At 46.3% G+C, this 137803-nt stretch overlaps 1 protein-coding gene across 3 annotated transcripts; it reads left to right on the forward strand.

The window, feature by feature from the left end:
* Window positions 66292-117789, forward strand: LOC8072943 (ubiquitin-like-specific protease 1D). 3 transcript variants are annotated; one of them, XM_021448874.1, is made up of 14 exons: window positions 66292-66673; window positions 67096-67147; window positions 68767-68840; window positions 68910-69163; window positions 70839-70887; window positions 83300-83370; window positions 83564-83593; window positions 83682-83777; window positions 85102-85201; window positions 91471-91565; window positions 104747-104869; window positions 105333-105447; window positions 116824-116931; window positions 117027-117789. In XM_021448874.1, exons 1-14 carry the CDS (start codon window positions 66395-66397, stop codon window positions 117225-117227), a joined length of 1647 nt encoding a protein of 548 aa, XP_021304549.1. In that variant the 5' UTR covers window positions 66292-66394; the 3' UTR covers window positions 117228-117789. The 3 variants fall into 3 exon arrangements, with proteins under 3 accessions (XP_021304549.1, XP_021304550.1, XP_002437007.2); XM_002436962.2 differs by having other exon boundaries at window positions 66349-66673; window positions 68777-68840; XM_021448875.1 differs by lacking the exon at window positions 104747-104869 and having other exon boundaries at window positions 66302-66673.

A 137803-nucleotide genomic window follows, 5' to 3' on the forward strand; every position in this document is an offset into this window, starting at 1 on the left:
GTCTACAGTCATCGGCGAACAACAGCATCGGTCATCGGCACGAATACATCACCACTCCTGGACTTGGTCATATCCGATCATTTCCCATCGGCAGCCACCTTCATCGGCAACTTCCCTGTAGACTAGTTACCGTTGCTTCATCTCCCGATCTATACTTTATTAACCCCAGGTATGCATCAAAAGATACGTGTCCAAAAACGGTGTCAACACACGTGCAAGGACCTGGTGCGAGAGCTGGGTCAAAACCGGCCTCAGACCGTCGACGAACTGATGGTTATGGTGGCGAACTACGCTGTGGGCGAGGAAGCGGTCGGTGCTTTCTTTAACCACGAAGGAAGCAAAGGGAAGGCGCCGGTGGACGATGACGAGGGCCCTAGCCGAGGGTCTAAGAAGATCAAGAAGAAGAAGAAAGCGCGACCGTTCAAGCGGGAGGCTCTCGATGATGATTTCATCGCCACAGTAGAGCGCAAAAAGCCTCGAGGTCCCCCAGAGGGGGTCGTCTTCGACAAGATGCTGAAAGAACCCTGCCCTTATCACAAGGGGGGCAAACCACAAGCTCGAAGATTGTCGCATGCTGAAAAAGTACTTCGACAGCCTAGGGCTGAAGAAGGACGACCAAAGGAAAGACAAGAGCGACGACAAAGGGGAGACAAGGAAGATGAAGGCTTCCCCGCCGTCCATGACTGTTACATGATCTACGGTGGACCCACGACGCAGCTCACCGCGAGGCAGCGCAAGAGGGAGCACCGTGAGGTCTTCGCAGCGAGGATGGCTGTACCCCAGTACCTTAACTGGTCAAGCACTCCCATCACATTCAACCGAGATGACCATCCCGATAGGGTGGTCGCTCCCGTCGTCTACCCACTTGTCATCGATCCCATTATCATCAACACCAGACTCTCGTAGGTACTGATGGATGGCGGCAGCAGCCTGAACATCATTTACCTCGAGACCCTCGACCTCCTCAGCATCGAAAGGGCGCGGCTCCAGCCAAGCGTGGGCGGCTTCCATGGCGTTGTGCCTGGAAAAAAGGCACTGCTGGTGGGTCGAATCGACCTGCCGGTCTGTTTCGGCACGGCGGCCAACTTTAGGAAGGAAACTCTCACCTTTGAAGTGGTTGGATTTCGCGGCACATACCACGCCATCATCAGATGATCGGGCTACACTAAGTTCATGGCTATCCCCAACTACACCTACCTAAAGCTAAAGATGCCTGGGCCAAATGGAGTTATCACCATTAGCTCCTCCTACGAGCACGCATACGAGTACGACGTCGAGTGCGTCGAGTATGGAGAAGTTGTCGAGAACTCTACCAAACTCGCCTCGAAGCTCAAGGCCCTTGCAGCTGAAGCTCGAGAGCCCAAGCGTCACACGGACAGCTTCGAACCAGCGGTGGGCACGAAGAAGATCCCGCTCGACCCCAACGGTTCCAACGACAAGGCGTTGACGATCAGCGCCGACCTCGACCCCAAATAGGAAGTCATGCTCATCGACTTTCTCCATGCAAATGCAGATATGTTTGCATAGAGTCCTTTGGATATGCCTGGCATACCGAGGGAAGTCGCCAAGCACTCCTTGGAGATTCGAACCAGCTCCAAACCAGTGAAGCAACGATTACGTCGCTTCGACGAGGAGAAGCGCAAGATCATTGGCGAGGAGATCCACAAGCTTTTGACGGTCGGATTCATCAAGGAGGTTCACCATCCCGACTGGTTAGCAAATCCTGTATTAGTTAAGAAAAAGAATGGGAAAAAGAGGATGTGTGTCGATTACACGAGTTTGAATAAAGCATGTCCAAAGGTTCCTTTTCCTTTACCACGCATCGACCAAATTGTTGATTCTACTGCGGGATGTTGTTGGGTATTCTTAACATCATTACCAAAAGTAGACTAAGTTCTCTAAATCTAGTAACGGTGCCAAAAATGCCAAACCTATCCCCCACACCACTTAAGCCAAGTTATCATCCCCAGCATGATATAAGAGACGCGGTATTGAAATATGCAATTGCTCTTCTAAATAAATAATGAATGGGATCTGCAAGCGCACAGATTAATACCGATGTAGCATTTTAACCGGGAAGTATTCCAGGTATCGTTATTTATATTTTTACCACTGGGAAGGGATTAGCAATCATCACTATTGATTACAGAATAGAATATGAGATTGAGCATCTATCATTGCATGTATAATTGAGAACATTATATCTAACTCTTCATACAGGGATAATTGTCACATAAAAGATATATGAAATAATAATAGTGACAAGGATAACTAATCTGATCTAGCCACATAATAAATATGATAAGCACCTCAATTAGATACTCTAGAAAGTCATTAGCATGGTATTAGAACGAACTACAAGAATATTCCCTAAGTTATTCTCAACTATATAGTCTAGCATTATCATAATTAGTGCAAGCATACTTAGCAATCATTGTGAGACAAGACTACGCCCATGCATAGTGATATTAGCAAGGAATATGAGAATAATAGCAATCACTCCCCTGTAATAATGTTGCTCTGCCAGCCCAATACATGAGAGGGGGACTATATAAGAATCAATGAAGCTGTCACTATCACGAACCACCCCACGATCTGGCATATTGGGTACAATCGCAGATAAATACGGTATAAGCACCACGCCTACACAATATCTATCATTTACCCATGGATCCGATGGATAAACGTTATACGATCCTAAGCATGTATATAGATCGAATCTAACTAAGCCAAGTACATAACTATGATAAACTAAGAACAATATAATCTTGAGTATAAGCAAGTAGAGCAAAGTCATAAGCAATATATTGAAGTAGAACAAAGTCATATTCATAATATTGAAGAACAAAGATAATTAGAAAGTAATTAGAAGCACAATTAGAGAATTACCAAGAATCCTCTTGGCAGATCCGGAAACCAATCGAAGATTGACTCCTTCTAGTTCTAATCCTATGTAGCTATGCTAATCTAGATATCTAATTGATGTGGTGGCCCTAATCTTGATCAGAGGCTTCATCTCCCTTGAGAATAATGAATTAGGGTTGAGAGGCTCTCTCCTCCAGGGGCCAGGGGGTCTGGTTTTATAGTCCCTTCAAGTGAATATGGGCCGTTGGATCAAACCGACATAGATTGTATGGTTTAGATTCATCCTTTAGGTCGGTGGAAATCTCCCATGAAGCAGAGTCCTGATTGGACTCAGGGAGGGGGCGGGCGCCCAGGGCAGGAGGGCGGGCGCCCTGCCTCTGGCCCCGTTTCGCCTCCGCTTCGGTCTCGTGGCTTATGGAGTCTTCTAGATGTAAGATAATTGCGCGGCACGTTAATATCTCTATGTAATCCCGACGTGTGGGCCTTTCTTCCGTATTTCTTGATAACCCCCTACAGAAATAGACAAACACCAAAACTTGTGGAATTCTGTCAGATAAAACCCTAAGTCTAGATCTTGATTTCATTTGGATCCTTTTCTTTATTTATTTGATACTTAAGGACCGTCAACAAACTCCCCCAAGCTTACCTCTTGCTCGTCCCTAAGCAAGGATAGACTCAGCTATGGATCATAAGTTGTTACAATATTTTTAAAAATTGACGGTACACATGCTTTTTAAAAAAGATCTCATCTCTGAGTTAGAGTAAACTGTCAAGACTTAAAACTTACTTACTTTACCTTCACCATGGGACTTGTAACTGTCACTTCTGTCTTGAGTGGTTAAAAGATAGAACTGTCTGGCCAAGTGTCATGTCTCTTATTCTTGATCAGCTATAACTCTGGAGTTTTTGCAGATTTTCAAATAAAACTCAGAGATTCCTTGTATGACTCTCTTAAATCTCTCTTTTGTGGTATTTCTGGATCCTTACCAAGGCAGTGATGGTATATGCCTTCTCTCAAGATATGTGGTATTTATGGTATAAAGCATAGTGACATTGTCTTCTCTCTCACCCTACTCTAATAAGACTTTTATATCTGGAGCTCATAGGTGGGAGATAAAGTATACATACTTACAAGACATTTATTGTATAGTCAAACCATGGATCCAAAGAAACAAATCAATAAGCCAAATCAAGATGTGCATGTGTGGCGAATGAATGGTGTATGGTGGAAGTCTAATTCTACTTTGCTCTTTGAGGGAATACAGACCTTCCTTGCTTTTGAAACTTTATGAGGAGAATGAGATGCTCTTCTTTTTATTTTCTTTTCTCTCAGGTGGGTATCTTGTACCCCTAATTCTACTGTCGGACACTTGTCCATTTTTACCTCTCGTCTCACTTTTTCTTTCTTTCGAGGTTCAGAGCACTTGCTCCTTTTTATTTTCTCGTATTATTTTTTTCTCTCTTTTTTTTTATAAGCACTCATCTCTTGAGATAATATAGCAAGTGGTAGTAACAAGATAACTTGAGCATTTATTTCACGTGGGAAAAACATGAATATTTTTGGTTATTCTCTCCCGGATTAGGAGTAGAATATTTTTGGGTGATTCTGGAGATGGAAATGGATGGATATATGTGGATGGTACTTCCGGAGTAGAAGTAGCATATATGAGTGAACGTGCAAGTGAATCTTGATTTAACCACATGACAAGTTCCTAAGGGTCTACACAGCTTGACCACACTCAATGCTCATAAGTAGTAAATATTAAATGTGTGGCTCAAAGTCTAGCAAGCATGTATATATGGCTGTGGTAGGAATTTAAACTCTCATCATACAGGAACTCATCATGCAACATTTTAAAGATTTTCAAAGATAAAATTCTCCAGAATTCTAGCATCTCTAGGAACAGATAAACAGAAGCTCAACCTTCCCATATCGTATCCGTTAACAACTTAGACTTCAGATCAAGTTTTCATCCCATAAGTTTAGGTTTAGAGCAAGCTTTAAATTATAACAGTTATGTCTAAACTTGAGAGAGAACTTAAAATGTGCAAATTAGGCAGAGCAACTATTCATCATATCCATGCTTAAGTTTTATTTAGATACAGATTAGCATAGCCACTTTATTTATTTATTAAACACACTAAGCAAAAGATATATATATATATAAGCACAAACTCTTTATTTGGTTTTCCATAGTTTATGTGTATTTATATTCTAAAATAATATAAGTATAAAGATAGATAGAAATACTTATCGAGATAAATGGGGGTGCTCTCCCCCAAGCTGAATTTTGACGTAATTTCCCTTGATGTAGCTAGCAGGTGGCAGAGGTGTATTTGAAAGTCAGCAGCATTCTGACAGCGATTAGAATGTCCTCCGTCTGCCAGTCTTCTTGATTCTTAAATTCTGTGGAGTTCAAATGGACAACAAAGCTTGTGGAACTGGTTAAGTGTTAGCATAAATATCTAGCCTTTATCATGTTGAGACTCCTTAATAAATATTACTTCCTGTTTTTATATTTTTATTTTTTATAGAGCAGAAAAATAATTATTTTATTTTTATGCCACCACAGTGAATGTACTTATGGGTTTTATGCCGCTCGTCTACTCACATGGGGCTTACTGTTTTTCACATTTTTATTTTCTTTTATTTTTAAGATAGTATGAACATGATTAACTAAGTAAACTATTTAAAATAATTGAAAGGGAAAGGATAACGACCAAGTTTACCTCTTGGCAATGCGTTCGGTGTTTTTAAGTCCTCCGAACGGGACTCTCCAATTAATCATCCTGAGGTTCGTTGGGTGGCGTAGTCGGTACTTCTGGCAGCGCCTCCTCTTCATGTATAGTTATCTTCGTTTTCCATACCTGACTCGGTGTCTCAGTCTCCTCTGGATAATTCTGTTTAAACTCAACGTCTTCTGATCTTATCACTTCTCCTTCGTAGTCTGCCCATCCGTCCTTGATGATCCGCCTCCTCTGGTTGCGGTTGCGTCGCTTTCTGACCTGCTTAGATTCTTCAACGATATAGTTAGGGTCAGTAAAATAACGGCGTACCTTCTCTGAGGGTTGGTGCATATGGACTTCTCCGGTTCCAATGTAGATAATTGCTTTAACCGTGCTGAGGAACGGTCTTCCAAGGATGATGGGAGGATCATATTCATCTTCTCCCATGTCAATAACTTGAAAGTCTGTGTAGACAAAGTGATCGTCTATTTTGACTGGGACATCAGTTACTATTCCTTTAACTTCTCAAAATGTCTGATCTGCCATCTGGAGCTGAATGTATGTTGGTCTTAGGGGCATGGTTCCGACAAGAGCCGATAGGTGACTGCGGCCATTATGTTGACGCCTGATCCAATGTCACAAGTTGCCTGGTAGAAGTTGTATCCATTTATGGACCAGTAGATGCTTGGCATTCCTGGGTCGTCCTTCTTGGTCAAAAGTGGTGACTTAAGTTGATGATCTTGGCCTCCATGAACTACAGTGACCATCTTAGCTGACTCGGTCCACACTCGCTTGTTCCTGTTCCTCCTGTTGGTCCTCTTCCTTGACTCACGTTTGGATTGATCTGGAATTTGTGTAGTCTTGTTCTTGAAGAAAAATGTCTCCTTCCTCCCTTTGACATAGAAACTGATCTTGGCAGCACTAGCGTAGATGATAGCTCCCGTGGTGTTCAAGAATGGCCTCCCTAGGATGATTGGTGCTCTCTCATCATTTCCGGTCTCTACCACTGCGAAGTCTGCTAGAGCATATAAGGTACCAACTCGGACGCAAAGGTTCTTAAATATTCCCTTTGGAAAAGTTATCGTCTGATCTGCAAACTGCAAACACATGGTTGTCTCTAATAAAGGATATGTAAAGAATTTTTCATAGAGTACCATGGGTATAATGTTGACGCTAGAGCCAAAGTCGCAGAGTGCTTCTGGAACGTCCACCATGCCGATGGAGATCGGGATGACGGGGCGTCCTGGATCGCCTCTCTTGACCGGCACAAGGTCAGTAGAGAATTCAGTGACGGGGTTACTCCAATTACCTGCATCAAACATGTCTACAAGATTTGCAGATTCTAATCCTTCCAGTTGTGATGGTATACCGGGGTTAGTAGTAGGAACAGCAGCAGCTATTTGATTTAACTAAGATTCAATCATTTTATTAAAGCTAATTTGATTCTTGATGGCAGTAGAGAAATTATCCATTCTATTATTTATATTTTCTAGCATTTTATCATTAGATGCCAATTTCTTAGATAGGTTATCCATTAGCTTTCCTTGATTAGACACTAACTCTTTCAAAGGTGGAAAATTATTATTATTGTTGTAAGAATTGTTACCTTGATAATTACCTGAGTATTTAGGCCTCTGTTGATTCCAACCTTGATTTTGTTGAGGACGGTTGTAGTAGTTGTTGTTGTTGTTGTTGATGTAGTTCACATCCTCAAGTATCTCAGGGCAGTGGTTGCCTGAGTGTCCAGTATCTCCACACTCCTCACAAGTCATGTGAGAGTCGTAGATGTGCATAACTTCTTTCTTGTCTCCAGCTCTATCGCCGAGCTTCTTCATGAGCAGGTCTAGCTTTGCAGACAGCATGTCTACCTCCTTCAGCTGATGCATACCTCCACCTCTCTTGCGTGTCTGGGTCCTCTCTTCATTCCAGCTTTGATTGGACGCCATCTTCTCCACAAGAGCTGTAGCTTGTGGTATGGTAAGTGATAAGAATGCTCCTCCGGCTGCAGCATCCATGGTTTCTCGGGCACTGTTACCGAGCCCATGATAAAATGTCTGCATCAATAGCCAACTCTCCATTCCATGATGGGGACATTCTAGGATGTAGTCTTGGAAGCGCTCCCATGCTTCTGGAATGGATTCATCATTTTGTTGCTAAAAACTTGTAATCTTCCCACGGAGAGCATTGGTCTTGCCCATGGGAAAGAACTTTGCTAGGAAGTATGTTGAGCAGAGTCCCCATGTAGTATTCTTCTCCTTTGTAGCGTAGAACCACTGCTTCACTCTTCCTAACAGTGAGAATGGGAAGAGGTGAAGTAGTATAGCATCTTTGGAAACTCCTGATATGGTGAATGTGTTGCAAATCTCTAGGAAGTGTTGTAAATGAGCACTAGCATCTTCGTGTGCCTTCCCACAGAACTGGTTGGATTGCACCATGTTGATAAGTCCAGGCTTGAGCTCAAAGTTACCATCGATCTCTGCAGCAGGTCCAGTGCGGATGTTGTCCATAGTGGGAGCTGAGAACTCGCGGATTGATTTGTTCACCATGGCTTCGAACTCTGAAGACAAGTTCCGGTGATCTTCTTGATTGGATGAAGCTTCTTGCTGAAGTGTTGACGATCTTTTCTTGAGGTTGGCTCCCGCCTTCTTGAATAATGCTTCGGGATTGTCAACAAAATTTCCTGGAAGATGTCTTCTATTCATACATTCCCCTGCATAAGATAAAATAGAAAAATATCGGGGTAAAACTGTATGAGAGAATAGATAAGCTCAATCACATTAGTGATGCGAATGATAACTCAAAATCTTTTATTCTATTCCTGATTATTAATCAACCTTCCCCGGCAACGGCGCCAAAAATGCTTCTTGGGTATTCTTAACATCATTACCAAAAGTAGACTAAGTTCTCTAAATCTAGTAACGGTGCCAAAAATGCCAAACCTATCCCCCACACCACTTAAGCCAAGTTGTCATCCCCAGCATGATATACTAGACGCGCTATTGAAATATGCAATTGCTCTTCTAAATAAATAATGAATGGGATCTGCAAGCGCACAGATTAATACCGATGTAGCATTTTAACCGGGAAGTATTCCAGGTATCGTTATTTATATTTTTACCACTCGGAAGGGATTAGCAATCATCACTATTGATTACAGAATAGAATATGAGATTGAGCATCTATCATTGCATGTATAATTGAACATTATATCTAACTCTTCATACAGGGATAATTGTCACATAAAAGATATATGAAATAATAATAGTGACAAGGATAACTAATCTGATCTAGCCACATAATAAATATGATAAGCACCTCAATTAGATACTCTAGAAAGCCATTAGCATGGTATTAGAACGAACTACAAGAATATTCCCTAAGTTATTCTCAACTATATAGTCTAGCATTATCATAATTAGTGCAAGCATACTTAGCAATCATTGTGAGACAAGACTACGCCCATGCATAGTGATATTAGCAAGGAATATGAGAAACATAGCAATCACTCCCCTGTAATAATGTTGCTCTGCCAGCCCAATACACGAGAGGGGGACTATATAAGAATCAATGAAGCTGTCACTATCACGAACCACCCCACGATCTGGCATATTGGGTACAATCACAGATAAATATGGTATAAGCACCACGCCTACACAATATCTATCATTTACCCATGGATCCGATGGATAAACGCTATACGATCCTAAGCATTTATATAGATCGAATCTAACTAAGCCAAGTACATAACTATGATAAACTAAGAACAATATAATCTTGAATATAAGCAAGTAGAGCAAAGTCATAAGCAATATATTGAAGTAGAACAAAGTCATATTCATAATATTGAAGAACAAAGATAATTAGAAAGTAATTAGAAGCACAATTAGAGAATTACCAAGAATCCTCTTGACAGATCCGGAAACCAATCGAAGATTGACTCCTTCTAGTTCTAATCCTATGTAGCTATGCTAATCTAGATATCTAATTGATGTGGTGGCCCTAATCTTGATCAGAGGCTTCTTCTCCCTTGAGAATAATGAATTAGGGTTGAGAGGCTCTCTCCTCTAGGGGCCAGGGGGTCTGGTTTATAGTCCCTTCAAGTGAATATGGGCCGTTGGATCAAACCGACATAGATTGTATGGTTTAGATTCATCCTTTAGGTCGGTGGAAATCTCCCACGAAGCAGAGTCCTGATTGGACTCAGGGAGGGGGCGGGCGCCCAGGGCAGGAGGGCGGGCGCCCTGCCTCTGGCCCCGTTTCGCCTCCGCTTCGGTCTCGTGGCTTCTGGAGTCTTCTAGATGTAAGATAATTGCGCGGCACGTTAATATCTCTATGTAATCCCGACGTGTGGGCCTTCCTTCCGTATTTCCTGATAACCCCCTGCAGAAATAGACAAACACCAAAACTCGTGGAATTCTGTCAGATAAAACCCTAAGTCTAGATCTTGATTTCATTTGGATCCTTTTCTTTATTTATTTGATAATTAAATTTGATACTTAAGGACCGTCAACAGATGTGAAAACCTTTCATTCCTCGACGCTTATTCTGGCTACCATCAAATAAAGATGAAAGAATCTGACCAGCTCGCGACATCTTTCATCACGCCCTTTGGGATGTATTGTTATGTAACCATGCCCTTCGGGCTTTGAAACACTGGGGCGACATACCAGCGATGCATGCTCCACGTGTTTTTCGAACACATAGGGTCGACGGTCGAGGCATACATCGATGACATCGTCGTCAAATCAAAAAAGCGAGGTGACCTGATTTAGGATCTCGAGATCGCCTTTAGTTGTTTACGCGCTAATAGAATCAAGCTCAACTCCGAGAAGTGCGTCTTCGGCGTGCCTCGAGGCATGCTTCTGGGTTATATTTTCTCCCAACGCAGCATCGAGGCTAATCCCAAGAAAGTATTGGCTGTTGCAAGGATGGGGCCTGTTGGGTATTCTTAACATCATTACCAAAAGTAGACTAAGTTCTCTAAATCTAGTAATGGTGCCAAAAATGCCAAACCTATCCCTCACACCACTTAAGCTAAGTTGTCATCCCCAGCATGACATGAGAGACGCGGTATTGAAATATGCAATTGCTCTTCTAAATAAATAATGAATGGGATCTGCAAGCGCACAGATTAATACTGATGCAGCATTTTAACCGAGAAGTATTCTAGGTATCGTTATTTATATTTTTACCACTGGGAAGGGATTAGCAATCATCACTATTGATTACAGAATAGAATATGAGATTGAGCATCTATCATTGCATGTATAATTGAGAACATTATATCTAACTCTTCATACAGGGATAAGTGTCACATAAAAGATATATGAAATAATAATAGTGACAAGGATAACTAATCTGATCTAGCCACATAATAAATATGATAAGCACCTCAATTAGATACTCTAGAAAGTCATTAGCATGGTATTAGAACGAACTATAAGAATATTCCCTAAGTTATTCTCAACTATATAGTCTAGCAATATCATAATTAGTGCAAGCATACTTAGCAATCATTGTGAGACAAGACTACGCCCATGCATAGTGATATTAGCAAGAAATATGAGAAACATAGCAATCACTCCCCTGTAATAATGTTGCTCTGCCAGCCCAATACACGAGAGGGGGAATATATAAGAATCAATGAAGCTGTCACTATCACGAACCACCCCACGATCTGGCATATTGGGTACAATCGCAGATAAATACGGTATAAGCACCACGCCTACACAATATCTATCATTTACCCATGGATCCGATGGATAAACGCTATACGATCCTAAGCATGTATATAGATCCAATCTAACTAAGCCAAGTACATAACTATGATAAACTAAGAACAATATAATCTTGAATATAAGCAAATAGAGCAAAGTCATAAGCAATATATTGAAGTAGAACAAAGTCATATTCATAATATTAAAGAACAAAGATAATTAGAAAGCAATTAGAAGCACAATTAGAGAATTACCAAGAATCCTCCTGACAGATCTGGAAACCAATCGAAGATTGACTCCTTCTAGTTCTAATCCTATGTAGCTATGCTAATCTAGATATCTAATTGATGTGGTGGCTCTAATCTTGATCAGAGGCTTCTTCTCCCTTGAGAATAATGAATTAGGGTTGAGAGGCTCTCTCCTCCAAGGGCCAGGGGGTCTGGTTTTATAGTCCCTTCAAGTGAATATGGGCCGTTGGTTCAAACCGGCATAGATTGTATGGTTTAGATTCATCCTTTAGGTCGGTGGAAATCTCCCGCAAAGCAGAGTCCTGATTGGACTCAGGAGGTGGGCGGGCGCCCTGACCAACTGGGCGGGCGCCCAGGGTCAGGCCCCGTTTTGCCTCCGCTTCGGTCTCGTGGCTTCTGGAGTCTTCTAGATGTAAGATAATTGCACGGCACGTTAATATCTCTATGTAATCCCGACGTGTGGACCTTTCTTCTGTATTTCCTGATAACCTCTTGCAGAAATAGACAAACACCAAAACTCGTGGAATTCTGTCAGATAAAACCCTAAGTCTAGATCTTAATTTCATTTGGATCCTTTTCTTTATTTATTTGATAATTAAATTTGATACTTAAGGACCGTCAACAAACTCCCCCAAGCTTACCTCTTGCTCGTCCCTGAGCAAGGATAGACTCAGCTAAGGATCATAAGTTGTTGCAATATCTTAAAAAATTGACGGTACACATGCTTTTTAAATAAGATCTTATCTCTGAGTTAGAGTAAACTGTCAAGACTTAAAACTTACTTACTTTACCTTCACCATGGGACTTGTAACCGTCACTTCTGTCTTGAGTAGTTAAAAGATAGAACAGTCTAGTCAAGTGCCATATCTCTTATTCTTGATCAGCTATAACTCTGGGGTTTTTGCAGATTTTCAAATAAAACTCAGAAATTCCTTGTATGATTCTCTCATATCTCTCTTTTGTGGTATTTCTGGATTCTTACCAAGGCAGTGATGGTATATGCCTTCTCTCAATATATGTAGTATTTGTGGTATGAGGCATAGTGATATTGCCTTCTCTCTCACCTTACTCTAATAAGGCATTTAATATCTGGAGCTCATAGGTGGGAGATAAAATATACATACTTACAAGACATTTATTGTATAGTCAAACATGGATCCAAAGAAACAAATCAATAAGTCAAATCAAGATGTGCAAGTGTGGCGAATGAATGGTGTATGGTGATGATGGTGATAACAATGGTGGTGGAAGTCTAATTCTACTTTGCTCTTTTAGGGAATACATACCTTCCTTGCTTTTGAAACTTTATGAGGAGAATGAGATGCTCTTCTTTTTCTTTTCTCTTAGGTGGGTATCTTGTACCCCTAATTCTACTGTCGGACACTTGTCCATTTTTACCTCTCGTCTCACTTTTTCTTTTCTTTCGAGGTTCCGAGCACTTGCTCCTTTTTATTTCCTCGTATTTATAATTTTTTTTCTTTTTTTTTAGAGCACTCATCTCATGAGATAATATAGCAAGTGGTAGTAACAAGATAACTTGAGCATTTATTTCACAAGGGAAAACAGAAATATTTTTGGCTATTCTCTCCCGGATTAGGAGTAGAATATTTTTGAGTGGTTCTGGAGATGGAAATGGATGGATATATGTGGATGGTACTTCCGGAGTAGAAGTAGCATATATGAGTGAATGTGCAAGTGAATCTTGATTTAACCACATGACAAGCTCCTAAAGGTCTACACAGCTTGACCACACTCAATGCTCATAAGCAGTAAATAGTAAATGTGTGGCTCAAAGTCTAGCAAGCATGTATATATGGCTGTGGTAGGAATTTAAACTCTCATCATACAGGAACTCATCATGCAACATTTTAAAGATTTTCAAAGATAAAATTCTCCAGAATTCTAGCATCTCTAGGAACAGATAAACAGCAGCTCAACCTTCCCATATCGTATCCGTTAACAACTTAGACTTCAGATCAAGTTTTCATCCCACAAGTTTAGATCTAGAGCAAGCTTTAAATTATAATAGTTATGTCTAAACTTGAGAGAGAACTTAAAATGTGCAAATTAGGCAGAGCAACTATTCATCATATCCATGCTTAAGTTTTATTTAGATACAGATTAGCATAGCCACTTTATTTATTTATTAAACACACTAAGCAAAAGATATATATATAAACACAAAATCTTTATTTGGTTTTTCATAGTTATGTATATTTATATTCTAAAATAATATAAGTATAAAGATAGATAGATAAAAATACTTATCGAGATAAATGGGGGTGCTCTCACCCAAGCTGAATTTTGACGTAATTTTTTCTTGATGTAGCTAGCAGGTGGCAGAGGTGTATTTGAAAGTCAGCAGCATTCTGACAGCGATTAGAATGTCCTCCGTCTGCTAGTCTTCCTGATTCTTAAATTCTGTGGAGTTCAAATAGACAACAAAGCTTGTGGAACTTGATTAAGTGTTAGCATAAATATCTAGCCCTTATCTTGTTGAGACTCGTTAATTAATTATTACTCCCTGTTTTTATATTTTTATTTTATAAAGCAGAAAAGAAATATTTATTTTATTTTTATGCCACCACAGTGAATGTACTTATGGGTTTTATGCCACTCGCATACTCACATGGGGCTTACTGTTTTTCACATTTTTATTTTCTTTTTAAGATAATACGAACATGATTAACTAAGTAAACTAGTTGAAATAATTGAAAGGAAAAGGATAACTATCAAGTTTACCTCTTGGCAAGGCATTCGGTGTTTTTAAGTCCTCCGAACAGGACTCTCCAATTTCTTAATCGTCCTTAGGTTTGTTGGGTGGCATAGTCCGTAGTTCCGGCAGCGCCTCCTCTTCATGTATAGTTATCTTCATTTTCCATACCTGACTCGGTGCTTCAATCTCCTCTGGATAATTTTGTTTAAACTCAATGTCTTCTGACCTTACAACTTCTCCTTCATAGTCTGCCCATCCGTCCTTGATGATCTGCCTCCTCTGGTTGAGGTTGTGTCTCTTTCTGACCTGCTTAGATTCTTCAACGATATAGTCAGGGTCAATAAAATAACGGCGTACCTTCTCTGAGGGGAAGTGCATATGGACTTCTCCGGTTCCAATGTAGATAATTGCTTTAACGGTACTGAGGAACGGTCTTCCAAGGATGATGGGTGGATCATACTCATCTTCTCCCATGTCAATAACTTGAAAGTCTGTGTAGACAAAGTGATCGTCTATTTTGACTGGGACATCAGTTACTGTTCCTTTAACTTCTCGAAATGTCTAATCTGCCATCTGAAGCTGAATGTATGTTGGTCTTAGTGGCATGGTTCCGAACAAGAGCCGATAGGTGACTACAGCCATTATGTTGACACCCGATCTGGTGTCGCAAATCGTCTTGTAGAAGCTATATCCATGTATGGAGCAGTAGATGCTTGACATTCCTGGGTCGTCCTTCTTGGTCAAAAACGGTGACTTAAGTTGTTGATCTTGGCCTCCATGAACTGCAGTGACCATCTTAACTGACTCGGTTCACACTTGCTTGTTCCTATTCCTCCTGTTGGTCCTCTTCCTTGATTCACGTCTGGATTGATCTGGGATTTGTGTAGTCTTGTTCTTGAAAAAAAATGTCTCCTTCTTCCCTTTGACGTAGAAACTGATCTTGGCAGCACTAGCGTAGATGATAGCTCCCGTGGTGTTCAAGAATGGCCTCCCTAGGATGATAGGTGCTCTCTCATCATTTCCGGTCTCTACCACTACGAAGTCTGCTGGGGCATATAAGGTACCAACTCGGACACAAAGGTTCTTCACTATTCCTTTTGGAATAGTTATCGTCTGATCTGCAAACTGCAAACACATGGTTGTCTCTAATAAAGGATATGTAAAGAATTTTTCATAGAGTACCCTGCGTATAATGTTGACACTGGAGCCAAAGTCGCAGAGTGCTTCTGGAACGTCCACCATGCCGACAGAGATCGGGATGACGGGGCGTCCTGGATCACCTCTCTTGACCGGTAGAACGTCAGTAGAGAATTCAGTGACGGGGTTACTCCAATTACCTGCATCAAAGATGTCTACAAGATTTGCAAATTCTAATCCTTCCGGTTGTGATGGTATACCGGGGTTAGTAGTAGGAACAGCAGCAGCTATTTGATTTAACTGAGACTCAATCATTTTATTAAAGCTAATTTGATTCTTGATGGCAGTAGAGAAATTATCCATTCTATTATTTATATTTTCTAGCATTTTATCATTAGATGCCAATTTCTTAGATAGGTTATCCATTAGCTTTCCTTGATTAGACACTAACTCTCTCAAAGGTGGAAAATTATTATTATTGTTGTAAGAATTGTTACCTTTATAATTACCGGAGTAGTTAGGCCTCTGTTGATTCCAACCTTGATTTTGTTGAGGACGGTTGTAGTAGTAGTTGTTGTTGTTGATGATGTAGTTCACATCCTCAAGCATCTCAGGACAGTGACTGCCTAAGTGTCCAGTATCTCCACACTCCTCACAAGTCATGTGAGAGTCGTAGATGTGCATAACTTCCTTCTTATCTCTAGCTCTATCGTCGAGCTTCTTCATGAGCAGGTCTAGCTTTGCAGACAGCATATCTACCTCCTTCAGCTGATGCATACCTCTACCTCTCTTGCATGTCTGGGTCCTCTCTTCATTCCAGCCTTGATTGGACGCCATCTTCTCCACAAGAGCTGTGGCTTGTGGTAAGTGATAAGAATGCTCCTCCAGCTGCAGCATCCATGGTTTCTCGGGCACTGTTGCCGAGTCGATGATAAAATGTCTGCATCAATAGCCAACTCTCCATTCCATGATGGGGACATTCTAGGATGTAGTCTTGAAAGCGCTCCCATGCTTCTGGAACAGATTCATTATTTTGTTGCTGAAAACTTGTAATCTTCCCACGGAGAGCATTGGTCTTGCCCATGGGAAAGAACTTTACCAGGAAGTTTGTTGAACAGAGTGCCCACGTAGTATTCTTCTCCTTTGTAGCGTAGAACCACTGCTTCGCTCTTCCTAACAGTGAGAATGGGAAGAGGTGAAGTAGTATAGCATCTTTGGAAACTCCTGATATGGTGAATGTGTTGCAAATCTCCAGGAAGTGTTGTAAATGAGCACTAGCATCTTCGTGTGCCTTCCCACAGAACTGGTTGGATTGCACCATGTTGATAAGTCCAGGCTTGAGCTCAAAGTTGCCATCGATCTTTGCAGTAGGTCCAGTGCGGATGTTGTCCGTAGTGGGAGCTGAGAACTCGCGGATTGATTTGTTCGCCATGGCTTCGAACTCTGAAGACAAGTTCCGGTGATCTTCTTGATTGGATGAAGCTTCTTGCTGAAGTATTGATGATCTCTTCTTAAGCTTGGCTCTCGTCTTCTTGAATAATGCTTCAAGATTGTCAACAAAATTTCCTTGAAGATGTCTTCTATTCATACATTCCCCTGCATAAGATAAAATAGGAAAATATCGGGGTAAAACTGTATGGGAGAATAGATAAGCTCAATCATATTAGTGATGTGAATGATAACTCAAAATCATTTATTCTACTCCTGATTGGAATCAACCTTCCCCGGCAACGGCGCCAAAAATGCTTGTTGGGTATTCTTAACATCATTACCAAAAGTAGACTAAGTTCTCTAAATCTAGTAACGGTGCCAAAAATGCCAAACCTATCCCTCACACCACTTAAGCCAAGTTGTCATCCCCAGCATGACATGAGAGACGCGGTATTGAAATTTGCAATTGCTCTTTTAAATAAATAATGAATGGGATCTGCAAGCGCACAGATTAATACCGATGCAGCATTTTAACTCGGAAGTATTCCAGGTATCGTTATTTATATTTTTACCACTGAGAAGGGATTAGCAATCATCAATATTGATTACAGAATAGAATATGCGATTGAGCATCTATCATTGCGTGTACAATTGAGAACATTATATCTAACTCTTCATACAGGGATAAGTGTCACATAAAAGATATATGAAATAATAATAGTGACAAGGATAACTAATCTGATCTAGCCACATAATAAATATGATAAGCACCTCAATTAGATAGACTAGAAAGTCATTAGCATGGTATTAGAACGAACTACAAGAATATTCCCTAAGTTATTCTCAACTATATAGTCTAGCATTATCATAATTAGTGCAAGCATACTTAGCAATCATTGTGAGACAAGACTACGCCCATGCATAGTGATATTAGCAAGGAATATGAGAAACATAGCAATCACTCCCCTGTAATAATGTTGCTCTACCAGTCCAATACACGAGAGGGGGACTATATAAGAATCAATGAAGCTGTCACTATCACGAACCACCCCACGATCTGGCATATTGGGTACAATCGCAGATAAATACGGTATAAGCACCACGCCTACACAATATCTATCATTTACCCATGGATCCGATGGATAAACGCTATACGATCCTAAGCATGTATATAGATCCAATCTAACTATGCCAAGTACATAACTATGATAAACTAAGAACAATATAATATTGAATATAAGCAAATTGAGCAAAGTCATAAGCAATATATTGAGTAGAACAAAGTCATATTCATAATATTGAAGAACAAAGATAATTAGAAAGCAATTAGAAGCACAATTAGAGAATTACCAAGAATCCTCCTAACAGATCCGGAAACCAATCGAAGATTGACTCCTTCTAGTTCTAATCCTATGTAGCTATGCTAATCTAGATATCTAATTGATGTGGTGGCTCTAATCTTGATCAGAGGCTTCTCTCCCTTGAGAATAATGAATTAGGGTTGAGAGGCTCTCTCCTCCAAGGGCCAGGGGGTCTGGTTTTATAGTCCCTTCAAGTGAATATGGGCCGTTGGATCAAACCGACATAGATTGTATGGTTTAGATTCATCCTTTAGGTTGGTGGAAATCTCCCGCAAAGCAGAGTCCTGATTGGACTCAGGAGGTGGTCGGGCGCCCTGACCAACTGGGCGGGCGCCCAGGGTCAGGCCCCGTTTCGCCTCCGCTTCGGTCTCATGGCTTCTGGAGTCTTCTAGATGTAAGATAATTGCACGGCACGTTAATATCTCTATGTAATCCCGATGTGTGGGCCTTTCTTTCGTATTTCCTAATAACCCCCTGCAGAAATAGACAAACACCAAAACTCATGGAATTCTGTCAGATAAAACCCTAAGTCTAGATCTTGATTTCATTTGGATCCTTTTCTTTATTTATTTGATAATTAAATTTGATACTTAAGGACCGTCAACTGGGTCGATTCGAGACGTCAAGGGCGTGCAAAAAGTCATGGGTTGCCTAGCGGCACTAAGTCGTTTCGTTTCAAGATTGGGAGAAAAGGCATTGCCATTGTATCAGCTCTTGAAAAAGGCCGATCGTTTCTCCTGGACCCCCGAGGCCGAGAAGGCCCTCGACAACTTGAAAGAGACGCTAACCACGGCTCCAGTCCTAGTTCCTCCTCAACCTGCGGAGTCTATGCTCCAATACGTCGCCGCAACAACCTAGGTGGTTAGCGCGGCTGTGGTGGTCGAAAGGCCAGAGGAAGGACACGCGTTACCAGTCCAGCGACCGGTCTACTTCATCAGTGAGGTGCTCTCGGAAACCAAGGTACGATACCCTCAGATTCAGAAGTTGATCTATGCCATGATTCTCGCCCGACGCAAGCTGCAGCACTACTTCCTCGGCCACCCGATCACGGTGGTCTTGTCCTTCCCTTTGGGCGAGATCATCTAGAAACAAGAGGCCGCCGGGAGGATTGCCAAATGGTCCGTCGAGCTCATGGGTGAGACCCTCACTTACGCGCCCCACAAAGCCATCAATTCTCAAGCCCTGGCGGATTTTGTCGCAGAATGAACAGACACTCAACTCCCCCCAGCTCAGATTCTACCAGAGCTGTGGACGATGTACTTCGACAGATCCCTCATGAAGGCGGGAGCTAGGGCAGGCCTACTGTTCATCTCACCCCTCGGCGTTCACATGAGGTACGTCATTAGAATACACTTCGCCGCGTCCGACAACATTGCAGAGTATGAGGCCCTCGTCAACGGGCTAAGGATCGCCGTCGAGCTAGGAGTTCGTCGCCTCGACGTTTGGGGCGACTCTTAGCTGGTTATCGACCAAGTAATGAAGGCTTCAAGCTGCCATGACCTAAAAATGGAGCCATACTGCAAGGAAGTACGCAGGCTCGAGGACAAATTCCACGGCCTCGAGCTCGTCCACATCGCACGACGATACAACGAGGCAGCCGACGAGCTCGCTAAGGTCACATCAACTCGAGGCACCGTCCCACCCGACGCGTTCTCGAGATACCTGCACGAGCCATCCGTCAACCCGGGCGTGGAGGCTGATGTCAAAACCCCCACTCCAACCGATGCTATCGAAGCCTTACTGACGGCAGCAGAAGTAATGGAGGTCGAACAACGTCCCAGTCGACCGTTCGACTGGCGTACGCCGTTCCTCGATTGCCTGATCCGAGGTTGTTGATGCAAAAGCTGATCTGCAAACACAAAGGGCTAATACCGGATTTAAACGTTAAGGCGTGCCAGCCGATTTGACCTTACTATCGGCTAAGGTGATAACTCGAATACTTTGGTCCTGACAACAGCGATGTGCCCGGATGTCACGGCCAAGAGGTATTCATGCGGAACTCGAGAATACGCCGAGCTTAAGTCGATGAACTCCTAAGAACTCGTAATAAAAAGGAAAATATGACGAAGTCGTCAAAAAAAATAGATGCTGGAATATGAGTAAAAACTTGTGTTTGATTGATTGATAGATATCTCATTTCAAGGCCCTATGGTCTACATTTATACCCTGCTCAAAGAGCTACAATCAGACACGACTAGGACTCGAATTCCAAATTAAACAGAATCCGTATACAAAACGATTTTAAATAACTAAGGAAAACATAGAACCACCCCCTCGTAACCGACCGGGACACCGCCACAGATCAATCGACAACCTCCACGCTTCCCTTCAGAGTCATCGGCAGTCTTCCTGTTATAGCCATCGGCAAACACCAATATTGATCATCGGCAAGAACACGTCACCACCTCTGGACTTAGCTATCTTCAATCGTCTCTTCATCGGCAACTATCCTCATCGGCAACTCTTCTGCGGGCTAGTTACCGTTGCTCTACCTGCCGATCTATACTCTACTAGTCTCTGGGTACGTGTCCAAAAATGGTGTCAACACATGCCCCCCAATTTTGGAGTATGAAATCATTAATGCTCCAAAATTCTCTATAGTAATGATGCCTTTCCGCAATTAATTCTCCCAATTTGGTAACCGACAGTTTAAATCTGAACAACCTTGGCCCGATTCTCCTGCAGGTTCCTCGAATTCCTCAACCTTCCGAACCGGATCTCTCTACTTTATGCGCCCATCGGCAATATTACCATTAGAGGGAACTGCCGATGGACCGCCAAGAAATCCCGCACAGTGAAATATCTCCAGATCATGACTGCTTCCTGTCAAATCACATGTGCAATCCCTTGATTACCGTGCGAACAGTTACCATATCAACCTAAGTATCCTCGGATTTCACGGATACGGCGAAGAGATAAGTCAAATTTGCCCTTGCCCGTTTTGTCCTATAAATACTTCCTTCTCGGGTACTCCTTCTCCATCGCATCATTCTACTGCCCCAACTCTACTTTCCTGGCGGCGGCACCGCTCGAGAGCTCCAAGAACTCCAACCAGAACTTCCTCCAACCACTCCCAAGTTTTCGATCTTCTCCCCTGCGAGGAGATGGCCATCAACTTCGTCATTCCTGAGGTCAGCGTACTGCCCTTTTTCCTGTACTTTTACTGTACCCCTGTTCATCCACAATCTGTCTTATCGAATCCTTTTTCTTTTTGTTCTTCTTTTTTTGCTCCTAAAAATTTCTAGGATTTGGTCGATAAGATCGTTATTCCTACCGATCAACCCCATCTTCAATGCCTTGGTCCACTAGGAAACTTGGATCCCACCGATCTTATAAACGCGGAGACAAACAGAATCCCTTTTAGAGCCGAGAATTTTTCTTTAGATCTATGGAAGGATGCCTTCCGTTCCTGGCCCAGTCCTACCAAAGGATGGAAGGATTAGTTCCAGAGAGTTAGTAACTCAAATGAGGTCCAATGGGGTGAACGGAAACTGGATCAGTGCATTAGATTGTCCTTTGCCGATATGGAGAGAAATGAGTCACTACTGATAGCTGCCTCATACTTTTGGTCAGACACACTCAATGCTTTTGTGTTTGGGCATGGCCCTGCTTCTCCCACACTTGCCGATGTGCTTATGCTCACCGGCTTAGATGTATCCACTGCCGATACCACCCACCTGTTTGATACCAAACCCAGCGCTAAGGTGGAAACTTGTTCTATCGGCGGTTGGTTAGGGTACATCCAGAAGTACCGAAGAACAGGCCCTGTCAATGTAAAGGAATAGACCACCTTTCTGAACATGTGGCTAGATAAATTCGTATTATGTGGCCGATCGGCAGGACCAACTTCGGTTTACTTATCGGCAGCAGAAAGATTAGCCAATGGCGGCCGATTTCCTCTTGGCCGATACTTGCTTGGTTCGGCCTATCACCTCCTCCACCAGGTAGCCCAGAAACTACTGCTTGGTCAACCCATCGGCAACTTAGGGGGTCCCTGGTGGTTTATCAACATGTGGCTTAGTCTCCACACACACAAACGCCTTGAGTTCGATCTTTTCGCACAGCGCTTCCCTAGAGATATAGCCGAGGACTACAAACTGGGTGAAGAAGAATCGGCAACTCGTTCCCCTCTAAACTTTGGCGAAGCCGCCATAGTTTTGCCTAGCACAGGTGGCAACGCAGACCAAGTTAGCCGATTCTTCCAAACTCTGTATGAGGGTTTGACCAGGGAACAGCGGGCATGGATGCCCTATGAAGATCCTGACACTAGATTCCCTCTGACTTTCCACCCCTTCAATGATGCTCTCAACAAGGATCGTGAGGTGATGATGGCAGTTATCACTCCCAGAGCCATACCGGTGAACTTCTTTGGCAGTGGGAAAGCTTCTAATCTGACTTATGAGTTCTACAATCCATCGGCACTAGCTCGTCAACTGGCTTTCGGCCAACTGCCGATTGCACTTTGCTACACCGATGTGATAAAGCCGAGGGAGATTATCACCAGCCATCTGGAATGGATCAGGGTAGCCCAACTTCCACCAAACGCCGATATAGATGTCGATCTATCGGCTTGGATCCCAGCTCTCTTCATCACTAAGGCATACAAACAGTGGTGGGAAGAATGGAAAGAGCATTTGTTCTGCAGATCGGCTCTTACATACCGTGGTATGATCGACCCTCAATACAAAGTCCCCGATAACACTGTAAGTACTTCTAAACCGATGTTTCAATCCTTTCATTTTCACTTTCCATCGGTATCTTACTTCCTTGTTATATGCAGGTCGATGACACACCCCCATTGGTCAGCAGGAGTGGTAAGCCGATTGAGGTCCTTCCATCGGGCCCGATCTCTTTGATCGGCAACAACGCTCCAACCCTGGCTGCTATAATGCATCGAGGTGTGCGTCTCAAGAAAGTTACCACCAAACGGGCGAAGATATCCCCATCGGTAGCTGCTTCTACCCTAGCACAAGCCTTCAAGGTAAATTTTCGAATTCTTTTACTCATACCGATTCCATTCTTATTTTTATTACACTTGTACTCATAAATTTCTCACTATCGTATCAGCACACCGGTACATCGGCAAAGACCAGAAGTACGACTGCCGATGCCCCCCAGTCCAGTCAACCGAAGAGAAAAGGTTCCAAGAGTACCAGATTACAAGCAAAGCGCCAGATAACAGTAACGGCTTCTCCCCCAGTATCTCCGATTCCAGTAGAATCATCCCCTTCTCCTCTAGAAGCCCAGATACAACCAGCACCGTCTCCTCTTCAACCACAAGAAGAAACCCAAACAGAAGAACCTCAACCAGAAGTACCCCAGCCAGAAGAAACGTCGGCTGATGTACGCGAGCAGACTGCCGATCCAGCAAGCTTAATCATAGCATCGGTAGTTTCCTCGATTCAGACTAGTACTGCACCTCCCCAAGGTAACATACTCTTTATTTATTGCCGATGAACCCACTTTTTCCCAATTTGTAATTACCTCTGTTAATCTTTCAGCTGACATAGTCTTATCGGCAATCCCAGCTGATCAACCTGTGGTTCCATCGGCTTCAACTAGTCCGAGGCGAGAGATAACTCTGAAGCAAGTAAGTTACCCGATCCTTATTTTTATTGTTATCAGTACTTGATCATAAAATAACTTATTCTGTCTTCTTTTCCAGGAACAGGATTCTCCTGACAGCTTGTTCTCCTTCGCCATTGAGATCTCTGAAGATGAAGGTGAGGAAGCAAGTTCTTCTCGAGCAGTTGGAATCTCATCGGCAGAGATTAGAGCAAAGCTGGCAGATCTGTCAGCCCTTCTACATCAAGACACAGCACAATTAGTTGATGACTCCGATCCGGCCAAAGTTCTGTTCAAGGCTCTCAGAGGTCAAATCCCCACCGATGCCGAGGAGATTCTTTTCTAGGTTGCACATTTAGAGAGTCGTCACCTGCAGTATCAAAAGGCTGCTCAGCGTCTTGCCGATAGAGCTGCTCACGCTCAGCTCTCAGAGGAGATGATGAAAGTGAAACTCCTTGCCGATGAGAAGCATAAGAGCATCGGCGTTCTGAAATCCTCAGGAGATGTACTAAAGCACATGATCTCTGATCCATCGGCAAAGAGAGAAGCCTAGTTGGCAGAACTCAAACAGGTAAAAGAAGCTTTGTCCCAAGCTCAATAGGAAGAAAGCCAGCTGCCTGAGGCGATCAAGATTCTTGAACAAGAGCGAAATGTCCAAGCCCGCAAAGCACTGCAGATGAAGAAGAGGCTGAAGCCAGTGGAGGGTTCTACCGATGATGACATGAATGAGATAGAAGAAGCCAACCAGATCCGTCTGCGCGCCATATCGACGATCCAGGCTTTGTTAAACATATGAATTCCTCATCGGCGGCACACTTTGCTCTTTTCTCTTAATTATTTTGGTCCAGCCGATAGGACTGTTATCGGCATCCTTTTAAAACATTAAGTCCGGCCCCAGATACACTTTTAATCCAGCCGATAGGAATGTTATCGGCACTTAATCTTTCATGCATCAAGCCATATGCTGGGGTTATATCTCTTTAAATATTTGTCATTCAATGCTCTAGGATATTCAACTCCTTCGAGAGTTTCTAAGATATAGGCATTGCCAGGAGCAGATCAATTTATCCGATAGGGACCCTCCCAATTGGGAGACCACTTCCCAAATTTTGAATCTTTAGTCCCAATCGGTAAGATTAGCTTCCATACTAAGTCTCCATCGGCAAACTCCTTAGCCTTTACTTTCTTATCATAACATCTGGCAACTCTTTTCTTATTTTCTTCGATACTTATCAAAGCTTTCAGCCGATGCCCTGCTAAATCATCCAATGTTGGGTATTCTTAACATCATTACCAAAAGTAGACTAAGTTCTCTAAATCTAGTAACGGTGCCAAAAATGCCAAACCTATCCCTCACACCACTTAAGCTAAGTTGTCATCCCCAGCATGATATGAGAGACGCGGTATTGAAATATGCAATTGCTCTTCTAAATAAATAATAAATTGGATCTGCAAGCGCACAGATTAATACCGATGCAGCATTTTAACCGGGAAGTATTCCAGGTATCGTTATTTATATTTTTACCACTGAGAAGGGATTAGCAATCATCAATATTGATTACAGAATAGAATATGCGATTGAGCATCTATCATTGCGTGTACAATTGAGAACATTATATCTAACTCTTCATACAGGGATAAGTGTCACATAAAAGATATATGAAATAATAATAGTGACAAGGATAACTAATCTGATATAGCCACATAATAAATATGATAAGCACCTCAATTAGATACTCTAGAAAGTCATTAGCATGGTATTAGAACGAACTACAAGAATATTCCCTAAGTTATTCTCAACTATATAGTCTAGCATATCATAGTTAGTGCAAGCATACTTAGCAATCATTGCGAGACAAGACTACGCCCATGCATAGTGATATTAGCAAGGAATATGAGAAACATAGCAATCACTCCCCTGTAATAATGTTGCTCTGCCAGCCCAATACACGAGAGGGGGACTATATAAGAATCAATGAAGCTGTCACTATCACGAACCACCCCACGATCTGGCATATTGGGTACAATCGCAGATAAATACGGTATAAGCACCACGCCTACACAATATCTATCATTTACCCATGGATCTGATGGATAAACGCTATACGATCCTAAGCATGTATATAGATCCAATCTAACTAAGCCAAGTACATAACTATGATAAACTAAGAACAATATAATCTTGAATATAAGCAAGTAGAGCAAAGTCATAAGCAATATATTGAAGTAGAACAAAGTCATATTCATAATATTGAAGAACAAAGATAATTAGAAAGCAATTAGAAGCACAATTAGAGAATTACCAAGAATCCTCTTGACAGATCCGGAAACCAATCGAAGATTGACTCCTTCTAGTTCTAATCCTATGTAGCTATGCTAATCTAGATATCTAATTGATGTGGTGGCTCTAATCTTGATCAGAGGCTTCTTCTCCCTTGATGGAACAATGAATTAGGGTTGAGAGGCTCTCTCCTCCAGGGGCCAGGGGGTCTGGTTTTATAGTCCCTTCAAGTGAATATGGGCCCTTGGATCAAACCGACATAGATTGTATGGTTTAGATTCATCCTTTAGGTCGGTGGAGACTTCCCGCAAAGCAGAGTCCTGATTGGACTTGGGAGCAGGGCGGGCGCCCAGTAGGACAGGGCGGGCGCCCTGTCTCTGGCCCCGATTCGCCTCCGCTTCGGTCTCGTAGCTTCTGGAGTCTTCTAGATGTAAGATAATTGCGCAGCACGTTAATACCTTTACGTAATCCTGACATGTGGGCCTTTCTTCCATATTTCCTGATAACCCCCTGCAGAAATAGACAAACACCAAAACTCGTGGAATTCTGTCAGATAAAACCCTAAGTCTAGATCTTGAATTCATTTGGATCCTTTTCTTTATTTATTTGATAATTAAATTTGATACTTAAGGACCGTCAACAAACTCCCTCAAGCTTACCTCTTGCTCGTCCCTGAGCAAGGATAGACTCAGCTATGGATCATAAGTTGTTGCTATATTTTAAAAATTTGACGGTACACATGCTTTTAAATAAGATCTCATCTCTGAGTTAGAGTAAACTGTCAAGACTTAAAACTTACTTACTTTACCTACACCATGGGACTTGTAACCGTCACTTCTGTCTTGAGTGGTTAAAAGATAGAACAGTCTAGCCAAGTGCCATGTCTCTTATTCTTGATCAGCTATAACTCTGGGGTTTTTTTGCAGATTTTCAAATAAAACTCAGAGATTCCTTGTATGATTCTCTCAGGTCTCTCTTTTGTGGTATTTTTGGATCCTTACCAAGGCATTGATGGTATATGCCTTCTCTCAAGATATGTAGTATTTGTGGTATAAGGCATAGTGACATTGCCTTCTCTCTCACCCTACTCTAATAAGGCTTTAATATCTGGAGCTCATAGGTGGGAGATAAAGTATACATACTTACAAGACATTTATTGCATAGTCAAACCATGGATCCAAAGTAACAAGTCAATAAGCCAAATCAAGATGTGCATGTGTGGCGAATGAATGGTGTATGGTGATGATGGTGATAACAATGGTGAAACAATGGTGGTGGAAGTCTAATTCTACTTTGCTCTTTTGAGGGGATACATACCTTCCTTGCTTTTGAAACTTTATGAGGAGAATGAGATGCTCTTCTTTTTCTTGTCTCTCAGTGGGTATCTTGTACCCCTAATTCTACTATCGGACACTTGTCCATTTTTACCTCTCGTCTCACTCTTTCTTTTCTTTCGAGGTTCCGAGCACTTGCTCCTTTTTATTTCCTCGTATATTTTTTTATTTTCTTCTTTTTTCTAGAGCACTCATCTCTTGAGATAATATAGCAAGTGGTAGTAACAAGATAACTTGAGCATTTATTTCACAAGGGGAAACAGAAATATTTTTGGTTATTCTCTCCCGGATTAGGAGCAGAATAGTTTTGGGTGATTCTGGAGATGGAAATGGATGGATATATGTGGATGGTACTTCCGGAGTAGAAGTAGCATATATGAGTGAACGTGCAAGTGAAATCTTGATTTAACCACATGACAAGCTCCTAAGGGTCTACACAGCTTGACCACACTCAATGCTCATAAGCAGTAAATAGTAAATGTGTGGCTCAAAGTCTAGCAAGCATGTATATATGGCTGTGGTAGGAATTTAAGCTCTCATCATACAGGAACTCATTATGCAACATTTTAAAGATTTTCAAAGATAAAATTCTCTAGAATTCTAGCATCTCTAGGAACAGATAAACAGCAGCTCAACCTTCCCATATCGTATCCGTTAACAACTTAGACTTCAGATCAAGTTTTCATCCCACAAGTTTAGGTCTAGGGCAAGCTTTAAATTATAACAGTTATATCTAAACTTGAGAGAGAACTTAGAATGTGCAAATTAGACAGAGCAACTATTTATCATATCCATGCTTAAGTTTTATTTAGATACAGATTAGCATAGCCACTTAAACACACTAAGCAAAAGACATATATAAGCATAAAATCTTTATTTGGTTTTCCCATAGTTTATGTGTATTTTAATATTCTAAAATAATATAAGTATAAAGATAGATAGATATACTTATCGGGATAAATGGGGGTGCTCTCCCCGAAGCTGAATTTTGACGTAATTTCCCTTGATGTAGCTAGCAGGTGGCAGAGGTGTAGTTGAAAGTCAGCAGCATTCTGACAGCGATTAGAATGTCCTCCGTCTGCTAGTCTTCTTGATTCTTAAATTCTGTGGAGCTCAAATAGACAACATAGCTTGTGGAACTGATTAAGTGTTAGCATAAATATCTAGGCTTTATCATGTTGAGACTCCTTAATAATTGTTACTCCCTGTTTTTATATTTTTTTTATTTTATAAAGCAGAAATGAAATATTTATTTTATTTGTATGTCACCACAGTGAATGTACTTATGGGTTTTATGCCACTCGTCTACTCACATGGGGCTTACAGTTTTTCACATTTTTATTTTTTTTAGGATAGCACGAACATAATTAACTAAGTAAACTAGTCGAAATAATTAAAAGGGAAAGGATAACTACTAAGTTTACCTCTTGGCAGGGCGTTCGGTGTTTTTAAGTCCTCCGAACGGGACTCTCCAATTTCTTAATCGTCCTGAGGTTCGTTGGGTGGCGAAGTCGGTACTTCTGGCAGCGCCTCCTCTTCTTGTATAGTTATCTTCATTTTCCATACCTGACTCGGTGCTTCAATCTCCTCTGGATAATTCTGTTTAAACTCCATGTCTTCTGACCTTACAACTTCTCCTTCATAGTCTTCCCATCCGTCCTTGATGATCTGCCTCCTCTGGTTGCGGTTGCGTCTCTTTCTGACCTGTTTAGATTCTTCAATGATATAGTTAGGGTCAGTAAAATAACGGCGTACCTTCTCTGAGGGGAAGTGCATATGGACTTCTCTGGTTCCAATGTAGATAATTGCTTTAACGGTGCTGAGGAACGGTCTTCCAAGGATGATGGGTGGATCGTACTCGTCTTCTCCCATGTCAATAACTTGAAAGTCTGTGTAGACAAAGTGATCGTCTATTTTGACTGGGACATCAGATATTATTCCTTGAACTTCTCAAAATGTCTGATCTGCCATCTGGAGCTGAATGTATGTTGGTCTTAGTGGCATGGTCCCGAAGAAGAGCCGATAAGTGACTGCGGCCATTATGTTGACGCCCGATCCGGTGTCGCAAATCGTCTTGTAGAAGTTATATCCATTTATGGAGCAGTAGATGCTTGGCATTCCTGGGTCGTCCTTCTTGGTCAAAAACGGTGACTTAAGTTGGTGATCTTGGCCTCCATGGACTACAGTGACCATCTTAGCTGACTCGGTCCACACTTGCTTGTTCCTGTTTCTCCTGTTGGTCCTCTTCCTTGATTCACGTTTGGATTGATCTGGAATTTGTGTAGTCTTGTTCTTGAAGAAAAATGTCTCCTTCTTCCCTTTGACGTAGAAACTGATCTTGGCAGCACTGGCGTAGATGATAGCTCCCGTGGTGTTCAAAAATGGCCTTCCTAAGAAGATAGGTGCTCTCTCATCATTTCCGGTCTCAACCACTACGAAGTCTGCTGGGGCATATAAAGTACCAACTCGGACACAAAGGTTCCTCACTATTCCTTTTGGAAAAGTTATCGTCTGATCTGCAAACTGCAAACACATGGTTGTTTCTAATAAAGGATATGTAAAGAATTTCTCATAGAGTACCCTGGGTATAATGTTGACGCTAGAGCCAAAGTCACAGAGTGCTTCTGGAACGTCCACCATGCCGATGGAGATCGGGATGATGGGGCGTCCTGGATCGCCTCTCTTGACCGGCAGACGGTCAGTAGAAAATTCAGTGACGGGGTTACTCCAATTACCTGCATCAAACACGTCTATAAGATTTGCAGATTCTAATCCTTCCGGTTGTGATGGTATACTGGGGTTAGTAGTAGGAACAGCAGCAGCTATTTGATTTAACTGAGATTCAATCATTTTATTAAAGCTAATTTGATTCTTGATGGCAGTAGAGAAATTATCCATTCTATTATTTATATTTTCTAGCATTTTATCATTAGACTCCAATTTCTTAGATAGATTATCCATTAGCTTTCCTTGATTAGACACTAACTCTCTCAAAGGTGGAAAATTATTATTATTGTTGTAAGAATTGTTACCTTGATAATTACCTGAGTAGTTAGGCCTCTGTTGATTCCAACCTTGATTTTGTTGAGGACGGTTGTAGTACTTGTTGTTATTGTTGTTGATGTAGTTCACATCCTCAAGCATCTCAGGGCAGTGGTTGCCTGAGTGTCCAGTGTCTCCACACTCCTCACAAGTCATGTGAGAGTCGTAGATGTGCATAACTTCTTTCTTGTCTCCAGCTCTATCGTCGAGCTTCTTCATGAGCAGGTCTAGCTTTGCAGACAGCATGTCTACCTCCTTCAGCTGATGCATACCTCCACCTCTCTTGCATGTCTGGGTCCTCTCTTCATTCCAGCTTTGGTTGGAGGCCATCTTCTCCACAAGAGCTGTGGCTTGTGGTATAGTAAGTGATAAGAATGCTCCTCCAGCTGCAGCATCCATGGTCTCTCGGGCACTGTTGCTGAGCCCATGATAGAATGTCTGCATCAGTAGCCAACTCTCCATTCCATGATGGGGACATTCTAGGATGTAGTCTTGAAAGCGCTCCCATGTATCTGGAACAGATTCATCATTTTGTTGCTGAAAACTTGTAATCTTCCCACGGAGAGCATTGGTCTTGCCCATGGGAAAGAACTTTGCCAGGAAGTTTGTTGAGCAGAGTGCCCACGTAGTATTCTTCTCCTTTGTAGCGTAGAACCACTGCTTCGCTCTTCCTAACAGTGAGAATGGGAAGAGGCGAAGTAGTATAGCATCTTTGGAAACTCCTGCTATGGTGAATGTGTTGCAGATCTCCAGGAAGTGTTGTAAATGAGCAGTAGCGTCTTCGTGTGCCTTCCCACAGAACTAGTTGGATTGCACCATGTTGATAAGTCCAGGCTTGAGCTCAAAGTTGCCATCGATCTCTGCAGCAGGTCCAGTGCGGATGTTGTCCGTAGTGGGAGCTGAGAACTCGCGGATTGATTTGTTCGCCATTGCTTCGAACTCTGAAGACAAGTTCCGGTGATCTTCTTGATTGGATGAAGCTTCTTCGTGAAGTGTTGATGATTTCTTTAGCTTGGCTCTCGTCTTCTTGAATAATGCTTCAGGATTGTCAACAAAATTTCCTGGAAGATGTCTTCTATTCATACATTCCCCTGCATAAGATAAAATAGAAAAATATCGGGGTAAAACTGTATGAGAGAATAGATAAGCTCAATCATATTAGTGATGCGAATGATAACTCAAAATCTTTTATTCCATTCCTGATTAGTAATCAACCTTCCCCGGCAACGGCGCCAAAAATGCTTGTTGGGTATTCTTAACATCATTACCAAAAGTAGACTAAGTTCTCTAAATCTAGTAACGGTGCCAAAAATGCCAAACCTATCCCTCACACCACTTAAGCCAAGTTGTCATCCCCAGCATGATATGAGAGACGCGGTATTGAAATATGCAATTGCTCTTCTAAATAAATAATAAATTGGATCTGCAAGCGCACAGATTAATACCGATGCAGCATTTTAACCGGGAAGTATTCCAAGTATGGTTATTTATATTTTACCACTGGGAAGGGATTAGCAATCATCACTAATGATTACAGAATAGAATATGAGATTGAGCATCTATCATTGCATGTATAATTGAGAACATTATATCTAACTCTTCATACAGGGATAAGTGTCACATAAAAGATATATGAAATAATAATAGTGACAAGGATAACTAATCTGATCTAGCCACATAATAAATATGATAAGCACCTCAATTAGATACTCTAGAAAGTCATTAGCATTGTATTAGAACGAACTACAAGAATATTTCCTAAGTTATTCTCAACTATATAGTCTAGCATATCATAGTTAGTGCAAGCATACTTAGCAATCATTGCGAGACAAGACTACGCCCATGCATAGTGATATTAGCAAGGAATACGAGAAACATAGCAATCACTCCCCTGTAATAATGTTGCTCTGCCAGCCCAATACACGAGAGGGGGACTATATAAGAATCAATGAAGCTGTCACTATCACGAACCACCCCACGATCTGGCATATTGGGTACAATCGCAGATAAATACGGTATAAGCACCACGCCTACACAATATCTATCATTTACCCATGGATCCGATGGATAAACGCTATACGATCCTAAGCATGTATATAGATCCAATCTAACTAAGCCAAGTACATAACTATGATAAACTAAGAACAATATAATCTTGAATATAAGCAAGTAGAGCAAAGTCATAAGCAATATATTGAAGTAGAACAAAGTCATATTCATAATATTGAAGAACAAAGTTACATAACTATGTAACTTTCTTCAAAGGAATAGCTTCAACCCATTTGGTGAAATAATCGGTGGCAACCAAGATAAACTTATGTCCTTTGCTAGATGGCGGATAAATCTGGTCAATCAAGTCAATAGCCCATCCTTGGAACGGCCAAGGTTTGATAATAGGATTCATGGCCGATGCGGGTGCTCTTTGAACATTGCCAAATTTCTGACATCCTTGACACCCCTTGAAATATTTAAAGCAATCTTCAAGTATGGTTGGCCAATAATACCCATTCCTCCTAATCATCCACTTCATCTTAAAAGCCGACTGATGTGCTCCACATACTCCTTCATGGATTTCTCCCATTAAACTTTTAGCCTCATCATCACCTAAGCACCTGAGAAGAATCCCATCAATGGTTCGATAATATAATTCATCTTCGAGGAGCACATACTTGGTGGCTTGAAACCAAACACGTCTCTCAACTTTCTTGGATGGATCCTTTAAATAATCAATGATTTCTTTTCTCCAATCATCGGCACTGATTGCCGATATTGCGTTTAACATGGGATGATATCCCGAGGCATGCTGAGCCAACCGATTGGCCTCTTCATTATGAAACCGAGGAACATGCTCTAACCGGAAATCTTTGAATTCCTTTAATAATTGCATACTCCTTTCGTGACAAGTTATCAGGACTTCGCTTTGACATTCATAGCTTCTAGCCAATTGATTTATAACCAGCATAGAATCCCCGAAGACTTCAACAGCATCAGCATGAACTTCTCTTAGCAATTCCAACCCCTTTATCGAAGCTTGATACTCAGCTTGATTATTTGTTGACGTGGCAACAATCGGCAAGGAGAACTCATACTTCCTTCCCCGAGGGGAAATTAACACTATGTCGATCCCTGCCCCCCGTCACAAGTGGATCCATCAAAGAAGTGCGTCCAAGGTACAATTTCCAGAGTCTCTACTGTACCGCAATGTTGAGTTACGAAATCGGCCATAATCTGTCCCTTAACCGCTTTAGCCGATTCGTAACGCAAATTGAATTCCGACTGTGCCAAAATCCACTTACCGATCCTGCCACTCATAATCGGCATAGACAGCATATATCGGACCACATCATCTTTGCATATAATAGTGCATTCAGCCGATAACAAATAGTGTCTCAACTTAATACATGAGAAATAAAGACACAAACATAACTTTTCAATAGCCGAATACCTGGTCTCAGCATCAATCAATCTCCTGCTTAAATAATAAATCACACGTTCCTTCCCTTCAAATTCTTGAATGAAAGCCGAACCGATGACCATACCATCGGTAGATAAATATAATCCGAAGGGCTTTCCTTGCTGAGGTGGAATCAGAACTGGAGGATTTACCAAATAATTCTTGATTTCATCTAAAGCCAATTGTTGCTCTTTTCCCCATACGAACTCTTGATCGGCTTTCAATTTGAGTAAAGGACTGAAAGCACGAATTTTACTAGACAAGTTAGATATAAATCTCCTGATAAAATTTACCTTGCCGATCAAGGACTAGAGCTCAGTTTTGTTGGTAGGAGCAACTATTTTGCTGATAGCATCAATGGATCTCCTACTAATTTCAATCCCCCTTTGATGCACCATGAAACCAAGAAATTGCCCTACTGATACACCAAATGCACACTTATTAGGGTTCATCTTTAAACCATGCTTCCTTGTGTATTCCAACACCTTTCGCAAATCGGCAAGATGCTTTGTGAAATCTCTAGACTTAACCACCACATCATCAATACAAATTTCCACCACCTTGCCGATGAACTCATGAAAGATAAAATTCATAGCCCTTTGATAAGTAGCACCGGCATTTTTCAAACCAAAGGTCATGACTATCTATTCAAACAACCCAACATGACCAGGACATCTAAATGCAGTCTTTGGAATATCTTCTTCAGCCATGAATATTTGATTGTATCCTGCATTGTCATCCATAAAGCTGATGATCCGATGCCCAGCCGCAGCATCAACTAACAGATCGGCAACCGGCATTGGGTAGCCATCCATCGGTGTAGTTTTGTTAAGATTCCTGAAATCAATGCAAACCCGAAGCTTTCCATTTTTCTTGTATACTGGAACAACATTGGAAATCCACTCGGCATACCGACACTACCGAATAAATTTAGCTTCGATAAGTTTGGTTATTTCGGCCTTAATATCAGGAAGAATATTAGGATTACATCGGCGAGCTGGCTGTTGATGTGGCCGAAATCTAGACTTGATGGGTAACCGATGTTCAACAATCGATCGGTCCAAACCAGGCATCTCAGTATAATCCCAAGCAAAGCAATCTTTATATTCCTTTAACAAATCAGTTAACTGCTACTTACACTCAGAATTTAACTTAGCACTAATAAAAGTAGGCCTAGGTTTATCACCACTACCTATATCTACCTCTACCAAATTATCGGCCGATGTGAATCCTTGGCATAATTTTCCATCATCGGCAAACCTATCCATTAAAACTCCTCGTCAGAACCGACTGCTTGGATCGGTGGAATCTCATAATCGGCAACTTTGAGGAAATCCTTCTTCCAAATTTCTCCCGAAATACACCTAGTCCTCTCATATGTATCTGCCTCTGCCGATGCGATTACATAAGAAGAATCCCCCGGGATAATCTCAATCTTGTCGCCTACTCACTGGACCAAGCACTGGTGCATTGTAGACGGGATGCAACAATTGGCATGAATCCAATCTCTCCCTAGCAGCAAATTATAAGCACCTTTTCCGTTGATCACGAGGAAAGTTGTCGGCAAGGTTTTGCTGCCGATGGTCAACTCGACGCATATTGCCCCCTTAACTAGAGACACGTTTCCCTCGAAGTCCTTTAGCATCATATCGGTCTTGGTCAAATCTTGATCCCCTTTTCCAAGCTTCCGATATACTGCATACGGCATGATGTTGATAGCACCTCCACCATCAATTAATATCTTGGTCATTGGCTGAGCATCAACCCTTCCTCTGACAAACAGAGCTTTAAGATGCTGCCTTTCATTGTCGGCAGGCTTTTCGAAGATAGCTGTCATCGGATCCAGAGCCAACTGAGCTATCTGGTCGGAAAACTCCAACTCCTCATCATCGCTGGACAGCACAAGGAATTCCATCAGCAACATAAATACCATGTTAACATCTGCCGATGGCCCTTTCCCCTTAGGACCTGATTGTTGCTGATCCCAGACTGGCCAAAGTTCTCACCCTTGCTTAGTTCTTCCCGCCTTTCGCGTTGCAGTCTCCTTTTCTATGTCTTAGTCAACCCCTCCAGACACCATGGGGGAAGTGGTGACTGCCTTGCCGATGGACGACGATGTTCCCTTGACTCCATCCGATGAGTATTAGCATCCCTGCAAAATATAAACTCATCGGGAACTCGTGCATTAGCCATCTCTTCAAGCTCTTCCTGGTTCGTGGGAAAATATTCGATACGATCACCAAGCCTATCATTGTTGGGTATTTTAAACGCAAACAGAAAAATCCGCAAGCGCACGGATACCGATGTAGCCTTCACCCGGGAGTATTCCAGAGTATCAATTTTCCACAGGGAACGTGAGTGTACTAATTAAGATCCAAGATCGCCCAAGGATAACTATATAATTATTTTTGGTGGGAAGAGAGGAAGTTTCCTGAGAGTTCTCTAGTTGATCTAAGAATCAAGAATTACTTCAAGATTATCTATATCGGGACATCAGAACACTAACCACAGAAAGAGATGAGAAGGGGGCTAGGAAGGTCTGACTACGGTCCTACAAACACCGATCCGAACGAGGTGGAATACATCGACCGTTAGGGCTGTCACTACCCTAGGGCTACCACAACAATCCGCAGGATTGGGTGCAATTCCAGGTAATTGCAAGACTAAACACCACATCTAATCTATTAATTACTACTCTAATATTGCAAAGATTAGAGCACTTGCTGCAAGCGGGAATCCAATAAATAACTTGAATGTAAATAAAAGTAATTAAAGAACTCAGGATTATGAATTGAAGAACCTGGAGAACGACGAAGAACGAACCAGTTGCTGCAAAAGTACAATGTTGAGGAAGATCCGACAGATCCGGCTCCTCCTCCGCTCTCCTCTTCTCTCTCTCTATTTTCTAGATTACAACTAGAACTAACTAGAACTAGAACTAGAGGAACTAGAACTAGAACTAGATGAACTAGAACTAGATCTAGATGAACTAGAGGTAGAACTAGAAGAACTAGAGGGATCCTCTCTACTTGGATGAAGAATTGAAACCCTAACTTTGATTCTGTAGAAGAGGTATGCCTCCAGGGGCTGGTGGGGGTCTGCTTATATAGTCCAGGAAGAGTAGCCCCCAAGAAATCTAGGAAGAGTAGCTCCCAAGAAATCTAGAAAGAGTAGCTCCCAAGGAATTTCCATGTTATTCTCCACCATCCGATCAAACCGACCTTAATCGTGTGATTTTCCTCGATCCTTAGAGTCGGTGGAGCATAATCCCCGAGACTCGTGCTGATTGGCCAGCAGAGGAGGGCGGGCGCCCAGGGGGGTAGGGCGGGCGCCCTGCTTCCGGGCCCGCTCGGCCTCCCGTTCGTTCCCGTGGCTTCTGGAGTCTTCTAGATGGTAGAAAATTGCACGACACGTTAATACCTCTATGTAAACCCGACGTGTGGGCCTTTCCTCCATATTTCCTGATAACCCCCTGCAGAAATAGACAAACACCAAAACTCGTGGAATTCTATCAGATAAAACCCTAAGTCTAGGTGTTGGTTGCATTTGGATCCTTTTTCATGATTAGTTGATGGTTAAATGTGAGCATTAAGGACCGTCAACAAGCTCCCCCAAGCTTAACCTTTGCTCGTCCCTGAGCAAAGCTGAAATCAACAAGAAAACAGGGGTTACTTTTATGCCTCTTACTACAGGGTTTTTAAGTTATCACTAAGGTCTTAAGTGATTGAAAAACAGAATGATCAAGTCAAGCACTATGTCTTAAGTTCTTCTGTCTTACCTGTGTTCTGGAGTTTTTTTTTTATAAGTCTGCAAAATGAAACTGAGGCATTGCCTTCTTCTCGGAAGATATATAAGTGGAGCTTTAAAAGTTTTAGCATACTTTCTTTGCATTTTGCTATGTCAACGCTCGGAGTAAGGGAGAAGAATGTCATACTCCTAGATCAAGACCTTTGACCTTTTTGAAAAGTTTGTCATCTCTTACTGGCATATTGCTTATTAGAGGGACCATGGGCTATCATTTTTTTTCTTTTTTTTCTCTTTTTTTTCAGTCTCTTTTTTTCAAGTGGGCAGCAAGTACCCCTAATTCTACTGTCGGACACATGTCCATTTTTTCCACTCAGGTGGGTATCTTTGTACCCCTAATTCTACTTCGGACACTTGTCCATTTTTTACCTCTCGTCTCACTCTCTTTTTTTTCGAATCAAATTTTTGCATAGTCCCATGCCTCTAACACAATAATACTTCGGAAGAGTGAATCTTTTATATTTTTAAAACAAAAAGATCTTGATCTTGGGAGCATGATAATTCTCTCAACCAAAACTACAAGAATTAACAATGGCTTGAACAAAGCAAGTGCCCACAGTTTTAATATTTATATCTTATAAGACTCTAGGTATTATGATCTCATATTTTTTTTTGAATTTTTAGATTTTCAAAAGATAAAATCTCCAGAACTCTAGCAAAACTTGGAACAAGTTAAATAGTAGCTCAGACCTTCTCATATCATGTTTGTCAATTACCTAGACTTGAATCAAACTTTCTTTTTATTTTAAACTTAGGATTACACAAAACTATTCTATATTACTCAAAAGAAAAACTTTGCTTGGTTTCATGGTTATGCATTTTTTTATTTCCGAATACTAGTAAATAAACCCAAGAAAGAAAAGTAATACTTATCTAGATACACGTGGGGGTGCCTCCCCCAAGCTGGATGTTGACATAGTCGTTCACTCTTGTGGCCTGCATGTTCGGTCTCACTCTTCTTAAGCCTCAAAATCCTGCACAACCCAAATAGACAACAAAACTAGTGGAACATGTTAAGGGTTAGGTAATTGTCTAGAGCTTATGAGAGCTTAATATGAGAATTCTATAAACTCAATCACATCAAGTTCCTCTACCCGGTTGTTTTGAGGCTCAAGATAGATTTTCAAGCGTTGACCATTTACCTTAAAAGTGTTACCTATGTCGTCTTGGATGGTAATGGCTCCATGTGTTGAAGTGTCAATAACCTTGTATGGTCCATCCCACTTTCTTCGTAGCTTACCATGACCAAAGAGCTTAACTCTTGAATTGAATAGTAGAACCTTATCTCCAGGCTTAAACTCCTTGTGCTTGATTCTCTTATCATGCCATCGTTTTGTTCTCTCTTTATAAATGCTTGAATTGTGGTAGGCTTTCTCTCTCCATTCTTCTAGCTCAGATAGTTGCATCAGACGATTCTCGCTAGCGAGGTGGAGATCCATATTCCATTTCTTGAGTGCCCAGTGAGCCTTAAACTCTACTTCCACAGGCAAGTGACAAGTTTTTCCATATACAAGTTGATAAGGTGACATGCCTATGGGTGTTTTGAATGCAGTTCTATATGCCCAAAGCGCATCAGGAAGTTTGTCCTTCCACCCCTTACCCATCTCATCTACGGTCTTTTGTAAAATATTTTTGATTTGTTTATTAGATGTTTCGGCTTGACCGCTAGTCTGAGGATGGTATGGTGTTGCGACGTTGTGTCGAACTCCATGATCGGCTAGGTATTTCCGAAAGATTTTATCGATGAAGTGGGAACCTCCATCGCTTATAACTATCCGGGGTATACCAAAGCGAGGAAAGATTACTTCATGGAACATTCTCTTGGCATGTTTTGAATTAGCTGATCGACAAGGTAGGGCTTCTACCCATTTGGACACATAGTCCACAGCTACTAAGATATACTCGCAATTCCCGGACATAGGGAATGGCCCCATGAAATCAATGCCCCAAACATCGAAAAGTTCTACTTGAAGATTATTTGTGAGAGGCATTTCATTTCGTGAGTTAATATTCCCATGTTTTTGACACCGGTGGCATCTCCTGACAAAGTCCTTTGTATCTTCATACATCGTTGGCCAGAAAAAACCACTTTGCCAAATTTTAGCATGTGTCCGAAATGCTCCATAGTGTCCTCCATATAGCGAGGCATGGCATCTTTCCATAATTTGAGTAGCCTCAGCCATAGGAACACACCTTCTCAAGAGTCCATCAGCGCAGACTCGGAAAAGATATGGCTCATCCCAAAGGTGGAAACGACTATCGTGAAGTAACTTCCTTTTGTTTGCACCAGGTGGGACATAGCCTTTTACTATAAAGTTTACGATGTCTGCGTACCATGGATCTGCATGTGTTATCTTAAGTAGGGTGTCATCCCTTAGGTAGTCATTTATGGGAAGCTCATCATGTGTTTCCTTATAGTGAAGCCTGGACAAGTGGTCGGCTACAGAATTCTCTACTCCCTTCCTATCTCGGATTTCTATGTCAAAGTCTTGGAGTAGAAGAATCCATCGAATTAGACGAGGCTTAGCATCTTTCTTAGTGAGGAGGTACTTGAGAGCAGCATGGTCTGAATAGATGATTATCTTTGCCCCCACTAAGTATGATCTAAACTTGTCTATAGCAAAGACAACAGCCAAAAGCTCTTTTTCAATTGTAGTGTAATTGAGCTGTGGTCCAGACAAGGTTTTGCTAGCGTAGGATATGGCATAATGCTTTCTATCCTTGGTTTGTCCTAAAACGGCACCAACCGCAAAATCGCTAGCATCACACATGATCTCAAAAGGAAGATTCCAATCAGGTGGTTGGATAATCGGGGCTGAGATGAGTGCTTTCTTAAGAGTTTGAAAAGATTCATGACACTCATCACTAAAGATGAAAGGTGCGTCCTTAGCTAGGAGATTAGTTAGGGGTCTAGCAATTTGAGAGAAATTCTTGATAAAGCGTCTATAGAACCCTCCATGTCCCAAAAAGCTACGGATTCCTTTCACATTCGTGGGAGGTGGAAGTTTTTCAATAACTTCAATCTTTGCTTTGTCCACCTCTATACCACGTTCGGACACTTTATGTCCTAGCACTATTCCTTCCTGAACCATAAAATGGCATTTCTCCCAGTTCAAGATTAAGTGTTTTTCTTCACATCGCTGCAAGACTCTATCTAAATTCTCCAAACAATGATCGAAGTTTTTTCCATAGACGGTAAAATCATCCATGAAAACCTCCATGATCTTCTCAATCATGTCCGAGAAAATAGACATCATGCACCGTTGGAAAGAAGCTGGAGCATTGCACAATCCGAACGACATTCGTCGGTATGAATAAGTTCCATATGGGCATGTAAAGGTAGTCTTTTCTTGGTCATCTAGGTGGATTGGGATTTGGTGATATCTAGAATAACCATCAAGGAAACAAAAGAAAGAGTGGTTTGCAAGCCGTTCCAACATTTCATCAATGAAGGGTAACGGAAAGTGATCTTTCTTTGTAGCCTTGTTAAGTTTTCGATAGTCAATACACATACGCCACCCAGTGACAATTCATTGAGGGATGAGTTCATTCTTCTCATTCCTAACGACCGTCATTCCTCCTTTCTTTGGCACTACTTGGACAGGGCTAACCCACTCACTATGTGGCACAGGATAAATAATCCCAGCACGATAGAGTTTGAGGACCTCTTTCTTAACAACCTCTCGCATAGCATTGTTAAGTCTCCGTTGTGGTTCCCTTGAAGGTGTAGAATTGGGATCAATAGGGATACGATGAGTGCAGAGAATGGGACTAATGCCCATGAGATCCTCGAGAGAGTAGCCAAAAGCTGATCTATGTCTTTCAAGAACAGTGACAAGTTGTTGTGTTTCATAATCGGAAAGCTTGTCACTGATAATTACTGGAGTTTTTGAGTTGTTGTGCAAGAAGACATATCTAAGGCCAGAAGGAAGAGGTTTTAACTCTATCGAAGGAGGTGAAGGTTGTTCATTTTTGTCTAGCTCATCGGGTTCTACCAACTCTTCTTCTTCTTGAACAAAGTGTTCATGATTAAAGAATGGTTGGGCCATCTCCTCTTGAGTCACCATTAAGACCTCCTCAATAGGATCTGGGTCAAGTTTGGGTTCCACTATCGTGTTAATTGATCTAACAAGAGGAACAACAATAGTGGAATTCCCAACCTTGAAGTCTAAATGACCTCGTTGTGGTTGTTCCTGTAGAAGTTTCATGATTGGTCTGCCAATCAAGAGAGGAATCTCCGGTATGTTAAAAATGTGAAAATCTAGACATATTCCAGAGTCCTTAATTCTAACAGGAACTGCCCTTAATACCCCATGGCTTTCTAGAATTAATCTAGATGGACTTTGTAAAAGTTTTTGAGATGGGGTTATGGACTCGTTGGGATAAAGAGTGTCCGCTAACTCCTTGGAAATAACATTTATCCCAACATATGGATTGTAGTGGACCTTCCTAACGGACCGTCTAATTTGGCACAGAAGAATGGTTGAAGGAGTGATGATCCGAGCTACCTCAGGAGACAGCTCTGCTTCTGTTAGCCATTCATAACTCAGAATAGCCGAAAGGCTTTTGATGTGTTCTATGTCAACAGATTCTACTCTTAGAACGGATTGAGTGGTCCTTGCTATAGGTCGTGTTTGGATAGGAAAATTTGAGGTGTTTCCATAATCTTCAAAAAGATCTTCCTCGAATTCAAAGGGATGCTCTAAAGGTGGTGGTTCATCATCCTTTAGTTGGTTTTGCATTCCCTTATCAGGAGGTTTCTCTACAACCAAATTAATAGGTGGGTCAGGTGGAATTTCTAACTCGGTTGCAAGTTCCTCATCTTTTGGTTTAGGATCAGGCTTGACTTCTTTTTCTTCTTCAGGAAACTCATCATAAATGCCTGTGTAAGGGGTATTTTCAAGGATTCTCTCTAGGATAGCTCTCCCCTCATCTGTAAGTTTGTGTGTGAATGAGCCTCCTGAAGCAATGTCGAGGTGAAGAGCAGCTTCCTTGTTTAGACCACGATAAAAGTGGTAGTACAGTACATGGTCAGGCAGGGAAAGGTTTGGACCGGAATTGGTAAGGCTTGTGAACCTAGCCCAAGCTGCTCCTAAAGTTTCCTTCTCTCTTTGTTTGAATGTAAGAATTTCGATTCTAAGGTCAGCGATTCGAAAGAGTGGGAAGAAAGCGAGACAAAAGTTGTCCCGAAGTTCGTCCCAATTTCCATTAACGCCTCCTACAGAATGAGCATACCACTTTTTTGCTCTTCCCAAAAGGGAGAACGGAAATAATTTCCATTTAAGGGTTTCTTGTGTCATGCCAGAAATAGATCGGCAAGAACACAACTGCTCGAATTCTCTAAGGTGGGTGTATGGATCTTCATCTACTTGCCCAGAGAAGGGTTGCTCCTGAATCATGGTTATTAGATCAGGGCCGAGGTCATAGCCATCTGTAAGAATTGGATGTGATGATGGTGGTGGCTCTAATAACTCGCCCTTTGGAGCAAAGAATTTATAGATAGGAGTGAAATCCATGTGGTGTGGTGAAAATGGTAAGGTGAGTGTGGTAAAAAAGAAAGGAAAAAGGATACACGGACGACTTGGTTCGAAACTAGCACAGCTACCGTTCCCCGGCAACGGCGCCAGAAAGCTTGTTGGGTATTTTAAACGCAAACAGAAAAATCCGCAAGCGCACGGATACCGATGTAGCCTTCACCCGGGAGTATTCCAGAGTATCGATTTTCCACAGGGAACGTGAGTGTACTAATTAAGATCCAAGATCGCCCAAGGATAACTATATAATTATTTTTGGTGGGAAGAGAGGAAGTTTCCTGAGAGTTCTCTAGTTGATCTAAGAATCAAGAATTACTTCAAGATTATCTATATCGGGACATCAGAACACTAACCACAGAAAGAGATGAGAAGGGGGCTAGGAAGGTCTGACTACGGTCCTACAAACACCGATCCGAACGAGGTGGAATACGTCGACCGTTAGGGCTGTCACTACCCTAGGGCTACCACAACAATCCGCAGGATTGGGTGCAATTCCAGGTAATTGCAAGACTAAACACAACGTCTAATCTATTAATTACTACTCTAATATTGCAAAGATTAGAGCACTTGCTGCAAGCGGGAATCCAATAAATAACTTGAATGTAAATAAAAGTAATTAAAGAACTCAGGATTATGAATTGAAGAACCTGGAGAACGACGAAGAACGAACCAGTTGCTGCAAAAGTACAATGTTGAGGAAGATCCGACAGATCCGGCTCCTCCTCCACTCTCCTCTTCTCTCTCCCTATTTTCTAGATTACAACTAGAACTAACTAGAACTAGAACTAGAGGAACTAGAACTAGAACTAGATGAACTAGAACTAGATCTAGATGAACTAGAGGTAGAACTAGAAGAACTAGAGGGATCCTCTCTACTTGGATGAAGAATTGAAACCCTAACTTTGATTCTGTAGAAGAGGTATGCCTCCAGGGGCTGGTGGGGGTCTGCTTATATAGTCCAGGAAGAGTAGCCCCCAAGAAATCTAGGAAGAGTAGCTCCCAAGAAATCTAGAAAGAGTAGCTCCCAAGGAATTTCCACGTTATTCTCCACCATCCGATCAAACCGACCTTAATCGTGTGATTTTCCTCGATCCTTAGAGTCGGTGGAGCATAATCCCCGAGACTCGTGCTGATTGGCCAGCAGAGGAGGGCGGGCGCCCAGGGGGGTAGGGCGGGCGCCCTGCTTCCGGGCCCGCTCGGCCTCCCGTTCGTTCCCGTGGCTTCTGGAGTCTTCTAGATGGTAGAAAATTGCGCGACACGTTAATACCTCTATGTAAACCCGACGTGTGGGCCTTTCCTCCATATTTCCTGATAACCCCCTGCAGAAATAGACAAACACCAAAACTCGTGGAATTCTATCAGATAAAACCCTAAGTCTAGGTGTTGGTTGCATTTGGATCCTTTTTCATGATTAGTTGATGGTTAAATGTGAGCATTAAGGACCGTCAACAATCATGCACACTGAGTCTGCCCCCCAGCCGATCATGAACGGAAGCTCTCCCCCTAATCGGCCCCTTAAACCACCGACCATCATCGTTGTTGACGGTTCTTAAGTATCAATTTTAATTATCAAATAAACAAGAGAAAGGACCAATATGCAACCAACACCTAGAATTAGGGTTTGATCTGACAGAATTCCACGAGTTTTGTTGTTTATCTGTTTCTACAGGGGGTTATCAGGAAATAAGGAAGAAAGGCCCACATGTCGGGATTACATAGAGATATCAATGCACCGCACGATTTTCTACCATCTAGAAGACTCCAGAAGCCACGGGAAGAAAACAGAGGCCGAAAGGGGCCAGGCCCAGGGCGCCCGCCCCCTGCTGGATCCAGTTCGGGACTCTCTTCGCACGGGATGTTCCACCGACCTATTGGATCGAGGAAAACATAGTACCACCTCGCCTACCGACCTAAAAACGCATAGAGGAGGAGGACTATATAAGGAGACCCCCCTGGCCCCTGGAGAAGACATGAAGAAATTATCATAGAGATTGAGGGGTGCCCTCGAAGGAAAACCTCTTCTCTAATTAATATTTCGTTTTAGGCTTAGCAACCAATGTAAAGTAGAAATAGATCTTCTAGTTTCTACTAGATTGAGAGAGATAGAGTGGAGGTGTAGATTGGAGGAAGCCCGGCCTGTCGGTGTCTACTCCAAGCTTGTACCTGCGGGATCAAGTTCTCCTAACCCGAAGCTTGCTCCTAGGATTCTTCAGTATTTCGACTTCTAAATTCTAGTAAGTTCTTGTTTTATTGTTCTTATGGTTTATGAGTTTACTTTAATCTCTTCGCGTAGAGTTTAGAGTAATCGTTGCTAGCGTAAACGTGGTGTTTAGGCTGGGGTACTCATAGATATTCCCTGACTAGCTGGACCGTGGTAGTAGTGAGGAACGTGACAATTCCGAGTTACCTTTGCAGACCATATCTCGTTAGCAGGAAGGATAGGGTTTATAGGTGCGGGTTGAACATCCTTTGTGGTGTCTAGATTCCGTTAGCCTCCCCAATAGAACAGTAAATCATCCTTACCAAGGTTAGAAGGAGACTACGGTTGCAGTCTTCTCTATTTATCACTCACATCGAAAGACATTCTTTGTGCCTAAAGGGTTAGTAGTAATAGACCGGTTAGTCAGATGCACTCTTTCTCCTAGTGGTAAAAAAATAAATACGATACTCTAGATAATTTCCCGGGTGAAGTGCTCACCGATATCCGTGCGCTTGCGGATCAATTCCTTATTGCGTTCCCAAATATCAACAAGCATTTCTGGCGCCGTTGCCGGGGAGAAAGACGGTTGCTGAGATAACCTTGAGTCTTACTACTAGCTTGTATCTATACTTTTATCTTTTCTTATCTTTTATATTCTTTATTTATTTTCTTTACTCTTACCTTATGGAAAACCAAAATTCTAAATCAATCCATGAGTCTGCAATCCCTTCAGTAACTGACCTTTTACCATGGGAGTCATCACAGCCTATCCAAACATCCCAGTATAAGTTAAGTTCTAGGTTGATTGCCATGATTCAAAACCTATCTTTTTCGTTAAAGGAAGACGAAAACCCTTACCTTCATATTAGAGATTTTGAGCAAACATGTGATTGTCTTCGCATTGAAGGCATTTCTGATAAAACTTTACGTTGGAAGCTTTTTCCTTTTTCTTTAAGGGGAGAAGCTAGACAATGGTACAGTCAGAAGGTAAGTCAACAACAAGGTGAATGGGGAGTTTTACGAGCCAACTTTTGTCTGGATTTCTATTCCCTTGACCATATAGCCAACCTTAGACTCGAAGTCCTATCTTTTAAACAAAAAGATAATGAAACTTTGGGAAAATCCTGGAAACGTTTTTCTGATCTTTTAGAATCTGGTCCAAACATTAATCTTGAAGACCCTGTTCTTTTATTTCACTTTTTTCGAGGTCTTCAGAAAAATCACAAACAAATGCTACACACAATGTCTAGAGGTTCTTTCTTTCGCATCCCTACTGATGAAGCTAGAGTGATCCTAAATAGAATCCTAGAAGCTAAGATGGATAATACCCTTCATGATGAAACCTACGAAGCTGAAGTAGACACTCTGCCAAATTCTTCATCTACTTTAGCTATCCCAAGTTCTGAGCCACAAGAGGAAGAAATTCCACCACCGGACTTCATGCTGGATATAGAATCCGATCTTTTTGCCGATTTTGGAAATATTTCAAACTATCATTCTATTGACAAACCCCAAAACAGCCAGTTTAGCATTTATTTGCCAAGTGAACATCAATTGAGAGAGCTTATCTCAGTAATGAGTAGCGAATGGTTGGAGGAATCAGAGCTTTCCTCTGATGTGATCCGTTTGGACACACCCTCTATAACTATACGCTGTGCTTATAATTCTGATCGATTTAATGCTCTATATAATCCTGTTGTGGGGATCAACATCATGTCTGAATCTTTTGCACTTAAACTATTTAAAAATCTTGCCTTAACCCCCTCAACAAAGGTCATAAAGGAATCTTCGGGACGATTAGTCCCTAGTCTTGGAATTATTAATGTCCTACCTCTTACGGTAGAAGGCTCCATGGTTCATTTGAACTTCTATATCTTTGATACATGGGACTTCGACCTGTTGATAGGACAACCTTTTAGATGACTCCTTTATGAAGGTCATACTGGAAAGCTACACATTTCTTTTGGAAAAACTTTTAAATTCTCAATAACAATTTCACACTCCTTAAACAATAAGGCCGAATCATATCTTTTGCCTGATCCTATGGAGGAGGTAAAGGCTGCATCTCTAGAGCTTTTAGAGGAACCAGACTTAGAAGACGAAACTCCTTTCTTCATAGAAGAAGAAGCCGAACCTTCTGAGCCTGAACCCTTAGATGAGTTTGCAGAAGCACCTAGACCCCCCATAGAGCTTAAAACTTTACCACCCGGTCTTATATATGCTTTCCTAAACAATAATCCAGAGTTCCCTGTGATCATTAGCGATAAACTCACTCAGGATCAAACTCTGCGATTAATGACCATTCTTGAGAAACATCACTCAGTGTTCGGCTACTCACTCCAAGATCTTATAGGAATCAGTCCTATGATTTGTACCCATCGTATTCCAACAGATCCTTCTGTTTCACCCTCTCGAGAACCCCAACGTAGACTTAACAACACTATGAGAGAGGTAGTTAAAAAGGAAATTATAAAGTTGCTGCATGCAGGGATTATATATCCTGTGCCGCACAGTGAGTGGGTAAGCCCAGTGCAAGTTGTGCCTAAAAAGGGAGGCATGACTGTTATTATGAATGAAAAGAACGAGCTAATTCCGCAACGCACCGTCACAGGATGGCGGATGTGCATAGACTATAGAAAACTAAACAAAGCCACGAGAAAAGATCACTTTCCTTTACCTTTTATAGATGAGATGCTAGAGCGGTTAGCAAACCATTCGTTCTTCTGTTTCTTAGATGGATATTCAGGGTATCATCAGATCCCGATCCTTCCCGATGATCAAAGCAAAACCACTTTTACATGCCCATATGGAACTTATGCTTACCGTAGAATGTCTTTTGGGTTGTGTAATGCACCAGCTTCTTTTCAAAGATGCATGATGTCTATATTTTCTGATATGATTGAAGAGATTATGGAAGTTTTCATGGATGATTTCTGTTTATGGAAAAACTTTTGATAGTTGTCTTGAAAACTTAGACAAGGTTTTGCAAAGATGTGAAGAAAAGCACTTATTCCTTAATTGGGAAAAATGTCATTTTATGGTTAAGGAAGGAATAGTGCTGGGACACCTAGTGTCTGAAAGAGGTATTGAGGTAGACAAAGCTAAAATTGAAGTAATTGAACAACTACCTCCACCTGTGAATATAAAAGGAATTCGAAGCTTTCTTGGCCATGCTGGTTTTTATCGTAGATTCATAAAAGATTTTTCATTTATTGCTAGACCACTTACTCTTTTGCTAGCCAAGGATGCTCCTTTTGAATTTGATGATGCATGTCTAACATCTTTCAATTTATTAAAGAAAGCACTCATCTCTGCACCAATCATTCAACCCCCTGATTGGTCGTTGCCTTTTGAAATTATGTGTGATGCTAGTGATTATGCTGTGGGGGCAGTTTTGGGACAAACTAAAAATAAGAAGCATCATGCAATTGCTTATGCCAGTAAAACTTTGACAGGAGCTCAACTTAATTATGCAACCACTGAAAAAGAGCTTCTGGCTGTTGTCTTTGCCATTGATAAATTTAGATCTTATTTAGTTCGAGCTAAAATAATTGTTTACACTGATCATGCTGCACTAAAATATTTGCTCACTAAAAAAGATGCTAAACGTCGCCTGATTAGATGGATCTTATTACTCCAAGAATTTGACTTAGAAATAAAAGATAAAAAGGGAGTAGAAAATTCTGTTGCTGATCACTTGTCTCGAATGTATTTTAAGAGTCCACAGGAAACCCCCATCAATGATTCACTCCGGGACGACATGCTCTACGGGATTAACAGGTCTGACCCCTGGTATGCAGATATTGTTAATTTTATGGTTTCAGGGTATGTACCACCAGGAGCAAACAAGAAGAAGCTTATTCAAGAAAGTCGTTCACATATATGGGATGAGCCATACCTCTTCCGAGTATGCTCTGATGGCTTACTCAGGAGATGTGTGACCACTAAGGAAGGATGGAAGATCATCGACAGATGTCATTCATCACCATATGGAGGTCACTATGGAGCATTCGGTACACATTCAAAGATCTGGCAGTGTGGATTCTACTGGCCTACAATGTATGAAGATACGAAGCAATATATCAGAAGATGTGGGCCATGTCAAAGGCACGGAAACATAAATACAAGGGATGCAATGCCACTCACCAACAACCTTCAGATTGAGCTCTTTGATGTATGGGGAATAGACTATATGGGTCCATTTCCTCCATCAAAGAAGTGTGAGTACATCTTGGTGGCAGTTGACTATGTCTCCAAGTGGGTAGCGGCATTACCCTACAAGCATGCCGACAACGTCAGTTCAAAGAGGATGTTTGAAGAAATTATATTTCCAAGATTTGGAGTCCCCAGAGTAGTGATAAGTGATGGAGGAGCACACTTCATCGACAAACGCTTCAAGCAATATCTAGCAAAACATGGAATCCGTCACAACGTCGCTACCCCTTATCATCCTCAGACAAGTGGCCAAGCAGAGACTTCCAACAAACAAATCAAGAATATTCTTCAGAAGACAGTAAATGAAATGGGAACGGCATAGAAAGACAAGTTACCCGATGCACTCTGGGCATATCGGACAGCATACAAGACCCCAATCGGAATGTCTCCATACCAATTGGTGTACGGGAAGACTTGCCATCTACCTCTTGAACTAGAGTTCAAAGCACACTGGGCCATAAAGAGATGGAATATGGACCTAGATGTTGCTGGAGATTATAGAAAAATGCAACTATCAGAATTGGAAGAATGGCGAGAGAAGGCATATCACAACTCAAAGATTTACAAAGAAAGAGTCAAAAGGTGGCATGACAAGAGAATCAAGAAGAAGGAGTTCACACCCGGAGATAAGGTATTACTTTTTAATTCCAGGGTGAAGCTTTTCGGGCATGGAAAACTCCGGAGCAAATGGGAAGGACCATTCAAGGTAATTAATTCATCATCCCACGGAGCTATTACACTTCAAAATGACGAAGGTACGTTATTCAAGGTAAATGGTCAACATCTTAAATTATTTTTAGAGCCTAATAAAGAATTAGAAGAAATAGACGTAGTCCACTTTTACCTTCCCATGGAGAATTAGAGCCCGACCTTTTTAGTCTGATGTTTTTGGGTCATATATATATTTTTCTAAATAATTTCGCATCTAGAAACGCGCTTGAGAAAGTAGGCCCACAGAGGGGCCAGAAAGAGGGCGGGCGCCCAGCTCAGGTGGGCGGGCGCCCAGCTCAGGTGGGCGGGCGCCCAGCTCCTGTTCCCCCTCGGTCCCGATTTTCTCTGTTATGGAAAATGCACTTATGGTAATCCGAATAATCCCTCGGATGGAAAGTTTCGTACGCACATCGACGGGAGCAACCCGAACAACCCATAGAGGCACTTTTTGACCCCTATATAAACAGACCCCTGACCTCAGTTTTCAAACACCAAGCCACCAAGCCTTCTCTCCTTCAATTAGAGCTTGATTAGTTCCTTGCTGCTCCAATGGCCGAGAAGTACCACGATGATTGGGAAGTCGTCCCCTTCAACCTCAACATGGAGCCTGTGCAAGACCCCGATGCCCGTTCTATCGTCCCGGCCAACACAGAGCGACAGCTAGAAGCCATGCCATTACGCCAACACAGCTCCACCCAATCTTACCATGCTCAACCAGTTCTCACCGCACCGCCACAACCCCTACTCCTCAAAGTATCATCATCCAAGATGAAGACCACCATCAAGGTGCCAACCGGCACAAGGATCCTTCCACCTAGACCCAATGAGAGGGTCGTTGGAGTTAAGACCAACCGGAGCGGCGAGATCAGCAGCGTACGCTACACTACGGAGGAGGAAAGGCCTTACTTTGAAGGGATTAGAGCAGCCAAAGTCCGTTTCATCCCTCCAAAGGCATCCCCGAAGCACGCTCTCAATGCTTTTGAGACACCTCCCAAGCGTCGCAAGACTATAATGGATATTGATGAGGACGTTCGCAGACTAGACAGAGTTATCATAGACCTCCAGTCCTCTATTAATTCCCTCACTAGGAGCTCTCTAACCACAACACCATTATACTAGGCCTTAGGCAGGATCTTGCCAATGCCAACAAGAAGATTAGGGAATTAGAGCGCCGCTAAGTTATCTAGATTAAACCTTGAGGCAATGCATCTTAGTTATCTATCTTTAAATTCGGTTTAGGTTTACTATTATTATCAGTTTGCTACTATCGTCAGTTTGCTACTAGTCTTTTATAATAAATGCCTCAAGATTAATAAAGAGTATTATTATTATTATATCTTGTGTGTCTCTACTTTATTTTTTGTGCAAGAAAGCAGAAAACAAGTATGGGGGAGATCCCTCGACATGCTAAACACACTCCGACCACATCACTCCACGATTCAGGTACACACTCTGCACACTTTACTTTACACATACATATATTTTGGATTATGCAGAATATTGTTTCCGACATGATAAATTAAAAAGATTAAAATATTTCTAATCATGGTTAATCTCAATCTATGATATTTCCTGAAAACTTGCAACTATTATAAAATTATTTTAAAACCCTGTGTTACTTAAGTCAATATGGAATATGTGATGGTAGAGTATGAGTTTCTTATTCTTGATATCATTGTTGCTTGGAGAATTTATTTCAAAATATTCAAAATTCTAGCTACCATCCTCAATGTTTTATATGCCTGATAAAACTGAAAATATTAATTATGATTATAAAAGCTATCTACTCTGTATTGAGTTTGTTCAAAATGAGTTAGACCCTTGTTGAGAGATTTATCATGCTCCTAAGATCAAGACATTTATTCAGAAAGATTCACTCTTCCGAAGTATTATTGCATTAAAGGCATGGGCTATGCAAAAATAGAGATATTTTGAGGAAATAAAAAGGAGCAAGTGCTCGACAACCTCGCAGAAAAAATGGACAAGTGTCCAGCAGTAGAATTAGGGATACCTCGGTATCCACTTAAAAAAGAGAGAAAATGATAGCCCATGGTCCCTCTAAAATGCACTATGCCAGCAAGAGTTGATAAAGATTTTAATTTCCAAAGTCTTTGATCTAAGAGTATGACATTCCCCTCCTCGGATCCCGTTTTGATTAGGCAATAAATGCAAAGTAAGTATGCTTGAGAACTTTTGCAAATTAAAACAGCCTCAGTGAAATATATAAAAGATAATGAGTAATCTGAGAAGAACCTATGAGGATAAAAAGGTATGCTAACTTTCTTTCAAAAAATATACAAAAACTCCAAGTGACAGGATTGAGAAGAAAGGATCTTTACTCTTAACCATAAACATCCCTGACTATAGTACACAGTGGATTTTTAACACCCTGCAATTATAAAAAGAATGTTTTAAATGTTTACTCCAGATATTTTTCTTAACCATCCTTTTCTCGAGGATGAGTAAAAGCCTAAGTATGGGGGTATTTGTTGACAGTTCTTAAGTATCAATTTTAATTATCAAATAAACAAGAGAAAGGACCAATATGCAACCAACACCTAGAATTAGGGTTTGATCTGACAGAATTCCACGAGTTTTGTTGTTTATCTGTTTCTGTAGGGGGTTATCAGGAAATAAGGAAGAAAGGCCCACATGTCGGGATTACATAGAGATATCAATGCACCGCACGATTTTCTACCATCAAGAAGACTCTAGAAGCCACGGGAAGAAAACAGAGGCCGAAAGGGGCCAGGCCCAGGGCGCCCGCCCTGGTGACCTGGGCGCCCGCCCCCTGCTGGATCCAGTTCGGGACTCTCTTCGCACGGGATGTTCCACCGACCTATTGGATCGAGGAAAACATAGTACCACCTCGCCTACCGACCTAAAAACGCATAGAGGAGGAGGACTATATAAGGAGACCCCCTGGCCCCTGGAGAAGACATGAAGAAATTATCATAGAGATTGAGGGGTGCCCTCGAAGGAAAACCTCTTCTCTAATTAATATTTCTTTTTAGGCTTAGCAACCAATGTAAAGTAGAAATAGATCTTCTAGTTTCTACTAGATTGAGAGAGATAGAGTGGAGGTGTAGATTGGAGGAAGCCCGGCCTGTCGGTGTCTACTCCAAGCTTGTACCTGCGGGATCAAGTTCTCCTAACCCGAAGCTAGCTCCTAGGATTCTTCAGTATTTCGACTTCTAAATTCTAGTAAGTTCTTGTTTTATTGTTCTTATGGTTTATGAGTTTACTTTAATCTCTTCGCGTAGAGTTTAGAGTAATCATTGCTGGCGTAAACGTGGTGTTTAGGCTGGGGTACTCATAGATATTCCCTGACTAGCTGGACCGTGGTAGTAGTGAGGAACGTGACAATTCCGAGTTACCTTTGTAGACCATATCTCGTTAGCAGGAAGGATAGGGTTTATAGGTGCGGGTTGAACATCCTTTATGGTGTCTACATTCCGTTAGCCTCCCCAATAGAACAGTAAATCATCCTTACCAAGGTTAGAAGGAGACTACGGTTGCAGTCTTCTCTATTTATCACTCACATCGAAAGACATTCTTTGTGCCTAAAGGGTTAGTAGTAATAGACCGGTTAGTCAGATGCACTCTTTCTCCTAGTGGTAAAAAAATAAATACGATACTCTGGATAATTTCCCGGGTGAAGTGCTCACCGATATCCATGCGCTTGCGGATCAATTCCTTATTGCGTTCCCAAATATCAACAATCGTGATAGCGCCGATCGGACCTGTCATACCGGTCATAACCATTACATTCAGGACAGTCCCTAACAGTGGGCAATTTAATGTTCTGCTCCCAGCAATGGATAAAGAACGGGCAGTTACAGTGATCTTTGTGCCGATTCCACTCTTGACGGCGTCTTCTTCTTCTCGACGATGGTCTTCTTGCTGACGCCGATACCGATCCTCACGCTGCTGCCAAGTCTCCCGAGGCCTCCTATGAGTTATCACAATACCAGATCGGGGAGGCCTCCCTGAGCTATTTCCTTCCTGAATCAAGCCTTTTCCTTTAGCATCGGTAGCAGTAATTTGATGCTGAGGATCTACCGATGCACTCCTTTCAGCTGCTTCCGATGTCAAGACCTTGGTTTTTTCCTTAGCATCCAACATATTTGTTGGGAAAGAATGTTGATCGATCTTCATCGGCTTCTGAGCTTTGGAACTATCAAACTTGATTCTCCCGGATTCTATAGCCGATTGCAGCTGTTGCCTGAAAACCTTGCACTCATTGGTGCCGTGAGAAGTCGCATTGTGCCATTTGCAATATTTCATCTTCTTCAATTCCTCAGCCGATGGAATTACATGATTGGGTGACAATTTGATCTGACCTTCCTGAAGTAGAAAGTCAAATATCCTATCGGCTTTAGTAATGTCGAACGCAAACTTCTCTGGCTCCTTATGCCCAAAAGGGCAAGACATCGGCTACTTATTCTTCACCCACTTTGCCAAGCCGATGACTGGCTCTTCGTCAGAATCCGAGCTTGCTGCCTCATCGACAAATGACACATTTTTATTCCAAGCTCTCTTAGGTTCAAAGGGTTTGATATCCTGGTCGGAAATCCTCTGGACCAAGTGACTCAGGCTCTCGAACTCTTGAGAAGCATATTTATCTCTGATGTGTGGCAACAAACCCTGGAAAGCCAAATCGGCTAGCTGCCGATCATCTAAAACCAGACTATAGCATTTATTCTTGACTTCCTGTAACCTCTGCACAAAACTTTCAACCGATTCATCATTGCGTTGTTTCAATCTAACCAAATCAGTAATCTTCTTCTCATGGACTCCAGAAAAGAAGTATTTGTGGAATTGCTTCTCCAGGTCGGCCCAAGTAATGACTGAGTTAGGAGGTAACGAAATAAACCAGGTGAAAGCCGATCCAGATAAAGATGATGAAAACAGTCGAACCCTTAATTCATCCCTGTTAGCAGCTTTCCCACATTGGATGATGAACCTGTTGACATGCTCCATGGTTGACGTATCATCCTGTCTAGAAAATTTAGTGAAATCTGGTACCTTGTACTGATTTGTAAGTGGAATCAAATCGTATGTAGGAGGATACGGTGTCCGATAAGAGTAAGTGTTGACTTTGGGTTTTATCCCAAATTGGTCTCTCATTACTTCAGCAATCTTATCGGTCCAATAAGCATCGACATCTTGCCGATGAGGCGGTTGCGGATCTGGCACCTGCTGATACAATTCCACGTGTCTATGCGGCGCACGATCTGCATGGAACATTGGGTTAATCATTTGACCACCAATCTGCTGACCACCAATCTGTTGTCCAAGATTCATCGGATGGTTGACCAACCCTTGATTCTGAAACCTAGGTTGGATTTGACCTTGCTGAAACCCTGGAGCTTGATGACTCTACTGAGGCATATGTGGGAAGACAAATTGTCCAGGCCATCCACTATTGGAATTCATCGACATAGGCCCTGCCGATGACTGGTACTTGGGCATCATCATTGAATTGACGTACCCTGGCTGTGTCATAAACCTCTGCTGCGTCGGCATTGAGTCTGCCGATGCGTTAGGCATCTGGAACGTTGGAGCTTGAGAATTCCCAGGGTAAGGTCTTGCAGTAGTAGTTGTAGTATACTGGGGACTATGATTCATCGGCAAATTTGGAGGTGCCGATGCCATAGGAGCCTTGCCTCTCGTGTCAGTCGTCTGAGATGTTCCAGGTGTCTTCAACATCATCTCTGGGGGCATACCATAATCCCACCAGTTGGGAGGAACCGATCCCGACATTGCCGATGCCAACAGATCTGTGGCAAGCTTGATTTGCTCATATGAAGTTGATGGATTGGTTGTCATCGGCATAGATTGCACATCGGTGAGTCCTAATGTGCTTGGAGGAACAGTAGTTTCTGTGCCCGCAGCGGCTGCTATAGCCGATGGAGCTGTGACAACTGGTGACCCCGGCTGATGATGAGAAGGACCAACATAATTTGGTGGCAATTGTCCTTCTTTGAAAGTTCTTGCCACGGCATTGAAAACCGTATTGGACAGCACACCAGCTTGATTGATCAAGGCACGGTTAACAGCACTATCAACCATGTCTTGAAGTTTACCAGGATTGGCTTCAAAAGTAACCTACCGAGGCGTCGGCAGTGCTTCCTTCTGGATCACCTCACCACTCTTGTTTATGCTGAAGGATTTCAAACATTGCTGCTTGTAATCCTCCATGGCTTTCGCAATAGCTTGCTTCTGCTCATCTTTGAGATTGGCTTCCGTCACGGGGATGACGTTCTCCAAGTCAAACTCAGTAGTCGACATGTTGATCTTGATCTTGATTTTGTCCCACTGGGCGCGCCAAAAGATGTGTTGATGCAAAAGCTTATCTGCAAACACAAAGGGCTAATACTCGATTTAAACGTTAAGGCGTGCCAGCCAATTTGACCTTACTATCGGCAAAGGTGATAACTCGAATACTTTGGTCCTGACAACAGTGATGCGCCCGGATGTCACGGCCAAGAGGTATTCACGCGGAACTCGAGAATACGCCGAGCTTAAGTCGACGAAGTCCTAAGAACTCATAATAAAAAGGAAATATGACGAAGTCGTCGAAAAAAATAGATGCTGGAATATGAGTAAAAACTTGTGTTTGATTGATTGATAGATATCTCATTACAAGGCCCTATGGTCTACATTTATACCTTACTCAAAGAGCTACAATTAGACACGACTAGGACTCGAATTCCAAATTAAACAGAATCCGTATACAAAACGATTTTAAATAACTAAGGAAAACATAGAACCACCCCCTCGTAACCGACCGGGACACCGCCACAGATCAATCGGCAACCTCCACGCTTCCCTTCAGAGTCATCAGCAGTCTTCCTGTTATAGCCATCAGCAAACACCAATATTGATCATTAGCAAGTACACGTCACCACCTCTAGACTTAGCCATATTCAATCGTCTCTTCATCGGCAACTATCCTCATCGGCAACTCTTCTGCGGGCTAGTTACCGTTGCTCTACCTGCCGATCTATACTCTACTAGTCTCTGGGTACGTGTCCAAAAACGGTGTCAACAGAGGTGAACTACCGAAGATCGATCTGAAGCCCGTCGTATCACTCGACGGGCCAAATCGTACGTGATCTACGGCGAAAACGAAGAGCTATATCGACGAAGCCCGACAGGGATCTTGCAGCGCTGCATCACCATAGAAGAAGGTTGAAAGCTCCTCAAGGACCTACACTCGGGGGCTTGCGGCCAACATGCCGCTCCGAGAACCCTTGTAGGGAATGCCTTTCGACAAGGTTTCTACTGGCCAACGGCCATAGCTGACGCCATAGAGCTCGTTCGCTCGTGCCATGGGTGTCAATTCTATGCCAAGCAAACCCACCTCCCTGCTCACGCTCTCCAGATGATCCCCATCACATGGCCATTCGTGGTGTGGGGTCTCGACCTCGTGGGCCCTCTATAGAAAGCTGCGGGAGGATACACCCATTTGTTGGTAGCCATCGACAAGTTCTCCAAATGGATCGAGGCTCGACCCATCACAAACATCCGCTCCGAACAGGCAGTCCTCTTCTTCACTGACATAATCCACCGGTTCGGGATACCTAACGTCATCATCACCGACAATGGTACCCAGTTCACTGGCAAAAAGTTCTTGGACTTCTGCGACCGGCATCACATCCGTGTGAACTGGTCTGCAGTAGCCCATCCTCGAACCAACGGCCAGGTCGAGCATGCCAACGGCATGATTTTGCAAGGTCTTAAACCAAGAATCTATAACCGGTTGAAGAAATTTGGCAAAAAATGGGTCGAAGAACTCTCCTCAGTCCTCTAGAGCTTAAGGACGATGCCAAGTAGGGCCACAAAATATACCCCATTCTTCATGGTCTACGGCTCCGAGGCTGTGCTTCCAACAGACCTCGAGTATGGGTCACCTCGACTCAAAGCCTACAACGAACAGACAAACAAGGAGACCCGAGAGAACGTGGTTGACCAGCTCGAGGAAGCTCGAGACACGGCCCTCCTCAACTCCGCAAGGTACCAGCAGAAGCTCCGACGCTATCACGACAAGCACGTGCTCAAAAGGGATCTAAACATGGGCGACCTCGTCCTACGACGACGACAAAGCAACCAAGGATGCCACAAGCTGACTCCACCCTAGGAAGGCCCATACGTGGTGGCCGGGGTCTTGAAGCCGGGGACGTACAAGCTCGCAGACAAAAAAGGGGCGGTCTTCACCAACGCGTGGAACATCGAACAGCTACGTCGCTTCTACCCTTAAAGCTTCGAGGCTTTACGTTTTCACACACATTTTGTACCAAGGCCCTATGAATGAATATGTGAATAAACGAGAATATTTTTTCAAGTAGTTTACGCTATCACCTGTCAAATCTCGACATAAGGAGGAAGTCCCAAATATGACCCATCATAGTCGATACTCCCTCGGGGGCTAGCAGGGGGACCCCCCAGGTTCCTAAATATCGAATGACTTTTTCTTTTTTAAGCCCTAAGAAAACCTCGCAAGATCAAGTAGCAAAGGCACCTCGAGCCCCTTAAGGGCCGAGAAACGTCGAGCCTGAGAACCCCTACGCCCCCGGGCTATGGCAACTCTACTTACTTCCTCACCCTTGAGGCAATCGAAGATGCCTCAACGAAAGATCGAACGAGAATGCAAAATTAGGCAGAAAAGGAAACAAAGGAAATTCGAGCGTAAAAATAAACAAACGCACATGAAAATCATAAGTCTTAAGACCACTCAAGCCACAACGTTTACTTAAGACAAATGATAAATATTTTACAACGGGTCTAAATACCCAGAATAGGGTCGCAGGCCTCAGTCCACATCTCTGTCCTCACCACCATCTTCTGCGCCCAGGCTAGTCTCAAGAGGGAGTACCTCTGGCTCGAACAGCCTCGCCAACCTCTCGCCAGGGACCTCTACGTTATCGATCAAGGCATGGAGCCTCTCCTCGTTCTCGACGTCGGTCTTGGAAATATCAGTGATGAAGCCGTGGGACACCACCTCCATGTCATAGGAGAAGCCCGAGCAGACGACCGCCATCGCTCGCTTCACCCCAGTATGAAGGGCGTCCCACACTTGATCCCTCAGCGTGGCACCTAAGTAGCACAGCTGGTCGACCAGCGCATCGCCTCAGGCCACCTCCCTCGACTCATCCACAGGCTTGAGCTCCTAGGAGGCCGAAAGGTCGCTTATCGTAGTCCTTAGTCGACCGTTTAAAGCAACCTCCCCCTCGAGATGAGCCTTGGTGGAACGGGCCTCGACCTGGGCGGCTAGGAGATCATCCTTAAGACCTACAAAAACCGACATGAGAAAGTTAGGCAACGCAAGAGAAGCATCTTACAAAAGAAACACGAAAGTATGAAGAAACTTACCTCGGATCCTTTCTTCGAGAGCCATGTTCTCACCAACTAAATCGGTGTTGGCCCTCTCGATCTCCTTATAAGAACGAGCCAGGTCAGTATTGGCGGCCCGTAAGTCCTCGATCATCTCACCCGCTTGTAAGACGGCTCCCTCCTTCTCCAATAGCAATCTCTTCAGACGGTCAACGTCGTCAGAGAGGCCGCGAGAACGAACTCGCTCCGCCTCGAGGTCCTCACGGGCCTTCTTCCCAGCCTCCTCCACGGCGCTCCGAGCGATCTCGCTCTTCACACACTCCTCCTTTATCTCATGGTAAGCCTCCCGAGCAGAGGCGAGGTCCGACTTAACAAGGCTCTTCTCTTTGTCGAGCTCAGCGGCCGCATCTTTGTAATGTGCGGCCTCTTCTCGGGCCTTGGACGCAGTCTCCTCAGCCAAGGCGGTCCGCTCCGTCAGCTGCGCGGCCTCTTCCTCCGCTTTCTCCGAGGCCTCCCAAGCCCTAGCCAGGGCAGTCTCCCTCTCCTTCTTCTCCTCCGCAGCTGCCATGATGTCCTTGTATGCCTAGAGAAGCTTTTCCTATGACTCGACGAGTTGATCCTTGAGAAGAGGGAGCTGTTCCCAACCGCCTCTCGTCGCATGAATAAAACCCGACTTTATGCGGGAGGTCTCCTTCACATCCTGCAGCAAGTAGCCGAACGATAAGGATACAAGACTAGGTACCCAAATGGCTAAGGACCAAAGATACTTACAAAGAAAGCTCGCCCAAGCCCGTTGTTAACAATATCCGACATCAGGCCCATGACGTGCTTCATCTAAAGCCGAAGCTCGTCGAGATGCTCCCACTTTTCGGTCTCCTTTCGGTCATCCATCATGATGTTGGGCTCCTCTAGGCAGGTGGAGGCTCGAAGACGGACCCGACCGAGGCCCCAGTTCTCCATCTCCTCCTTCGTGCGTGCCTTGACGCCTCGGATAAGCTCTTGAACGGTCTCGAGCGAGCCTCCGTGGTGCAGGAATATGTTGATGAGAGAAGGAAACCGCCCATCATCGTCCACTGACCCCCAGGTCCTGGTCTCATGGGCGTCACCGCCGCCGGAAGTGCCGGCGTCGTCCCCCTCCTTGGCGCTGAGATCCTCCCACGGCCGCCGATCTCGGAGGAACCCCGGGGCGATCCCATCGATACCGTACAGGGAGCCCTTGATTTTGGATTGGGGGTCCGCCGGCGTGCGCATAGCACACGTGATAGGCACGACGCCCTCCTCTCACCCAGGTTCGGCCGGGATAGAAGCTAGCCCCCCCGGACGGAGCCACGCAGGGGTCGGCGGACCATAGACCGACAGCCCCTCCTCCCCGGCCTCGGGTCCTTGCGGCAACGACAATACTGGCTGGCACAGGCTTCACGGTGGCTGTTCGAGCAGCTCTTCCAGCTGCTGACTCCACTGCTGCTGCTGCCATTGAAGCTCCAGCAGCTCTTGCTGCCGGCATTGCTCCATCTGCTCCTCGAGCTGCTCTTCCTACTGCCGCTGCTGCTACTTTTCTTTTTCTTCTTCTTCCCCTCCCTTACGCCCTTCCTCTTCTTTTTTCCTCCTCTCCTCGGAGGAGGTTGCGGCTGAGGAATGGCCTGGCCCTGTGCGGGCGCAGGAAGGGTGCCGGCATGAGAACAGCGTGGCGAGAACTCCTTTTGCTGACCGTCACGGGGACCACCAGACGCCCTCTTAGGAGCCCCCGTCCGCGGTATGTTGACGTCGGCTTGCGGCGGGCCCTCGAGGATCCTGTCAAGACGAGCCGCCATCCCCTCGGAGTCATCTCTATCATCGTCGCCCTCGTTGCCATCGTCCTCGTCAGGGGAATCTTCCTCGGACTCCCCCTTCTGCCTCGATTTCGCGTGGCGTTTCTCGAGCGCTTGTTGCTCGAGGTTCTTTTTCTTTTCTTTTTTCTTTTCCAAGTCCTTTGCGGACTTTTGCTTCTCCGTGGATTCGCGCCTCCTCTCACGGTCGATGCCGTCCTCCTTTACCGGAGGCTTCGAGGACCGAGCGTCGATCGGTCCCTGTGCAAGTAGGCGTGAGTCCCAAGGAGGATCGAAAAGATCGAAAATTGAGTAACGGTAATAGGAAGAACTTACCAGGTTGATCGACCCCTCATCAGGATTCATGGGGAAGCCGTTGACGTGCTCAGGCTAAAAATCGCCGGCGACGGCCGCCCTGACCCTGGCAGCGACCTCCTCATCTGCAGGCGCCTCATTGGACATCCGAGATGCCTCGAGGTCACGAGACAAGACGTCAGGACCCATCTCATCCATTCTCAGCGGCCGAGACATCAACGGGAGTACCCGTCGATGGTGGACAGCCGAGAGGACGAACGCGGCGATCAGACCTTCCTCACGCAGCTTCTTGAGGGCATCGAGGATGGGGCGGAGCCGCGACTGAAGGGTCTTGACGACGCCATAATTCCAGTTGTCCGGACGCTACGAGATCAAACACCTGGTGTAGTCAGGGAAGAGGTCGTCGTCGTTTCGAAGATAGAACCACTGGGTGTCCCATTGGGCGTGGTTCGACGTCAGCCCAACTGGGATGTACTCCGGAGGTTCCACCGCCTTGCCTGTCTTCTGCACCAGGTTAAGGCAGCCGGCTCGCACTGGCTTCCTCACCCCTGTGGCTCCACCAGGGGCGTGGAAGAGTTCGCCCTGGTATAGATGGAGCCAAAGATCCCAGTGCGGCATCATCCCCAAGTAGCCTTCACACACCGCGGCAAAAATCACCACGGCGGTGATGGCGTTAGGCAAAAAATGCTGGAGCTCCACACCATAGTGGTGGCAGAGCGCCCGCATGAAGCGGCTTGGGGGAGAACCGAGGTCGTGATGATGAAATTTGGCAAAGGAGACCACATACCCCTTAGGCGGCCTCGGCTCGAGGTGGTCTGCCACCGACGTGATCCACTCCGGCCGCGACGAGGAAACGCGGGGGCGCAGAAGTCCCTCCTTCTCGAGGTCCAGCAGGCGGCGGTCCGTCATCGACGACGGGCGCCAGTCATCGGCAGCGACGAACCTCACCGGCATTTTGACGGAAGAAGAAAGGTGGCTCCGTTGCTAAGTGCTCGAGGACGCGCGCACGTAGGATGACAAAGAAGAGCAAGGGCAAGAACTGTGGTGGAAGGCGGAAGGAGTAGCGGCTGAGAGACCCGACGATATTTATAGACATCCACCCCCCAACGGGCAGATCCGGTGAATACGGTAACCTCCCTAGTAAATGCGCCGCCTAACGGTCCTGTTACTCTCACTAACAGGGCGCTACGACTTCCACAACGACACAAATGCTGCAACGGCTCCTGCCTAAAAAGGTGCGCCCAACGGGCAAGAAAGTGAACTACCACGGCTTTTCCTTCTCCTGTAAGGTAAGATACGCGCGCACCGCAATAGCAATCTCGAGGGATCGCAGACCAGCCCGCCGGATGGGTCCGACGGTTGCCCTCGAGTACCAGAGTCAGGGATGCCCGACGAGGGGTCGAAAACGAGGCCTGCCTTGAAAGACTCGCTGGGGATATCCAAGGTAGGGGCAAGAAGGTCGAGAGGAATCCCCATGGAGGGAGGCAACGAGCCGCTGGACTCTATCGAACGAGGCCAGTAACCCCGACCGCGCTAGCCCCGCTTTTATGAGAACGCCTCCGGGCTGCAGCTAACCCCCTCGAATGGGGCACGGGTTCTCACTTGGATGACCAGATAGGGACTCGTCCAGGGATAAGTGACGATCGCTCCACCGGGAGTACGTCACGACCCCAGCCTCGAAAAGGCAGAACCGACCGGCTAAGGCTCGAGACCCCTCTTCCATAACAAACGACTTTCGAAGAAAGGGGAGGGCGAGAACAATTCCATTAGAAAAAACCATATAGCCCTCAAAGGAGTTAAAGACTCCTCCAAGGTCTCGGGGGCTACCCCCGCGGGGGTCGCTCGCGCGACCCCGTGGAAACCCGACCAACAGAAGAACCTCCACTCGAGCGCGAGCGCTCGAGCAGAGGCTCGGGGGCTACTGTCGAGGGTGTCAATAAGGGGTATCCCAACTAACGCTCATAATGAAGAGATCCGTACATAAGTCGAGGCCCTAACTCGACACCCCCGCTTACACACGCGATCACCAAAGCTCGACACTAACCATAGCCTCGAACACGGAAATAGGGTCGTGCGAATCAATGGAGGCTCGACTAAACGACAACCGTCGAATACGGAAGTGGCTCGAGCGAATCAATAGGCCTCAAGCGCAAAGGCGTCGTCCGCCGCCTGTCGCGGGTACGGGAGTCAGGGCATTTAATGCGCCTGCCATGCTCTCACCTAACCCGACAGTCACGGGAAACGTGATAGGGAGCGAGCACCTGTCCAATCCCACTTTTCGCAGCTTTATCCCCCAGATGAGCAAGAGTACAGCCAAGCACGGTGAGACAGTCGGGATGTCACATCACGGCACCCCTTGAGGCACCCAAAGTCAGCGCACCGCTCAACAAAGCCCTGCGTAATGCCAGACCCTCGAACGAGTACGTTCCTTCCTAGAGAAGAGTCGGGTGACGAAAGACAGCACCTCAACCACTCTGGATGCGACTACTGCCGTGACGTACAAGCGTGCCCACGGTTAAACCATCCAAAGTGACGCACAGGAGCCAAATTCAGAAGCATGCACAATCATCACCAAAGTACCCGGTAACAAGACGACTCGAAGCCACGCCGGTACGGAGGCCTCGAGTAGGTCAGCGCACCACGCTCCTATCGGCCCTTATTTTATTACCTCTACCATGTAACCTAGGTCTCCCCTTGGAACTATAAAAGGGGAGGCCAGGGGAGAGTATAAGAAGAACACTACACGTAGAACAACCATCCATACATCACCATTCTCAGCGACACTCGCCTGTATTCACCCCTGTACAAGCACTTAGGTGCGAGATAATAGAAAAGCATCCCCCCGCTGGACGTAGGGTCTTCTCTTGTCCGAACCAGGATAAATCTCTGTGTCTTTCTCGCATCACCATCTGGGAGAGGGAACACACATACAAGTTTACTCGTTGGTGTGACCCCCCGGGGGTAAAACACCGACAGGCATAATATTAATTACAGGCCCCCCATCGATGAGTATTTTAGAGACTAGCTGCCCATCAACCTTGCCTTTAAAAAACAGAGCTTTGAGATGTTGCCTTTCATCATCGGATGGTTTCTCAAATACAGCCATCATCGGGTCAAGCGCTAATTGAGCTATTTGATCAGAGAGACTAATCTCCTCATCATCACTGGAAGGCGCAAGAAATTCCATCAGCAACATGAATACCATATTGACATCTGCCGATGGACCTTTCCCCCTGCGGTCCGACTACTACCGATCTTCAGATTTAGAAGAATTTTCTTCTCTATGCAAATCTTCTTGATGTTCCTGTTGCATTCTTCTCCTATGCGTCCTTGTTAAACCCTCTGGACACCATCGAGGAAGCTTTGTCTTCCAAACCGGTTGATAGCAAACTTCTTTTGATTCCACACGATGGATGTTAGGATCTCTACAGAATATGAATTCATCGGGGACTCGTGCATTTGCCATTTCCTCTAGTTCTTCTTGATTCCTTGGAAAGTAACCGATCCGTCCACCAAATCTTTCATGCACATTAAGCCTGCCCCCAGCCGATCATGAACTGATGTTCTTCCTCTGACCGGCCCATTGACACGTCGATTATCGATCTGGAATCTCTGATTTGACCGATCGTGCGGAGACGGGGAGGATGGATATGTGGCAACAGCATAGTAGCCGCTGGCGGGGAGGATGGATATGTGGCAGCAGCATAGCAGCCGCTGGCCAGACGCGTGGTGCTGTGGAGGCTGCTATTGCTGTGCCGCTGGCCAAGACAGGAGCCGGCGGACGGGTGGGATAAAGACCCGCCGGGAGAGTGGTGGGGGCAAGCAGGGAGGACGAGCAAGAAGGGCGTGACCACAACTAACCTCGACGGCGGATCGACGGATCAGTGCGGCCAAAAAGAGGATAATTTTTTGCTGTAGGTGTGTGGTGGCGTGGTGCTGAAGCTCCCGTGCGTCATTGGAATTTGTTTTTTTACGGGCCTTACCAGAACTAGCCCAAATAATCACCTGTTTAGAGATAGTTTTTTTGGTGAGCTAGTTAAAAAAAAGCTTTAACACTCCTGTTTGACTACTCTATTTGACTACTTTTGAGCTAGGGCCGTGTTTAGTTCGTGAAGGAAAAAATATCGTGATACTGTAACATTTTGTTTGTTTGTGATTATTGTTCAACCATGGAGTAAGGGCACTCACAATGCAGACTCTATCATAGAGTCTAAAGTTATTTATTACCTCGAACGATGTGGACTTAGAGTCTAAATAAGACTTGGAGTCTTATTTTTTCTACATCTTTCTTCAATAAATATACTGTCACATCAGCAAAATACCATAAATAGTATGTAATTAATTGTCTTAGACTCTGTAATAGAGTCTTGCATTGTGAGTGCCCTAACTAGACTTAAAGATTCGTCTCGTAAATTCTGACCAAACTATACAATTAGTTTTTATTTTCGTCTATATTTAATACTCTATGCATATATCTAAAGATTCGACGTCATGGAAATCTTCAAAAATTTTGAGACTAAATTAGCACAAACTAACTCTACCGTGATCCGGCCATTCTCTCCTCCCTAAGAGGCGAAGCGGCGCCCCGGGTGAATGCCGATGGCCGCGGCTTCGCCGGAGAAGCTCCACTGCGGCGAGGTGGGGACCGGTGACGAAGAAAAGGAGGACGCGGAGAGGGCTGATGCCGAGGTGATAGCGCAGCAACTGTCGAATCAATCGCTGCGGGAGAAGGCACAGCGCCTCCAGGGCCTGCTCACCGAAGGCACGTCCGAACGCCTCCCTGACCGCGGTAGGAAGCTGCGCGCCACACTCGTTGCCATCTACCGGGAGCAAGACCGCCGCCAGGCCCGAGGCGACAGGGCACGAGCGCCGGTGAGTCGCTCTTATTCCTCCCTGTTTCTGTCTTCGTGGGCGGAGGTATTAAGAGTAGAGGTTCTATTTTATGGGTGCTCCAAGCTGGTGTAGAAAACTTTGTGCGGGATGAATTGGGGGAGGAGGTGGAGAGTTGTGCTTCAGTTCAAGGTCCTATTCAACGAAATGCCTGCAAGCCGTTTGAAGTCTAAGCAGAATTGACGCAAAGATGCTATGCAATCTTGGACGTGCACAAAGAATCTGAAATCAAAATTAGAGCTTGCTAGAGTATTTGATCAATTTGTCTTACTGTCTGGTAATGCCTAGCATATGTAGCTGAAATTGTGCCCAGCAGATGCTATGGATAATTGTACAATACAGTAAAGGTTTGGTAAGTAAATTTGCGTGCCTGGTAAGCCTTGTTCTGGAATTTTTTCTTGCAGGGCAATGAAGCATGTGAAAGGAGAGTCCGATCGAGGTGTATTGAATCATCGGGTACGTTACTGATGCAATGTCATTTTAGCAACTTTCTAGACTTGGGAGTTTCAAAATACCAACTTGTAGAAATTCATTGTTCATAACATGATTACATACTCTCAAATAGTAAAATGCACGGTTACATACTTTCATGTTTGCATTTACGGATATTCAGTGTATTATCGATATTGAATGAATGATGATTATCCTTTCTATGCTTTTCACATTCTACAGTTAATGATGTTGTTTATTGCAGTTCCAGTGTTGTCTGTTTATGTTAGTTTGGGGCTTTATAATTTTTTTCTCACTATTTTATTTGTAACTATCACTCTACTCTATTTTCTGTAACTTCTTTAGTGCATCTTTTCATGTGCATTTCTTTCCTTAATATAATATATGGCTTTCTTGTTCTTAACCCTTTAAATAAAACATAAACACTGTAGTTTCACAAAACTAACATGGAAAATGCAATTCAAGTTTGCATAGCTCAAATGAAATAATAAAGTTTTCATTGAGGGCTCTCTTGTACTTGAGGGACTTGTTTTTTTTTCTCGAATACGCAGGAGAGCTGCATATCATTGTATTAGTAGAAGAAAAAGGAGTCCTACATAGACCCAAACACACTCACACACAAACCACCAAAACTTCCCTGATTTCTAAGGCTACCTCACAGAAACTGAGAGAAGAACGACCTAGTGGGCTAAGAGACTAAAGGCCCCTAGCAGTGAGCAAGGACAAACCCTTAGCTCCTGCCAAACACCACCAGTGGACGTCATCCCTAGCTAAACTAAGGGCAGTGTTGATGTTTGGAACAACCCCATTGAAAACGCAGTCATTCCGGTGTTTCCAGATGTTCCAGGCGCCAAGGATGACAATGGAATTTAAGCCCTTTCTCACATCCCCGAAGGTAGCTGCCTCCACCTTTTCCCACCAGTCATCCCAAACTGAATCCTCAGGCTGAGGCGTGAGGGAAGACAGTCCAACTTGCTGCAAGAGATAGAACCAGAATTGCCTAGCAAAAACACACCCAATTAGGAGGTGCTGAATGCTTTCCTGTTCTTGATATTCATCTTTTGGTTAATTGACTAACTTTTCTCTTCAACGTTTGATGTAACTGAATAATCCTGACATTGTAAGATTTTTTATATAGCTTTTCAATGATTGAATCTAGAAGGTTAGAAATTGTTAAAATAACTGGGTTAAAGCAAATGAATACCGAAAGCTATATGATAGCCGAAACTATGTTGTAAAAGAAAAAAAAAATATGCGCTTTCAATTACAACGAATTCGTATCTGTGAAGTTAGACATTGACACTTTTGACTCACTGTTATGGCCATGTGACTAGATCCAATGAAGATAAATTATCGCCAGTGTATGGACCAAGTATGAAAAAAATCTGAATGTTGTGTGTGCTTTTATCTTTTCCACCACCCACAAATCCAACTACTTGTTGAAGTGTGGAAGGTTGAAAAGCAGTATACTGATTGAGTTTTGAGCAGTTTGGATAACATTGTTTTTTGGGCTGACCAAGTTGTTTATACCGTCTGTATACCGTTTGCCCCTTTCTTTCTATATGCTTGTTTTTTCATGCTTGATTTCTTTGTTGTTCAGATATGCATTTCCTAACTTCTTGTAGGTTTGCGTAGTGACCTCAGTAGAGTTGAAGTATCAGTGGCTGATTTCATGTCTTCATTTGGAGCGGATAAAGAGGTGAATATCTTATTGTGTCACTTAAATATATTTCTTTTCCTGTGCAAATGTTTATGTTATGTACATTAGGCAGGCATCAACATATCTAGTTTGGGAATAAAAAGTTGGAGCCCAAACCAGCCTAGCACTTTGATAGGAAACAAGGGGAAGTTATGTGAAGAGAAAGACTCTTGTGAAGCCTCTTTACAACCAATGAATTCAGTTCATGAAGAGTGGCATCTGGACACCTCAGAGAACATGGGGAAGACATCTTCTGGTGATGCCTCTAACAGCAATGTCCACAATATATTGTGGGAAGAGGTTCCCAGACCCTCTCGTAAAAGGTTGGTATTCATATGCTCTTGTGTCAACTTTCTAACGATGAACATTTTTTTCTCATTTTTTGAGTTTTGGAATTTCATTTAATTAAGTAACATTGCATAGTAAAAAAAATCTGCATATTCGCTTTATTATTGCATGATGATATTATGATAAGACAAGTTTTCAGGCTTCCCACCTGATTGCTTAAAGAAGATGCAAGATGCACACTACCTTATTTACACATTTTCAGTAAGTATAAATAGGTCTGACTAGTGGAACCAAGAAACACGTTTTCAAAATTAACTAGAAGTAATCAAGGAATATAATTGCTTTAGTTTTTTTTTTTTGCATATTTAGATAAATGAAATATAAAATATATGTTCTGCATCTATACGATTAATTGTTAATTGTATTGCACATATGAATAACCAAAGTTACATTAATTTGTAATATTTAGGGGTGTAAATTTCAATTGAACCCTTCTCATCTCCTTTAGTTTCAGATTATTCAGAAGACTTTCCATTTGACCAAGGATGCTTGGTAGTGTGTTATTTACCTTTTTTTAATAAAACAAAATACACACTGTAGGTCATTGAATGACATATAATTGCTCTCCCAGCTTTTTCTTTTTCTATCTTTTTTCTGTGAACTTGTTCCGCCAACCAATTCATTCATTTTTCTGAACTATTGTTGCATTCAGTTTGGACTGTGGATAGGTGCTTGACCATGTGAAAATATTAAGTTTTAAGTTAATTCTCATTTATGGAAAATTATTGGAGGGACCACTATTCAAAAAATAATTTTATTTTCCACCACGGTTCATCATTAACACTACATATGTACAGAATGTCCTTTAGTCTCCTTAGCTGGCTTTGGAGATCCTCATGAAGCCATCTCCTAAAAGTAAGAAGCCAATTCCTATTTTTTATAGTAGCCATTGACCAAAATTGCTCTTTGTTATCTCAAACAACCATGGGAGCTTATCCTTGAGGGATACATTGTCCACACCACTTATCGTGCCACAAAGTAGTGTCTTTTCCATTTCCCACTGACATGGATCTCCTACTTAGGTAAATATGTCTCACTTTCAGCAAATCATTGCACTCAGGTGAATTGTTGCTTGCTTACCACCATTCTTCATATATTTCATCTTCACAATCTCCTGCTAAATTCCACTCCCGTTTTCCTCATTCCACCACCATTTGCAGAGAAGAGTAATGTTTAATTTCCTCAGGTCCTTAATTCCTAAGCTCCCTTTCTCTTTGGGTTTTGTTATTTTGGCCCATTTGACAAGATGATATTTCTTTTCACCTTTCCCCCTTGCCAAAAAAAAACTTGGAAACAATCTAATAAGACTTCCAAAATGCAATTTTGAGATACTTGTCATTCTAGTTTTTTAATATGTACTTGTCTAGTTGAGAGTGTAGGATGGCTGAGCTAGCCTTAGGTTGGCAATCACATATGATAAATTGTGCTAATCTATCATGTGCTGGAAAGGACAATAGAATATGGGGACCATGATGATAGCATGTCTTGCTATGCAGTTGTATCTGCACTGATTAATGGAGATGTTACAGTACAATTATTTCTACATGACCACTTCTCATGCGTGTCTATAAGTGTAGATTAGCTGCTGTAATTTGTTTTTTATCATGTGGATTTTGTTGTTGCATGAGTAATCTAACTGACTTTTATTAGGAAAGGAGCTGATCCATTTAACTTTTCAATGCGATTGAGATCAACAAAGGTCAGTATGGACTTTTGACATTCTTGCCATCATGATTTTGTGCATTGCTTGTTTTTTTACCACCAGAGACCAGACTGCTATAATTTTTTCTCAAATATGCAGGAGAACTGCATATCATTGTATTAATAGTAGAGAAATGAGTCATACAGAGACCCAAACGCACACACAAACACAAACACCCAGACTGCTATATTTATGTAGCATTTATGCTGGATTGTTTAATTTGATTACTTTAATTGGTAGATCCTCAAGCATTTTAGTTTTTGGACATGGAAAAGGAAAGTTGTTTTGTTTGTGGGCTCATCGATAATGTGGAAATGATTACTAGGCTACTATATTTTCGAACTGTGGGTAATGAAATACTGATTCATAGGTGTTCATGTCACCTATTAGCTTATGGACCTAGACCCTTCAACTTTAAAGCACTGAGCATTCTATATCATCAAAGGCATCAACCATCATGCATGTTTCTTCTGTGGTGATCTGTTTAATTTGATGGCCACTGGAAAGTAAGAAATATTGTTATGCCTTTGCACTCAAAGCAATAAACATAGTGGTGACATGTGAGAGCAAATTTTGTGTTGCGAGCTTAGGCAGCATTGGTGTTTAGTACTTTAAGTGTACATTTGATATCACCTTTCTGTATGAATAAATTTCAAGTTTGTTTGTGCTTGTTAATATGTTCTATGATCATATGTTTGTGTACAACTATTAGTTTGGCCATGAAAGTCTTTTAGTTAAATGTAATTGTTAGAGTATTCTAGTATCCTGTGCTAGTGTCCCTTTAATCCCTATGTCATTTACTGCTAATTACTCTGCTTTGCGCCATCCTATGTGGCTCATGTAAACTGCCCCCTTGGGCCTCTATATATTGTAACCCCTGTGTAAAACTCTAATCAATCTATTCAAGCCTGTAGGCTATTCTCCAATATGGTATCAGTCGACTAATCAGATCCTGAGACCTCCTTTGCTTTCACTCTTTCCCTCGCGCCGCGCGCCCCTCCCACGCCACCAGCTGCTGCTGCTCCTCGCCGCCCCAACATCATCCCGTCACCACCACAGTTTGTCAAAGATGCCCCTCCGATCGGTGCTGTTCCCATTCCACCGGTTGACAACAGTCATGTCATGATGACTCGTGGGAAGACCAGATACTCATCCCTTCACCACCACGGTTTGTCAAAGATGCCCCTCCGATTGGTGCTGTTCCCATTCCACCGGTTGACAACAGTCATGGCATGATGACTCGTGGGAAGTCCGGATACATACAACCGCGCATTCTCCACGCCGAGGCTCTGTCTCCAATTCCCCGGTCTTGCCGTGATGCCCTTGCTGATCCTCACTGGCGTCGCGCCATGGAAGATGAATATGCCGCTCTCATGGAGAACCATACTCGGGATCTTATGCCTCGCCCTGCCAAGGCCATCGTAGTCACCGACAAGATCTTCAAGCATAAATTTCATGCTGATGGCTCTCTGGACAGATACAAGGCTCATTGGGTCCTTCGCGGCTTCACTCAACGACCTGGCATTGACTACTATGAAACTTTCAGTCCTGTTGTCAAACGTGCCACTGTCCGTACAGTCTTCACTCTAGCCCATTCCCGGGATTGGCTGATTCATCAACTCGACGTCAAGAATTCATTTCTTCATGGGACTCTTTCAGAAACAATGTATTGCTCTCAGCCAATGGGATTTGCCAACTCCGCTCTTCCTCAACATGTTTGCAGGCTCAACAAATCCCTATATGGTTTGAAGCAAGCCCCCCGCATATGGTACAACCGTTTTGCATCATTTCTGCTCTCTCTAGGTTTCACTGAAGCAAGATCAGACACTTCTCTTTTTATTTACCATTGCGGTACAGAGACTGTCTTTCTGCTGCTCTATGTGGACGACATTGTCCTCACTGCCTCTTCCCAGCAGCTCCTCCGCCGGGTTATTGATGCTATGATGAAAGAATTTGCCATGAAGGATCTTGGCCATATTCACCACTTTCTCGGCATGGCAGTCCAGCGGCAAGGTGATTCCTTACTCTCTCCCAACGTCAGTATGCCCTAGATATTCTGGCTCGCCATGGCATGAGCAACTGCAAACCCTGCTCCACCCCTGTTGATACCTGTGCCAAAGTCTCTGCTAATGCCGGCCCCCCTGTGGCTGATCCGACAGACTACCGCAGCCTCGTGGGCGCCCTTCAGTACCTGACATTCACCAGGCCCGACATTGCTTATGCCTGTAGAAGGGAATAGAATGGAGGGAATCACCACACACCCATTGTGGGTGGGGAGCCTTTTATATATATAGCCAATAGGCATGCATGGAAGTTACATACATGGGAAGGTATTCCCTGTACAAGGAAACAATCCTAGGCTATAAATAGAAACAATCCTAGGCTATACATGGCAGCTAGCCTATCTAGGGGATTGCCAATCAATCTCTAATTGATCTTGATATGTACACATCCTAATACCCGCCCGCAGTCGTAGCGGAAGCATCACGGACGCATAGACTGGTCCGAAAATCAGTGAAGAGTTGGACGGGCAGACCCTTTGTCATGATGTCGGCGAACTGGTACTCAGATGGGACATGGAGAACACGGGACTGTCCTAGAGCTACCTTCTCGCGGACGAAGTGGATGTCAATCTCAATGTGCTTCGTGTGGCGGTGGTGTACTGGGTTGGCAGCCATGTAGACAGTGCTCACATTGTCATAGTAGACAACCGTCGCAAGCGGGATGGAGATGTGGAGCTCCTGCAGTAGCTGACAAAGCCAGCAGCACTCAGCAACAACATGGGCCACTGCACGGTACTCCGCTTCGGCACTAGAGCGAGACACGGTCGTCTGACGCTTGGAAGACCAAGACACCAGGTTGTCGCCGAGGTAGACGTAGAAGCCGGAGGTGGAGCGGCGCGTGTCTGGGCAGCCAGCCCAGTCGGCGTCAGAGTAGGCTGTGAGCTGATCGACAGCACCGGAGCCCAAATGCAGACCTGCGGACAGAGAACCCTTGACGTAGCGCAGGATGCGCTTGATTAGCGCAAGGTGCTGTTCGCGAGGGTCATGCATGAAGAGGCAGACCTGCTGGACAACAAAGGCCAGGTCCGGCCTCGTCAGGGTGAGGTACTGAAGGGCACCAGTGAGGCTCCTGTACTCCGAGGGGTTGGCGACTGGAGCGCCCTCGGAGGCGGAGAGCTTGTTCCGGGCTTCCACCGGAGTAGCTGTCGGGTGGCATTCAGACATGCTAGCACGCTGGAGGAGGTCAACGGCGTACTGTCACTGAGAAAGGAACAATCCACTGTTGTCCCGTGTCACCGAGATGCTGAGGAAGTGGTGGAGGTCACCAAGGTCCGTCATGGTGAACTCCGAGGAGAGGCTGGAGATGACGTGTTGGAGAAGAGCTAGTGACGACGCGATGATGATGATGTCATCGACGTAGAGAAGGAGATAGGCCATGTCGTTGCCAGCCTTGTAGACGAATAGGGAGGCATCCGATTTTGATGCGGTGAAGCCGATGCTGCAGATGAAGTTGGAAAAGCGCTGGTTCCAAGCTCGCGGTGCCTGCTTAAGCCCATATAAGGACTTCTGCAACAAGCAAACAGAGTTAGGTGCAGCGGGGTCGATGAAGCCTTTTGGCTGCTCGCAGTAGACTGTCTCCTCGAGGTTGCCATGGAGGAAGGCATTCTTCACGTCGAGCTGGCGTATGGGCCAATCTCGAGACGTAGCAATGCTGAGGACGGTGCGGATCGTGGCCGGCTTGACGACCGGGCTGAACTTCTCATTGTAGTCGACGCCGGCCTCCTGAGAGAAACCGCGAACAACCCAGCGCGCCTTGTGCCGGGCGAGGGAGCCGTTGGAGTTGAACTTCTGTTTGAACAGCCACTTGCCAGTGACGATGTTCGCACCAGGTGGCTGAGGTACAAGGCGCCAAGTGCCGTTGTCGATCAGCGCCTTGTACTCCTCTGCCATCGCAGCGCGCCAATTAGGATCTCTCTGGCAGTGGCGTGGTCGTCCTCGTTGGTAGCGTCGCCGAGCCCTGTTTGGGTCGTGGCCGTCGGATCTGAGACCATGTTCCCCGTCCTGCAACAGTAAAACAGTGACTGCCAGGGTATGGTTACAGTAGCGCGGGTTAACTCCTCCCATTCCTCCCATTGTCACACAACGCTTACAGTGACAGAGGTGAGGCGTTACAGTGATGGGAGTTGGTGAAATAGCGGGCGTCGCGCCCTGTCGTGGCGTGGGAAGCATGGCTCACGTCGCGTCAGGGGTACGACCGCCGTGTGTGAGAAGCCTGGCGCCGAGGCCGAGGGGCTCGGTCGAGGCGTTGATTGCGCTCGAGGCCAGGGGCACGGTCGAGGCGTCGATTGCGTTCGAGGCCGGGGCTCGGGCGACGCGTTAATTGCGCTCGAGGCCCGGGGCTCGGGCGAGGCGTTGATTGCGCTCGAGGCCCGGGGCTCGGTCGAGGCGTTGATTGTGCTATGGCTCGGGGCTTGTCCCTGTTCTTTTTGCCGCTTTTTTCCCTTTTGGTTCGGGTATCCCGGTTTATGGTACCCAACAATTCTGCTTTGCACCATCCTATGTGGCTCATGTAAACTGGCCCCTTGGGCCTCTATATATTGTAACCCCTGTGTAAAACTCTAATCAATCTATTCAAGCCTGTATGCTATTCTCCAATAGTAATACCTGTCGTTGTGAAGCGCATACCTAAAGTCTTGAATTCATCCTTAGTTGAAAGAATTAAAAAAGACAAGTAGTTGACTGTATCATGAATATTCCTTGTAATATGCTACTTCCCATATAGCTACCCACAGATACATATGGTGCACTGCATGTACTTTTTCTCAAATATGTAGGAGAACTGCACACAAATATGTAGGAGAACTGCACATCATTATATTAAGAAGAAAAGGAGTCTAGATGACTCTTACAACCCCTAAAGGGGCAAATAAGTTACAAAAAGGGGCTTGTCAACAGAACCTTAAACACAACTAGTGACCATGAGCGAACAATCATGCATATATGCTATGTAGCCCTTTGGCTCATGACATACGCAATAACAGTGTCTCCTCGCTAATATCCTGCAAGATAGTAACATGAGTACTGTACGCACTGCATCACACACATGTGTTGTCAGAAATTTTGCCTATTCTCTTCAATTTATAATGTAGCATATGGTGTACTGCACTCATGTATTACATATTTTTCATGAACCTTTTAGATGTTGGCATGAACTGGATTGCAAACACAAGATTGAACTGCCAGAGGGCAGCTTGGCTAAGAGAGGCCGCTTGGATTGTATTGAAATTGCAAAATCAGAACCACACAATACAAGGGTGAGGGGGCTGCTGCATATATAGCCTAGAGGGCAGACAACACCCCAACATATCCCTGACAGACTCTAACAAACTAGAGATGTTGTCTACCAGCAACTTGGTTCACAAGGCACCATATTCAACTTGGCTGCCAAGGAACCTATTAGGTAAATAAAACAATTACAGCAAAGTAAATTACAGCAAAGTAAAGATAACTAGGCTAACACTAGGCTAACCCTGTCAATTCTCCCCCTTAGCCTTGTGTGCCTTGGGGATGATCCGCCTCAAGCCAATTCTTCCCCTCATCTCCTGGAATTTTGCCTTGCCCAGAGACTTGGTCAGAATGTCAGCGAGCTGATCAGTAGTAGACACATGCTCAGCCTTGAAGGTTCCATCTTCCAGGCAGCTTCTAAGGAAATGATACTTGATCCTGATGTGCTTGCTCTTCTCATGGAAGACTGGATTCTTGGCCAGAGCAAGTGCTGATTTGCTGTCCATCTTCAGTTCCACCACCTCGACACCTCTGCCAAGGAGCTCAGCCAGCAGCCGTGACAGCCACAGTGCTTGAGTAGCAGCAGTGGAACGCCTCCACTTCACCTTCTTCGGCGCCGGTGATGATCAGATCGTCGACGTAGACGCCGACAAGCAGGACATGCGCCCACCGCCCCGCCTGTACATCGCCGCTTCGTGGGCGCTCTGCTGGAAGCCCATGGCCTTCAAGGTGCCGTCCAGCTTTGCGTTCCATGCGCGCGGAGCTTGCCGTAGGCCGTAGAGAGCCTTGTGCAGCCTGTAAACCTTCCCTTCTTCTCCGGCGACGGTGTAGCCTGGCGGCTGCTGCACATACACCTCCTCCTTGAGGTCGCCATTGAGGAAAGCGGACTTGACATCCATGTGATGAACACGCCACCCTTCTTGAGCCGCCAGCGTGAGGAGGACCCGAACAGACTCCATGCGTGCCACTGGAGCAAATGCATCGTCGAAGTCGATTCCTTCTTGCTGGACGAAGCCGCGCGCCACGAGCCTGGCTTTGTGCTTGATCACCGCGCCCAGCTCGTTCTTCTTGAGCTTGAACACCCACTTCAAAGAAATGGGGCGATGACCGGCAGGGAGATTGACCAGCTCCCAGGTGGAGTTCTGTTCCACCGACGCAAGCTCCTGCTCCATTGCCGCTCGCCAGGCAGGGTCTTCCTTGGCTTCGGCGTAGCTGGCCGGTTCTCCGGCGTGCGTCAGGTGGAGCTCGGCGAAGAGGCGCGGGGGAGGCTCTGGTGTAGGCGCGTCGCCCAAGAGGTTGCCCACCGTGCGGTATCGCAGTGGCTCATCATCGTCGTGGAAGGCGTCGAGGCGGTCTTCATCTTCTTCAAGCGGAGTGGCGAACTCCACGCGGCCACCGTCCTCAGCTGGACCTGATGACGCCGCTGGTGTCGAGGCCCGACGATGGTGGCGCAGGGGAAGCAGGGCGTGGTGGCGCCGTTGGTGATGGCGACGGTGTCCGAGCAGAGGGCCCAATTGGAGTTGGCTCTCTCTGCTCGAACTCCCCCGGAGCTTGACTTGCCGACGAGGAATCTTCAGGAGCCCCTCCTTGATCTCCCGGCGTCCAGAGCTCGACGGTGAACTCGCTCCCTGCCGCTGCTGAGCATCCTGCGCCCGGAGTGGATCAGTCCCAGCCGCGACCTTCATCAAAAACCACGTCACGGCTTACCTTGACCCGCTGTGTGGCCGGATCAAGGATCCGGTAAGCCTTTGCCCCTTCCGCGTAGCCGATGAAGACGCCCGGCTTGCCGCGGTCGTCGAGCTTGCGCAACAGGCCCAAATCCTTGACGTAGGCGACGCAGCCGAAGACCTTGAGATGGCTCACCGACGGCGTGCGCCCGTACCAGGCCTCGTACTGGGTCTTGCCCAGCAAGCTTTTGGTCAGCGATCGGTTGAGCAGATGTACCGCCGTCACGACCGCTTCTCCCCAGTACTTGGCCGGCAACCTCTTCTGCTTCAGCAGCGCACGGGCGGTGGCAACCACAGTCTGATTGCGGCGCTCTACCACTCCGTTCTGCTGCGGCAAGTGAGGTGCACTGAAGTGGCGTCGAACACCTTCGCCGGCGCAGTAGTCCGCGAACTCGGCGACGGTGAACTCCTCGCCGTTGTCGGTGCGCAGAACCTTCAGCGCGTGTTCGCTCTCCTTCTCTGCTTCCGCCTTGATCATCTTCACAGCATCTGCTGCAGCATCCTTGGTGGAGAGGAGGGCGACCCACATGAAGCGCGAAGCATCATCAACCATCAGGAGGAAGTACCGGCGGCCGCCAGGAGTTGCTGGCGTCACCGGGCCGCACAGATCCGCGTGGACGAGCTCTAGCGGGTCCTCGGTGCGGTACTAGGCCTTCTGTGGAAACGGCCGCCGGCGCTGCTTGGTGACGAGGCACGTATCGCAGACCTGCTCTGCATGCTTGATGAGAGGCCGCGCGCCATGGAGTGCTGGCCGAGCTGGTGCAGTGCCTCAAAGTTGAGGTGGCCGAACCGCTCGTGCCAAAGCCAGTCGGTGTCGTTCTTCCTTGCGGCGAGGCAGACCGGCTGCGTGGCGTCGAGGTGGAGGATGTAGAGGCGGCTGGGTCCGCGGTTCACCTTGACCAGAAGACGCCCGCGTGGATCCCAGATGCGCAGCATGCCATGGTTGATCTCCACCTTGGACCCTCCTTCATCAAGCTGGTCCAGGCTCATGATGGAGTTGCGCAGCGCCGGGATGAAGTAGACGCCCTGCAGCACGCGATGCTCTCCGTTCTTCGCCTGGAACATGATGGAGCCGACGCCTTGAATCTCCACCCTTGACGCGTCGCCGAACCGCACCGTACCGCGCACCGATGTGTCGAGGTCGGAGAACAGCTCGCGACATCCGGTCATGTGGTGGGTGGCGCCGCTGTCAAGGTACCAGCCGTTGAGCATATCCTCGCCGCCGTTGTTGAGGAACGCGCGTGCTCTGGGCTCGCTGATGTCGACGTCGGCCTTGGAGCAGAAGCCGCGGTCCGCGTCCAGCTCGATGAAGCCGTGGGCGAGGAAGAGGGCCGCCTCGCCGTCATCGGCCTGCGCGACGTGAGCTGCTCCGCCACGCTCGCGCCGAGGCTCGGGGCGCTCGCGCCGAGGCTCGGGGCAGTCCTTTGCCCAGTGACCGGGGCGACGACAGTTGAGGCAGAGGTCGTCGCGGTTGGCCTTGTGGTCGCCGCCAGCGCCTCCTGCCTTCGCACCTTGCCCGCCACCATCACGTTCTCCTCCCTTGGCGGTCTTGCCCTTTTGCTTCCTTCCGCCACGCGGCCGTCGACGTGCTTCGCCGCTGGAGGAAGCAGAGCCGCCCGCGCCACCCGCGTCCTTCTTCTTCTTCTGGCGCACCAGCCACTGCTCCTCTGTGAGCATAAGCTTGCCGCCGACGGACGCGGGCTCGTGCGCAGGATCGTCGTCGAGGTCGTCCACCGTCTTCAACCTCCCGATGACTTCCTCGATGGTGAGGTCCTGGAAGTCGAGCAGGGTCTCGATGGCGATCTTGAGCTACGCGTACTTCCTGGGCGTAGCACGAAGAAGCTTCTCCACCGCTCGCTCCTTGTCCATGTTCCTCTCGCCGTGGAGGATCATCTGCTGCTTCAGCGTGGCGAGGCGGAGGCCGAAGTCCTCGATGTGCTCCCCTGGGTGGAAGGAGAGGTTCTCCCACTCCTTGCGTAGTCGTTGTAGCGTGGCGCGGCGGACGCGGTCGACGCCGATGCGCGCTGCGGCGATGGAGTCCCAGGCGTCCTTGGCGGTGAGCTTGTCCGCGAGCGACACCTGCATCTCCTGCGGAACTCCCGCGATGATGGCCTCCAGCGCGCGCCGATCGTCGTGGTACGGGAGATCGCCATACTCGACGGCGTCCCAGAGCTGGCGGGCCTGCATCTTGAGTCGCATGAGCGTGCTCCACTCATGGTAGTTCGACTTCGTCAGCATCGGCCATGGAGTCCCCGCGCCGCCATCCTTGTACACCGTCTGGACCACCGGAGATCCGCGACGGCCTCCGCGTCCTCGACGGCGAGCGGGCGACGGAGATTGAACCCGGCGATGCCTCTCAGGGCTCCGCGACGGGCTCCCGCGGCGCGGATCAGGGCTCCTCCGCCTGTACACGCGCGGCTCCCGGTCCACCTCCGCGCGGAGAGCCGCGGCCGTGGCGGCCGCCTCCTGAGCTGCTGCTGCTGCCTCCCGCGCCACCTGTGCTGCCTGCGCGGCTGCGGCCTCTGCCGCTGCCAAGCGCCTGGCGTGATCACCTCCTGGGTTCACCACGGCGCCAACCTCTGGGTAGGCGCCCGCGGCGGCGGCGGCTGCAGCTTGTGCTACTCTGGCTCTCTGGCTTGAGGTAGACATGGCCCCTAGGATCTCTAAACCTCGCTCTGATACCAATTGTTGGCATGAACTGGATTGCAAACACAAGATTGAACTGCCAGAGGGCAGCTTGGCCAAGAGAGGCCGCTTGGATTGTATTGAAATTGCGAAATCAGAACCACACAATACAAGGGTGAGGGGGCTGCTGCATATATAGCCTAGAGGGCAGACAGCACCCCAACATATCCCTGACAGACTCTAACAAACTAGAGATGCTGTCCACCAGCAACTTGGTTCACAAGGCACCATATTCAACTTGGCTGCCAAGGAACCTATTAGGTAAATAAAACAATTACAGCAAAGTAAATTACAGCAAAGTAAAGATAACTAGGCTAACACTAGGCTAACCCTGTCATTAGATGCACTGCATATTTTAAGTGTGGAATCTGCTACATTTGAATGTGAACCCATGTCAGGAACACAAAAAAGAATGCTATGAACATCAAATAAATAGCTTCATTAAGATCCAGCAGCCATCTGCACCAGATACCGCTAGTGGAAAATTGTAAACACCAGTCTACTTGATTTATAAGTCACTTATCTCCCCAAACAAAGGGCTATGTATTACAAAAATGAGAGATGGAAATACCAGCTTGGAAATCATTCCAACAATGTTTATAAGTAATGCGCCATAGCTGCCAGCTAAGCACTTGTGTAGAGCATTTATCCAGTGATTTCAAAGAAATAGGCATCCCAGCCACAGGGCAAAATTGGATAAGGGTGGAATTGGGTACCACTGCTGCAATGCCCATATTAACCTTTGAAGCTGCTGGATGTACTATGTACAGGTGGCAAAGATGCCATTTAGACACATCGCAATGCTTGTGTATTCGATGGAGCGACTGCTAGCATGTAAAGAGCTCTTAGTGTCACTAGTGATGAACGGTGTCTTCGGGAGATAGCAAGCGCAGGAAGCCTCTTTTCTTTGACTGGTCCGGCTCATGAAGAGTAGTAGGTTGGCATCTGGGTGTGTCAGTCACTTGTTTCAATCCTAAAGGCGCGCTTGTAATCACAATGAAGGAGAATATAAATGGTATCAGAGCTAGAGGTCGAGTTCGAATCCTGGTTAGCGCAATTAAATGAAATAATTGTTGCTCGCTCCTATTCCACGTCCGAGGCCTGAGGGAGCCTCCATGTGAGGGTGAGTGTTGGAATATAAGTGAATTACCCCACCTCTCCTCATCAACTTAAACTTTTGGGTTGAACTAGTTGGTGCATACAACTCAATACACAAAACAATAGAGTGGTGTGTAGTGTGTGTGCGGGTGTTAGTGTTTATGTTTGTTTGTGGTTTAGTTGACCCTTTTTTCTTCTTAATATAATGATACATAGCTCTCCTGCGTCTTCGAGAAAAAAAAGATGCCATTTAGGATGCTAATGTCATTTCAATGGGATTGCACAGGCTCCATGCAGAAACTTCTTTTCCAGATAATAAATCAGCAGTCTAAGATGTATTAGACTAGACTCAATAAAACACAAACATCCTTTTTGAACTGGAAATCTGTGATTAGTATTTTTTGATTCATAGGAACCTGAACATTTTGAATGTTATTATCAGGATCCTTAGGACTTACGAGTATCAGTAGAGAGAATATTTTCTTGAATCTTATATTTGCCACGGTTAAGATGGAATTTAAGCACAGTTTGGTTCTGCGTTTGTCCTGGGATGGGACAGGGCAACCCCCGTTTCATCGGTGTTTGGTTAGGACTTAGGAGGGGCTAGGGACAGATTCATCCCTGGAAAGGTATATCCTTTTCTAGATGCGGGGCAGCTCGGTTCTCTCAAATTGGGTGGACGAAGCCATCCCTCACAGCCGGCGTGATGCGCTATCTCTGCGTGGCCAAGTGCGAGCACGGCTACCAGGAAGAGCCAAGTGGCATGGCTAGCGACAGCGGGGGGAAGCATCGTCAACTCGTGAGGTGCTGGCATGGCCGAGCTCCGAGCTCGAGGCAAGCAGAGGAGAGGGGCGGAGAAGATGCGGAGCACTTGGGCGAGCGCCAACGGGTGGGAGAAGCTCAAGGATCGACGGCGAGGGAGCAGCGTGAAGCTCCAGCGCATGGCAGAGCAGGCCCAACGACCTCCTCCAGCTGCGCAAGATCTCCGCTGCGGTGACCTCCGGCCACTTGAGATCTCTGACAGCAGTGCTATATTCTTTGCGGCGGTGTGAGATCTCGGTGCATGATCTTGGGCAGGCCGAACATCTCTGGCAGTGGTGCCTTCTCTGCACGAGAATTGCAGTGGCCGGTGCTCACTTGAAAAGGAAGAAGACACTAAGAGTAGACTTAGAGAGAATGACAGGTGGGACCCATGGATTACTAGCTAATGGTGTTAAAACTCCATCCATCCCATCCCACCTAATCCTTCATACCAAAAAAAAAAAAAAACTGGAATGGACTTATTCCTCCAATCAAGCATGAGCTGGGATGATCACATCACAAAAAATAGGGATAGGATCATTGCCCCACTTTGTCCCTAAACCAAACACAACCTTAGTTTGAAGTTACAACCTGTGCTATCCTATATGGTAAAATGCTTTACTTCTAGTCCTCTACCCTTTTATTGTTTTTGCTGGAGTGTTATTGAAATGAATCCTATGGTATCTGTGACTGGAAGTAGAGATCTTCACATGTGAACTTTCAGGCACTGTTAGATAAACACTTTTCTCGCTCTGTTATTTATTAGATTACTCCCACAAAGTGTTCTCTCATTTTTGTATTGTGATTCAGGAAGAGGTTGTTGTTTTGGATGGAGATACACCCCATCTAGAATCTGCTCAGGAAACATCCAATAATAACTGGTAAATGTTCAGATACACTTAGTCATTTTGCTTATGTCATAATTATCTTAAGTGTGAATGTATACATCATACTTCATAGGCTATTAACTATGCATACTTAGACGGCTGGTTCATATCTTCGCATCTGAACTCTTCTTATGTTTTGTGATAGTATCTTAAGTTATTGCCTAATGTTGGAACACCATTTTTTCAGGGATTCAGAGAAGCTATACTATCCTTCAAGGTTTGCAGTTAATCTAGAGAAGCTATACTATCTTTGATCTTCTTTTGACACACAGTTCATCGCCATTTTATTTCTGCCTTATTCACAGGGAACACCTTAGTTCTGTTGAGATTTCTTCTGATGACATCAGATGTCTCCAGCCTGAATCATTGCTGTCCTCACCTATAATGAACTTTTACATCATGTAAGCACTGTTCTCCTTTGCTTGCTAAAAACATTGGTTTTTTTAATGTTGTTGAGACTTGAGAAGTAAGACGGGCTTTACAAATTCAGTTGCTCATATCGAATTCAGCGATGTAGTCATGAGTTTATACATGTAGACTGGATTTAGTTCACCTTTGGCGTATGTATCAACATGGAACATTCAAGACCTGGGTGTTTTGGAACTTCTTCTACCACATTTTGAGATAATTTAATCTGCTAGTATTGATGCCAAGCATTTCTTGTGAGGCCTCTAAAGACCAGCTTATGCTTTTACATGAGTTGTGGGATAGACTTACTTGTCTGGCCCCAAATGTAGGTCGTTTTAGGATTCTAATTGGTCAAACTTCTTTACTTTGACCATCAATTTATAAAGAGCAGCATAGGTTGACAACATAGATTGCTCTTGGAAAATACTTTCATACTATACAATTTTCACTATCTAAAACATATACTTTCATAAAAATTGCAAGCAAAGTGTCATATTGGAGACCATATTGTTGTCCTAAATGACATACATTTGGAACCAGATGTAGTTAGTTGATTCTAGAAAGGGTATCTAGCACAAGTTAGTAGCTCATGTTACAAGTTTACTTTTGACACAGGAAAATGGCTTGATGCATTGGCAGGCAGAACTCAATACTTTTTTTTGCTGAACATGTAGGAGAACTGCGTGTCATTGCATTAAAAAGAAGATAGTTTGTTATATCTAGTTTGTTAGTTTACATCTGCGCTGTTTTATGTATTGAAACTCCAACCCAGCCTAAGCATCTATCATTTAACAGCTTCTAGCAGGTAGAACTCAATATAGATTTGGAAAAGGGAATTCATGGATATTGTGCCACTATTATAATAAATGTAGCTCTGTCCAATTAACAAATCTGATATAAGCTTATGATACTGCAAATTTTGAGGCAAAATTATCGTTCATGAGCTAGCTGCTAGCCCATCATACATTGATACTTGTATATCATGATTTTACAAATATAAATATGAATATAATTGCAAGTACGCGACTGTCATACCTGGGTTGTCATGTGACTTTTTTGCTTTCCAAAATGGCCCAATGTAGACTTTTCAAAAAAAAAGGGTCCAATATAAACTGACTGATTTTGAGGCATTGAGCTTTATTACCCTCATGTGGTAGTAAATGAACATTTCCAGAGGTGATTTCGGGTGGTAATTATTTTTTTATGATGTTGATTCTCTAGGGAGGGTTTACATTTTTGTACTCTTATATTGCTTGGAAGTTTGTAGTTGCCTTTTCTGACCTATTTCATGATAATCATAACTAGGCTTTCTTGTAGGTATCTACAGGGACCAATGCCATCAATTATTAGACCAATAGGCGAGTATCACATTTTTAACACATACTTCTTTAGCAAACTTGAAACCATAACAGCGAAGGTAACTTTTTTGTATGGAACTTTTTACTTAATGATTTCCTTACTTTCTTGTTAAAGTTAAAAATATATGTTCTGTCTCTTTTGCTTGACAGTGTATTCTAGTACATATTCCACATTCTATGAGAATGAACATCTAAACCCAGATGATTCTCCAAGATAAATGGATTTTAATCCAGGAATAGCAAACATCACAACCAAGGGATTTACTAATGCACAGAATTAGGGAACATCTCACACCCAATATTGGGGGGTGGGGGGGGGTGGGGTGTGCGTGACTTCCACATATATAGTCAAAGTACAACTTCGAGTACAAGTCACATGATATACATGTGTTAGACTATACATATATCTATTGCCAGCCCGCAGTCACTGGCACAGCGGTAGGGAACTAGACGCATAGACTGGACCTGAAGTCACTACATGTAGTCCCTTAGTCATGATGTTTGCGAACCGATGTGTGGAGGGGACATGGAGCATGCGGACTTGCCCCAAAGCATCCTTCTCACGTGATAGATATATACAACAAGTGTATAGATATATATAGCAAGTGTATATTAGGCAAGTCCACTGATAGAAAATGATTTTCACTAACTGGGCTAACCCTAAACAGGGTAGCCATATAATTCCATACATGGGCCTAGATTACTCATACTCCAATAGCCCCCCGCAGTCTGAACTACCAGCGCAACGGAGTTGCAGACTGGAGTTGCAGCGGAGTAGGCGTGGCCGGCGGAGAGGAGACCACCGGTGGTGGCGGTGGCGACGGTGGAGGAGACACCACTGGTGGCGACCGAGGCAGGGGCGTCGCCGACAAATGAGAGGCCACCCCCGATGGCGGAGGAGGGACCGCCCGCGCCCGGCGCTGGTAGACGTGCACCGGCTGGGCGAAGCACGCCGGGGGCGCAACAGGCACCGGCTGGGTGCAGGGTGCCGGAGGAACGGACACCGGCGTCCCTGGGCCCGTGATAGGTGTTGTGGCAAGAACCACTCGGAGGGGCGTGGCCACCGGACCCGTGTAAGGCACCGAGTCGGGGGCCGCACCGGCGGGCGGCGAGCCGGGACACGATGCCGGCGAAGACCTCGGTGGAGCAGGACCTGCAGGAAATAGTAAAGGTGGCTGGGCCACCGGGTCAGCGGGACACGACGAGAAGAAGTCGAGGTCAGGGGCGGAAGCCGGTGTGGTGGTGGTGGAGAAAGGGAAGACAGACTCATCAAACACCACATGGCGAGAGATGAGGACCCGACGAGAGGTGAGATCATAGCACCGGTACCCCTTGTGGTCCGGGGAGTATCCGACGAAGACACATAGAGTCGAACGGGGTGCCAACTTGTGGGGAGCAGTGGCTGTGGTGTTAGGGTAGCATGCACACCCGAAGACACGAAGGTGGTCGTACCGAGGAGGGATGCCGAAGAGAGCATGGTGAGGCGTGGGAGCTAGGCAGGCAACGGAAGGAAGGCGGTTAAGGAGATAGGTGGAGCTGTGGAGGCTCTCGGGCTAGAAGCGCGTAGGGAGCGATGCCTGAAGAAGGAGGGTGCACATGGTCTCGGTGGTGGTGCGAATCATGCGCTCAGCCTTGCTGTTCCGAGGGGAGGTGTACGGGCAAGACATGCGCAACTGGACACCGTAAGATTGAAAGAAGGCATGAGAGGCAGAGTTATCGAACTCTCGACCATTGTCGCACTGGACGGCCTTGATGGTGAGGCCGAACTGTGTGGACACCCAAGCGAAGAAGTGGAGGAGCGTGGGAAAAGCATCAGACTTGGCACGTAAAGGAAAGGTCCAAGAATAATGTGAAAAATCATCGACCACCATAAGAAAGTATTTGTAACAAGAGTTGCTGAAGACAGGAGAAGTCCATAGGTCACAGTGAATAAGATCAAACATACGAGTAGTATGGGAGGAAGAAGGAGAAGGAAGACGAACATGACGGCCCAGCTGACACGCATGACACAAGTTCTCCTCGTGAGCTCGAGGGCACTGAATGTTGGAACTACGACTCAGCTACGTCAAGGCATCATGACCAGGATGGCCGAGACGACGGTGCCAAATAGTGGAGGAAGGGGTGGTGGCAAAAGCAACTGACAAAGCAGGAGGCGAGGAAGAAGACGTAGTTGGAAAGCGAAGAGTGCTCTGCACTACTTCCACGGCACCCCTCGCGGTCGCTCCATCACCGGCCGATGTTGAGCAGCCGTGACACTGAGCTCATTTGGAGGAGCTCACTGAGGACCCAACCATCCTACAGCTTGGCTCGGTCCTAGCACCTGCTCCGGCTCAGCCTGCTCCGGCTGGCCCTCCGCCCCTACGGGTCTACACTCAGCGACTTGTTGCTCCTGCACAGGAGCGTGCTGGTGCTCCAACACCAAATTCCGAGCCGCCATCTCCACCAGTGCTTGAGCTTCCACAGCCGGCACCCGCTGTGGTGGGGCTCCGACCCCACCACCTTCCCCGCCGCCTACTACCTCTAGCCGAACAGTGACACGCCTCCAGACGGGCTCGCTGAAGCTTGTGGACAGATATGGCTTCCCACCGGCAGCTCATGATGTCACCACCTCCACCGCCTCGCAAGTTCCCCGTGACTACGGGGGGTCTTGCCAACCCCAGTGGCGCGCGGCTATGGCTGACGAGTACAAGGCGCTCATCGACAACAACACCTGGTGCCTCGTTCCCCGTCCGCTCGGTGCAAACGTGGTCACCGGCAAGTGGATCTTCACGCATAAGTTCCACTCTGATGGCACCCTGGCTCGCCACAAGGCTCGCTGGGTCGTTCGTGGCTTCACCCAGCGCCACAGCGTCGACTACGACGAGACCTTCAACCCCGTCGTCAAGCCTTCTACCATTCGGGGTGGCCTCAGCATCACGGCCTCTCGACAGTGGCCTATCTACCAGCTGGACGTGAAGAACGCCTTCACGGCCATCTGAATGAGACGGTCTACTGTCAGCAGGCCCCCGGCTTCGTCGACCCGCCACGCCCTGACGCTGTCTGCCTCATTCAGTGTTCACTCGGGCTGGACAGTTTTAACACGAAAACCGTAAACCAAACCGAGCCGAACCGAACCGAACTGAAGTCTCGGTTTTTTCGGTTTTCGGTTCCTAAATTTGTAAACTTCGGCGTACGGTGTCTGCTTCGGTTTTCAAACTCCAGCAACCGAACAACCGAAGGCACCAAATTTATCTCCTCTGTGCACTACTCACTTCCATCCCTTCCTCCCACCTTGGCCCATATTGGCCCAACCCAACCTCGCAGTTGCAGCCCATCTCACAAACACATGAGCCTTATCCGTAGGAGCTCTCATCCCAGTCTATCTTCGGACAACGTTCATTTGTTCCGACAAAAACAACTACAGCGACGGCGCCGATGCCAGGGGCAGGATGCGGGGTTGTAGCAGTCGACGAGGCATCCCATGGGCGGCGCGCGCGATGTAAGCGAGCCTGCGAGCGGTGGTGCGCGCAGGCGAGGCGAGGTCTTAGCGGCGGCGGCACGAGCGCGAGGCGAGGTCGGGGCTTCAACGGCACGAGCGCGAGGCGAGGTTAGGGTTTCGGCTGCGCGACCATGATCATGAGGCATGCTATGCTAGTAGCGACTACGCGAGCAACGTAGTGAGCGATGGACTCTGCGGATTTGTTCTTCCCTGTTCTGGCGTTTTTCTTTGCCCTTTCGATTTGTTCTTCGTTCTCAGTTCGGTTGGATCGGTTAAACTGAAAAACCGAACCGAGTAGGCCGAAGCCGAACTCGTCGGTTTTTGATTCTATAGAACACCGATCGGTTGCTGATTTCTAGAAACCGAAGTTCATAGCAACCGAACAAACCGAACCGACTGGTCGGTTAAAACCGAATGCCCACTCTGAGTTCACACTATAGCCTCAAGCAGGCCCCTTGGGCGTGGCACCAGCGCTTCACCACGTTCCTTTGACAGCTCGGCTTCGTGGCATCTGCCACCGATGCCTCCCTCTTCATCTTCATTGAGGGCAATTCTACAGCCTACTTACTGCTGTATGTCGACGACATCGTCCTCACTGCTTCCTCAGATGCTCTGCTTCGCCGACTCATCGACCGACTTCATTCTGAGTTTGCCATGACAGACCTTGGGGAAATACATCACTTCCTGGGGATATCTGTCACTTGCTCCTCTGATGGTATCTTCCTCAGCCAGCGGCAGTATGCTGTCGACCTTCAGAAGGCGGGCATGGCTGAGTGTCACTCAACATCAACACCTGTTGACTCTCGTGCCAAGCTCTCTGCCACGGAGGGTGCTCCCGTCGCCAACCCCGCCGCGTACCCGAGTCTTGCAGGCTCTCTTCAGTACTTGACGCTCACCTGCCCTGACCTGGCATATGCTGTGCAGCAAGCGTGCCTGTTCATGCATGACTCGCGTGAGCCTCACCTCGCGTTGATCAAGCTCATCCTTCAGTACGTGAAGAGCACACTATCGGCTGGTCTTCATATTGGCAGTGGACCTGTTGACAAGCTGATTGCATACTCCGATGCTAACTGCTGACAAGCTGATTGCATACTCTGATGCTAACTGGGCAGGGTGCCCAGACTCCCGCCGCTCCACATCAGGCTTCTGTGTCTTCCTCGGCGACAGTCTGGTGTCCTGGTCCTCCAAACGGCAAGCCACCGTCTCACGGTCCAGAGCGGAGGCCGAGTATCGGGCTGTTGCTCATGTGGTCGCAGAATGTTGTTGGCTTCAACAACTCCTTCAGGAACTTCATGTTCCTTTGCAGGTCGACATAGTCGTTTACTGTGACAACATCAACGCAGGTCGTACATAAAGAAGCAAACCTACTGAATGGTGTAGGTGAGGTCTGGTTGAGTCAGAGTGAGGTATTGTAGAGCGTGTGCAAGTCTTTGGTACTGTAAGGGGCCTCGACAGGAGCACCGTCAATCGCGGACAGCTTGTCCCGAGAGTTAGTGTACTATCGTTGGGACAGGAGGCGGCTGTCAGAGGAGCATGTGACGGAGATGCCGAGTAAGTGGTGGATAGCACCATGGTTCATCATGGTGAACTCGGAGCTGAGCTGGTCGGTGATGCGCCGCAGGAGGGTTAGGGAAGATGCCATCAAGACGATGTCGGTGACGTAGAGCAGTAGGTAGGCGACATCATCTTCATCTTTATAAATAAAGAGACGTGTCAGATTTTGTCGTCATGAAGCTGTGGTTGCAGATGTACGAAGCAAACACTAGTGCCATGCTTGACGAGCCTGCTTGAGACCGTACAAGGCCCGAAGGGTCAACAAAACCGGACGGCTACTGGTAGTAGACAGTCTCCACAAGGTTTGCCATGAAGAAAGGCTTTATTCATGTTGAGCTAATGAATAGGCTAGTCCCATGATGAATAGGCTAGTCCACGATGTAGCAATGCTAAGCATGGCACAAATGGTGGCTGACATGACTACCGGGCTAAACTTTTGTCCATGGCGAGGTCTTGGACGTTGAAGGCGATGGATCCAAGAAGTCAATTGTGGATGGAGGAATCGTCCATGACCGGACCCACTGGGGATCATTGGTGTTGGTCGGTACAGTTCTGTCAATGTGGTTGCGAAGGCCAAACTTCCCCAGCAGGGACTTGAAGAAGGGCACCCACTTATGGAAGTTGGGATGTTTTAGCTTGAGGATGATAGGAACATGAGAGCATACAACAATTGTTGTGTAGGTAGCGACAATGATTGGCGTGTTGGGGAGATGGCTCAAGGCGCCGCTAGTGGCAGAGGAGGCCATGGAGTTAGTGGACATGGCAGGAAGACGCGGGAGAGGTGCGTGGGGCTCGTGGACACGTGTGTGCGGAGGAGATCGCCCGCAGGGGAAGGAGATCATGCGCAGGAGTGTTGCGAGGTGGGTGTCTGCGTGGCCATGGAGTCGGCAGCACGAGAGAAAATATATGGTAGAGGAAGGAGCCGGAAGGGGAACCAGACTCTTGATACCATGCAGGGAACACCTCACACACAATGTGAGAGGTAACTTTCATATATACAGTCAAAGCATAACTTGAAGTATGAGGCACATGATATACATGTGTTGGACTGTACATATCTCTAATAATTAATACCTAGGAAAGTCACACTTCTTTTTTTGGAGGGGTGCACATTTAAAATCTTGGTAAATAATTGGAGTGTCCCAGCCACATTATGGAATTTTTTTTATCATTTACTCGGAATAATTCATTTTTAACCTCATAATTAATTCTGAATTTGATGCCTTTATTATCATATTTGGCATGGTATCCATGTGTTAATTTGTTGATTTACTTGTTTTATTTATTAATCTAAAGGAGGACAAGACCACTTATTTTTTGAAGTTGAGAAGATGGTGGAAGGGTGTAGATATATTTCGAAAGGCATATATATTGATGCCTGTGCATGCAGAGTAAGTAATTTTTTTTGATGTTGCTGTGGGTTTGAGGTATCTTTTGCTTACATGGTCGAGATCAGCATTTCTTTTACTAGGTTGGCCAATTACAATTTTGAGAAGAGACTGTAAAAGTGGTTCTACTATCAAAACCTGGATGTGCCTTGTCCAGTGGTTTGGCACAGCAACCATCCCTGCATATGACTGTCACGACTCACAAAATAGTTTGTTTTGCAGTAAATTGCAAATTTATTAATAAGAACTGTAGAGAAACACCGCACACCCTAACCAAGGGGGATGACCTTCATTATATAGCCAAGAAGGCTTGCAGTACATCTACAAGTTACAATGTGGTACTAATACAAGTCAGGCTAGGAGTACAAGGCTAATGGGCCGTAAGCCCAATATGGGCTGTTATAATTATATTCTAACACCCTCCCTCAGTCTAAGCGGGAGTGTCACGAACACAAACACTGACCTAAAGTCAGTGAATAACTGTACAGGTAACCCTTTGGTCATAATGTCCGCAAACTGATGAGACGATGGAACATGGAGCACCCGAACCTGTCCCAAAGCAACCTTCTCACGGACGAAGTGAATATCTATCTCAATATGCTTCGTGCGACGATGATGAACTGGATTCTGGGCCATGTTGGTAGCGCTGATGTTGGGTATTTTAAACGCAAACAGAAAAATCCGCAAGCGCACGGATACCGATGTAGCCTTCACCCGGGAGTATTCCAGAGTATCGATTTTTCACTGGGAACGTGAGTGTACTAATTAAGATCCAAGATCGCCCAAGGATAACTATATAATTATTTTTGGTGGGAAGAGAGGAAGTTTTTCCTGAGAGTTCTCTAGTTGATCTAAGAATCAAGAATTACTTCAAAGATTATTTATTTTTGGGAGATCAGAACACTAACCACGGAAAGAGGTGAGAAGGGGGCTAGGAAGCTCTGACTACGGTCCTACAAACACCGATCCGAACGAGGTGGAATACGTCGACCGTTAGGGCTGTCACTACCCTAGGGCTACCACAACAATCCGCAGGATTGGGTGCAATTCCAGGTAATTGCAAGACTAAACACCACGTCTAATCTATTAATTACTACTCTAGCGTTATAAAGACTAGAGCACTTGATGCAAGCGGGAATCCAATAAATAACTTGAATGTAAATAAAAGTAATTAAAGAACTCAGGAATTATGAATTGAAGAACCTGGAGAACGATGAAGAACGAACCAGTTGCTGCAAAAGTACAATGTTGAGGAAGATCCGACAGATCCGGCTCCTCTTCCTCCGCTCTCCTCTTCTCTCTCCCTATTTTCTAGATTACAACTAGAACGAACTAGAACTAGAACTAGAGGAACTAGAACTAGAGGAACTAGAACTAGAACTAGATGAACTAGAGGGATCCTCTCTACTTGGATGAAGAATTGAAACCCTAACTTTGATTCTGTAGAAGAGGTATGATCTCCAGGGGCCAGGGGGCCTTGCTTATATAGTCTTTTCAGATGAATCTGGGTCATTGGATCAAACCGACATTAATCGTACGGTTTTCCTTGATTCTTTAGGTCGGTGGAGCGTGATCCTCGAATTGGACTCTGATTGGGCAACATAGGTGGGTGGGCGCCCTCAGGACTAGGGCGGGCGCCCTGTCTCTGAGTCCTCTCGGCTTCCGCTTTGTTCCCGTGGCTTCTGGAATCTTCTAGATGATAGAAAATTGCGCGGCATGTTAATATCTCTATGTAAACCCGACGTGTGGGCTTTTCTTCCGTATTTCATGATAACACCCTGTAGAAATAGACAAACACCAAAACTCGTGGAATTCTATCAGATAAAACCCTAAGTCTGGGTGATAGTTGCATTTGGATCCTTTTCCATGATTAGTTGATGGTTAAATGTGAGCATTAAGTCAACAGCTGACATTATCACAGTAGACGATTGTCGCCGATGAGATGGGTGCATGGAGCTCCTGAAGTCTCAGTCACAGCATGCGCAACAACACGATACTCAGCCTCCGCACTCGAAGAAGAGACCGTAGTCTGTCGTTTGGAGGACCAGGAGACTAAGTTGTCGCCGAGGAAGACATAATAGCCTGAAGTGGATCGCCGAGAGTCTGGACAACCAGCCCAATCAGCATCGGAGTAGGCGCACCCTCGGTCTCCTCCCCTAGTGCAAGTGCGGCGCTGGCTGCTGTCCGAGGAGGTCCGGTGGACCCTGAACAGCAATCCGCAGTGCCGGACGTTGTAGTCCCCTTGGCGACTCCGCCCCCTGCAGGGAGTGCTTTGCGTTCAGAAGCCCGGGCTGCTTTTTTCAATAACCTCGCTCGGCGAACGGATGCCCTACTTCCGATGCCGATCATCAACAAGCGAAGATACAAGTCTGGGGTTACACTGCGTTGCAGTCGTCGGCTCGCCGGGGCTGATGTGGAATTCCCTCTGAATGACTTTGAGTAGAAGAATGAAGAAGGCAATGCGGTCTCTGGATATCATCCGCGAAAATGAAGGTATTGACCAACAGGTTCTGGATGATTATGCAAAATTATTTGGTCATCCATTGTCAGATTCACAACTCCAGGCGCTAGCTGCCTTGTTTACTTGGTCCTTGCCTGATGACCTTAGCCAAGGGGAGGATACTGAAATGTTGGGTTAGCAGTCTGGTGCCTGAGTAGTCGTCCTTCAACTTGTGTTTATGGATCCTGAAAAAATTTTGATTTGAAATGTTAGGGGACTGAACTCTATCTCCAGGTAAGACTCTGTACGTTCTTTTGTGGATTCTTCTCGGTCGGATATTGTTTGTATTCAGGAAATCAAGATCACGGATTTGTCGCGCAGAATTATACTGTCTGCATTAGGCTCAGATTTCTCAGACTTCACTTTCGCCCCCTCGATTGGTGCTAGTGGAGGAATCTTGATTGCCTGGAGACGGCATATCGGAGTTTCTACTGCTCGGCGGGTTGATAATCCAGTAAACGGGCAGTCGTGGTGGTTGACTTGTGTTTATGGGCCTCAAGGCAATGATGAAAAAATTCAGTTTCTACAGGAGTTACGTGATATTCGTGCAGCTTGTCCGGGACCATGGATGGTGGCTGGAGATTTTAATCTAATCTACATGGATGAAGACAAAAATAATGCCAATTATAATAGAGCAATGATGGGTCGTTTTAGGAGGTTTATCAATGACTTGGCCCTTGAAGAGATACCCCTTCATGGTCGAAAATACACATGGTCAAATCAGCAAAACTCTCCTACACTGGTGAGATTGGATAGAGTTTTGTGTTCTGTTGATTGGGAGGAGAAATTTCCAAACTGTTTACTTCAGAGTATGGCTTCAGAGGATTCTGATCATTGCCCGCTCCTACTTGGTCTCAACGACAGTAAACCTGGAAGACCCCGATTCCATTTTGAGCTGTCTCCTCAGCATGGACTTCAATCCCTGCTGCTCCATGCCCTTTCTTACCTCTGAACAGAAAGTTTAGAGCCGTTTCCAAAGGGCTGCAGAGTTGGAGTGACAAGGCGGTGGGTCAAATTAAGTCTCAGCTTGCTTTGGCAAGACAAATCTTGCATCAATTTGAGATTGCTCAAGACAACCGTCAGCTTTCCCCTAGAGAACTTTGGTTCAAGAACAATCTGAAGAAGCATAGCTTGGCCCTTGCTTCCCTGAAGCGCACAATGGCTCGATTACGCTCAAGGATCAGTTGGCTCAAAGATGGCGATGCTAATACAAGGCTATTCCATCTGCATGCTAGACACCGAAAAAGAAAGAATTTTATTGGGAAGCTTATCACAGGAGAGCGAATTTGCACCAGCCATGAGGAAAAATCTGCGATCATTGATGATTTTTATGAAGATCTGTTGGGTACCTGTACAGTTAGGGAGCACACCATTAATTTGGCCAATTTGGGAATTGATACACATGATATGTCAGATCTTGATCTCCCCTTCACGGAAAATGAGGTGTGGAGGACGATCCAGCAGCTACCTTCAGATAAGGCTCCCGGACCGGATGGTTTCACAGGCTGTTTTTACAAGTCTTGCTGGCCTATTATAAAGGATGACATTATGGTGGCAGTCTCAGCGGTCTGGAGTAGGAAGATGGGGAATTTTGGCACTCTCAACTCAGCATATATCACCCTTCTCCCAAAAATGGAGGGCGCGGATCAACCTAAGGACTTCAGACCTATAAGTTTGGTCCACAGCTTTGCCAAACTAATCACAAAGCTGCTTGCTAATCGGCTTGCCCCTAAGCTGCAACAAATTGTCTCGCCTAATCAAAGTGCCTTCATCAAAGGCCGTTTTATACAGGATAACTTCATGTTAGTGCAGCAGACAGCGAGATACCTTCATCAGCAGAAACAGCCCCGAATTCTACTCAAGTTGGATATCTCGAAGGCATTTGATTCTGTGTCTTGGCCCTTTTTGCTGGAGATCTTGCAGCAGCTTGGTTTTGGATAGATTTGGAGGGATATAATCAGCGGACTGTTATCCTCTTCATCAACTCAAATCTTGTTAAATGGGGTCCCTGGTAATCATATTTCTCATCGACGAGGGCTGCGTCAAGGTGACCCTCTCTCACCAATGTTATTTATCTTGGTTATGGATGTTTTGGGACACATGATTTCGAAGGCTGAAAATGAAGGATTGTTGCTGCCGCTGTGTAGGCGAAATTTACATCATAGAATATCCATTTATGCGGATGATGTGGTTATGTTCATTCGTCCAGAGGCTGATGACATTGTTGTAATTTTGGATATCCTCAATTTGTTTGGTGAAGCAACAGGGCTGATGTTATGACCGGCGTCTCTTATCAGAGGAAAAAGCCCATTAGTGGCTAATGAAGGAGCCGGCAGTAGACAGGGCTTAAGGCCCAAGTTATTATTATTTCCTAGTTGAGAGATAGTTGTTTCCTAATATAGGGAGAGGAGAGTTATATATACTTGGCTGTAAAGACTTTTTGGATTTCAAGCAAGAGCAATCTATTATTGCTCGGCTTCCTGTAGGGAGCCGGGAGACCTAATTGTGCCCTAACCGCCACCTCCCTTCCCTCATCTCGCTCAGCCACGGCGCCCAGGCGCCGACCCCCTTCCCCTCCGGCAGTTCACCACTACAATCTCAGGTCCCTCGCCGGTAGACCCCGGGGTTCTACCAATCTGGTATCAGAGACCTCAGGATCGATGTCTCAGCCGCCTGTCTTCCCCACGCAGCCGCCGGCTACCTCCCAGCCGCCGGTGCTGCCCACCACCACGCAGCAGCCGCAGATCACAGCCACCACCACGCAGCCGCCAGCGCCTCCTTCCTCGACATCAGGCTTGGTGCTCGCCGGCACGTCTGGGTCCCCATCAGCACCACCAGCGCAGTCCCCCGTCAGGCCCCTAACGTTCGAGCAACTGACCATGGCCGTCCTGGACTTGGGGCAGGCAGTGGCTGGGATTTGCTCCTTCCTGGCGGGATCCTATGCGCCGCAGCCGCCCCAATTCCCGCATCCGCCGCTACTGTCGCCGCCATACTCACAGCCGGCTGTCACCAACGCCTATGCATATGGGATGCCCTATGAGGGATCGTCCTCCTACCACCCGCCGGTGTCTGCCCCAGCGTCGCAGGGAGTCCCGATCACTCAGCTCAGGTTTCCTGCGTCCCCCTCGCCGCTTCCGGCTTGGCTTCTAGACTCTTCGGCACCGCCCGTCTACACGCAGGCGACCACGGTCCATGAACCGCTGCCTGCGTCAACATCCAGCGTCATGCATGGTGGCGTCCCTGCACCGGACGTCCTCTACGGCAGTGTCGACGGGAGCCTCTTCCATGGGGGTACGCTACTGCCGGCATCAGCACCAGCAGGGGGCTCCCCTTACGCTGCTGCCCCTGCGCACGGGCCGCCCTTCGCCGCTGCACCATCTGCTGCGGGGACAGCAGCCTACGCCGCCGCTCCGGAGCCTCCACCGCCGAAGTTCTACAAGCTGGAGTTCATGACCTATGATGGCTCCGTCGATCCCCTGAACTGGCTCAACCATTGTGAGCAATTCTTCAGGGGACAGCGCACCTTGGCGTCTGACCGCACCTGGCTCGCCTCCTACCACCTCAGGGGAGAAGCACAGACGTGGTACTACGCCCTGGAACAAGATGAAGGCATGCCGTCATGGGAGCGTTTCCGTGACCTATGTCGTCTTCGCTTTGGTCCGCCGCTGCGGGGTAGTCGCTTGGCCGAGCTGGGCCGGTTACCCTTTCTGTCTACTGTGCAGGAGTTTGCAGGCCGTTTCCAAGCAGTGGCCTGTCATGCCCAAGGGGTGTCGCCCCGCCAGCGCGCCGAACTCTTCGTTGGGGGGCTGCCTGAACACCTTCGGGTGGACGTGGAGATGCGCGACCCCCCGGACCTGCAGACAACAATGTACTACGCTCGGGCCTTCGAGCGCCGGGCGGCTGCCATGCAAGCGCTCCCTCCGGCGCGTGCTGCTCGGCCGCCTCCGCGCCCTGCAGGCCGCGCACCTGCAGCGCTGCCAGCACAGGACGGCCACGGGGCTGCTGCGGGCAATGCAGCCCCGGCACGTCCTTTCCGCCGCCTCACACCAGCTGAGCAGGCGGAGCGTCGTCGCCAGGGCCTCTGCTACAACTGTGATGAGCCTTATGTGCCCGGGCACGTGTGCCAGCGGCTGTTCTACCTCGACGTCGACGACTATGTAGTGGAGGACGCCGTACCGATCGGCGACGCGGCAGCAGCTGCTGCACTGAGGGAGGAACCTGCCGCCCCGGAGCTACCTAACGCTAATGCTTTTGTCGTCTCGCTCCATGCTGTGGCAGGTATCCGGACAGAGAACACCATGCTGCTCCCTGTTTTGGTGAAAGGGGAGCGCCTGCTGGCCTTGCTGGACACAGGCTCCACCCATAATTTCCTCCGGGGCACGACAATGCGCCGCCTCGGTCTCTCTCCGGCGGGAGGGGAGCAGCTCCGTGTCACTGTCGCCAACGGCGACCGGCTGCCCTGCGAGGGGATTGCCCACGACGTCCCTATCAGCATCGCGGGCGAGGTCTTCTCCATCACCTGCGTCGGTCTGGACCTTGGCAGTTTCGACCTTATCCTTGGGGTGGACTACCTCAGGACGTTGGGTCCCATCCTTTGGGACTTTGGGGCCATGACGATGGCCTTCTCGCGACAAGGCCGGCGCATCCTGTGGAGGGGTGTAGGCGGCTCTGCTGGACCAGCACACACAGCTGCTGTCACCACCGACATCCAGCAGCCGCTGCTGGACCGTCTTCTCCACCAGCACGCTGCCATCTTCGAGGAGTCGCAAGGTCTGCCACCAGCCCGGCCGTACGACCACCGGATTCACCTGCTGCCAGGCACGCCGCCGGTGGCGGTCCGGCCATACCGCTATCCCCAGCTGCAGAAGGACGAGCTGGAACGGCAGTGCGAAGCCATGTTGACCCAGGGTATCATCCGGCCTAGCACTTCGCCGTTCTCCGCGCCGGTGCTCCTGGTCCGCAAGGCGGACAAGTCGTGGCGTTTCTGCATCGACTACCGCGCCCTTAACGCCAAAACTTCCAAGGACAAGTTCCCCATTCCGGTGGTGGACGAGCTGCTCGATGAACTTCACGGAGCGCGCTTCTTCACCAAGCTCGACTTGCGTTCGGGCTATCACCAGGTGCGCATGCACCCTGAGGACGTGGCCAAGACGGCGTTCCGCACCCACCACGGCCACTACGAGTTTCTGGTGATGCCGTTCGGTCTCTCCAACGCCCCCGCGACGTTCCAAGCATTGATGAACGACGTCCTGCGCCCATACCTGCGCAGGTTTGTGTTGGTGTTTTTCGATGACATTTTGATCTACAGTGCCACGTGGGCGGAGCACCTTCAGCACATCGCCATCGTCCTCAACGAGCTTCGGGCGCACCACCTCCACCTTAAGCGCTCGAAGTGCTCGTTCGGGGCGACGTCCGTGGCCTACCTGGGCCATGTCATCTCCGCCGCCGGCGTCGCCATGGATGCTGACAAGGTGGCGGCCGTGGCTGCTTGGCCGGCGCCTCGCTCTCCTCGGGGCCTCCGTGGTTTCCTCGGGCTGGCGGGATACTACCGGAAGTTCATCCGGGAATTCGGCCTCATCGCGGCGCCCCTCACACGCCTCCTGCGCCGCGACGCTTTCGCCTGGGATGACGATGCAGAGGGGGCCTTCCAGGCGCTCAAACGCGCCCTCACCACCGGGCCCGTGCTCCAGATGTCCGACTTCGACAAGCTGTTCATGGTGGACTGCGATGCATCCGGTGCGGGATTCGGTGCCGTCCTACACCAAGGTGCCGGGCCCCTCGCTTTCTTCAGCCGACCGTTCGCCGCGCGCCACCTCAAGCTTGCGGCATACGAACGGGAGCTTATTGGACTGGTGCAGGCTGTCCGCCATTGGCGCCCGTACTTGTGGGGGCGCCACTTCTTGATCCGCACTGACCACTACAGCTTGAAGTTTCTCTTGGATCAGCGCCTCTCCACCGTTCCGCAACATCAGTGGATCAGCAAGCTGTTTGGCTTCGACTTCACCGTGGAGTACCGCCCCGGCCGCCTTAATACCGTGGCGGATGCTCTTTCCCGCCGTGACGCCGAGTTGGACGGCCCACAGGAGGGCGGGGGCGCTGTGGTGAGCGCCCTCTCCGGGCCTTCCTTCGTGTTCATCGCCGACATCCGCCAAGCCACGACGGTTGCTGCTGATGCGCTGCAGCTCCTGGAGCGCCTTGCTGCTGGTGAGCTGCAGGGCCCCTGGCGCCATGAAGATGGGCTGCTCCTGCACGGGCGCCGCATCTTTGTTCCTGACCACGGTGATTTGCGCCATCAGGCCCTCCTACTGGCACACTCTGCTGGCCACGAGGGGGTACAAAAGACCCTTCACCGACTCCGGGCTGAGTTCTATATACCCGGTGACCGCTCCTTGGTGCAGGATTGGGTGCGCTCATGCAGCACTTGTCAACGTAACAAGACACAAGCCTTGCAGCCGGCAGGACTGCTACAGCCCCTCGACGTTCCGTCTCAGGTGTGGGCCGACATCTCGATTGACTTCATCGAGGGGCTGCCCAAAGTGGGCGGCAAGTCCGTTATCCTCACGGTGGTCGACCGTTTCTCCAAGTATGCGCATTTCATTGCGCTCGGCCACCCCTACACGGCTGCCTCCGTCGCGCGCGCTTTCTTCGACGGCGTCGTCCGGCTACACGGGTTCCCTTCTTCCATTGTCAGCGACAGGGACCCCGTGTTCACCGGCCATGTTTGGCGCGATCTCTTCAAGATGGCGGGCGTATCGCTGCGCATGAGCACTGCGTTCCACCCGCAGACTGACGGCCAATCTGAGGTGGTGAATAAGGTGATCGCCATGTATCTTCGTTGTGTCACTGGTGACAGACCTCGCGCGTGGGTGGACTGGTTGTCGTGGGCGGAGTACTGCTACAACACATCCTTCCACACAGCCCTGCGCGCCACACCTTTCGAGGTGGTCTATGGGCGTTCCCCACCGCCCATGCTGCCGTACAGCCCGGGGACGGCCCGTACAGATACTGCTGATGCCCTTCTACGCAGCCGGGACGAGATGCTGGCTGAGGTGCGCCAACGCTTGCTCCAGGCGCAGCAACTCTCCAAGAAGTACTACGACGCCGGCCACCGCGACGTTGAGTTCCAAGTCGGTGACTGGGTCTGGCTGAGGCTGCTGCACAGGACTACTCAGTCCCTGGACCCTCGTGCGCAGCGCAAGCTGGGGCCTCGTTATGCTGGTCCCTTTCAGGTGCTGGAGCGCATTGGGCAGGTTGCTTATCGGCTACAGCTTCCGGAGAGCGCCCGCATCCACGACGTCTTCCATGTCGGGCTGCTCAAACCACATCGTGGCGATCCGCCGACTGCTCCTTCCACGCTGCCTCCAGTGGCTGATGGTCGCGTCCTGCCGGAGCCGGAGACAGTGCTGCGTGCCCAGCTTCGCAGGGGCGAGTGGCGCGTGTTGATCAAGTGGCGCGGGCTCTCCGCTGACGACGCCACATGGGAGCTGCTTGAGGAGTTTCGCCAGCACTACCCCGACTTCCAGCTCGAGGACGAGCTGTTTGCGCAGGCGGAGAGAGATGTTATGACCGGCGTCTCTTATCAGAGGAAAAAGCCCATTAGTGGCTAATGAAGGAGCCGGCAGTAGACAGGGCTTAAGGCCCAAGTTATTATTATTTCCTAGTTGAGAGATAGTTGTTTCCTAATATAGGGAGAGGAGAGTTATATATACTTGGCTGTAAAGACTTTTTGGATTTCAAGCAAGAGCAATCTATTATTGCTCGGCTTCCTGTAGGGAGCCGGGAGACCTAATTGTGCCCTAACCGCCACCTCCCTTCCCTCATCTCGCTCAGCCACGGCGCCCAGGCGCCGACCCCCTTCCCCTCCGGCAGTTCACCACTACAATCTCAGGTCCCTCGCCGGTAGACCCCGGGGTTCTACCAGCTGAAGACGAACTTACAGAAAAGCAATGTGCTGCCTATTAGATGTAGTGACGCAGAGCTAGCAGTAGTGCAAAACCTGCTGCCCTGTGCACTCGCAGACTTCCCATGCAAATATTTGGGACTGCTTCTATCTTTAAAGAAGCTCACTAAGGAACAAATTCAGCCTATTATTGACCGCATTGCTGATCAACTTTCTGGCTGGAAAGCAGATTTGATGACCAAGGCCGGAAGAATGGTTCAAGTTCAGTATGTGCTCACTGGTATGCTCATCTATCTAGTTATGGCATTTGATTTACCATCTTGGGCTATCAAAGCAGTAGATAAAATTCGACGTGGGTTTCTCTGGAGAGGCCGCAAAGATGCGAAAGGAGGGCATTGTCCTGTTGCTTGGGTTAAGGTTTGCCTTCCAAAAGAGCTAGGAGGTTTGGGGATTTATGACCTCAAATCCCTTAGCTGGGCACTACGTATGAGATGGGTCTGGTTACAAAAAACAGAACCGCTTCGTCCTTGGGCTAATCTCCCAATTCAAGTACCTGAACAGGTTAGAGCCTTCTTCACAATGGCTATTTATTCTGAAGTCGGGGATGGAACCAAAACCCTTTTCTGGACAGACCGATGGCTTCATGGCCGATGTATCGCAGATCTTGCGCCTCGTCTCTTTGCTGCCGTTTCTAAAAGGAGGTTGAAACAGCGAACTGTCCAGGACGCCCTCACCAACCAGACTTGGGTTTCTGACATAAAAGGTGCTAGAACTGTTGGGGTAATGGTTGACTACCTCCACCTGTGCGATGTCATGGCTGATTTCCTTTTGCATCCAGATGTTGTGGATAAACATATTTGGCGGTTTTCTTCAGATGGACAGTATTCGGCAAAAACTGCTTACAAGGGATTTTTTGTGGGGTCTATACCTTTTGAGCCATGGGAAAGAATTTGGAAGAGTTGGGCACCGTCCAAATGTCAATTTTTTGTCTGGCTGGTTGCTCACAACCGATGTTGGACAGCGGATCGCCTTGCACGCCGTGGGCTCACTCATCCTGAGCGTTGCCCATTATGTGATCACGCTGCAGAGACTATTGATCATCTCTTAGTCCGTTGTGTCTTTGCAAGAGAGTTCTGGTTTCAGCTTTTTTCTCAGATTGGACTCCGAGCCTACTCCCCACAGCCCACAGATATATCTTTCCATAACTGGTGGGAAAGAGTGAGCAATGCTGCTGGTGAGATATTAAGGAAAGGAATTAATTCTCTCATAATCTTGGGAGCATGGACCTTATGGACACACCGGAACAAATGTGTTTTTGATGGTGCGGCTCCAAGTGTTGCTGGTGCACTTGCTGTAACTGAAGATGAAAGAAGGTCGTGGTCTTTGGCCGGGGCTCGAGGGCTTTCCCTCTTGGCTACCTTCGCTTCGGGTGCTTAGTGCCCAGTGCCCTGTGTGTGCGTTGGGTCGGATTCAGTCTCTCTGTCACAGGCGCGTTGTTAGCAGTAGTGTAGTGTTCTTGTGAGGTTAGAGCTATGTGTGTGTGTGTGTGTTTGTGTGGATTTTTTGTTATTTTGTGTGTGTTGTATGGGTTCTTGTCCCATTTTTTATCTTCTTAATATAATGATGCGCAGCTCTCCTGCGTTTTCTTGAAAAAAAAAAGGCTGGTGATGCTGCCTGTGTCGATGTGAAGGTGGAGTCGGGGGCACTACGGCTTGCTGCAGTGGGACCGAAGGCTCCTAAGGAGCCGCCTGGGGCGGCTGTGGAGCCGGCGGCGGAGCTAGACGACGACTGTAGTGGATGCCGAACCGCTGGCGGGCATGGGCAGGGGCGGCAACACCTGCTGGAGGAGGTACTGGAGCCGCAGCCTGCTGAGGAGCCAAGGTCAGCCGGTGAGCAGCGCCATGCCACATAATGGCAGGGTCGAGTCCAACGGGGTCGCCAGCATCGCCCGCGTCGTCTGTGCTAGACGAAGCAGGCACCACCGAGTAGTAACAAGAAAGGACAAGAGTTCGCAGCCGGCTATAGAATCTACCACAGTCTATGCGAGGTAAGCCAAAGGGATCCTTAGAGCAGTGACATGCCAATATTCTAGGGGCAATATGGTCTTTTCACCACGTACTTTAATTCATGTGATAGGTCCAAATGGAATTATATTTGGGATGAGAGCTAGTATAATTTATGATTTTTTTCTCGAATATGCACGAGGGCTCCATATCATTGCATTAAGAGAAGAGTTAGGCAAAAATAGTCATACACAGCGTACACGCACACACGCCTACAACACTTGCCTGTGATCACAGGCTATACTCTTACATTTGCACCAAAGATATGTTACGACCAGCTGGACCAACTCCCAACTACTGCACAAGGGGCCTAGTAGTGACCATGGCACCAAGACCTTGTATAATTTATGATTGTTTAGGAAAATGATGCTCTTTGTTGAATAATGTGGTTTTTGTAATGCTAAACCAATATTTACTGTGATTTCGGTTACAGGAAGACTAAATAAAGTAACATAACACTTGCCTCTAGATTAGTGGACTCATTGTCAATAAATTATTTGGCCTCTTTATTAATGTATACAATACAATTCATTTGATTTTACAAAAAAAACATTGTTGTTTACAACCTTCATAATTTAGAAAAAAAAACATTTCTAAAATTCCACTTGTGCATGATCTAAGCACTGTTCACTGATTATGTACCTGTACGATAGTAACATGTTACTTCTAATATTTTGTTAAAAAGGCTGAACTTTGTGCTCTTATTGTTTCAATTGGTTAGAACACATTGGAGCCTCATCATAATATGCATGCCAGCAAAAGAACATCCAACAGGCCCCATCATACTTCATTTGGATTCACTGAAGTTTCATAGTAGTAGATGGATATTCAATGTTGTTAGCAGGTAAGCAATCTTGAAAGCTTTGTCCAGCTGTATTTGATTTTTTTTGTACTCATATTGCCATTATTTATGATGATTTTAGCGGTGTTTTTGGATTATTAACTTCCAGTGTGTGGGCCCTAAGGCCAGTCTCAATGGGAATTTCATGGCAGTTTCATAGGCATCAAATAAGCTGATGTGGCATAGTTTAATTGAAGAGGTAGATGAAAATGGTTGCATGGGACGAAACGAGTTTCATGGGAATGAAACTTGTTTACACTATTTCCAACATCAGGAAGTCTTGGAAACATAGCCATGAAACTCCCACTAATGCCCTATTATTTGTTGATGCTTACCAATGCCCTTGTCTAGGTGTGAAGACATTCATGATAGTATTTATATATGTGGTATTTTATGTCAAGTATATTCAGGAAAGGCATGTAGCGTTTTATTTTCATTCTATTTGTAGCTCACATATTTTTTGCAGATTTCTCAAAGAAGAATGGAGCTACCTGAATGTGAATACTGCATCGGAAGAATGTCCCTTAAGAGAAACAGTGTGGAAGAATCTTCCTCGTAAAGTCGAAAAGAAAAGAATTGAGGTAATCCCTTGTTCCCTTCGAAATGCTTTCTTCTCATGGGAAACTGGATGGGAGGCCCCTTGAAATGTACTACTGCATGTGGCAGTCATGTAGACAATGCTCATGATGTCATAGTAGACAACGGTCGCCAAAGAAACCGAGATGTGTAGCTGTTGGATGCCATGATGGTAGGAACAACATGATACTTCGCTTCAGCAGTGGAGCAGGAGCGTTTGGAAGACCAAGACACCAGATTGTCGTCGAGGAAAACAAATAATCTGGAGGTGGAGCGCCGTGTGTCTAGGCCCATCCGGTCAGCATTAGAGTAGGCAGTGACGGAGTTGATGGTTCCAACACCGAGGTGAGGGCCAACGGAGAGGGAGCCTTTCACATACTGCAGAATTTGCTTGAGGTGCTGCGCTCAAGGATCATGCATGAATAGGCAGACCTGCTAGACAGTGTAGGCCATGTCGGGCTGCATTAGGGTGAGGTACTGGAGAGCACCTGTGAGGCTTCTATACTCTGAGGGGTCGACAACAGGGGCGCTGTTGCTGCCCGACAATTTAGACAAAGCGTCCATCAGTGTTGTTGTCGGGTGGCAGTCAGACATGCCAACACGCTGGAAAGGTTGACAGCGTACTGGCTCTACGATAGGAACATACCGTGCATCACTGAGATGGTGAGGAAGCAGTGCAGGTTGTCGAGGTCTGTCATGGTGAACTCTGAGTGGAGACTCAAAGTAGATATGGCACAGGGAATATTAGATCGATTCAATGTGTACAAGAGGGTACAACATATATAGGTAAGGATCAATATGGAGTTCATAGAACACACCAAATCAACAGAGATCCTTGCCTAATCAGAGAGATCAACAACCATAATACCCTGAGGCGTGGGTGCCAAGGCCCATGGCCAGCCCTATAGGTGCTAGCCTAGCACGCTCCTGCAGTTGGATCGTCAGCCACTCTGCACATTTAGGCTGGACCTAAACTCCGTGAACACGAAGAGGGAAGTCCCTTAGTGAAGATGTTCCGCATTCTGTGAAGAGGTTGGAACATGCAGGACACGAAGATCACCAGTAGCAACTCACTCTTGGATGAATTTAAGATCGATCTCAATGTGTTTAGTGTGTTGATGTTGAACCGGGTTGGAAGTCATGTAGGCCGCACTAATGTTGTCACAATACAACTATGTGACACGCTAGAGAGGAACATGCAGCTCCAAGAGAATTTGGCGCAGCCAGGTGGCCTTAGTAACTCCATTGACCACCGCGCGATACTCGTCTTCAGCACTAGATCTTGACAGCGTGTTCTAGTGCTTGGAGGACTAAGAAATCAGTTTGTCGCCAAGAAACACATCATAACCCGAGGTGGACTTGCGGGTGTCAAGCCCAATCAGGTCAGTATAGACAACAAGATCAGTCGAAGTAGACGGTCGCAGCAGGAGACCAAGGTGGAGAGTGCCTCGAACGTAGTGCCAAATCCTCTTGAGAGCCACTAGGTGAGGCTGTCAGGGGTCGTGCATATGAAGGCAGACTTCTTGCACATCGTATGCAATATCTGGACGGGTGAACGTGTCAAGTACTGTAGGGCTCTAGCAAGACTGCAAAAATATGCGCCATCAGTTGCAGCAACCTTTGGATTAGTATCAAATAGAATGGAGCACGGCTTGCACTCTGCCATCCCGACGTGATCAAGAATCCATCACCACATCGCTAAACATGCATACCAAGGAAGTGATGCAATTCACCAAGGTCTTTCATGGCGAACTCCTATTGAAGAGCTGAGATGATCCACCAAAGGAGACCGGGTGAGGAAGCTATGAGGACAATATCATCAACATAGAGCAACTGGTAGTTTCTGATCCGCGTTAGCAAACAAAGAGCGAGGTGTCTGACTTGGCTTCAACAAATCCAAGAGAGGGCAAGTGTGTAGCCATGCGACTATACCTTCAGGTGACAAAGTCCAGATGAGTTGAACCTTCAAACCAGATCACTGTTGGCAATTCACTATCTCTGTCAGGTTGCCACATAGAAAGCTATTCTTCACATCAAGCTAGTGGACAAGCCATCAATGGAGAGAGCCAGGGAGAGCACCGTAGGCTTCACCTTAGGCCTAAAAGTTGCATCAAAGTCCACACCTAGTCACTATGTAAAGCCATGGGGAACCCAGCGTGCCTTGTACCTCTTGATGTTAGAATTAGGTTTTCCTTAATTGGGCTAACCCTTAATAGGGTAGCAATATAGTTGCCATACATGGGCCTTATGGGCCTAGCCTCATGGGCCTACATTACTCATACTTTAACACCCCGCACAGTCTGAACTACCGGCACAGCGGAATTTGCAGACTGGACACGAAAAGAAGTACAACACATGAGCCCCCCACAGATGCAACTAGCCACTGGTGATGTTGAGGCTGGAGAGGAACTCAGCGAAGGTCGAAGACGGGAGACCCTCGGTGAAGATGTCGACGAACTGGGAGGTGGTCGGGACATGGAGGACCCGAACATCGCCAATGGCGACCCGATAACGGCCAAAGTGTAAATCGATCTCCACATGCTTGGTCCTCTGGTGCTGCACAGGGTTGGTGGAGAGGTACACCGCACTAACGTTGTCGCAGTAGACCAACGTGCTCTGGGAGAGGGTTGTGGAGCTCGGCGAGGAGCTGTCGGAGCCAGGAAGCCTCAGCCACGCCATTAACAACAGCGCGGTAGTGCCTCAGCACTGGAGCGGGAGACGACCAGCTGACGCTTGGACGACTAGGACATCAGATTGCTGCCTAGGAAGACGGCGTAGCTGGAGGTGGATCGGCGAGTGTCCGGACACCCGGCCGAAGTCGACGGTGCCGCAGAGGTAGCAAAGGATTCGCTTGAGAGCAGTGAGGTGTGGCTCCCGGGGATCATGCATATGGAGACAGACCTGGTGAACTGCATAGGTGATGTCCGGCCGGATGAAGGTGAGGTAGTAAAGTGCACCGGCAAGACTTCGATATGCAGTGGGATCTCTCACTGGGGTGCCCTCGGCCTCTGATAGCTTGCCCTGTGTGTCAACCGGAGTGGAGCAGGGCTTGCAGTCAGTCATCCCAGCTCGCTCTAGGATATCAAGAGTGTACTGCCGTTGGTGAAGAAGTAACCCGGCAAGATCTCCACACGCTCTAGGAAAGCAGCAAACCGATGGTTCCACGCCCGGGGGGCCTGCTTGAGGCCGTAGAGAGACTTGTTGAGCCGACACACCATGTCGGGATGAGAAGAGTCAACAAACTCTGCAGGCTGACTGCAGTAGACTGTCTTAGTGAGAACGCCATGTAGGAAGGCATTCTTGACGTCCAACTGATGCACGGGCCACCCGCGAGTGAGAGCCAGCGTGAGCACCATGCAGAGCCTTGTACCGCTCAAGAGTGTCGTCAGCCCGGCGCTTGTGAGTCCAGATCCACTTGCCAGTGGTGATGTTGGAGCCCGGTGGACGAGGCACCAGATCCCATGTCTGGTTGGCAAGGAGCGCTGCGTACTCCTCTTCCATTGCGCGGCGTCAGTGAGGGTCCAGCAAGGCCTCGTGGACGGAAGAGGGAACCGGGGAGACCTGCGAGTCCCCGGGCATCGCCGCAAGAGCCCAGGGTACCAGTCGCGTGTCGCGTCACCATAGGGTGAACATGTTGCGGGTGTTGGTGAATGAGCGGTGGGTGGTACACCGGCGTCGCGACACGGGCAGCCGGGGGCCTCGGCGGTGGTGTTGGTGTGCTGGCGGAGAAGAAACCGCCGGTGGTGTAGGTGACCCCAGCGAAGAAGGGGACACTAGTGGCGCCGGAGGCAGCGGCGCCGGCCGGGCACGTCGCTGGCAGATGAGCACCGGCTGGGCAAAGTGCGCTGGTGGGGCCAAAGTCAACGGCCCTGGACCCGCGCGAGGCTCAGGGGCGGGGGCCGGCCTGGAAGGTGACCCCTCGAGGCCCTGGCAAGGAGCAGGGCCAGGGGTGTCACGGGTGACCGGCGAGTTGGGGCACGGCCCCGGCGAAGGGTACGACATAGCAGTACCTGCAGGAAACAACTGCAAAGGTGGGTCGACCACCGGATCAGTGGGAAACACAAAGGATAGGTCAATCTCCGGGGTGGAAGAGGAGGACGAGGGCCCCGGCGCAGAGATGGACCCAGGCTGGAGGCCCTGAGTAAGCTCCTCCATGACAAGGTCGTCACGGACCTGCAGGAAGGTGGGGAAGGGCCGCTGCCGGGTGATCCACGTTCGTAGGTGGGCGTAGCGTTCACTGAGCCCGGACGTTGAGGACCAAGAGACGGTCCTCCATGAGCCAGCCGAGGTCGCCGAAGGAGTCCACCATGCCCTTCATCCGGCGGCAGAAGTCGCCAATAGAGAGGTCGCCTTGGACGAATGTCTGGAAGCTCGCATCGAGCCACAGAGCCTAGGCTTCGTTGCCCAGAAACTGGCCCTCGAGCGCCAGCCAAATCCCGCAAGCGTTCAGAGTGTTTCGGACGAGGTCGTGGAGGTCCAGGGAGATCGTCCCCAGAATCCATGAGAGGACGATGCTGTCGAGGCGCAACCACGAGGGGGTCCGGACCAAGGCGGACGTGGTCATCGAGGGCGTAGCAGCGGAGGGTGATGAGGATCAGGTCCCTCCAGCAGGCGTAGGATGGGGACTTGGGCTCTAGGACGACTGGGACGAGGAGGCGGATGTTCTAGGCACCCCCAGCTTGGTAGGAGTTTCGACGGTGAAGATGGCAGGGGAAAAACCACGCCCACCGGCATGCCCAGCCCTGCAGCGTGGGCAGCCGCTACGCCTAGTGGCATACCCAGGCTGGCAGCGTCTGCCCTGACGTCACCTGCAGGGCCGTCCGCGCCGGCGATAGTCGCGCCAAGAGGAGCCACGCCCGCCGTTGTCATGAGGAGACGAGCAGCAGCGACGGCGTCGGCGGGAGGAGCAGCCTTGGCTGCGTCGGCGGAAGGAAGAACGGCATCGACGACCTGCGCCTTGGCCAGCACCTCGGCGGCCCGCGCGGCCTTCGCCCGGGCGGCCTGTGCCCACAAACAGTTGGGGAGGGGGAAAGCAGTTGAAATAGGTGGGAGGAGGAGGGGGAGGCTGCCAGCCAGCCATGGCACCCGCGGCGGCGGCCCAGGGGGGCTCACCGGCCGGCGGTGGCGCTAGAAGAGGCCTGGCGGCTAGTAGGAGGGGGAAGGGAGAGAAGACTAGCCTGATACCATGTTATAATTAGGTTTTCCTTAATTGGGCTAATCCTAAACAGGGTAGCAATATAGTTGCCATACATGGGCCTTGCCTCATGGGCCTACATTACTCATATTCCAACACTTGAGGGAGCCATCAGACCGAAACTTGTGCTGGAAGATCCACTTGCCAGTGATGACATTGACACGAGGGGGGTGAGGCACAAGATCCCAAGTGTGATTCTCTTCCACAGCCTCTCGCCATTTGGGGTTGGCTAGAGCGCTACGGAAGGTCTTTGACACCGGTGACAGGGGCGCGGCGTGAAACATAGCAGGCATCCAATATCCGCTCTTCGAATGCATGCCCATGGCGTGCTGGTTGGCATTGGAGGGATAGCAATAGCACCCTTGGGTAGCGCAGCCTTGGCGACTGTTGTAAGTGCAACCGGAGCAGGAGTTACTCGAGGCCGGCACGTGTAGTGGTGGGTGAAGGCATGCTCCAAATGAAGAGGCGGGAACTGCCTGAGTATATACAAACTACAAGTACCAGATAAGGTACAATCTTGTACTTAGGGATGAAAATGGTACGGATGTTTTCCGACCGTATTCGAGATCAAATTCGTTTAGAGAGGTTCAGATCTGTCCGTATCCGAGTCCGAATATTCAACATCTGATACCGTATCCGTATCCGAATACTTAAATCGTATATTTATGATGTCGACATCCAATTGTATCTTATCCGACATGATTGACATTATCCGTATTCGAATCCGGATGTGACCAGAAATATGAAAACAAATGTGATATTGATAATATCCGTCCGTATCCGATCCGTTTTCATCCCTACTTGTACTACATGGCTTATTGCCATTCTAGCAACATGGCTGATATCAGCCCACTATGGTACAAAGTACAAACCCGTACACTACAGTACAAGGTACAAGCTTGTACACTAGATGGCTTATTGCCATCCTTGCTAACGGGAGGGCGAGGAGCGGCGTCAGGGGTGGTACGACCTTTTCCACGTCAGCAGAAGAGGGGGAAGGCGTACCTCCAACAGGAGGCGGCAGTAGGGAGTAGCCACCACCAATGCGGCAGCGAGGAAAGGAGGCGCGTGAGCAGCCGTGATGGGGTGGCGCAGGTAGCATTTGGGGGTGGGTGGGCGAGTGGACCTAGGCTGTATATAGCCATGTACATGTGAATAGTATAACCTGTGGTACATGTAGTGTGGTACAACAATATGGTTATACAATAATCCTAATACTAGCTATGCCATGGTCATTATAAATGGTTAGCTTCAAGAAACATTTTTAAATGCTGCCATTACAATCCATATTGCTGCAGCCAGTGAAATTATATTTTGCGTTGTAAATAAAGGAACAGAGAAGAAAGACCATCCTTTTGAAACTATATTGCTGAGCAGTGAACTATATTCTACTTTGGCATAAAAAACATTAAAATGAACAAATCTGTAAAAATTGTATTGTGTAAGGGCCTGTTTGGTAGAGATTCACCGGCCGTCGCACTCCGGAGCCCCGCCCGCCCCGTCGCTGCTCGGCACTCGCCTTGCTGCCACACTCCGGTCCAGCTCTCGCCGGGGCCGTACCCATCCATGGCCATCCGTAGGTGCCATGCCCACCCACCGCAAGGAAGAAAAGCACGGGAGAAGAAGAAGCCGATGCATTTCTTTCTCCTAACACGTGGGTTCGAGTGTCAGTGAGAAACGCCAGGGCCAAGGGCAGAACAGGCTATTCCAACCAAAATGCCCTTGCTTGTATCTAGAGCTGCTGCTTTAGGCAAACAGTTTCCTAAGAGATCCACAGTGGGTCCCCAATCCATGGTGGAGTTGGTCCATGGTGAATCCTAGATCCAGATTCACTGTTTCCAGTATCCTATAGGTTATCCACACTGGTAAGCTATTGAGTAAATTTATAGACACAGCATGTGCAAAATCACACCAATTTACAGGGTACAGTTGTTCTCTTGAGATATATATATTAGTTGTCCATGCTTGTTATACATTATCACTTGTCAAAACATCCTCACATCTTTCTGTCACAAGCCTCCTTGCTTAGCTCAGCAGGGCCTGTGCTTCTCAGATTGTAGCTAGAACCAGGTAGGGGAGGCGCCAGGATTGTTGCCTGGCTGCCCTGCAAAGGTGAGATTAGAGAATAGAAATAGATGAGAAGACTAGAGATTACTTCATTCTTTGTTAATCATAATCGAGGGTCTGGCTTACATATATATAGGAGATAGCCCAGCCGGCTGATCACCCCTGATTCACATTCACACCTCAATCTCTCATTCACACCTTAATTTCTCATTTATACTCTAAACAGTATTAGGCCCTTTCACACTTCTGGACCTTTGGCAGCCTTCTGTCCCTTGGGCCGCCGGCTATATTGCCGTCCCCACATGACATCTCTCCCTCCCTGGATGAAGCGTGCTGGTGGTGCCATAGTCGACGGCCCGGGACCCGTGCGAGGCTCAGGTGCGGGGGCCGGCCCGGAAGGTGACCCCTCGAGGCCCTGGCAAGGAGCAGGGCCAGGGGTGTCACGGGCGACCGGCGAGTTGGGGCACGGCCCGGCGAAGGGTACGGCATAGCAGTACCTGCAGGAAACAACTGCAAAGGTGGGTCGACCACCGGATCAGTGGGAAACACAGAGGATAGGTCAATCTCTGGGGTGGAAGAGGAGGACGAGGGCCCCAGCGCAGAGGTGGACCCAGGCTGGAGGCCCTGAGTAAGCTCCTCCATGACAAGGTCGTCACAGACCCGCAGGAAGGTGGGGAAGGGCCGCTGCCGGGTGATCCACATCCGGAGGTGGGCGTAGCGTTCACTGAGCCCGGACGTTGAGGACCAAGAGATGGTCCTCCATGAGCCAGCCGAGGGAGTCCACCATGCCCTTCATCCGGCGGCAGAAGTCGCCAACAGAGAGGTCGCCTTGGACGAATGTCTAGAAGCTCGCATCGAGCCACAGAGCCTGGGCTTCGTTGCCCAGAAGTTGGCCCTCGAGCGCCAGCCTAATCCCGCAAGCGTTCAGAGTGTTTCGGACGAAGTCGTGGAGGTCCAGGGAGATCGTCCCCAGAATCCATGAGAGGACGATGCTGTCGAGGCGCAACCACGAGGGGGTCGGGACCACGCCCGTGGCTTCGAGGCGGACGTGGTCGTCGAGGGCGTAGCGGCTGAGGGTGATGAGGATCAGGTCCCTCCAGCGGGCGTAGGAGGGGGACTTGGGCTCGAGGACGACCGGGACGAGGAGGCGGATGTTCTAGGCACCCCCGGCTTGGTAGGAGTTTCGACGGTGAAGGTGGCGGGGGAAAAACCACGCCCACCGGCATGCCCAGCCCTGCAGCGTGGGCAGCAGCTACGCCCAGTGGCATACCCAGGCTGGCAGCGTTTGCCCTGACGTCACCTGGAGGGCCGTCCGCGCCGGCGATAGTCGCGCCAAGAGGAGCCACGCCCGCTGTTGTCATGAGGAGACGAGCAGCAACGACGGCGTCGGCGGGAGGAGCAGCCGTGGCTGCGTCGGCGGAAGGAAGAACGGCACCGACGACATGCGCCCTGGCCAGCACCGCGGCGGCCTGCGCGGCCTACGCCCCGGCAGCCGACACCCACAAACAGTTGGGGAGGGGGAAAGCAGTTGAAATAGGTGGGAGGAGGAGGAGGGGGAGGCTGCCGGCCAGCCATGGCACCCGCGGCGGCGGCCCAGGGGGCTCACCGGCCGGCGGGGCGCTAGAAGAGGCCTGGCAGCTAGTAGGAGGGGGGAGGGAGAGAAGACTAGCCTGATACCTTGTTATAATTAGGTTTTCCTTAATTGGGCTAATCCTAAACAGGGTAGCAATATAGTTGCCATACATGGGCCTCATGGGCCTAGCCTCATGGGCCTACATTACTCATATTCCAGCACTTGAGGGAGCCATCAGACTAAAACTTGTGATGGAAGATCCACTTGCCAGTGATGACATTGACTCGAGGGGGGTAAGGCACAAGATCCCAAGTGTGATTCTCTTCCACAGCCGCTCGCCATTTGGGGTTGGCTAGAGCGCTACGGAAGGTCTTTGACACCGGTGACAGGGGCGCGACGTGAAACATAGCAGGCATCCAATATCCGCTCTTCGAATGCATGCCCATGGCGTGCTGGTTGGCATTGGAGGGATAGCAATAGCACCCTTGGGTAGCGGAGCCTTGGCGACTGTTGTAAGTGCAACCGGAGCAGGAGTTACTCGAGGCCGGCACGTGTAGTGGTGGGTAAAGGCATGCTCCAAATGAAGAGGCGGGAACTGCCTGAGTATATACAAACTACAAGTACCAGATAGGGTACAATCTTGTAATTAGGGATGAAAATGGTACGGATGTTTTCCGACCGTATTCGAGATCGAATTCGTTTAGAGAGGTTCAGATCTGTCCGTACCCGAGTCCGAATATTCAACATCTGATACCGTATCCGTATTCGAATACTTAAATCGTATATTTAAGATGTCGACATCCAATTGTATCTTATCCGACATGATTGACATTATCCGTATTCGAATCTGGATGTGATCAGAAATATGAAAACAAATGTGATATCGATAATATCCGTCCGTATCCAATCTGTTTTCATCCCTACTTGTACTACATGGCTTATTGCCGTTCTAGCAACATGGCTGATATCAGCCCACTATGGTACAAAGTACAAACCCGTACACTACAGTACAAGGTACAAGCTTGTACACTAGATGGCTTATTGCCATCCTTGCTAACGGGAGGGCGAGGAGCGGCGTCGGGGGTGGTACGACCTTTTCCACGTCAGCAGAAGAGGGGGAAGGCGTACCTCCAACAGGAGGCGGCGGTAGGGAGTAGCCACCACCAATGCGGCAGCGAGGAAAGGAGGCGCGTGAGCAGCCGTGATGGGGTGGCGCAGGTAGCATTTGGGGGTGGGTGGGCGAGTGGACCTAGGCTGTATATAGCCATGTACATGTGAATAGTATAACCTGTGGTACAAGTAATGTGGTACAACAATATGGTTATACAATAATCCTAATACTAGCTATGCCATGGTCATTATAAATGGTTAGCTTCAACAAACATTTTTAAAAGCTGCCATTACAATCCATATTGCTGCAGCCAGTGAAATTATATTTTGCGTTGTAAATAAAGGAACAGAGAAGAAAGAGCATCCTTTTGAAACTATATTGATGAGCAGAGAACTATATTCTACCTTGGCATAAAAAACATTAAAATGAACAGATCTGTAAAAATTGTATTGTGTAAGGGCCTGTTTGGTAGATATTCACCGGCTCTAGATTCACCATTTTCAGCTCTACTCCACTCCACCATAAATTTCCCAAACAGTCCAGATCCACCAAATCCAAATCCAGCAAAATGGTGGATTTAGAGACCAGTGGAGCTCCTCGTGGGGTGCAGTTTGGTAGAGTTGGGGAAAATTACCACCACCGCCACTGGTGGTTCAGTTACCTTTTTTCTTCATGTGTCCCAACATCAGCGGTGCCATACAGCACCGGAACCCCAACCAGAGCTGCGCCGCAAGCACCACTGGAGCCATGCCGCACTGCAGACCGTGCCCGGCACCATAGGAGCCCTCTACACGGAGCCGTGCCCACCGGAGCTCCCACATTGCTGTTGCCGCCACACCCGACACCGGCCGTCGCACTCCGGAGCCCCGCCCGCCCCGTCGCTGCTCGGCACTCGCCTTGCCGCCACACTCCGGTCCAGCTCGCCGGGGCCGTACCCAGTCATGGCCGTCCGTAGGTGCCATGCCCACCACCGCAAGGAAGAAAAGCACGGGAGAAGAAGAAGCCGATGCATTTCTTTCTCCTAACACGTGGGTTCGATTGTCAGTGAGAAACGCCAGAGCCAAGGGCAGAACAGGCTATTCCAACCAAAATGCCCTTGCTTGTATCTGGAGATGCTGCTTTAGGCAAACAGTTTCCTAAGAGATCCACAGTGGGTCCCCAATCCATGGTGGAGTTGGTCCATGGTGAATCCTAGATCCAGATTCACTGTTTCCAGTATCCTATAGGTTATCCACACTGGTAAGCTATTGAGTAAATTTATAGACACGGCATGTGCAAAATCACACCAATTTACAGGGTACAGTTGTTCTCTTGAGATATATATATTAGTTGTCCATGCTTGTTATACATTATCACTTGTCAAAATATCCTCACATCTTTCCAAATAGTATATCTTCTGGATTTCCATATAGATATCCCTTTTTCTTTGTTACCAGGTGCCGCAGCAGGAAAATGATTACGATTGTGGCCTATTTGTGCTGTACTATATGCAGCGGTTTATTCAGGAGGCGCCTGAAAGGTTTAAGAAGAAAGACTATTCTATGGTCAGTCATCATTGTGCTGTTTCACTCATTTTGTTTGTATGTAGATAGGACATGGATGTGTGTGACTCACTTCTGTCATTACTCTTTTCTGTTAGTTTGGCAAACGGTGGTTTCGACCTGAAGAGCCATCTCAGCTTAGAGACCAAATTCGCCATTTACTCCACTTGTGTAGAGAAACTGAAGTGAAGAAGGGTGTAACAGGGTCATGTGGGGAAAGTCAACCTAAGATTGAGAATGATGGAACCGATCCGAGTGATGCCTCCGAGCCAACAACACCCAAGCATCTGAGTGAGTAATGCTGACAGAACTGGGTAACTGCTGATTTTGGATGTTGCTGTAGACCAACATAGTAGTCTCTAGGTCGTGTGGGTTTGCGCCCAATATGGGGAAACTTGAGGGTGCATCTATATAAAAATACCTGTACCCCTAGTGTCGGGAAAATGCCGTGTAAAGTAGCGAAACTGGTAGTCAGGTTGCTTTGCGAGACTTCCACAACGCTGTTGGCTTGACATTCTTCACCTTCATTAGCTCACGAGCCCTGGCTTCTCGAACTACATCCTTATTATGCTAGCAGTGTGCACCTGTTGAGACTCTGACCAATGCCATCCTCCCCCCGTTTACTGGGCTACCTGTCATAGCTTGGGCTGTGCCCAATTGAGGGTGGGTCGTCACACGGTTTTTTTGTATGGCCGAAAGCATGACACTACATGATAATTTTTTGGCCTGTATCAGCACGTTAGGATCTCCGCGTGTTGGTGGCATGGCAATGGCAAGACCTGTCTAGTTTGGACCATGCACCGACGTGACATAAAAATAGCATGTAATTACGTAATAATTTCACAATACAATTTTGAAGTATTTACTAACTCTTTCAAATTATAGACGTCTAGCTTTTCTAAATACAACTCTTTCTATGCACCTCGATATTATTTAGGGGCTTAAGCCTACCCTTGTTTTTAAGCGAATATTGATTTTACCCTTGTTTTTTTAACTATATGATTTTACCTTGCTTTTTCAAATTGAAGCGAGACTCTACCCCTAGTCTGTTAAGTCCCTCTGCCAGTGTTAACTTTTTGACAAAAGGATATAGTTGCCCATGTGTTTTTACCCCTGAGCATTTTAGCTGACAATCCATATAAATATAATTTAATAGCATGCAACAAATCAATTTCACATATTGCATAACGGCAACAAACCAAATCCATATAACATGTCATCACAGTACCATATTAGATGCTAATATAAAGGTCCAAATAACATGTCAAACACCAACATATAGGTCTACATGACATGTGAAACAAAAGTAGGAACTAGTAGTGATTTTCATAGGCAACTAACAGTGAGCTACATGTCAAGCATTGAAACCTAATAATAACTCCAACAACAGACGCAAACCGTGACCCAAAGGCAAAAATAGGTTATACACAGTATTTTGCGTATCAAAATCACGGTCCAACGGAGGACCCAAACATCGCACCCATTTTGGGTAGTAGCTTCATCGCGACGCAAATATGCATCATCGTAAGATGACGACGCAAATCTCGCGCGTCGCAGTGGTGGGCCCATCACCCACGGGCCGGTGCACCACGGCCACTCCGGCCTCGTCCCCGGCGCTAGCGCTGGCCTCCGCGCTGAGATCCGCGTCCGCCACCGCCATCTTCTGCCTCTCCGATGCACGCATCACGGTGCCCGGCGCGCCCGACCTCCATGGTGAAGCTGCGCTTGGAGAGGCTAAGGGTCTGATCGAGGCTGATGTTGAAGGGCTTGAAGATCTCTGGCGAGCACGGGAGCAGTGGGGCGGCACCGATCCGGCATGTGGGGAGGAGTCTAGTGGCCGCGCGTGGGGGAGAGCTCGGTGGCGGCGGATCTCAGAGGCAAATTGTCACTGACACAGCGGCGGCGGTTGCCGGTCACCGAACTGCCTTTGGGTTAGCTGACGAGGGAGGAATTTGGGTTGGCTGTTGAAGACCGGTAGTTTTGCATCATGCAGCTATTCACTATGCGTCACCCAAATCTCAGTATGCCTCTCGTATTTGCATTACGTCTGTTGGAGACAGTCAAGTAGCAAGCCTCCCAGAAGTTGCTCCTGTTCTGCCGCTCTTGCTTTGGCGCGCATCCGCTGGCAGCCCTACTGACGTGCGCACACTAGAATAATTAGGGGCGCATGTGCGTACAGATCCTGAGCAGCGCACTTATTCTCAATATGCTGATGGGTTGTCATATGCGGGTTGGGAAGCAGATTTTTTTCTCTCTTCTCATGTCTAGCTTCAGACTATATATATTTAATCGGCCCATTTAGCATTTTATGTTTCTACGAGTTTTTTATTCTCTTTCGGAATAACATGAATGTGGGAGATGAAAAGGGCGGGAAAATGGTTTGACATCTCTATAGATGTAGAAGTTTTTTTTAACACCCTAAAATTTGCTCCTTTTTGAAATAGGTGAAAATGATTTAATTTTGTATTTTTATGTTCATGGAATATAGGGAAATAATATTCTTCATCAAAATAAAATTTATCATAGGGTGTAGCAATATTTTTGGTACACTCATGCTCCTGCATTTTATTTATTGTGCGGAGTGATTTTACTAAAGTTCAAAAATAATTCAAAGTGATTTTTAAAACGGTTTTGAAAATAGTTTTGGAATAAAAGAAAGGAGAATAGAAAATAAAAAGGACAAACCCCTTCCCCCTCTTTCTGCCCGAAGGCCCAAACTCTCCTCTCCCCACTCGCGGCCCACTCTCCTCCTCCCCCCTTTCTTTCCTTCCCGGCCCAAGCGCGCCACTCTTCCCCCCCCGGACCCAACTCGCGGCTCAGTGGCAGAAGCCAACCCGCGCCTTTAGTCTCTGCCAGGTGGGACCCGCAGGTCAGCGGCATCCTCCCTTTCTTCCTCGTCGTGTCCAGCAGGGATTCCCAACCGAAGGCAAGCATCGCCTCAACTCCGATCTTCTCGGGATTTTTCCTGCCAAATTCGCCAAGTCGAGTCCCTTTAAAGCCTCATGCTCCCTCCGTGCTCTCCTTTTTGCATCATCATGCGGCCGCGTAGCCCTAATCATTTTCCCCCATCGTCTCTCAGATCTCACGAGCAGTTTTACACCCGCCGCCGTGGTTAACGCATTGTGCTGCCTATCCTGTGAATTGAAGAAGAGGAAGAGCTTCACAAGTTGGTAGGGACGCCGCCGAGCCCCTCTCTGTACTTTCTCTCGGTCTATTCTGCTCACACCACATCGCCGAACATGCACAGGGAGAAGCCGTCCGCCTTTCCTCGTGGTGCGCCCTCTTCCAAGCTCTCTCCGATCGCAAAAGCCGCATAGGTGAGATCGCTATGATCTACACTTGCTTCCCATGCCCTTGGATTCGAGTTTGGCGCATTGGAGCGCCGAATCGCCCAACTCCGGCGAGCACTGGCTATGGCGCCGCCGTGTTCCCTTTCAGCTTCGGCCGGCCGTCGCTCTCCTCTCTCTCTCTAGATCTAATCTCGACCATCAATCTCTGATCCAATGGCTCAAATCGGTTAATACCCCTTCGGCCTGGCAGATTTGCAAAAGAGACCTTGGTCTTTTTAAATATAAAACCCGCCGTCCTTAGCACGTTTATGAAATACGCTTTCTGACTTTGAAAACGTTATTTCCAAAATACGTTTTCGGTTATTTACAAGTTTGCCACTGATTTTATAATGCTCATAAAATACTCATTTTAACTCCGATTTGACCCATTCAAGTTGCGTTAGGTTCATAATCATGAGCCCTACATGTTAGTAAAACTGTTTTCCCAGTGTGAAAACTTTTTAATTTCATGATCTTATTTAATTAATTTCTTTTCTATATAAAATCTTAGAAAATCCATATCTTCTCTGTTTTAAGTCTGATTTTCGTGATCTTTACGTTCGTGTGATCGTAGCGATGCGTAGAATCTTTTTATAAACTTTTCATACTGTTTTTATATGATTGGTATATTGTTCTAATTGTAGCCTTGTTTGCTTCATGTATGTTTGTTCTCCGATTGTTTGTGTGATGAAGATCGATGATCGAGTTTAGTCGGAGAGCTGTTTTTGGTGATCAAGATCAGAGCCATGGGCAAGTGAGACCAGCAGGACCAAAAGGATAAGCAAGAGCAATTGGATTAAGGCAAGTATAGCATTTAGATTTTATTTCTGTGACCATGATCCTGTGGCTAGATTAATATTAAGTAGTAAACATTAAAAATGACTTTTTAGCAACTTGATGATTTGTCTGTACGTGATCACCGGGGACAACAGTGCAACCATGAGAGCTATAATGGCTCTGGCTTTAGCTCAGTATTAAGACCTTTTCTAGCTTGTTAGAGGTTACCCGAAAGGGCGGAGGGGCTGAACCGTTTTGGGTATAGTGTGGCCTCTGTCTGTATGTGTATAGGCTGCGCGTCATTATGCCATCGGAAGGGGGCTCTATATCTGTGCGCAAAGGAAACCTTGCGGCCCTAACATGTTAGACGAACTTTTGAAAGGCTTCATAGTGATCCCTGCCGACCTTCCTTGGAAGTGGGTTAAGAGGCTGATCACCTCGGGCGAAAGGCTAAATCATGACTCATGGTTAAAGATGTACAACCTCTGCAGAGTGTTAAAACTAGTATACTAGCCGAGCTCACGGGTGATGATTCTTGTGTGTTAAATATGCTCATTGCTTATTGTTTAGTGCTTTACATTATTTATGTCACATTGATCATGTGATTGTGGGAGCTAAACAATCTAGTTGCTATACTTGTGGAGTTCGACATGGACTCACTCTTGCTATTTCCCCCACACTTCAGGAGGTGTTAGGCTTGTGATCAACCAGTCAGTTGGATCCTGTAGAGTGAAGTTAAAACCCGAAGTTTGGAGTTGTCTATCCGCTGTTTGCTATCAAAGGTTATCTCTTTTATACTAAGTATGTTATATATTTTTGCATTATCTTTTGATATTACCCCTTATTTGTAGCTATATGTGGGATTTGACTTCTAAAACTCACATATGGTGCATATCTGGGTTTTGTCCTTAAAATCGAGTATTATATTTTTTTTTCAAAAATGATAGTATCTTTGCATGAGAATGATGATTCAACCGATACAAAAAATAAAAATGGTCTATAAAGGACAAACAAAGTTATCAGCACAAAGAAAATAGAATAGAGTATATCTCATTTATCAAGATATATACTCCCTCCGTCTTAAATTAATTGTCGTTATTAGTTTCATGTCATAAATCTGACTCACTTTATTAAAAAACGTGCAGTATTTATATCTCTAAATAAATTTGTTAAAAAACGAGATTCAAAGATCTTTCCAATGATATTAGTTATATACCATAAATATTAATATTTTTAATATATGTTTCATTAAGATTGTTTCTCGGGAAACACAAACAATGGTTATTTTAGGACGGAGGAAGAATGTCTATGTAGATAGCTAATACAAAAGACATCTGACTTCCAGTTTCAATTATATTAGTTGGCATTAATACCCTGAAAAAAGCAGATAAGATAAATAAATTAAAAATATCTGAAGTTATGTTAAACTTTACATTTATATATGTAAAAGATGAGTATTACCCAAATTATAAAATTGATTCTAAACTTTACACTTCCATATATGAAAAAATGAATTCAAAATTCGCCCTTAAGTTATAGAAAACTTTCAAGTTTGGCTTTAAAAACTTTGTAACCATTAGATTGAAATAAAATACTTGCACTCTCAATCTACAAACTTTGAAGCAGGACACTATGTACTTTGTGTTCGCAATATCCAAACGGTTGTACTTGAAAATACAAAAATGTAATTCAAAAATTTCAATACAATTGTTGCAACATTTAACTATAACACTCTAAAACTTTACACACTAAGCTATGAGAACCTTTTAGTTGTAAAGTTTGTCCTCTAAATTTAGATGCTTCATGCAACACATTCCTAGGATTTCAACTTCTATAACCTAAAAAACCAAACTTGAACTTCAGTCACCAGATCTATAAATTTTGAACTATGACTATAACTTTATACTAACACATTCATAAACTTTCTACTAGCACATTTAGGAACATTCTACACATGTATAAAACTTTGTATCTCAAATTTAAGTCTTTGTAATTTAAACTAAGTTTTAAATTCAAAATCTTTATACTAGCACACTTAAAAGTTGGTACTTTAAGATTTAAAAATTTATAATTTCAATCTTTGTTTTTAAAATCCAAAAACTTTATACTAGCATATTTGAAACTTCATATTTTAAGATTAAGAACATTGTAATTTCAAACTTTACATTTTAAATTCTCAAACTTTATACTAGAACATATAAAACTTTGTATTTCAAGATTTAAGTCTTTGTAAATTTAACCTTTATAATTTAAATTTAGAAACTTTATACTAGCACACTTAAAAGTTTGTACTTTAAGATTTAAAACTTTGTAATTTTAGTCTTTATTTTTAAAATCCAAAAACTTTATATTAGCACATTTAACACTTTGTATGTCGAGATTTAGAACTTTGTAATTTAGAACTTTATATTTTAAATTCAGAAACTATATACTCGCACATTTAAAATTTTATACTTTAAGATTCAAAAATTTGGACTATTATATTGCAGACTTTGTACTCCTTTGGTTGGAAAAATTTGAACTAACACACTATATTTAAGAGAATGCATACCTCTCTTGCGGGGCTATAGTCGTTCATCATTCCATCTTTGATTGGACAACATCTTCTCTGTCAATGCTTTTGCATCTGCAACACTAAGAGAGAAAAAGGCACCACCAGCTGCGGCGTCTAAATGGCTCCTATTTAGAGGGACTAGACCATGATTGAAGTTCTAGATGAAAAGCCAGTCTTCCATCCCATGGTGCGGACAGGCAGTGATACACTCTTGCATTCTCTCCCAAGCATCAAGATTAGATTCCTCACCTTGTTGTGTAAAACTGGAGATTTTATTGCAAAGAGCATTGGTCTTGCCCATAGGGAAGAACTTAACAATGAAAGCATTGGAACACTTATCCCACGTATCTACAGAATGGATAGATGGGTAATCAATATGTGGATAATAAAATAAAATAAAAGTTAACCAAACTAACCTGCCAACTAACCTGAGCGGGTTGATGGATAAATAAGAGTGGTAGTAGGTTTGTGAACTCAGTAACATGATAGCACTAGTTATTCTAATCAAGCAAAGAGGCATACCTGTCCTGAACTCACCATATGGTCGATCAGACACGAAGCACAATGAGCCTTACGTTTTAAGAACTAGACCGAACGTGGGGGAATACGTAGACACTTAGGGCAATCACCACCTGATGTTACCCTAGCTATCCGTGGGTCGAGCTGTATTTGAAGGTAACCCTAGGGCCTAAGCACCACACTTAATCTATACTCCTACTGTCTTTACTCGAGCTCTCTGGTAAAGACACCCTAACTAGACAACAGAGCAATTCCTTAACTCGAATAACTAACACTAGACTAACTATGCAATCTATTGCCACACAATCAAGCACCTAAGCTCATTAATGATATGATCACTATAAACTAAGTACTTGAAAGGTAAACAATCAATATACCGCTCAAATACTGAAAGTAAATGATAAATAAATGAGTAGTAAGATAGAAAAGGTATAATACCAGAATGGAGAGGAGTAAGACTCTTCCTGACTCCAAGCGGAGCTATAACTGGCTACTCTTCCTGCTTACAACCCCGAGCTACTAGAGCTACGCTAAGCTAGAGGCACAGAGACTGTAGACCTAAGCTCGGCTACCTAAGCGAGGGAGCTACTACTCTAACACTTGCTCTAATAAGCTCTATGCTTGTGTTGATGCAAAAGCTGATCTGCAAACACAAAGGGTTAATACCCGATTCAAACGTTAAGGCGTGCCAGCCGATTTGACCTTACAATCGACAAAGGTGGTAACTCGACCACTTTGGTCCCGACTACAACGATACGCCCGGATGCCACGCCAAGAGGTGATCACGCGGAACTTGAGAACACGCCGAGTTTGACTCGACGTATTCCTAAGAACTCGTAGTAAAAAGAAAATATGACGAAGTCGTCGAAAAAGTAGATGCTGGAATATGAGTAAAAACTTGTGTTTGATTGATTGATAGATGTCTCATTACATTGCCCTAGGGTCTACATTTATACCCTGTCCAACGAGCTACAACCAGACACGACTAGGACTCAAATTCCAAATTAAACGGAAACCGTATACAAAACGAACTCTAATAACTAAGAAAAACATTAAACTACCCCCGTGACCGATCGGGACACCATCATGAATCAATCGGCAACCTCCACGCTTTTCTTCAGAGCCATCGGCAGACCTCCTGTTGTGGCCATCGGCAAACATTGATACTGGTCATCAGCACGAACACGTCACCACTTCTGGACTTAGTCACATTCAGTTGTTTCCCCATCGGCAACCACCTTCATCGGCAACTTCCCTGTAGACTAGTTACCGTTGCTTCATCTGCTGATCTATACTTTACCAACCCCAGGTACGCGTCAAAAGATACGTGTCCAAAAACGGTGTCAACACATGCCCCCCAATTTCGGAGTATAAAATCATTAATGCTCCAAAATTCTCTGCAGTAATGATGCCTTTCCACAATTAATTCTCCCAATTTGGTAATCGGCCATTAAACCCAACAACCTTGGCCCAATTCTCCTGCAGATTCCTCGAATTTCTCAACCTCTTGAACCGAATCTCTCCACTTTATGCGTCCATCGGCAATATTACCGTTAGAAGGAACTGCCGATGGACCGACCAAGAGATCTTGTACAGTGAAATATCTTCAAAATCATGACCGCTTGCTGTCAAATCACCTGCGCAATCCCTTGATTACCGTGCGAACAGTTACCATATCCACCTGAACAACCTCGGATTTCACGGATGCGGCAAAGAGATAAGTCAGATTTGCCCCTGCCCGATTTGTCCTATAAATACTTCCTTCTCCGGTACTCTTTCTCCATCTTATCATTCTACATCCCAAAATCTACTTTCCTAACGGCGGCACCACCCGAGGATTCCAAGAACTTCAACAAAAGCCCTCTTCAGCAATTCCCCGAGTCTTCGATCTTCTTCCTTGCGAGGAAATGGCCATCAACTTCGTCGTTCCTGAGGTTAGTTAACCACCCTTCTTTTTCCACACTCTTGCTGTACTCTTGTTCATCCGCAATTCCTTTTACTGAATACTCCTTTTTCTTTTTGTTCTTTCTTTTATCCTCAAAAACTTCTAGGATTTGGCCGATAAGATTGTAATTCCTACCGATCAACCTCACCTCCAATGTCTTGGCCTGCTAGGAAATCCAGATCCCACCAATCTAATAAACGCAGAGACAAACAGAATCCTCTTTAGAGCCGAAAACTTCTCCCTAGATCTATGGAAAGATGCCTTCCGTTCCTGGCCCAGTCCTACCAAGGGATGGAAGGATTGGTTCCTAAGAGTCAGCCATTCAAATGAGGTTCAATGGGGCGGACGGAAGTTAGACCAGTGCATTAGATTGTCTCTTGCCGATATGGAGAGGAATGAGTCACTGCTAATTGTTGCTTCGTACTTTTGGTCAGACACGCTCAATGCTTTTGTGTTTGGCCATGGCCCTGCTTCTCCTACACTTGCCGATGTACTCATGCTCACCGGCTTAGACATATCCACTGCCGATAACAGCCATCTATTTGATACCAAACCCAGTTCTAAGGTAGAAACTCGTGCTATCGGTGGTTGGTCTGGGTACATTCAGAAGTACCAAAAAACAGGACCTGTCAGTGCAAAGGAACAGACCACTTTCCTGAATATGTGCCTGGATAAGTTGGATTCTATGGCCGATCGGCAGGACCAACCTCTGTTTACTTATCGGCAGCAGAAAGATTAGCCAATGGTGGCCGATTTCCTCTTGGCCGATACCTGCTCGGCTCTGCTTATCACCTCCTCCACCAGGTAGCCAAGAAACTTCTGCTAGGACAATCCATCGGCAACTTAGGGGGTCCTTGGTGGTTTATCAACATGTGGCTTAGTCTCCACATGCACAAACGCCTTGAATTCGACCTCTTTGCACAGCGCTTCCCCAGGGACATAGCAGAGGATTATGAATTGGATGAAGAAGAATCGGCAACTCGTTCCCTCTTGAACTTTGGCGAAGTTGCCATAGTCTTACCTGGCACTGGTAGTAATGAAGACCAGGTTAGCCAATTCTTTCAGACTCTCTATGAAGGTCTGACCAGAGAACAGCAGGCATGGATGCCTTATGAAGATCCAGACACCAGATTTCCCCTGACTTTCCATCCCTTCAATGATGCTCTCAACAAGGACCGTGATGTGATGATGGCAATTATCCCCCCATGGGCCATACCAGTGAACTTCTTTGGTAGTGGGAAAGCCTCTAATCTGACCTATGAGTTTTACAACCCATCGGCACTAGCTCGCCAACTGGCTTTCGGTCAACTGCCGATTGCACTTTGCTACGCTGATGTGGTAAAGCCGAGGGAGACCATCACCAGCAATCTTGAGTGGATCAGAATAGCTCAACTTCCGCCAAACGCCGATACAGATGTCGATCTATCGGCTTGGATCCCAGATCTCTTCATTACTCAGGCATATAAACAGTGGTGGGAGGAGTGGAAAGAGCATTTATTCTGTAGATCGTCTCTCACATACAGTGGCATGATCGACCCCAAATACAAAGTCCCCGATAATACTGTAAGCACTTTAACCGATGTTTCAATCATTTCACTTTCATTTTCTATCGACAACTTATTTTTTTTTTGTTTTATACAGGTCGATGATACGCCACCATCAGCTAGCAGAAGTGGCAGGCCGATCAAACTCCTTCCATCGGGCCCGATCTCTTTGATCGGCAACAACGCTCCGAGCTTGGCGCCCTTAATGCACCGGGGTGTGCGTTTCAAGAAAATCACCACCAGGCGAGCGAAAACATCCCCGTCGGTAGCTGCCACTGCTTTGGCACAAGCTTTTAAGGTAAATTCTTGAATTCTTCAACTCATACCGATTCCATTCTTACATTTACACAATTTTTTAGGACACATCGGCTAGCATGGGAACTTCATCAATAACTTTTACTATTTCAACCAGAACCTCATCAATACTGTACAAAACATTCACTGCTATATCAGCAAACTGGCAAATCGGCAAAGACCAGAAGAACCAAAACGACTGCCGATGCCTCCCAGCCCAGCCAAGCAAAGAGAAAGGGCCCCAAGAGTACCAAGTCACAAGCGAAGCGTCAGAGAACAGCAACGCCTCCTCCTCCTCCAAGGTCACCGATCCCTGTAGAATCGTCCCCCTCTTCTCTAGAAGCTCAGACACAGCAAGTACCATCTCCAACTCAGCCACAAGAAGAACCTCAGCTGGAAGAACTTTAGCTAGAAGAACCCCAGCCAGAAGAGATATCAACTGATGTACACGAGCAGACCGCCGATCCAGTGAGCTCAATCATAGCATCGGTAGTCTCCTCGATCCAGACAAGCATTGCACCCCCTCAAGGTAAAGTACTGTCTATGAAATTATTGCCGATGGCCCTATTTTTCCACTTTATAATTATCTCTGTTAATCTTTCAGCTGACATAGTCTCATCGGCAACTCCAGCCGATCCACCTGTAGTACCATCGGCCTGAACTAGCCAGAGGCGAGAGATAGCTCTAAAACAAGTAAGCTATTTGATTATCATTCTTTATTTTACTAATATTTCATCATCAAATAACTCATTTCCTTTTTTCTTTCAGAAACAAGATTCTCCCGACAGCCTGTTCTCCTTTTCCATCGAGATTTCTGAGGATGAAGGCGAGGAAGCAAGCTCTTCTCAAGCAGTTGGAATTTCATCGGCAGAGATTAGAGCAAAGCTGGAAGATCTGTCGGCCCTCCTTCATCAAGACACAGCCCAACTGGTTGATGACTCCGATCCAGCCAAGGTTCTGTTTAAGGCTCTCAGAGGCCTAATTCCTGCCGATGCCGAGGAGATTCTCTTCAAGGCTGCTCACTTGGAGAGTCGACAGCTCCAGTATCAAAAGGTCACTCAGCGCCTTGCCGATAGAGCTGCTCACGCCCAGCTCTCAGAGGAGGTGATGAAAGTAAAGCACCTTGCCGATGAAAAACATAAGAGCATCGGCATTCTAAAATCCTCAAGAGATACGCTGAAGCAAAAGATCTCCGATCTATCGACAAAGAGGGAAGCCCTGCTGGCAGAGCTTAAACAAGTAGAAGAAGCCCTGTCCCATGCTCAACAGGAAGAAAGTCAGCTGCCTGAGATGATCAAGACCCTTGAAAAATAGCGGATCGCCTAAGCTCACAAGGCACTGCAGATGAAGAAGAAGCCGAAACCGGTGGAAGGCTCTGCCGATGAAGATATCAAAGAGATAGAAGAAGCCGATCAAATTCGCCTGCGCGCTATATCGGCCATCCAAGCCTTGCTGAATGCATGAATTCTTCATCGACGACGTGCTTTGCTTTAAGAATTCCTGAACTTTTTGGTCTAGCCGATAGGACTGTTATCGGCACCCTTTTAAAACATTGAGTCCGGCCCCAGATACACTTTAATCCAGCTGATAGGAATGTTATCGGCACTTAAAGTTTCATGCATCAATCCATATGCTAGGATAATATTTCTTTAAGTATTTGCCATTCAATGCCGTGGGAAATTCAACTCCTTCGAGAGTTTCTAAAATATAGGCGTTGCTAGGAGCAGATCGATTTATCCGATAGGGACCCTCCCAATTGGGAGACCACTTCCCAAATTTTGAACTTTTAGTCCCGATCGGTAAGATTAGTTTCCACACTAAGTCTCATTGGCAAACTCCTTAGTCTTTACCTTCTTATCATACCATCTGGCAACTCTCTTTTTATTTTCTTCTATACTTATCAAAGCCTTTAGCCGATGCTCTGCTAAAACATCTAACTCGTCTTTCATCAAAGTAGCATAATCATCGGCAGCCAACTGGTCTTCAAAAGATAGTCGCCTAGAACCGGTTTTAATTTCCCATGGCAGTACGGCATCGTGTCCATACACCAACTGATAGGGTGAAACTTTAGTTGACCCATGACATGCCATCCGGTACGACCATAAAGCTTCATTCAACAATGTATGCCACCTCCTAAGATTTTCCTCAATCTTTCGTTTGATAACTTTAATATTCCTTTGTTAGACGCCTCGGCCTATCCATTAGCTTGAGCATAATAAGGAGAAGAATTCAACACTTTAATCCCCATACCGATTGCAAATTCATCAAACTCGCCCGATGTAAACAAAGTACCCTGATCGGTAATAATTGTTTGAGGAATACCAAATCGGTAAATAATATGCTCTTTCACAAAATCAATCATATTGGCCGATGTAACTTTTTTCAAAGGAATAGCCTCAACCCACTTGGTGAAATAATCAGTGGCAACTAAGATGAATTTATGCCCTTTGCTCGATGGTGGGTAAATTTGACCGATCAGATCAATAGCCCATCCTCGGAACGGCCAAGGTTTAATAATGGGATTCATGGCCGATGCGGGCGCCCTTTGAACATTGCCAAACTTCTGACATCCTTGACACCCTTTGAAATATTTAAAGCAATCCTCGAGAATAGTCGGCCAATAATACCCATTTCTCCTGATCATCCACTTCATCTTAAAAGCCGACTGATGCGCTCCACACACTCCTTCATGGATTTCACCCATCAAATTCTTAGCTTCATCATTACCTAAACATTTGAGAAGAACCCCATCGATTGTCCGATAATAGAGCTCATCCTCGAGGAACACATACTTGGTAGCCTGAAACCGAACACGCCTCTCAATCTTCTTGGATGGATTCTTTAAATAATCAATAATTTCTTTTCTCCAATCATCGGCAGTAATTGCCGATATTGTATTCAATATGGGCTGATATCCCGAGACATGCTGAGCCAACCGATTAACCTCCTCATTATGCAATCGAGGGACATGCTCTAATCGGAAATCTTTGAATTCCCTTAATAGTTGCATACTCTTTTCGTAATAAGTTATCAGAACTTCAATTCGGCATTCATAACTTCCAGCTAATTGATTTATAACCAACATAGAATCTCCGAAGATCTCAACAGCATCAGCATGAACCTCTTTTAGTAACTCCAACCCTTTGATCAAAGCTTGATATTCGGCTTGATTATTTGTTGACGTAGCAACAATCGGCAAAGAGAATTCATATTTTCTTCCCTGAGGGGAAATTAACACTATGCCGATTCCTGCCCCCCGGTCACACGTGGATCCATCAAAGAAGAGCGTCCAAGGCACAATTTCCAAAGTCTCCACTGCACCGCGATGTTGAGTCACAAAATCGGCCATAATCTATCCTTTAATCGCTTTAGCCGATTCATAACGCAGATCGAATTCCGACAGTGTCCAAATCCACTTACCGATCCTGCCACTCATAATCGGCATAGATAGCATATATCGGACCACATCATCTTTGCATATAACAGTGCATTCGGCCGATAACAAATAGTGCCTCAACTTAATGCATGAGAAATATAGGTATAAACATAATTTTTCAATAGCCGAATACCTGGTCTCAGCATCAATCAATCTTCTGCTTAAATAGTAAATCACACGCTCCTTCCCTTCAAATTCTTGAATCAAAGCCGAACCGATGACCATTCCATCGGTAGACAAATATAATTTGAAGGGCTTTCCTTGCTGAGGTGGAATCAAGACTGGAGGATTTGTCAAATAATTCTTGATTTCATCCAGAGCCAACTGTTGCTCTTCTCCCCATATAAATTCTTGATCGGCTTTTAATTTAAGTAAAGGACTGAAAGCACGAATTTTTTCAGATAAGTTGGAAATAAATCGCCTGATAAAATTTATTTTGCCGATTAGAGATTGGAGTTCAGTCTTGTTAGTAGGAGCAACTATCTTGTTAATAGCATCGATAGATCTTCTGCTAATTTCAATTCCTCTTTGATGTACCATGAAACCAAGAAATTGCCCTGCCGATACACCAAATGCACACTTATTAGGATTCTTTTTTAAACCATGCTTCCTTGTGCACTCCAACACCTTTCGCAAATCGGCAAGATGCTTTGTGAAATCCCCAGAATTAACCACCACATCATCAATGTAAATCTCTACTAGCTTGCCGATGAACTCATGAAAGATAAAATTCATAGCCCTTTGATAAGTAGCACCAGCATTTTTCAAGCCAAAGGTCATGACTATCCATTCAAACAATCCAACATGACCAGGACATCTAAATGCAGTCTTTGAAATATCTTCATCAGCCATGAATATCTGATTATACCCTGCATTGCCATCCATAAAGCTAATAACTCGATGTCCAGCTGCAGCATCAACCAGCAAATCGGCAATTGGCATTGGGTAACCATCCATCGGTGTAGCCTTGTTAAGATTTCTAAAATCAATACAAACTCGAAGCTTCCCATTTTTCTTGTAAACTAGGGCAACATTGGAAATCCACTTGGCATACCGACACTGCCGAATAAATTTAGCTTCGATAAGTTTAGTGATTTCAGCCTTAATATCAGGAAGAATATTAGGATTACATCGGCGAGCTGGCTGCTGATGTGGCTGAAATCTAGACTTGATAGGCAACCGATGTTCAACAATAGTTCGGTCTAAACCAGGCATCTCGGTATAATCCCAAGCAAAGCAATCTTTATATTCCTTTAACAAATTAGTTAACTGTTGCTTACACTCAGAATTTAACTTAGCACTAATAAAAGTAGGTCTAGGCTTATCACAATTACCTATATCTACCTCTACTAAATCATCAGCCGATGTAAACCCCTGGCCTAATTTTCCATCATCGGCGAACCTATCCATTAAAACTCTTCATCAGAACTGACTGCTTGGATCGGTGGAATTTCATAATCGGCAACTTTGAGGAAATCTTTCTCCCAAATCTCCCCTGAGATACACCTGGTCCTTTCATAAGTGTCTGCTTCTATCGATGCGATGACATAAGAAGAATCTCCCGGGACAATCTCAATCTTGTCACCTACCCACTGGACTAAGCATTGGTGCATTGTTTATGGGATGCAACAATTGGCATGGATCCAGTCTCTCCCCAGTAGTAGATTGTAGGCACCTTTTCCACTGATCACGAAGAATGTTGTCGGCAAGGTTTTGCTACCGATGGTCAACTCAACACATATTGCCCCTTTAACCGGAGACACATTTCCTTCAAAGTCCTTTAGCATCATATCGGTCTTGGTCAAATCTTGATCTCCTTTCCGATAGACTGCATACGGCATGATGTTAATAGCAGCCCCACCATCAATTAATATCTTGGTCATCGGTTGTCCATCAACTCTTCCTTTGACGAACAGAGCTTTAAGATGCTGCCTTTCATTGTCGACAGACTTTTCAAAGACAGTCGTCATCGGATCCAGAGCCAACTGAGCTATCTGGTCGAAAAAGTCCAGTTCCTCATCATCGCTGGACGGCGCAAGAAACTCCATCGGCAACATGAATACCATGTTAACATCTACGATAGCCCTTTTCCCTTAGGATCTGGTTGCTGCTGATCTCCAGATTGGCCAGAATTCTCGCCTTTGCTTAGCTCTTCTCGCCTTTCGCGTTGCAACCTTCTCTTCTGTGTCCTAGTCAATCCCTCTGGACACCATGGAGGAAGCTGTGGCTGCCTTGCCGATAGGCGACGACTTTCCCTTGACTCCACCCGATAGGTATTGGCATCTCTACAAAATATGAACTCATCGGGAACTCGAGCATTTGCCATCTCTTCAAGCTCCTCTTGGTTCCTAGGAAATTACTCAACACAATCACCAAGCCTATCATGCACACTGAGCCTGCCCCCCAGCCGATCATGAACTGAAGTCCTACCCCTAATCGGCCCATCAAATCGCCGATCATCGTTTTGATACTGCCGATTAGGTCTATCATACCGATCATAACCATTGCATTCAGGGCAATCTCTAACAGTGGGCAATTTAATATTCTGCTCCCAGCAATGGATGAAGAACGGGCAGTTCCAGTGATCCTTATGCCGGTTTCATTCTTGTCGGCGTCTTTCTTCTTCCCAACGATAGTCTTCCTGCTGGCACCGATACCGATCCTCACGTTGCTGCCAAGTCTCCCGATGCCTTCTATGAGTTATCACAATGCCAGATCGGGGAGGCCTTCCTGAGCTAGTTCCCTCTTGGATCAAACCCTTTTCTTTGGCATCGGCAGCAGTAATTTGATGCTGAGGTTCCACCGATACACTTCTTTCAGCTGCTTCCGACGTCAAGACCTTGGTTTTTCCCTTAGCATCCAACATATTTATTGGGAAAGGATGTTGATCGATCTTCATCGGCTTCTGAGCTTTATAATTATCAAATTTGATCCTCCCAGATTCTATAGCCGACTGCAGTTGTTGCCTGAAAACCTTACACTCATTGGTGCTATGAGAGGTTGCATTGTGCCACTTGCAGTATTTCATCTTCTTTAATTCTTCAGCCGATGGAATCACATGATTGGGTGACAACTTGATTTGCCCTTCCTAAAGTAGAAAATCAAATATCCTATCGGCTTTAGTGATATCAAATACAAACTTTTCTGGCTCTTTATGACCAAAAGGGCAAGACATCGACTTCTTATTTTTCACCCATTCTACCAAGCCGATGACTGGCTCCTCATCAGAATCTGAGCTTGCTGCCTCATGAACAAATGACACCTTTTTATTCCATGCTCTCTTGGGCTCAAAGGGTTTGATATCCTGGTCGGAAATCCTCTGCACCAGGTGACTTAGGCTCTCGAACTCTTGAGAAGCATACTTGTCTCTGATATGTGGCAACAAACCCTAGAAAGCCAAATCGGCTAGCTGCTAATCATCTAGAACCAGACTATAGCATTTATTCTTGACCTCCCGCAATCTCTGCACAAAACTTTCAACCGATTCATCATTGCGTTGCTTCAACCTGACTAAATCGGTAATTTTCTTCTCATGAACTCCAGAGAAGAAGTACTTGTGGAACTGCTTCTCTAGATCGGCCCAAGTGATCACTGAGTTGGGAGGTAACGAAACAAACCAATTGAAAGCCGATCCAGATAAAGATGATGAGAACAGACGAACCCTTAACTCATATCTGTTAGCAGCTTCCCCACACTGGATGATGAACCTATTGACATGCTCCATAGTCGATGTATCATCCTGTCCAGAAAACTTAGTGAAGTCCGGTACCTTGTACCGATTTGGAAGTGGAATCAGGTCATATGCGGGAGGATATGGTGTCCGATAAGAGTAAGTATTGACTTTGGGTTTTATCCCAAATTGGTCTCTCATTACTTCAGCTATCTTATCGACCCAATAAGCATCGGCGTCTTGCCGATGACGCGGTTGTGGATCTGGCACCTGCTGATATGCTTCCACGTGTCTCTGGGGTGCACGATCTGCATGGAACATGGGTTTAACCATTTGACCGCCAACCTGCTGACCAAGATTTATTGGCTGGTTGACCAACCCTTGATTCTGAAACCCAGGTTGGATTTGTCCCTGTTGAAACCCTGTAGCCTGATGATTCTGCTGATGCATCTGTGGAAAGACTAACTGTCCTGTCCATCCACTGTTAGCATTCATCGGCATAAGCCCTGCCGATGACTGGTAATTGGGCATCATCATTGAATTGACGTATCCTAGCTGTGTCATAAACCTTTGTTGCATCGGCACTGAATCTGCCGATGCGTTAGGCATCTGGAACGTTGGAACTTGAGAATTCCCAGTGTAAGGTCTTGCAGTAGTAGTTGTAGTAAACCGGGGACTCTGATTCATCGGCAGATTTGGAGGTGCCGATGTCATAGGGACCTTGTCTGTCATATCAGCCACTTGAGACGTTCCAGGAGTCCTCAACATCATCTCTTGGGGCATACCATAACCCCACCAGTTAGGAGGAACAGATCCCGACATTGCCGATGCCAATAGATCCGTGGCAAGCTTGATTTGCCCATCTGATGTTGATGGATTGGTCATCATGGGTGTAGATTGCACATCAGCGACCCCTAATGTGCTTGGAGGAGAAGTAGCTTCTACACCCGCAGCGGCCGTAGTAGCCGATGGAGCTGTGACCACTGGTGACCCCGGCTGATGATGGGCAGGACCGACATAATTTGGTGGTAACTGACCTTCCTTGAAAGTTTTAGCCACCGCATTGAACACTGTGTTGGACAGCACACCAGCTTGATTGATGAAGGCGCGGTTAATGACACTGTCAACCATGTCTTGGAGTTTACTAGGATTGGCTTCAAAAGTAATCTGCCGAGGTGCCGGCAATGCTTCCTTTTGGATCACCTCGCCGCTCCTGTTGATACTGAAGGGTTTCAAGCATTGCTGCTTGTAGTCCTCCATGGCCTTTGCAATAGCTTGCTTCTGCTCATCTCTGAGATTGGCTTCCGTCACAGGGATGACGTTCTCTAAGTCGAAATCGGTGTTCGACATGTTGATCTTGATCTTGAATCTGTCCCACCGGGCGTGCCAAAAGATGTGTTGATGCAAAAGCTGATCTGCAAACACAAAGGGCTAATACCCGATTCAAACGTTATGGCGTGCCAACCGATTTGACCTTACAATCGACAAAGGTGGTAACTCGACCACTTTGGTCCCGACAACAGCGATATGCCCGGATGCCACGGCCAAGAGGTGATCATGCAGAACTTGAGAACACGCCGAGTTTGACTCGATGAATTCCTAAGAACTCATAGTAAAAAGAAAATATGACGAAGTCGTCGACAAAGTAGATGCTGGAATATGAGTAAAAACTTGTGTTTGATTGATTGATAGATGTCTCATTACATTGCCCTAGGGTCTACATTTATTCCTTGTCCAAAGAGCTACAACCAGACACGACTACGACTCAAATTCCAGATTAAACGGAAACCGTATACAAAATGAACTCTAATAACTAAAGAAAACATTAAACTACCCCCGTGACCGATCGGGACACCATCATGAATCAATCGGCAACCTCCACGCTTTTCTTCAGAGCCATCGGCAGACCTCCTGTTGTGGCCATCAGCAAACATTGATACTGGTCATCGGCACGAACACGTCACCACTTCTGGACTTAGTCACATTCAGTTGTTTCCCCATCGGCAACTTCCCTGTAGACTAGTTACCGTTGCTTCATCTGCCGATCTATACTTTACCAACCCCAGGTACGCGTCAAAAGATACGTGTCCAAAAACGGTGTCAACAGCTTGATTTCTTCTTGTGTTCTATTTTTTCTCACTTCTCTGAAACAGGTGCCGAGGGGGTCCTTTTGTAGGCCAAGGAGTCTTCTGGAGGAAGGAGCTCAAAGGGGGCTGAAGTGGAGTGGCGGGCGCTAGGGATCAACGGCGAGCGCCACCCCTGAGTAACTGCCTTAGCTCCCAAAAGTCTAGATTGGCTCCCACGGTCGGTTTCAAGTAGGACACGTGTCGGAGTAACGTTTTGTCACATCCAGGAAAACCATAATTCATGTGACATCATCTTTTGGCCATTGGATCAAACCGATGTCACTTTAGACACCTCAGATGGACTCCTAGAGGTGTCACGTGGATCGGTGACGTGGCTTGCCACACTAGGGGTGGCACCCGCCAGGTGGGCCTGATGGCCACCACCTTGGCATGGCACCCGCCACCCTGGCTGGCCTATGTGGCACTAGGTATGGTTGGTTGCCTTCTAGGTGGGTCTAATTCGCTCTTTTTCCTGCTGTTGCCTGCATACAATTAAATTTCTTTGTACATGTGGAACTGGGTAAGTAATAAGCAAAATGTGCACATGATGATGTTGATTTACCATGGTTTTGGATGAAATGTTGATGGTCAAAATGGGTGTTAAGGACCATCAATAGTAGGCAATGAACATTACAATTATGAATAAGTGATTATCCCAAGTCATATCAAGTATTCGACTCA

This window comes from Sorghum bicolor, chromosome 10 (genome assembly GCF_000003195.3).
Source record: "Sorghum bicolor cultivar BTx623 chromosome 10, Sorghum_bicolor_NCBIv3, whole genome shotgun sequence".
NCBI classification, from domain to species: domain Eukaryota; kingdom Viridiplantae; phylum Streptophyta; class Magnoliopsida; order Poales; family Poaceae; genus Sorghum; species Sorghum bicolor.

What these genes read in the sequence shown, in the direction of transcription:
- LOC8072943 (XM_021448874.1), top strand. Translation starts at nt 66,395, where the DNA reads ATGCCGATGGCCGCGGCTTCGCCGGAGAAGCTCCACTGCGGCGAGGTG. An exon ending in CCCAGACCCTCTCGTAAAAG is followed by an intron (nt 69,164 to 70,838) that starts GTTGGTATTCAT and finishes GACTTTTATTAG; the next exon opens with GAAAGGAGCTGATCCATTTA. An exon ending in TGCGATTGAGATCAACAAAG is followed by an intron (nt 70,888 to 83,299) that starts GTCAGTATGGAC and finishes ATTGTGATTCAG; the next exon opens with GAAGAGGTTGTTGTTTTGGA.